A 136,925-nucleotide genomic window follows, 5' to 3' on the forward strand; every position below is an offset into this window, starting at 1 on the left:
CAATTATATGGTGAAAGGCTCATGTGTCCATAAAGCGCACACACACAACACATACACACGCATGTGCACAGAACACATACACACAGTGCACACACACAACACACACATACATACATACACATGCGCACACACACAGGAGTATATTTCTCTGTGTACTGTATACTTCCCTAAAGGCATTTTCTAGCAAAAAGAGTTAAGACATTTTTCAGGGAGGAGCTGGAGAGATGTGCCACTGGTTAACAGTTTCTACTGCTCCTGCGGAGAGGATCTGAGTTCAAGTTCCCAGCAGCCATATCTAGAGGCTCAGGACATGTAATGGCAGCTCCAAGAGATCTGACACCCTCTATGGCCTGGGTGAGGCCATGCACTCCAGTGTGCAAACCACAGTCACACACAGGTACACTTGATGAAAAAGCAATCAGGTTGGGACTGGAGAGATGGCTCAGTGGTTGAGGGCACTGACTGCTCTTCCAGAGGTCCTGAGTTCAATTCCTGGCAAACACATGGTGGCTCACAACCATCTATAATGAGATCTGATGCCCTCTTCTGGTGTGCAGGTGTACATGTAAGCAGAGCACTGTATACATAGTAAATAAATAAATCTTTAAAAAAATAATCAAGTACTATACTCTCTTCCTAACCTCTCTATACACTGTTTTGTTTTGTTATTTAAGACAGGGTCTCTCTGTGTAGCCTTGGCTGTCCTGGACTCACTTTGTAGACCAGGCTGGCCTCGAACTCACAGAGATCCACCTGCCTCTGCTTCCCAAGTGCTGGGAGCACAGGCGTGCGCCACCTTGTCTGGCCACTCTTAAATAGCTTCTCTTTCCTGTCTGTGCTCGTGAGAGTTGGATGGTACTATCTTTTTTGCTTATTCTGTCATAGCTTTCTTTGGTTCTGCCCCTCAATTAGATGTCATTGTTTGGGATCAAAAGTGTCTGGTGTCTATATTCCAGCCGGAGGGATTATGGGTGTGTATTCCAGTGAGACGGGTTAAAGTTGTGCACTAAGGGTGTGTCTGTATCCCAGCTGGATTGCACAGACCTAGGTCTTTGCATGTGATCCCTTGCCAGAGCAGCCATGTTGCTGGATTACAGTTCCTCTCCGCTACCCGCAGGCACTGATTGGCGTTTTGCCTGTAGGAGGGTTGAATCCTCTAAAACTGGCATGACGGTCAGCTGTGAGCTGCCACGTGGTGCTGGGAATTTAACCGGGGTCCTCTGGAAGAGCAGCTGGTGTTCTTAACTGCCGTCAATCCAGCCCCTTCTTTTTTTTTTTTTTAATGTGGTGTGTGTGAGAGAGAGAGACAGACAGACAGACAGACAGAGGGGGGGGGGGGGAGACAGAGAGACAGAGAGAGAGAGAGAGGGAGGGAGGGAGGGTAGGTGGGTGCGCATGTGATCAGATGTACCTGTGTAGGGCAGAGGGCAACCTATGGGAGTCTCCCATTCTCTCTTTCCATCGTGTAGTTTCCCCAGGGATTGAATTTAGGATGTCACATCATTGTCAGCAGGAACCTTTACCAGCTAGGCCATCTTGCCAGCCCCAGAATAAAACTTATTGCCTTGAACTGTAGAGCAAACTCTTTCCTCCCAAGTTGCCTTTGGTGACGAAGGATGTGTCATCCCAGCAAGAGAAACACGGCTAAGGGCAGAGGCTTGGTCAGCGGTGTGACCATGAGCAGAGTGAAGAATCAGAGAGAGCAAAACGCCACATAAATACATATATACATCAGCAAACCTAAAAATAGAAAAAATGGGAGGTGGGGGAGACAGCCTGAGGCCAGGGAGACTGCTGGGGTGGGGTGGGGTGGGGCGCCAGCATCTATGTATGCCAGACAACCTGAGAGCAACCCAAGGATCCCACAAAGTGGCAGGAGGGAACCAACTCTTGAGCTATTCCTTGGCTTCCTTTTTTGTTTTTGTTTTTGTTGTTGGTGGTGGTTGGTTGGGTTTTTTGTTTTGTTTTGTTTTTGAGACAGGGTTTCTCTGTGCAGGCTTGGCTGCTCTGGACTCACTTTGTAGACCAGGCTGGCCTCGAACTCACAGCGACCCACCTGTCTCTGCCTCCCGAGTGTATTTTTGATATTATAATTTGGTGGGATAACCCATACATATCGTAACAGCGGCTATGGAAAATAAGTCCCTGCATTCTGAATCAACTGCTGTGCCCACATGGCCAGGCTAGCAGGATATGTAAATGTTGGTCACCACCTCACAGGCGGTGGTGAAGTTGACAACCCTCAGCACCAAGTGGCTTTTTACGTAGTGGCTGAAGCTGAGGCAGAACTACAGGGAGAACAGCGCAGGCAGGAGACAGAAGCAATGGCCGGAGCGGGGGCCGGCGGAGGTAAGGCAAAGTGAGCCATGCTGCGAGGCTACGTTTATCAGGCTAGCTGAGGGACGGTCCCAGCGAACAGGCCAAATGCCTGACACATGCAGATGCCTCCGTGTCTTTATTATTTAACCTCAGGTGGGTCCCCCAGAAGCCCCACAATACTGACTGCATCATCTCACCCTTCCCTTTCCTCCCTCCAAGCCCTCCTACGCACCACTCCTTGCTCTCATTTAAATTCAGGATCTCCCTTTTCTTATGTATACAGAACACTGTGCACATAATTTATTATTATGTATGCAGTGCTCTGCCTGCCCATACACCTGCAGGCCAGAAGAGGGCACCAGATCACAGTACAGATGGTTGTGAGCCACCATGTGGTTGCTGGGATCTGAACTCAGGACCTTTGGGAGAGCAGGTGGCGCTCTTAACCACTGAGCCATCTCTCCAGCCCATGGTCTCCTTTTTCACTGATCATGCATGCGTGTACATGTATATACACATATACACCTAAATGCAGCCTGCTCAGTCCGTATGTCACTTGCATGTGTTTTCAAGGCTGACAGTTTGTTACTGGACAGGCAGTCGGTGCGCTCGCTCTATTTCTCCCTCTCAGCATTCCTTAGCCACCTGTGGTTCTCCGTACAGGGCTGAGGCCTTGCTGGCTTACCCCCCCCCCCCACCTTCTATCCTGATTCCACCATTATTCTGTAACTAAAGTTTCCTTTACTATTTTACTCATTAGGGTAGGTGCAGGTCAGGTGCTCAGATCGGCAAATACCTGTCTTTCTTTTTTTGTGGGGGGGGGAAGGGTTTCAAGACAGGGTTTCTCTGTGTAGCCTTGGCTGTCCTGGACTTACTTTATAGACCAGGCTGGCCTTGAACTCACAGCAATCCACCTGCCTCTGCCTCCTGAGTGCTAGGATTAAAGGCGTGCACCACCACTGCCAGGCCAATATCTTTCTTTTTAAAGTGAGTTTCACATTCATACATTTGTGTGTGTGTGTGTGTGTGTGTGTGTGTGTGTGTGTGTGTGTGTACTCGCACATGCTCATGGGTACATAAGTCAGAGAACACCACACAGGAATCAGTTCTCTCCTACCATGTGGATTCCAGGGACTCAAATCAGTCCCCCAAGGCCACACACCCCCTTCCTGAACGCTTCTTCTGCTGTGTGAGCGTCTGGGTCCCCTGCCAAGCTGATCTGTCTCCCTTTGTCAGTAACTTTTTTCTGTGACCTCAGAACCTGGGCGTTTCTATTCTAAGTATTTCTGCGTTCTTTGGCCTCCACGTCCCTCTGGTCTGTGAGCTTGCGTCCCTCTCTGGGTCAGCAAGGTATTTCTCTACTCTGTAATTACCGCCGTTCCTTCCCCACATGCTCCTTTCCTCCTCCGGAGCCAGAACAGCTCGGTGTTAGAACTCGTGGGTCTACAGTCCAAGCCTGGTATTTTTCTAATTATTTCCATCTCCCCACATTATTTGTTCTGTGCTTTGAAATATTTTTTCCACTTGTTCCTCCAAGCCACTGAGTTTTGAGTCTTTCCAGTAACCATTCTGCCCCTTGATACGTGTCCTGGGGTTTTTGTCGTTCTTTAAAATAACCATTTCATTTCCAGAAAGTGATGGAGTTTGGGGCCTTAGACAAGGCTTTGCTTTTGCACAAGACGTGGATGTACTTAAGTGATCCTGACTGCTAAAGCTGTTGGACACTGGCCCTGCGTGCTCCCTGTTTTCTGCTGGGCAGGGAACTACTACAGCGTACGCACCTCTAGGGCCACAGCTCTGAGCCACTCTCTTCCAATATGCCCATGGCCCTGACCTCTGCTTAGAGGTCGCAAAGGCCATCCATTCATCGGCCGTGACAAAGCTGCTTGCGGCTGTCCACAGCAGGCCTGCTGGCCACTAGCCCTGAGATCAAGCCCTCATTTGTACTCACCCCCTGCGGCACCAGCAGGGTCATGTTCCGGAGACCCAAGTGGGAGAGAAGGGAAATTCCTTGTGAACAGGAGTCCTCAAGCCCGAGGAATCCGCCTCTGGGACTAGTTAACATAGGTTGTTGGACTCTGACCCCAAACTCAACCCGAGAGTTTCTGATCTGACTGACTAAGCCTGGATCGAGGCCAGAGAACTTACTTGTCTAAGGACTGTGCAGGGCTGGCTGGAGCCGCAGGACTAAGAGCCACGCTTTCAGAAGGATTGCTTCTGAGGCTGGAGGGATAGCACAGGGAGTACTTAGCATGAGGACATCACCGAGGTCCTAGCAACACGTACCCAGGCACGCGTGCTCCTGCAAGCCTGAAGCACCACAAAGACGGAAGACCAGAGGACCTCCAGGGCCGGCCTGGCTGAGCCAAGAAGCTGAACGTCAGTTCAGGGAGACCCTGCCTCAAAGGAAGGTAGAGAGTGGGAGAGGAGTGCAGCCTGTGGCCTCATCTGACCTCTGACCTTTGACCTCTGCCCAGATGTTTCAGAGTAAGAGGTGCGGCCTTTAGTCCCAGCACTCAGGAGGCAGAGGCAGACAGACACTATCAGTTCAAGGCCAGCCTGGTCTACATAGTGAGCTATAGAACAGCCAGAGCTACACATAGTGAGACCCTAATTTTTGTTGTTGTTTTTTTTAAGACAGGGTTTCTCTGTGTAGCCCTGGTTATCTTGGAATGGCTTTGTAGACCAGGCTGGCCTCAAACTCATAGAGAGCCTCCTGCCTCAGCCTCCTGAGCGCTGGGATTAAAGGTGTAGGCCAGCACACCCCAGACCCTGTCTAAATTTTCTTTAAAAATAAAAAAAAAAAAAGATTTATTATTTACACGGTATTCCGCCCACATGTGCACCTGTCTGCCAGAAGAGGGCGCCAGATCTCTTTACAGATGGCTGTGAACCACCATGTTGTTGCTGGGAAGTGAACTTTGGGACCTTTGAAAGAGAAGATGGTGCTCTTCACCTCTGAGCTATCTCTCCAGCCCTACATTTTTTTTTTTTTTTTTCTGGTTTTTTGAGAAAGGGTTTCTCTGTGTTAGCCTCGGCCATCATGACTCGCTTTGTAGAGATCCCAGGCTGGCCCTCGAACTCACAGCGATCCAACTGACTACGCCTCCCGGTGCTGGGATTAAAGGCGTGCGCCACCAGGCCCGGCCCAGCCCTACATTTTTAAATTAAATAAATAAAATAACTTAGTGTGTGATCTGATTGTGTTGGTAGCAGAGAATGTGGTAAATGAAGTCTAGGAATATTGCCAAAGTTGGACCATCAGGCTAAACCCACATCATGCAGGAATTTCCAGCCTAGAGACCTGACACCATGTGCTCGGAGGCCCAGCACGCTCTGCCAGTCTCTGATTCCCTGGGACATGAGAGTGGACCACAGAAGAATGCAGCACACCCCAGGAGCTCGGGATGGGGTCATCTGAGGACAGAGGTTCACACGTCACCTGCCAGGGGCAGCATGGCCTCCACAGGGTCGTGACCCTGGAGGACCACAGATCCTGGTGCTCTTGGGGCACGTCCAGACCAAAACCCGAGCTGGTCCTCAGGTGGGGGCACATGCCTGGGTCACGAAGCACAGCCAAAGCCTCAACTGGGAGCCTTCCCAATAGCAGGCACGCACGCCACCACTGAACTACACCGCAGCCTTGAAGTGCTGCATGCAACGTAGTGGCTGTCCCACACACCACCACACAAGGCTACACCACAACGTAGTGGCTGTCCCACACACCACCACACAAGGCTACACCACAACGTAGTGGCTGTCCCACACACCACCACACAAGGCTACACCACAACGCAGTGGCTGTCCCAAACACCACCACACAAGGCTACACCACAACGTAGTGGCTGTCCCAAACACCACCACACAAGGCTACACCACAACGTAGTGGCTGTCCCACACACCACCACACAAGACTACACCACACAAGTTCTCTTTCTGTTTTTCCAGAGTCCTCGTGTGTCCAGGCTGACTCCTGACCCTTCTGCTTCCATGTCCAGAGTTCTGGAATCACAGCTGTGCGGCCCTACACCTGGATTTTAATGCCACCGCAGTACCGAGTCGAGGGCGAGGGGCTGCGGATTTAACTCATGCACACACACGAGCGTGCGCGCACACACACAATAACACAGCGGGTCCTTCTTGCTAAGAGAGCAGCAGCCGCAACAGCAGCTGTGGCAGTGGTTTATTCTTCTCATCCCAGAGTTCCAAAGAGCCACCTTATAGGCAGCGAAACAGGAATCCTCCTCCCAGGTGAAATCCCTCAAGAGGTGATCGTACACAGGAGGAAAAGTCTCGAGGAAGGGAGGGGCGCGTTCTCAGAGCAGTAAACACGACTAGCTAAACAAGATAAACACAGACATGGAAGCTGCTAGAAACAGGACATGAAACAGCAAGACAGGCAGGCAGCCCAGTCGGGCCTGGTTCCTACAGTAGACCAGGCTGGCCTCGAACTCAGCGATTCGCCTGCCTCTGCCTCCCGAGTGCTAGGATTAAAGGCATGCACCACCACGCCCGGCTTTTAAAAATAATTTTTAGTTTTATTTTATGTGCACTGGTATGTAGGCGTCAGATGCCTTGGAACTGGAGTTACAGACAGTTGTGAGCTGCCATGTGGGTGCTGGGAATTGAACCCAGGTCCTTTGGAAGAGCAGCCAGTGCCATAGACTGAGCCATCTCTCCAGCCCCCACTACTTCATTTTTTTGTGGGGATTTTTAAGAGTGGTAAGCAGCAGAGCTGGTTATGCCAGCTCTCATCTGTTATTCTGGCAGGGCGATCAGGAAGAGTTCAAGGCCAGCCTAGGTTACATGAGACCTTGCCTCAAAAACCAAACAGAAACCCCGTAAAACAATAAAGCAGGCAGAGTGTAACCCAGGAGAGGTGAAGGCAGGAGCACCAGATCTATACAGCTACTTCTAAACAAACAAAACCACATACAAAAACAATCTCTAAAAGAGCTGGGATATGGAGGCTCATGCCGCTAATCATGGCATCCAGGAAGTTACTGAGGCAGGGGACTGACTGAAGCTGTGAGAACTAGCCTGAGCTACCCATGAGCTAAGGGCAGCTAGAGCTATTGCGTGAGATGCTAGAAAACACTACAGAGGTAAATGGGTGGGGCTCTTATCTCAAGATGGAATCCAGGGGCTGCAGAGATGGCTTAGCGGATAAGAACACTGACTGTTCTTCCAGAGGTCCTGAGTTCAATCCCCAGCCACATAGTGGCTCACAACCATCTATAATGGAATCTGATGCCCTCTTCTGGCCTGCAGATAGAGTACTCATACATAAAATAAGTAAAATCTTAAAAAATATATATATAAAAAAAAGGATGGACTCCAGGCCTGACTTCTTCCTTTCCAGTAAGTTTCGCTGTGTAGCTCCGGCTGGCCTGGAACTCAGAGATCTGCCTGCCTCTGCCTCTCGGTGTGGGATCACAGGCACCATGCCTGCCTGTCTTGTTTCCGGTATCCCGACGTGATATCAAGTGTTACTGCTCCACCCTGGGGCTTTTCTCTCCCACTAACAGTTCTGAGTAGAGAAAATGGCTCTCTACTGCGTCTCTTATGTGGTTTTTGTCTGCCTGCTTGCCTCAAGTCCTCACTGTTTAGTTAGAAATAAACACTGAAACATACCAAAGTACCATTAAAACTGCAGCTTTATTGTCCTATTTCAGGGTTGTGCTGTCTGTTATATGATAAAACGGGGAGGCACAAAAGGTCCACGAGGTTTCATTTAGAATCATCCCAGGGCAAACTGCTAACTTTTGGCACAGCATTCATCAGCCTTTTCCTATGTATTTTCCTATGTATTTTTAAGCAATAACCCAGGTACCACTGTATATGAACTCATATCCAGCCTTTTCAACATATCATACCATTTCTCTCATATTAATAAAAATTTTTTGTAAACATAATTTTAATGAAAAAACATTTCCTCTTTTTTGTTGTTTGTTTGTTTTTGAGACAGGGTTTCTCTGTGTAGCCCAGCTCTGTAGTCCAGGCTGGGCTCAAACTCAGAGATCTGCCTCTGCCTCTGCCTCCCAAGTGCTGATGTCAGAGGTGTGGGCCACCATGCCCAGCTTACTGAAAGAATAATTCATGAGAACACACTGTAGTGTTTAGACGCCCTCCTTGGCTGGGAGAGCTGGTGTGTGGAAGCACACAGGATCAAGGCCACTGTTTGCTAGAAAGATTGCTTTTGAGAACCCAGGTGGCTGTGCGGAGCTCGGGTGGGGCGGAGAGAGGGAGCAGCTCACAGGTCCTGGCCCAGACGCTCCAGCTCACCCAGGAGGAAGTCTATATCAGCCTGGGCCAGTGTGGGGTTGGCCACCACCATTCGGAAGAAGTTGGCCCGGGTCCCGTGGGGCTGGTAGCCAATCATCATGGACCCTTTCTTCACCATGCGCTCCTTGAGCAGTGGCGCCACCTGCGGGCGGTGGAGGGCGTGAGACGCTGAAGCACCTGGCCCGGCTGCCCGGGCCTCAGCGGCACACTCATTGCTCGCAGCCTGTCCCCATCCCTGCTCCTCCCAATCTCAGCCTTCATCCTCATCGCCTTCCCCTTCTCTTAGTTCCTGACATACTTTTTGACCTACACCACACGATCCAGTGGTAACTTACAGAGCCACCTTCAACAGTGTGAACAGGTCACCCCTCTTCTGTGGAAACAGCCTCCAGAGGGCAGGGCGCCGGTGTTCCTTCAGGTTACTGAGGTGGCCGGTGCTAATCCATTCTCTGGGACAGGACACAGCCTATCCCCCTGCCCCCACAAGCACGGCTGGGATGGTCTTTCTGGGTTGATGTCCCCAGCATCAACAGCAAAGCTATTCCTGATCTGTCTTTGGCCTTAGTTCCAGCACAGACATCTGCATGCTGCACGCTGGTGATTCCCCTGGGTAACCCTGTTTTGTCTCCTTACTTTCTTCCCCAACTGTACCCCATTAAAAATGAGGGCAAGGGGGTGCTCTCCTGTGCTTGTCATCTCATGGGCGGGAAGTAGGAACATGCCATATCAGGCGAGGCCAGCAGAGGGCAGAAGCACACCTGACGCTTAGCTCCCCCAGAACCGGGGTTACCCAGAGGGCAAGGACTATACCTGAGACAGTTTCTGGCTGTAATCTGGACTCTTCTTCTTCCCCCGCAGGCTGGGAGGCACAAACCAGAAGCACACATTGACGAACTCGGGCTGAGGGGAGAGGGACAAGGAAGGTAGGGGTTGTCTCCCCTCTACTCCTGGTCCTTCATGCATGGGACGGGGGTGGAGGAGGGGTGGGGGAGCAGGGCAGGGGAGGAGTGGGAGAGAAGGCATTCAAAGGAGCCAGAGTCCTACCTCCATGACCAACTCAAACCCTTCCCGCTTTTTTATCTCCTCCACCAGGTACCTGAGGGAAGAGTGAGAAAGCATACATGGAGGAAAGGCAGCGGCAGCAGGAGAAACACAAGAGACCGGCAGAGGCAGCAGGAGGACGAGACCTGGGGTCCCCCCACGCCTGCCTACCGGGTGAGGGCAAAGGCCTGGTCGATGCGCCGCTCCAGCCCTTGCCCACCCTGCGCCTTCCACATGAGCCACAGCTTCAGGCAGTCCACGCGGCGGCCACACTGCACCACCTTGTCCCCCGTGTCCAGAGCCACGTCGTAGAACTTGTCCTGCTGGAAGAGGTAGCTGGCCTGGGACCCGTGGCAGCGCTTCAGAAGGTTCTGTGGAGAGGGAGCTGTCAGAGCGGGCCTTCCCACAGCTGCAGGGAGAGCTCTCGCCTCAGCTCACTCTTTCCTCTCCCTGGGCAGCGGCAGCCAACCCAGGCCTCTCTCTCAGGGCCGCTCCCAACACCAGAGCTCTTCCCTAATCCTTCCCAGAAACCCTTTCTGTCACACAAAAACAAACCACTGTGCACGAGGGAGCTCAACACAGGGTTAGGGTGAACACGGAAACCGTGGCTTTGGCTGGGAGGGTAAAGGGAGTGTGCTGAGGCCGGGACCCCTCTGTGGTGAGAGGGCGGTTAGGAGGACTGGGGCCTGGGACTAGGGCAGACCCACCGAGGTGTCCCGGAGAAGAAGAGCGGAACACTGCAGCCCTGCGGCGAGAAGCTTGTGGGGGTTCCAGGCCACCGAGTCAGCCCTGGGTGAGACAGGGCAAAGCTGGGTCAGGGGCTCCTCCTCCGACTGGCAGACTGGCAGAGCCCTCCCCCCTTTTCCAGACCCTTCCCCAGCAGGCAGGAAGAACTCCCCCGGCTACCCTCCCTCTAATCCTCAGTCTTCTCTCCAGCTCCCATCCCACCTCCCCAGGCTCCCTGGTTTGTGACTATTGTGAGGACCTAGGATTTGAACAGAGGTTCGGGAAGGAGGCTGTAAGCACCTCTGGATTCCATCCAGGAGATGCCTGTGTGTCCGAGACAGCAGGACGCTCCCGCCCCAGGCGGCCTGTGGAGCAGGAGGAACAGCATGGGTCTTGGCCTCAGTGTAGCCCACCCTACCTCCCTTGACCCAAGTCTCACTCACATCCACGTGTAACCACAGCCCGTGACGCTGACAAACATCAGCAATTGCATCCAGGGGGTCAAAGGCCCCTAACACGGTGGTACCAGCGGTGGCACTGACCAGAAATGGCACAGAGCCCTGTTGCCAAAAGGTAGAGGAGAAAAGCTGAAGAGTCACCATTAAAGCCGTGGAGAGGCCAGTGCCGAGCCCTAGGCTCTCTGTGCACCCATCCCAGCCCTGTGCCAGCCTCCCCAGTGGTCTGCAGACAGGAACGCTAGGGCCTAAGTTTACCCATTTCCACGGCTTATGCTCGTTTAAAGCTGGGCTGGGGACATGGCTCAATCATTAAATCATCTTGCAAACATGTGGCCCTATGTCCGTCTCCAGGCACAGTGCGATGTCTGAGAGACAGAGACAGCTCAGTGCAGGAGCACTTGTCAGCACACCTGCGAGCCTAGTGGAATCTTCAACACCAACCAACAAGCGTATCAGTCAACTGTGTGTCCACAATGAAGCCACGAGGCAGGAGATCGCTGTGAGTTCAAGGCCAGCCTGGTCTACAAAGGGAGTCCAGGACAGCCAGGGGGACATAGTAAGACTTTGTCTCAAAAAGAAAAGAAACTAAGAAAACAATCTCCTGAGGCTGGGCACGGTGGCGCACACACGCCTGTGATCCCAGCCCTCCGGCAGGCTGAGGCAAGAGGATCACTGTGAGCCGGAGGCCAACCTGGTCTACAAAGCCACTTCAGGACAGAGAAACCCTGTCTTGAAAAAAAGAAAGAAAGAAAAGGAAGGAAGGAAGAAAAAAAGAAGAAAAAATCTCCTCGTAGCAAGTCCTGGTGCTGCTGGCCTACAAGCCCAGCTATTCAAGCAGCTGAGGAAGATTGCAAGTTTAAAACCAGCCAGGGATACATAGGGAAACCCTGTCTCAAAAAACAATCAATCTATTGGTTAATTAAAGTCCAAAAAGAAAGCTATGGAAATAGTTCAGTGATGGAGCACGTGCCTGAAATGCCCCGTGGCCTTGGGTTCAATCCCACTGTCACACACGGATACACACAAAAACAGTTACAAAAAAACCCAAAGACCTGACAGGTGCAGTACCACACTGTGTAATCCTGGCACCGGGTTACACAGGACTCAGTCCAGAAAATCTAAATTATGCTGTGTGTGGTGGCGCACACCTTTAATCTCAGCACTTGAGAAGCAGAGACAGGTGGGTATCTTGATGTAAGTTCAAGGCCATTGAGGGCTATATAGTTAGACTCTGTCTCAAAAAGTAAAAAATAAATACAAAAATAATGTGAATTATAACAACTCGGGCGGATGGCTCAGCAGGTACAAGCACCTGCTGCCTCAGAGACCTGAGTGTCACCTCAGCGCACACACAGGATGAGTTATAAACTACCTATGACTTAGTTCCACAGGATCTAATACCCTCTTCTGGTCTCCATGGGCACTGAGCTCACATGCACACAGACACACATATAAATAAAAATAAAAACAAACCTTTAAATTTTTTAAAATAAGTAAAAGTATAAAACACTTAAAATATAAAAAGAAACTTTGTGCTCTTGAGTTAGGCTAGATATGATATCCAGAGCAGCAGGGCGTGGGTGAGGGGGGCAGCAGGGTGTGGGTGAGGGGGGCAGCAGGGTGTGGGTGAGGGGGGCAGCAGGGTGTGGGTGAGGGGGGGCAGCAGGGTGTGGGTGAGGGGGGGCAGCAGGGTGTGGGTGAGGGGGGCTGCAGGGTGTGGGTGAGGGGGGCAGCAGGGCGTGGGTGAGGGGGGCCGGCAGGGTGTGGATGAGGGGGGCAGCAGGGCGTGGGTGAGGGGGGCAGCAGGGTGTGGGTGAGGGGGGCAGCAGGGTGTGGGTGAGGGGGGCAGCAGGGTGTGGGTGAGGGGGCAGCAGGGCATGGGTGAGGGGGGCAGCAGGGCGTGGGTGAGGGGGGCCTGCAGGGTGTGGGTGAGGGGGCAGCAGGGCGTGGGTGAGGGGGGCCTGCAGGGTGTGGATGAGGGGGGCAGCAGGGCGTGGGTGAGAGAGGGCTGCAGGGTGTGGATGAGGGGGGCAGCAGGGCGTGGGTGAGGGGGGCAGCAGGGTGTGGGTGAGGGGGGCAGCAGGACATGGGTGAGGGGGGCAGCAGGGTGTGGGTGAGGGGGCAGCAGGGCGTGGGTGAGGGGGGCCTGCAGGGTGTGGGTGAGGGGGGCTGCAGGGCGTGGGTGAGGGGAGTTACAGGGTGGCCAGAAGTAAAGGTGTCTGCCTCCAAGTCTGATGATCCGTGTTTGCTCCTGGGTCCCACATAGTGGAAGGGGAGCAGAGACTCTAAGCTGTCCTCTGACCACCTGACGCATACTGCGGCACATGTGTGCGCAGGAGCTGAGGCAGGAGGAGCACTCCAAGGTCAAGTTGGGCTACACAGCAAAACTCAGAAAGTAAATAAAAATGGAGTTACTGGGAGTTCCACCTCTGGGTCCATATCCTCCGGGACTGGAAGCAGAGAGCGTGCTCGGAGAGAGATAGTGAGCCCCAGAGCTGAGGAACTGAAATTCCACCTCCACTGGACAGTAGTGAGAGTAGAAATCTAACCCATGATGCCAGGGCGGGGCTTTCTGTGGGGGCGGGGCTTAGGCACAGTCGTCAGGACTGACTACAGGCAGCAAGAGGGCCAGTGTAGAGGAGCCAGGCTGGATTCCTGCCTCCCATCATGCCTTGGTCTGCCAGCAAGGACCATCACGAGATTTAAGCCTTGAACTTTGGGCCAGAACTGTGAGCCAAAGTAAATCTCTTTTCTTTATTAAGTTACCCAGCCTCAGGTATTTCACCATAGTAATGAAAAGTAGATTAAACACAAGGTCTTTTTGTTTTTTCTTTCTTCAAGATAGGGTTTCTCTGTGTAACAGTCCTGGCTGTCCTGGACTCTCTTTGTAGATCAGGCTGGCCTTGAACTCACAGTGATCCACCTGCCTCTGCCTCCTGATGACTGGGATTAAAGGCCTGCGCCACCACACCCGGCTATATTTTTAAAAATAAAATGAGCAAGAGATCTAAACAAGGATTTTTCCAAAGATAATAAGACACTCTAAACATGGTGGTGCATGCCTGTAATCCCAGCACTCAGGAGACAGAGGCAGGTGGATCTCTGTGAGTTCAAGGCCAGCCTGGTCTACAAAGTAAGTCCAGAACAGCCAGGGCTACAAAGAGAAACCTTGTCACAAAAAACCAAAAAATAAAAAATAAAAAAAAGTCATTCTGGGGTAGGCCAGCATGGGCTGAGATACTTCCCCCAAAAATTTATAATTAAAATAGATTTCAGAAAGGTAAGGGGGTGTGTGTGTGTGTGTGTGTATGTGTGTGTTTTATATGTATGTATGGTGTGTGTATGTTTATGTGGCATGTGTAAAATTTTTTTATTTATACAGTGTTCTGCCTGCATGTGAGCCAGCAGGCCAAAGAGGGCACCAGATCACATTGTAGATGGCTGTGAGCCACCATGTGGGTGCTGGGAATTGAACTCTGGACCTTTGGAAGAGCAGCCAGTACTCTTAACCTCTGAGCCATCTCTCCAGTCCCACTGGTTACTCTTTCAAAGAACGTTGGTTGAATTCCCAGCACCCACATGGCGGCTCACAACTTCATATAAGTCCAGTTCCAAGGGCTCTGGACTCCGCATGCAGTACATGCACACACTACACACATGCAGGCAAAACACCCATACACGTAAAATAAAACAAACTATAAAATAGATCTTTTCAAAAAGAGAGGTGGACTGGGGAGAGATGACCAGCAGTTAAAGAGCACTTGCTGCTCTTGCAAAGAACCTAGGTTTGGTTCCCAGCACCCACATGGCGGCTCACAACCACCAAGAACTACAGTTCCAGGGGACATTAAACCTTCTTCTGACCTCTGTGGGAGGCACTCAAACAGATCACACATATACATGCAGGTGAGACACCCAAACACATAATGAAATGGGTTTTGGGTTGGTTTTTTTGTTTGTTTGTTTGTTTTGTTTTGTTTTTTTCCCTGAGACAAAGTTTCTCTGTATAATAGCCCTGGCTGTCCTGGAACTCTCTTTGTAGACCAGGCTGGCCTCGAACTCACCGAGATCCACCTGCCTCTGCCTCCCGAGTGCAGGGACTAACAGCGTGCGCCACCGCGCCCGGCATCAGTGCAGGCGTTCTCAGTGTATATGCACTCCTATCTTCCTATGTTTGGCCACACTGTACCCTAGCGCTGGTGGTGAAAACGACCACACCCAGAGTGTGGCCCACACCCGTTACCAAGCACCACGTAGGCGAAAGCAGGAAGATCAAGTCTGAGGCCAACACGACCTGACAGTGAGTTCAAAGCCAACCCATGCTACAGAGTGGGAACTCGTCTCAAATAACAGCAGCGGACAGCAGCTAATGTTAGTGCAGCGCATGCCCAGCAGCCACTCTAAGCACTCTGCACACTGATTTAATCCTTACGACATTCTTATGCAGTGACGCCTGTAGAACATGCATGTCAAAGAGGAAGAAGCTGGCCAGACAGAGATACCGTAACTTACTTATGGGCCAACGGGTATTACATTTTTTTTTTCATTTCCTGCTTTGCTCCAGTTAATGTCCTCAAGCACAGGATACTATGAGCCTGTGATAACTAACAGGGCTGCCTGCGATTCCCGTGGAATTTCAGAACCCAGCCCACCTACGAGTCTCTGCAGAGCACTAGGAAGGTCACCCCAAAGTGCCCGGCACCCTCACTCACCTCAGCCTCGGCCAGACCGATCTGCCTCTCCAGATCCTCCGGGATCATCTTCCCTCTGAAAAAGAAAACAGTGAGTGGAGATGCGGCAGGTGGTCCAGCCCGGGAAGCCAGGTGACACCGCTGGGTAAGGCAGAGGAGCAGCACAGAGGCCGGTGCGCACGGGATGGGGGTGCTAAGTGGGCACTGAGAAGCCAGAGCAGCAATTCTGAAAGAAGAGTAGGTGGGAGAGGTGCACCGGGGAAGGGCCTGAGGCCAGAGCACTCGGGCAGGGAGGTGACAGGAGACGCCGAGCTGGCTCAGGGCCTTCACCTCTCATCAGCCTTGACCACTCGGACACTGTCAGTGCCAAGTCCCAGAAAAGCAGCTCCCTTACTGATGGAGTAGTGACACTGTGGAAGAACGCAGATGGCAAGTTAGCATGGCCTGAGCCTCCCTAGCAGAAAGGACTGCAATCTGAGGGCCGGAAGAGGACTTGAAGGGACTCTGACTGAGCTGACTGAAGATAAACCTCAGAAGTCCAGTTAGGCCTATGACCGGTCCCCACCTCCTTGGAAGTGAAGAGTGCCAGGGGCGGCAGTGCCCGGAGGCCCCTCTGCTTGCAGTCTGGGTAGCGCTGAAAGCGGGCCAGGTTCATGGCGTACATGTTGGAGATGGAGCCGCCTGCCACAGGGAGAAGGTGGTGAGTCAGGACTCTAGTTTCCTTCCCCTGACCTTTCTTTCCACCCAGAACTGATGAAAGAAGCATGCATCTCCCAAACCATGGATTTCCAGGGTTCACAAACAGCACACAGACAAGAACAGCCCAGGGTCAGAAGAGCACCCCCTCTACACCCTGAGCCCCCCATAGGACACTCTCCTCAGGACAGCCGGCGCAGTATTTCTGGCCAACACAGGGATAACGGGCTGGGAAGCCTCTCCATGGTGCAGCCCAGTGGAGCCAGAGAGAAAACAGACACTGCCCCTCCACACTAGTTACACAGACACAGGGGAGCCCCCTCTCACATACCAGGGCAGAAGACCCCGTCTCCAGAGTTCCAGCCCACCAGGGCACGAAGTTTCCTCAGCACCTCCTCCTCCATGAGTACAAACACGGGGGCGATCTCATATGTGTACCTGCCAGAGAACACGCGTGACAAAGGCCTAGGGGAAGCACTGCCCGGCTAAGTCTTTAAGCTGGGGAGACAGAGGGGGCGAAGCAAGGAGCCCAAGAGAGAAACCAGCAAGTGTGGAAGAAGCAGAGAGCGCACATGGGGAATACAGGATCAGGAGGTGGCCTAAAGAGGTTGGCGAACAGGAGCCCAAAGGACAGACAGGAGGGAAAACTGTCTGACAAGAGGCAGTCGCAGAAAACGGTGGCAAGGGACAGGAACCACCGTCCTCTCCTACCCAGAGGGGTCTTCCCCAGCAAACCCAAGTCCTCTGAGGACAGAAGCCCCGCATGGCTCACTGGCTGGTGTTGAGGCTTTCCGTGATGATGCGCCCAGCCAGGGCGTGGGGATCTAACCCTGAGAAGAGCTGGTTGAAGAACCGGGGGTGACCTGGAAAGTGGAGTGGGGTGGGCATCTCAGGGTGGAGCTGGGTACTGGGACCAGGCCCCCGCCTCCAGGTCCCCAGGCACACCAGTCTTGACACTGTAGTGAATCACGGCGCGGCAGCGCTCCAGGATCCGCTCCCGAGGCTCGCCCTGGCTCTGCAGCTCCAAGTCCAGCAGCTGCCTGAGCTCCTCAGGCTCCTTCCACTCACAGACCTAGGAGGAGAGGCCAAGGCTCAGGGACCTTAGACCCTCGGACATGAGATCCAGAGCCCTGCGCCCATCTGGTGGCACATCTGGTGGAGTGAGGGTTACGACACGATGGGCAGGAGGAGAAAGAGCCCACCTTCTCAGAGGCACTGGTCCCTTTCCGAATGGCCTCATCGATGACAATCCCGAACACGTCCTGGAGCAAGGCCTCCACAGCAACAGGGTCCCCATGCAGCGGAGTGAGTGGTTTTGAGTCAGCCATCAGGATGAAATCTGCAAGCAGGGTGGGACGGTTGCTCACTCAACCTGCGTGCCCCACCTGGCCACAACGAGGAAGGCCTTCTGCCTGACAAGGGGCCTGAGGTCCTGGCTACATACAGATGAGGACAAGTCGAAGGGGAAAGCCATCGGGAACAAGAAGGGGCAGGGGAGGGGGGAGGAAAGGTGGGATCAGTGGCCACTGTCCACCTAGGGCAGGGACACAGCACTCACCCACCGTTCAGGTCTCTGTTCAGATGAGCGGGTGACAAAGTACACTACAGAGTTTAGAATAAAAGGGCCAAGACGGCACAGAGGGAGCAGGGCAGACCCAGAAGTCACATGGCAGTGGCATTACTCTCGTGACCCTTGCTCGAAAGAGAACTTTTACAGATTTGGAACAGGGACAGCCAGGATAAGTTCCCTGAATAATCATTAGCTGATGGGAGAAGGGCGGGGCATGCAAAGCCAGGCAGGAAGCAGGTGGTACATTCACCTCAGGGATGGGGTGTGAGTGGAGAAGGAATTCCCACTGGGACTCTAAGCACCCAGGGAACTGGGAAGAGCAGAGAGACCCAGGAGACCACCCAGGAAGGCCCAGAGATGCCCAAGTGGAGCCACCGTGCCTCAGAGACTCCCCAGAACCACCTTCCTAGTTTTCTTTTGTTTTTCTGTTTTTCAAGTCAGGATTTTTCTGTGTAGCCTTGGCTATCCTGAAACTTGCTCTGTTTCAGGACAGAGGCTGGCCACGAATTCACAGAGATCCTCCTGCCTCTGCCTCCTGAGTACTGGGATTAACGGTACTTGCTACCTGCCACTGCCTGGCTCTTTTTTTTTTTTTTTTTTTTTTGGTTTTTCGAGACAGGGTTTCTCTGTGTAGCCTTGGCCATCCTGGACTCACTTTGTAGACCAGCCTCGCCTCGAACTCACAGTGATCCGCCTGCCTCTGTCTCCCGAGTGCTGGGATTAAAGGCGTGCGCCACCATGCCCGGCTCTCCTTTTTTTTTTTTTTTTTTTTTTAATATGGAAAAGTTTATTATATGAGCATGGGCAGAGAAAGAAGAGGGGGGCACCCCAGAAAGAAAGAGACAGAGACGGAGGGGGGGGGGAAGAAAGAAAGAGGTAAGAGGGCTCCTTTTTTTTTTTTTAAGGCTGCATGTATCCTAGGCTGACCTCCAACCTGATATGTAGCCAACAAAGATTCTGAAGCCCTCATTTTCCGGCATCTACCTCTCAAACGCTTGGATTATAGGACTGAGCCACCATGCCCAGTTCAGGGCATCCTGATCAGACCCAGGGCTTTGCACACGCTGGGCAAGCACTGCACCAGCTGAGCCACGTCCACACCCCAGCATCCCTCAGGCCTTCTCAGGAGGCAGAGACTCAGACACAGCTCCTTTTCTCTGAGTAGCAAGCCTGTGCTGTCAAGCCCCCTCTGTCCTGACTTCTGAAGTCCTCTCAAAGGAGGCCATGCTGAGGAAGCACTGTGTCACACAAGTGCCATCCAGGCTAGGAAAGAGACAGCCCCCGCCCTGCTGGATGACAGAGACACCCTCTCGCAGCAACAGCTCAGGGCCTGATGGATCTTGTGCTCAGAATTCGGGAAAGGAGCCGCAGGAGGCGGAAGTCTAGGGAGGTCTCCAATGGGGTGGAGGCTGAGACTTGAGCCTGGGCAGGAGAAATGGAGCTGGTCCGCAGCAGGTGAGCAGAGACTGGGGTGGAAGGAGAAAGGCCTTGAGCTGACATGGGGATGCACCAGGCTAGTCTGGACTCAGGCAGATCTGGCCAGCTGGGATACAGGAGCAAAGGGGAGAGGGGTGTGCCAAGTCTTAAGCATCAAGCAGACCTAAGGAATTTAGTTTTAACCTGCAGGAAGGACCCTGTAGCAAGTCATATAACTAAACTGATGCTGAGAGCTAGGTGTATTGGTTCAAGCCTGCAACCACAACTGCAAGCAAAGGCAAGAGGATCACAGCAAGTTCCAGGCCAGTTAGCACTACATATAAAGACCCGGACTCGAAAAGACTAAAACAAAACCAAGAATTAGAATGGGAAAGATGAGCCAGGCGTGGTGGTGCACACCTTTAATCCCAGCCCTTGGGAGGCAGAGGCAGGTGGATCTCCATGAGTTCGAGGCCAGCCTGGACTACAGAGCGAGTTCCAGGACAGCCAGAGCTGTCACATAGAGAAGCCTTGTCTCGAAAAACCAAAAAAAGAAAGAAAGAAAGAGAAAGTGGGTGAAACAAAAGACTATGTAATTGCAGATGGATAAAGTTAAGAAAAACAGAAAGAAACAACTGTGGGAGAGGCGTATGGACTGAGGCGCCATGCAAACCTGGCGCTGCCACACTGTCAGCTCGGCCAAGGCTGGCTGGCGCCGTCTTAACTCTGCTCTCATTTCTTTGCCCGACTCTGTCTCAGGAAGCCCGGTGAAAGTCCATACAGGGCAGTGAGACCTGACTCTTCCCACTGCCCGTTCCACCAGGCAGCTGCCACCCCACGCCTCGCCCACAGCAGCAGAAAGACTGTTCTTGGGAGAAATGGGAACATGGGAGCCATGTCTGGGACACAAGAACATCCACTGTACTGAACACAGGGAGATTGGGAAAAAGCGACATTTCAAACAGAGTCCTTGTCCCCAGCTGCTTGAGACCAACTTCCAGGGCCAGCCTCTGAGTACCTCCTGAAGAAACAGGATCCAGACAAAGGCTTGGTGAGGCTGGCCGTGGAGCTGGACAGCCCGGCGACTTTGCTTGCACATGGCCTTTGTTTACCAACAAAACAAATCACAGGCCTTACCTATCAGCACCACCCCAGCCGTCCACTGTCCAAAATGCCCTAGTGCTCGGCTCTTCAAAAGGACAGAGGGACACTGAGCACAGACACAGGCCTGTGCTCCTAGCACCTGGGGGGCTGAGACAAGAGTCTAAAATGAAGAGTTCAGGGACATCCTGAGCTACACTGTGAGCTCCAAGTCAGCCTGGGGGAGACTCTGCCTCAGAAAATCTGAAAAATAAAATGAAACTAAAAGAATAAAAACTCCAAATAAGAGGCGGGCATGGTGGCGCACGCCTTTAATCCCAGCACTCGGGAGGCAGAGGCAGGCGGATCGCTGTGAGTTCGAGGCCAGCCTGGTCTACAAAGTGAGTCCAGGACAGCCAAGGCTACACAGAGAAACCCTGTCTCGAAAAAAACAAAAATAAAAATAAATGTGTGTGCCAGGAAGCCAGGCATGGTGGTGCACGCCTTTAATCCCAGCACTCCAGAGGCAGAGGCAGGTGGATTGCTGTGAGTTCAAGGCCAGCCTGGTTTACAAAGTGAGTCCAAGACAGCCAAGGCTACACAGAGAAACCCTGTCTCCCCCCCAGCCCACACACAAAAAAAAAAGAAAGGAAAAAAAAAAAAAACCCAAATAATAAATGTGTGCGTGTGTGTGTGTGTGTGTGTGTGTGTGTTTGTGCGCACTCGCGCACGCGTGCATGTAAGACAAATGAAGGATGCCCTTCACAGGAGCCAGAGCTGCAGGACTTGCTGATGCACATCTGTGAAATCCCAGCACGGAGGACACTGAAACAGGAGGATCACCTTGAGTTGGAATCCACTCTGGGCTACACAGCAAGAACGCTTGCAGCTGGAAGTGAAAGTGGGGAAGAAGCAGGAAGTGGGTTGGATGCAAACACACCACATGCACGTGTGAGTAGTAAATGTTTAAATGTTTGTTTTGTTTTTAACACAGGGTTTCTCTGTGTAGGTAACCACTGCTGTCCTGGACTCACTTTGTAGACCAGGCTGGCCTCAAATTCACAGAGATCCACCTGCCTCTGCTCCCGGGTGCTGGGATTAAAGGTGTGTGCCACCACTGCCACTTTTTAAATGTTTAATTTTTAAAAGTCCAAACAAAAGAAGCACAGAGCTAGAAACAGATAAACTGAACTGTCAAGATGGTTCAGCAGGTCACGGCAGAGCTGCCAAGTCTGCGACCTAAGTTGGATCTCAGGGCTTCACAAAGTAGGAGGGAACCAACTCCGCAAAACTGTGTTCTGATATCCGCATGTCCCACACACTCACACTCAAGTGCATTCACACACGCAAGCAAACAAGTGCACACAGACAAACACATACAGAAAAACTTAAGAGTGACTGCCTGCCTTGTGTGTGCGATCCCCTGTGTGGTGTAACCCTAACACTCTGGAAGCGAAGGCAGGAAACATGAGAGTTCAAGGTCACCCTGAGTACATGAGATCTCGCCTTCACCAACACAAAGAAAAGCATTTGATTTAAGCAGCAAACCACATGACCAAGCACAGACCGCGAGAGTCTACATCAAGGGAGGAGTTTCAGAAGGAGGAAGATTTTACAGAGCACAAAGGGCAAACGAGACAAGCAAGGAGTGCATCGTAAGATCAAGGGAGGAAGGTGACTGCAGGACATAAAACAAACAAAAACTTCTCAACACAGAAGACAAGTGAAAGACCTTGACTAAGTCAGTAACCATCCTCAGAGGAAAGAAAAGACAGGAGTTCCTCTGCCCACCTGGACAACAGATGCCTCAACACACTTCAGTTGATGATCTGTCTCAGGCTCCCGGCAGCAAATTTCTTAAGAGGAATTAGTTAACAAAGGCCACTGAATAGGGGGCAAGGAAAGGGCTCAGCAGATAAAGGCTCTCACCACCAGACCCAGTAATCCCTGAGACCCACACTGTAAAGAGACTCTTTCCTGCAAGTTGTCTTCCGACTTCCACAGACAAGCCATGGTATACACATGCATGTGTACACACACACCCCACTAAATCATGTACTTCAACACTTTTTAATAAAAAAAAAAAGCCAGACAGAACTCACCCTGTGCATCCTACACTCAGAATCTCACTGTCAGTGTTCACTCAGCACCCCTACCCCATGTGCATACTACTTGCTTTGGTGGCCACTAGAGAAGCCATGGTGAACTCAGAACCACAGTGGAAGTCAGGAAGCCAAGTCCACCCACAGACGTGGCTTTGTTTGGCTCTATGGTGCCTTCAAAAACGTTAAAAAAATTAGGGACTAAGCCAGGGAAGGTGGTGCACACTTTTAATCCCAGCGCTCAGGAGGCAGAGGCAGACAGATCTCTGAGCTCAAGGCCAGCCTGCTCCACAGAGCGAGTTCCAGGACAGCCGGGGCTACACAGAGAAACCCTGTCTCAAAACAAAAACAACCAACAACAACCGAAAGCAAGATTGTCTCAACATCCACTCCCAGACCGCTCTTGTTCTCGCGGCCCACTCCAAACGCACGCAAGCGATAGTTTCGTTGGTTTCTTGCGTTCAGAGTTTTTACTGCAAAGACCAACGGAATGTGAACGCGTCTTCTCCTTTTTCACACCCGTCTTCTCCTTTTTCACACCAGGGCGCATTGCCGTTTTTCTTCCAACTGCTTTTTCCTGATGAACAATGCATGATAATCTTACAGAACTTCTTCACTGTTCTTTAATGTCGGCTTTATGGAGATATAACTTACACGCCGCAGAGTGCATCCCTTTATCCGGGGGCTTTAGTGCAGCCGCAGACTTGTGCAATCACCACCACTACCTAACCCTCGACCTGCTCCTCATCCCAGGAATAAAGCCGTCACCAGCCACCCGGTTACTCCCTCCAAAACCTTGGGCAACCACAAATGCACTTTCCATCTCTACAGATTTGCCTTGCTGTGCGGGTCTTAAAAAGAAGTGTAGAGCCGGGCGTGGTGGCGCACGCCTTTAATCCCAGCACTCGGGAGGCAGAGGCAGGCGGATCGCTGTGAGTTCGAGGCCAGCCTGGTCTACAAAGTGAGTCCAGGACAGCCAAGGCTACACAGAGAAACCCTGTCTCGAAAAAACAAAAAACAAAAAACAAAACAAAACAAAAACAAAAAGAAGTGTGAATGGGGGAGGCCGATCCGGCTCAACCGCTAAGAGACCGTTCTTGCAGAGGACGCCAGCTCCGTTCCTAGCGCCCATGACAGACAATCTCATAACTGCCTGTAACTCTGCCCTCTTCTGTCATGCATCCTCTCTGTGAACACCCACAATCTTTTTTTTTTTTTTTTTAATGTGCACTGGTGTGTTGCCTGCATGTATGTCTGTGTGAGGGTGCCATATCCCCTGGAACCGGAGTTACACAGGCAGTGGTGAGCTGCCATGTGGGTGCTGGGAATTGAACCCAGGTCCTCTGGAAGGGCAGCCAGTGTTCTTAACTGCTGAGCCATCTCTCTAGTCCCCACCCTCCCTTTCTCTAAAGAAGTAAACTATTTGTGGGGCTTTGTTACTGGCTTCTTTTGCTTAGCATACTGTTTTAAAGGTTCATCCATATTGTACAATGAGCCATTTGGCCATTTATATTTCTTAAATATTTCAGTCATTTGTGCCATTTGGCTATGATAAATCACGCTGCCATGAACATTTGTGTACACGTTTTTGTGTGACGTGTTTTACACTCCCCTGAGGACATTCCTGGTGGTAAAACTGCTACCTCACATGCTAACTCTATGTTTAACCTTTTTTGTTTGTTTGTTTTTTCGAGACGGGGTTTCTCTGTGTAGCCTTGGCCATCCTGGACTCACTTTGTAGACCAGGCTGGCCTCGAACTCACAGCGATCCACCTGCCTCTGCCTCCTGAGTGCTAGGATTAAAGGTGTGCGCCACCACCTTTTGAGGAATTGCCAAATTGTTTTCCAAAATAGTTGCATTTTACAGTTCCCACCAACAATGTAGGAGGACAGCAGTTTTCCACCTTCGCAGGGACTTGTTACTGTCTGTCTTATGACGGGGCCAACATTTATAAAACCTGTGCCAGTGTATGAAAATGCTGAACTAGCGAAACGGCTGAATGGGTTAAAGGTGCTGGCCAGAAAGACTCACCCCTTGAATTCAATCCCTGGACGCCATGTGGGAAATGTAGAGAATTGACTCCTGTTGAGAAGTTGTCCTCTGACCTACACACACACACACACCTCAGTACAGTTTCAAGGGTCAGTCAGTTTTCTGAAGCAATGACACACTTGAGAACCCCAGTGCCCCATGACCCCATGATGGCAGGTCTTGCTGTTTGTCTGTCTGCTTTATGAATTGGGGTTCTGCTGTGCTGGCCTGGCATGCATGAGTGTAAGGACTCTTCCTGCCTTGGTCCTGCGAGCGTGGGGACTTTAGGTGGGCACTCCTGTGCTCAGGGTTACTTTATTTAGTTTTGCAGTGCTGGGGGAAGGGCAGGTAGTGAACGCCTGACCAGCACCATACAGTCAAAGCACAGCTTAGCACACTTTTTTTTTTTGGGGGGGGGGGTTTGGGTTTTCGAGACAGGGTTTCCCTGTGTAGCCTTTGCTGTCCTGGACTCGCTCTGTAGACCAGCCTGGTCTCGATCTCACAGCAATCCGCCTGCCTCTGCCTCCCGAGTGCTGGAATTAAAGGCATGCGCCACCACGGCTGGCTGCTTAGCACACACTATGACTCATGCATTTCCAGTATGTGTGTGACCAGGATTGCCACAAGTCCCAGGCTAGCCCAGACCAGTGTCTGATAAAGCTCAGAGGCACATACCTGTGCTTCAAGACCCTGGCTGCAAGAACCACCCTCAAAAGAAAGTGCAGAGCTGGAGAGATGGCTCAGTGGTTAAAAGCACTGGCTGCTCTTCCAAAGGACTCAGGTTCAATTCCCAGCACCCACATGGCAGATCTTAACTGTCTGTAACCCAACTCCAAATGATTTGACATCCTCACACAGACATACATGCAGGCAAAACAACAATGCACATGAAATAAAAATAATTTTTAAAAAACTTAGGTTGGGTGTGGTGGCACACACCTTTAATCCCAGCACTCGGGAGGCAGAGGCAAGCGGATCACTGTGAATTTGAGGCCAGCCTGGCTTACAAAGCAAGCCCAGGACAGCTAGGGCTACGTAGAGAAACTCTGTATCAAAAAAAACCAAAAAACAAAAAAGCAAAGGAGGAGGAGAAGAAGATGAAAGGGTTTGCAGTCCATCATTTGAGGGAAGAAAAGGCAGGGATTGGTTAATCTAGTCACGGCACCTTCGCAGTGGAGAGCAGACACATACAGGGGTCTGCGAACACAGTTGCCTGTAGTTAAAGCCCAAGGGGTCCAGCACCCTCTGCTGACCTGCTCAGGCACTGTATGCATGTGCGGCACATACATACATGAGGCAGCAAAACACCCATACACATGAAATTAAGTAAAAAGCAAAACAAATAAAACAAAAAAGAGCCGACCGAAATAAAAGCACACACCTGGCTGCCTGCTCAGTACGCACAGCCCTCAATCCATCTCTCCCACGGTCCAGGGCACCCAGCCCAGGGAATGGCACCACAGCTGACTGGGTCCAGGAACTACCTCACAGCTGTGTCCACAGGCCAGCATGACTAACACAACTCGTGATTTTTAGGCTATGGCGAGCTGACAAATCATCACAGCAGCGTCCCCTCCAAATACACACATATATAATATATATTACGTACATACAGTAATCTCATATTACGTACACCATTAAAATAAAAGATACTTTAAAACAAAAAAAGATTGAGAAGGGGCCAGGTGCAGTACTGCACACCTTTAGCGATGTCTGTGAGTTCAAGGCTAGCTTGGGCCTATACACACATTCCAGGTCAGCCACGGCTATATCGTAAAATCCAGAAAAATAACGATAATAATAAAAAAGGTTAAGATGAAGTGGGGATATAATTCTTGTGATTGGCAAGAAGCTCAGTTCAACCCCCAGCACTACAAAGCAAAAACAGAGATTGCACAGTGCACACACTGTGTACATCGGTCTAGCTCCCAGCTTCTTCATCCACCGGCATCAAAGGTCTCAGGGATGCCACAGAGAGCTAGACAGCTCGTCCCTGTTACGCAACCCATGCTGGCTTTCAGGAGAACGGGTTCAGTTTGCTCAACAAACATTGACTGACTGTCTCCTTCTGCCGCTTGGCTGGCACTGCCCCAGGGACTGTGTTTGCTCTGCCTGCGGGTTCCAGCTGGCACCCAGCAAAGAAACCCAGCACGCAGACGAAAGGTAATAGAGTGACCATTTGCTCCAGAGAGGCAGGACTGCACCGTCTGAGCAGCCGGTCCGATTTCTGGGTGAAAGCACGCTGCTGCCCTTCAGGCTGTGGGGACAAGCGCTCAGCAAGAAACATCACAGCTCTGTTTGCTTTTGTTGTTGTTGTTTGTTTGTTGAGATATGTTTTCTCTGTGTAGCCTTGGCTGTCCTGGACTCCCATTGTAGACCAGGCTGGCTTCAAACTCACAGCGATCAGATCAGCCTGCCTCTGCCTCCCGAGTGCTGGGATTACAGGCGTGCGCCACCCCTCCACCCCCCACCCCGTGCAGCTCTATTTGCTTAAGCAATGCAGTGAAGCTGAGAGGCTGAGTTAGGGACTCTACACCTGAGGAGTCACCCCTCCACCCCCCACCCCGTGCAGCTCTATTTGCTTAAGCAATGCAGTGAAGCTGAGAGGCTGAGTTAGGGACTCTACACCTGAGGAGTCCTGCCTGGGGGCAAAAAGAGCTAGCCGGATAGCCTCCTCCAAAAGCTCTTCCAACTAGGCTTTCCACTAGAGAGTTAACAAACTGGGGCACTCAGGATGGCCCAGCAGCCAAAGCCTGGAGACCTGAGTTCTTACATCCCTGCACCCACGTGACAGAAGGGGAAAACTGACTCTCAAAAATTGTCCTCTGGCAGGGCATCCGGACACCTGTCTTTAATCCCAGCACTCAGGGAAGCAGAGGCAGGTGGATTACTGTGAGTTCCAGGCCAGCCTGATCTACAGAGGGAGTCCAGGACAGCCAAGGCTACACAGAGAAACCCTGTCTGAAAAACAAAACAAAAAAATCACCTAGCTTACCTAAAGTCAAGATAACTACATAAGGGTGACCACTGCTGCACTCTTCTCTCCATTTCTTACCCAAGACAGGGCACCATGCAGCCAACGCTGGCCTCAAGCTCGCTTTTTGCTAAGGATGCCCTTGGCGCTGGCTGACTGTCCTGCCTCTCCCCTGCCCGTCCCCCCCCCCCCCCCCCCCCCCCCCCCCCCCCCCCCCCAGCACATGGACCCACCCCCACCCCCCCACCCACCCCCCCCCCCCCACCCCCCCCCCCCCGCCGCTCTGCTCTGCCCAGCCTACTCTGCTTCTGCATTTCTGGCCTCTAGTGCTTCTCTTGCTTCAACCTCCCGGGCAGCTGGGCCACAGGCCTGTGTCATCGCACACAGCTTGATGGTACGAAACGATTCTTAAACTATGAACTCACTTTAGCTGTCTACCGTGCACTCCAGGCTGAGGCGGGAGGAGCTTAGGAGACGTTGAAGGCAGCTTGAGCTACAGCATAAGGTCCTGTCCCAAACCAAAACCAAAACCAAAAACTATAGGTGATCAAAAAACATGTACTGGGTTAAATAAATAGATATTTGCATGAACTCAGAAAAAAGTGTCTCGTGGTACAGAGCTCACCAAACCGGTAAGACTTGGAGAGCAGTGGAGAACTCAGCAGCTGACAGCATGTGTGGAAACATGGATTCCATCTCCCCCAGTGGAGAGCCGGCTCAGCAGTTAAGAGCACTGCCTGCTCCTGCAGAGGACCCAGATTTAATTTACAGTATCCACACGGTGGCTTACAGCTGTCTAACTCCACGTGGCTCAAAAGTGTCTGTAAAGCCGGGCGTGGTGGCGCACGCCTTTAATCCCAGCACTCGGGAGGCAGAGGCAGGCGGATCGCTGTGAGTTCGAGGCGAGGCTGGTCTACAAAGTGAGTCCAGGATGGCCAAGGCTACACAGAGAAACCCTGTCTCGAAAAACCAAAAAAAAAAAAAAAAAAAAAAAAAGTGTCTGTATCTCCAAGTTTCTAGGTACCCTACGCCCTCTTCTGGCCTCTAAGGGCACCAGGCACTCAAGTGGTACACAGACATACATGCGGGCAAAACACCCACACGCATGTAAAAATAAAAAATGTAAGCATATAATTAAAAAGCAGCAATAAAAATTATTATCTTCATGAGCATGACTGGAAGAAAAATTAACCATTTGTCCTTTTATATTTTTGTATTGGGTAGACTGACAACAGATAAGTGTTTTGTTGTTTGTTTGTATTTTTTTTAAAAGACACTGAGTATCCCTGGCTGGTAGAATTTGTCACCTTTACCAAGTTGGCCTTGAACTCAGAGATGTGCCTGCTCTGCCTTCCCAGTGCCACTCTCTTGCTAAAACTAACTTTTAAAAACGTATCTATTGGTTTTGTTTGTTTGTTTGTTTGTTTTTCGAGACAGGGTTTCTCTGTGTAGCCTTAGCTGTCCTGGACTCGCTTTGTAGACCAGGCTGGCCTCGAACTCACAGCGATCCGCCTGCCTCTGCCTCCCGAGTGCTGGGATTAAAGGCGTGCGCCACCACGCCCGGCTCATCTATTGGTTTATTATGTGTGTGTGAGTGTGCCCATGCACACTTGGAGGCCAGTAGACAGCTGTATGCCTCGCCTATCACTCTGCCTTTTCCTATAGAAGTACGGTCTCTCCCCTACATGGGGGATTCAATTTCTCAATTACGCTAGAGCCCCGCAAGCACTGGGGATCCTCCAGTCTCCGCCTTCCTCAGAGCTGGGTTGACAGCCATGTTCCCACGACCATGTTTGTGCCTGGTGACAGAATCCAAACACACTTCTGACAGCTGGGCCATTTCTTCAGGGCCCTAATTTGTTTTACATGAGAAACATTGCTGGTGACATTTCTCTCCATTTTATGCCAGTTTTAGGATGATCCTATGAGAAACGGAGCTTACTTTAATCATCTAAAACATGCAGGCTTCTGGTTAGGAATCCTTATCTTTTTACATTATAAAGATTTTGCTGTGACAGTGCTCTCCTAAACTCACCAGACAGCAGCTAGAATAGAAACCAGATGCCAAGTGTCCCCCTCTCTAAAGCTAAAGTGGGGAACGATACGGGGTAGTATTCGAGGATGAACTCAATTTTCCACTTTCTTTTTTGTTTGTTTTTAGAGACAGGGTTTCTCTGTTTAACTGCCCTGGTTGTCCTGGTCTCACTTTGTAGACCAAGCTGGCCTCGAATTCAGTGATCCGCCTGCTTCTGCCACCTGTGCGCCTCCATCCCCGGCCCGTTTTCCACTTTTCAAATGCAGCCTGGCCGAGGGGGGCTACACGCACGTCCAAGTCTTCAATTAGCCCACCGACGACGCCGAGGGGAAAAGGCCTCTTTCTCTCAAGGACGCCTAGGAAAGGAGACTCGCGGCACGAGGGCCAGGGCCGCAGCAGGGCTGCCTTGAGTACTTAGGGAACGTCTGACACTAACACTCGGACTGCGGGCAAATGCAAAATAGATTTAACTTTTTTTTTTAACCCCAGCTGACCTCCGCGGTCTGCATGTCTGCGCCCCACAGCTGCAAACACCAAGCGACAAAGCTGACCAAGCTTGGTGGAAAGATCAGGGAGGGGTACTAACTATTCCGGCTACTCAGGGCTCCGGACTGTGGAGCGACAGCAGAGAGGAGAATTGTTTTGGTTTGTTTTGGTTTGGTGTTTTTTTCTTCTCCCAGGAGTCAACCAGATCACCTAAGCGGACCTTCCTAAAGGACACTCGGCCCGGGGTCTGCCCTCAGTCAAAATGGCGGCCGTGGCGCGCTTCCGCGCCGCCGCGCATGCGCGACGCTTAGCACCGCCCTCCTCCGGTCCTCCGGGCCGGCACCCCGCCCACTCGCCAGCTGCAGCGCCCCGCGCGTCCCGGGCCTCACCCCTTTTTGGAAGGTTCCCCCCCTCCCCTGCACCCGCAACCCCCCCAACACACACCTCCTTCCTCCCGTCCAGGCTACCGAGCCCGGAAGTGGATGTGGCCGCCCGGCAAAGAGGACGAGGGGGAGGGCGAAGTGCTTCCGGGGAAACGGGCCCGGGGTTGGTGTTTGTAAACTTGCCTCGGTCCCGGCGCGGGCGAGCGGGCGGGCGGGCGGCGGCGGCCGCGGGGCTTGGCACGGCGCGCCCGAAGCCTGGAGGAGGCGCCGCGCGGCGGAGAGCGGACGGCGGGAGGCCGCGCGGGGCAGGTAGGAGGAGGCGCGCGCCGCGGGGAGGCAGCGGCTGGGCAGCTCGCAGGCCGTGGGGCGCCGCGCGCCCGGAGGGGGAGGGGAGCGGGCGGAGGGCGGGAGGGAGGGAGGGGGCCGCGACGGCAGGGCCGCCCCCGCCCCTCCGCCCCGCCCCCCGCCCGGAGAGAGGGGGCTCGGCGGGAGCGCGGGCGCGAGCACGCGGGGCAGGACGGGACCGGGCAGGGCGCGCGAGCGCGCGCGGGGCTCGGCGCTCCCGGGCTGGCCCGCGCGCTGCGGCTGCCTGCGGAGAGCGTGCCCGCCGGTCCTGCCGCCCTCCCTCCCTCCCTCCTCCGCGGCGGAGAATTTACGTACCCTCGGGCGGACTCGGAGGAGCGTTCACGTGTGGGCACCGCCAGCCGCCCCGGCGCGCAGCCGCGGACCCCCCGCCCCCACCTCCCGGAGCTTCCCTGCACCGCGCGCGGTCTGCTTCCCTGCCTGCGTCTGTGGTGGAGTGCCAGGTCTTTGCAGGCCGGCCCACTCCGCACAAAAGCCCCAAAGGGCCTCCGCCCCCTTTTCTGTCCCTAAAATGGCAAATCCGAGCACTTACCCCGTTGGCAGAGCCTCCCTATAGGAGGCCCAACTTTGCTTTTGCTCCTGTTGGCTGCTCCTTCTGGCCCCGGAAGCCAGTCTCTTCTACTGGCCTAGAAAGCTCCTCCTGAGCTTCAGGGCTCCCAGCAAAATAAGTTGTGGCCCGAGGATGTTGCACTTCAGGGCCTCATGCCCCTTTCTGGTTTCAGGTGTCTGGGACAGACCTGGAGCTTCACCGACAGAATTCACCTGGGTAAACCAAGACCGCTAGATTCTGGCTGCTTCTTCAGACAACAGGCAGAAGTCACAGGGAGAGAGAGACCGCGGGATTCTGGGGACAGCCGGTTTCCCTTTGGAGGACACTTAAATTCTTTTGAGAAGACGACAAAGAGGCAGCTCTGTCAATAATGGCAACAGAACTGAAAGAGCAGCAAGGAGCCATTACTGTGATTTGGTGACAGACCTTCAAACAGCTGGGTCTTAAGGATAAAAGCTGGATAAAGAACTTCTGAACTTTGGGTTCATTAAGTGAAAATTCAGCAATGGCTCAGGTAAAAGGCTCTAGCGCCCTCCTTCAAGATCGTTCACTGGGAAGCCGGTACGCAGTGTCACTCTTGAATTCTGCCTTAGTCAACAATGTTGGCCGTCCCCAGTGAGCCGAGCTCTGTATTAAGCGCCAGGGGGCGATCTAGAGGAAGGAAAGGAGACAGGCCTCAGCCCCTGCCTTCAGGGAGCTTCCAGTCAAATGAAGGAGGTAGGCCACACCACAGGCCCCCCACGGGGCCGCCAGCAAAGCGCCTGGTGCTCAGTGTACTTTGAGTACTCAGGAGCTCTCGGGCGTAAGGGAGTCAATAGTCTGGTGACTACTTCATTGGTGTTTTTGTTTTTTGTTTTGTTTTTTCAACAGGAATTTTATTGAGCTTCTATTACATGCAAGGCATTGTGCTTGGAATACAAAGACGAATAAGATTGTCCTTGTCCCCAGTAAGCTTCCAGGCTAGTTGTGGGGAGGGGGATGGGTGGAAAAACAGTCTAATTTAGCCTTACAGTCACAATGTCTTGCATACTGGCTGGCTGATCCTGGAAGCTGAATCTGTTGGTTAAAAGAGTTCATTACTGCAGAGTGGACCTGCCTTGATGGAAGAGGGACAACGGGCACTGGTCTTAGAGCAGAGGGTGAAATGGGGATCATATGAGAGGCAGGGCAGTATTGGTGGGTGGGTGGGGTCTCCGGAGAAGTCAGCTTTTTGTGCCTTTCTGAGGAGTTAGACGTTGTCGTCCCTGTCCCCCCCCTTCCCTCCCCCAAGTGGGGTTCCCCTAAATAGTGTCAGCAGCAGACAAGTGCTGCCCCGAAAGTAGTTGTCATTTTGAAGGTAGCAGATGGACTGGGAGGACAAGATGACCACAGGGGCGGCTGTGGTCCTCCGAGTGGAAAGCTGTGTGCTTCTCTGAGCTGTCTTTGAGGAAACCTCTCCTGGTCTCACCAGGACGGCAGCCTGATTGGAGTGGGATTGGCTTTCTTCCAAGTGCTGCAGCACGCCTCTGGGTTTTTTCTTCCTTTGTGTGTTCGCAGCTAACTCCACAGCACTGTGTTTACGTCTCCTTGGCCCTGGGAGAGTAGGCGCTCTGACTGGCATTTCACATTCGAGGGAAGCAAGGCTTCAAAGGTAGAGACATGCCCAGAGCCGCTCAGCCCAACCAGCAGAGCCAAGGTTTTTAACTTTGGACTTTTCGCTTCAGAGTTCATGGATATGAGATTAAGGGGTCCCAAGACACAGTGATTGTCCAAAAGAAAATATTTTCATTGATCTAGGGGTTTCTTTAAAAGACTTACTTTAGTAAGAAAAGTATCTGTTCTGGAGTACCGGTCCATAAATTCAGCTCAAGGGCTGTAGTAGTGAACAGGGTTATTTCCTAAGGCACTCCTGTTTTGGGGTTTTTGTTTTGTTTTTAAAGATTTATTTATTTACTTATTTATTTATTTATTATGTACACAATATTCTGCCTGCAGGTCAGAAGAGGGCACCAGATCTCATAATAGATGGTTGTGAGCCACCATGTAGTTGCTGGGAATTGCACTCAGGACCTTTGGAAGAGCAGCCAGTACTCTTAACCTCTGAGCCATCTCTCCAGCCCAAAGCGCCTCTGTTTAATTAACTTTTTTTTTTCTCCTTCTTAGAGACAGGGTTTCTCTATGTAACCTTGTCTATCCTGGACTCCCTTTGTAGACCAGGCTGGCCTTGAACTCACAGCAATCTGCCTACCTCTGCCTCCTAAGTGCTGGGATTAAAGGCATATGCCACCACAACTGGCCCTAATTAACTTTTTAAACTTTATTTAGAAAGCCTGGCGTGGTGGCACGCACCTGTAATCCCATTCCTTGGGAGGCAAAGGCAGGCGGATTGCTGTGAGTTTGAAGACAGCCTGGTCTACAAAGTGAGCCTAGGACAGCCAAGGCTACACAGAGAAATCCTGTCTCAAAACAAAAAAAAAAAAAAAAAAAAAAAGAAAGAAATAAAATATATAAATTTTATTTAGAGCACACATACAAATGGCTTAAAAGTGGAGAGCCAAGTGTGGTGGCGCACGCCTTTAATCCCAGCATTCGGGGAGTCAGAAGCAGGTAGATCTCTGAGTTTGAGGCCAGCCTGGTCTGCAGAGCAAGTTTCAGGACAGCCAGGGCTACACAGCCCTGTCGTGTGTGTGTGTGTGTGTGTGTGTGTGTGTGTGTGTGTGTGTGTGTGTGTGTGTCTTGGTGTGTTTTGTTTTGTTTTTCAAGACAGGGTTTCTTTTTGTTAGCCTTGGCTGTCTTGGACTCGCTTTGTAGACCAGGCTGGCCTCAAACTCACAGCAGTCTGCCTGCCTCTGCCTCCCAAGTGCTGGGATTAAAGGCATATGCCACCACTGGCCAGCCACGGCCCTGTCTTGAAAAAATAAATAAAATAAAATTAATAGCCTGAGTGGTCAAAGGAAACTATATGTTCAGCTCTAGAATCTGGTGGTTTTGTTTGCTATAGCTGACAGCACTTAGGGAATTTAAATTTAAGTGAATGGGCTGGAGAGATGGCTCAGCAGTTAAGAGCACTGACTGTTCTCCAGAGGTCATGAGTTCAATTCCCAGCAACCACATGGTGGCTCACAACCATCTGTAATGTGATCTGATACCCTCCTCTGGTCTGCAGATGTACATGCAGACAGAGCTCTGTATACATAAAAATAAATAATAAATCTTTTTTAAAAATTTTAAGTGAAGAACTAGCCTGGTAGGAAGTAAAGAGCTGACATCTGGAGTGGGGGCTGTGCTGCACTTCTGCACCTCCAGAGACCCAAATTCAGGCCCATACCCACACCAGTCAGCTCACAGCTGACCTAACGTCAGCTCCAGGGCATCTGATGCCCTGTTCTGGCCTCCTTAGCCACCTGCCCGTGTGATAGCCTGCGTCCATATATACATGCGTACACACACGTACACATGCGCACACATATAAAATAAAGAATAGTAATCTTTAAAAAGTAGAAGAGGAGGTTCTGCAAGATGGCTCCGCAGGGGAAGGAGCCTGCTGTGAACCTGAGGATAGGATTAGGGCCTAGACGCCACGTGGTGGGAGAAGAAAACTGGCTCCTCTGACCTAACATGTACTGTGCCACTGGCATGTGAGCGCACACGCACACACTAAATAGGTGAAAGTAATAAAAACAGCCGGGTGTGGTGGTGCACACCTTTAATCCAGCACTTGGGAGGCAGAGGCAGGTGGATCGCTGTGAGTTCCAGGACAGCCAAGGCTACACAGAGAAAAACTCTGTCTTGAAACCTCTACCCCCACCCAAAAAAAACAAAGGTATTCAGAAGGAAGATGTCACCCCAGAAATGTCCAGTTTCAGTGGGACAGACCTCATACCTACAGTTAAAACTCACATTGCCTTGAGTAATGTGTAGCCCACACACTATTTGGTATCATAACCACAGGTTACTGTTTGGTTATTAGCTGGATCTGTGTTTCATTGCTAAGGGATGCAAAGTCCTGGTGAGACGGGAAGGGCTTGAAGGAAGCAAGGCTTGACAGCGAGGGGCCGTCTCCTGGAGAGAAGCACTTTGTTGCTGGGTGAAGACATAGGTCGGTTGAGATGGCAGCCTGCTTTCTGCCCTCCCAGGTGACCTGACACCTCATCTCCTTTCAACATAGGCAAGTCTTCTGGCTTGTGAAGGCCTAGCAGGTGTGAGTTTGGTTCCCACCGCAGCCAGCAAGAAGATGATGCTGAGCCAGATTGCCAGCAAGCAGGCCGAAAATGGCGAGCGGGCAGGTAGCCCTGATGTGCTGAGGTGCTCTCAGGTACAGCACTTGAGTCCCTGTGGTGCTTGGGGATTGGGTGGCCCAGGCTGTCTGCCAGGAGGCACCAGGCTGTGGCTGCTCCCTGCGTGGTTTGTGCTTCTGTTTAGGGAAGTGGGGAACCAGGACCCAGCTGGGAGAGAGAGAGTGAGTGTGTGTGTGGCGCTAAGGAAGGTTCTTGTGTGCCTATTAGACCCTCAGGCCAGGGACGTCCTGTGCGGAGAGGACGCAGGTGCTTGACTCTCCGTTATGAACAGCTTACCGTGAGGCTGCGTTTGGTTTCTCCTCCTGTGTTCCAAAATGGACTGTAAGTTTAGATTTGACTTGTCTTTGAAGGGCCACCGGAAAGACGGTGATAAATCGCGCAGCCGCAAAGACGACGACAGCCTGGCCGAGGCCTCCCATTCAAAAAAGACTGTTAAAAAGGCAGGTAATGGGGTGAGCCCCAGCTCTCACAGTTGGGAGTGGAGTCGGCTCCTTTTCTTGCCGCTATGACTCACATCACTCCCCAGCGGATTTGTGCCCTGACTTCATCCAAGGCCACAGTTGGTCCAGGTGGGGAGTGTGCCTTGTGCTCTTGTGGCAGGAGCAGGCGAACCCCAGCTCACTCACACTGAAGTGGTGCTGGCTCCTCTGGTCCCTCCTCTTCCCTTCAGGGCTCTTAGCTCAAGGGATGGGACGGGGCACAACCTTCTCAGCATCAGAGAGGCTCTCGGTCTAGCGGCTGGAATTGAAGCAGAGCAGAGCAGTCTGTGGGAAGAGAGGGCAGAGCGACGCTCACATGACGGTGCCTGGTTGTTTCCCCCAGGTGGTGGTGGTGGAACAAAATGGCTCTTTTCAAGTAAAGATTCCCAAAAACTTTATTTGTGAGCACTGCTTTGGAGCCTTTCGGAGCAGTTACCACCTCAAGAGGCACGTCCTGATTCACACTGGTGAGTCTCTGTACTCAAAGCTGGCCACATGGGGACGGAGTCTGCAGCTTATCCTCCTGCTGGCTTTGTTTTCCAGGACAGGGTTAGAGGTGGAGGCAGAGGGTTGGCTTGCATGAGTCTACGTTTGCTGTCGCTGAGACCAGCAGTCTTGCATGGTTATGATCACTAAGTGTCTGGAAGACAGCTGCAGTGTGTAGTCCGTACCATAAAGTTCCCTTGGCACTCACTTCTTTGTGCCCCGGGCCAGGTGAGAAGCCGTTCGAGTGCGACGTATGTGATATGCGTTTCATCCAGAAGTACCATCTTGAACGCCACAAGCGTGTACACAGTGGTGAAAAGCCTTACCAGTGTGAACGATGTCATCAGGTAAGGTTCGCTGTCACCACGCTGGAAAACAGTAGTACACAGAAACTTCCAGCCCCTTCCTGGCTGGTGGAGAGGCTCCACAGTACAGTTAGCACCCCGGAAAGAGATCTCTCTCTGGCCTTACGGAGCGGCTCATGCGGAATGCTTGTTAGGTTATCGTAATGATGTCATTTGGGGGTGTTTCCCCTCCCCCCCAAGACAGGGGCTCATTATGTAGCTCTGGCTGTCTGGAGCTCGCTGTGCGCACCAGGCTGGCGTCAAACTCCCCGAGCTCTGCCTGATAATATCAGTTCTTGAGTACTTGTGAGAGCAAACTTGACATAGAATTTGCGGAGGGCCGGCATGTGTGAATCTGAGGTTACCTCCTTCCTGTAGCTGTGCTGTCCTCATTCCACATAATGGGGAAACTGAAGTTGAGGGAAGTTAACTTTCCCCATGACATAGCAGATAAGGCTCTCTGGTCTTCCATCCAAGCCTCTGGGCTCTGCAGGAAGAGATGGAATCTTTGCCCTGGGGGTCCAGTATCTGATCGGGTGAGGATGTATTTGTGTGAGGACCAAGGGAGACACGTGTGATAGGAACCAGTGCTCCCTGGTGCTCTGCTCTGTCTTAACTGTATTCCACATTCACGCCGAATCTTCAGAATGCTACAGTGACAGCCGCTACTGGGGGTGACGGCACCTAACTGCGGCCCAGCATCTCACAAGTGCCTGAGCCCAGCCTGTCACAAAGCCAAAACAATAGAGTGAAAACCCCACACAGGAGCCAAGTTTGGTAGCACATCCAATCATGCCAGCACTCAGGAGGCAGAACAAGAGGATCAGAAGTTCTCAGCCAACCCCAACTAAACAGCAAGCCCCGTCTCACAGAAACATAGGCAAAGACTGTTTTCATCTGTGTAGTTTTCCACTGTGTCCTTAGGCCCTAGAAGTGTACAAGCCTTAAGACAAAAATGTGAGGGCAGTCAGCGGTGGGTGTCTCCAAGCGAGTGCCTGCCGGGCGCAGCCTCCTGCTGGGGTTGACTGCACTGAGGCATAGTAAACAGTAAGTGTTCGAGGCAGCTACTCACCGTGGGATGTTTTCACCTGTTCCTTCGAATGAACAGACCAGTTCAGGGCTCTCAGGTCATCTGCCCGTTGTCACATGACTAAGTGATAGAGCTGGCACTAGAAGCCCAGGCCTCTGTTCCCTAGTGCTGGCTTCTTGTGGTTACTGTAACATTTGCTCTTCCATGTGCAGCACAGGGCTGGAGGTCAGAGGACAGCTTTCAGCAATCTCCTTCTATTATGTTGGTTCTAGAGGTCAGATGCAGGTCATCAGGCTTGGCCGACCTGTTTCTGGACCTGCTGAGCCAGCTGGTCATCCTCCCCAGCTCCCAGTTCTTAAGGTGGGGTCCTAGGTACCCGCACTGGCTTCCAACTTGCTGTGTAGCCAAGAATGACCTTGAGTTTCTGGTCTTATGCCTTCAAGTCCAGGCGCTCACGTCACAGGTGACAGCAGCACACCCCATTTGTAGGGTGTACGTGCTCAAACTCAGGGCATCAGGTGCTGCACCTCCAGCCCTAGACCAGCGTTAACAGGGTCTGTCTACATGCCTGGCTATCCTACAACTTATTTTGTAAACCAGGCTAGCTTCAGATGAACAGAAATGTGCCTACCTCTATCTCCTGAGTTCTGGTGTTAAAGGCGTGCACCACCGCGCCCAGCAGCACGAGCCTGGTTCCTAACCACTGTGTGCTCTGGCTCTAGATGCTGAGAGCAAGAGCCTAGCACACGCCTTCTCTTTGAGGAAGGCGCCACGGCAACTGATTTCTCTTGTAACTCAGTCCTCTCTCTTCACAGTGTTTTTCTCGGACAGACCGATTACTGAGACACAAACGGATGTGCCAAGGATGCCAGTCCAAGACGTCTGATGGGCAGTTTTCTCTGTAGGCTCAAGGGGCCCTAGGTGGTGGGCGTGATGGGAAGCGTCTCCGGAAGAGCTCACCCCTCTGCTCTGATGGTCCCGCCACCCCACCTCCGCTCCCTCGGAACCTGTCCCCCGCGAGCAGGAGCGAGCATCCGCCCTGTAAATAGTCTGACACTATGAGCATCTCGGGGAAGTCCCTGCAGCATCCCCGGGCCGGGAAGCTCATCCCTGGACCGCTAGCTGAGGTCAGAGGTGGGGACTCAGTGGTGCACAGCCAAGACTGAAGTGTCCCCACGACCCTGGACAGGAACTGGCAGCTGAAACAGGAAGGACTGGGACGGGATTTGTTTGTCTGCTCTTGTTTTTGTTTATCCAAAAGCAATTTCAGCAGGTAAACTGGGGATACAGGTTATCTGGAGGCGTAAAGTCCTTAGGCAAATCGAGGACTGGCTGCTCCAGCCATTTGTTATTACTGTAGGCCCTCGGTGTTGACATCCCACACCTTACTTCCTGTCTGAAAGTAAACAGGACCAGGGCTGGACTGCACATACACTGTGAGGACAAAAGGAGGCGCTGGAGAGACAGACATGCGATACGACACAAGTGGGCAGACCTTTTCTCTCCTCACGATTAGCAGTGTTGTGCCGTGGGCGTTCTCACGGTTTGTGCAACACTAGTGCCTGATGGGCTCGGCTCAAGTGCCTTTTGGAGGAAACTTGGGCGGGGTGGCACACGTAGCCCTTTTCTCTGGGCTGTTGGCCTTGGTGATGGTTGTGGCTACCTCACTGTCCTTGACTCCAAACACCAGGCAGCAGTTGGGCAGGGAGTTGGGGGGCTGCAGTGGGCTGACCCCTGTGCTCTCTTAGGACAACCAAGCATAGTCCAGAGTTTTGCTGACAACTGTGGTTTCTGTGAGAGAGCGCCTCCCTCTGGAGTCCTGGGACTGCTCAAATACACATGGAAGTCTGGTCTGGTCTGTCTTCAGTCCCAAAGAACTCGCTCTTGGCTCCCTCTCGATAGGCGTCCCTGCTTGGCAAAGTTGGGGCTGGGGTGCTGCTGAGGAAAGATTGCAGGAAGACACCTCATGTCTGCTTATTCCAACCCTCCCCTATCTTGTCTACCCCCGAAGAAGTGATCAGATTTGTGTCTATGTCTGACTGTGAGTGCTTGTGTTTGTTTGCTTGGAAGGGATGAAAATTATGACCCAAATTTGGCCACCAACTTAGAGGGCAGAAAGCGTAGAGCAGCTTTCCCACTCAGACCTGAAGGGTCTGCCTCTCCAAAGCTGCTGAGGACAGGGGAACAGAGGGGTTTATCCCAGAAAGCTTTGGGGTTCGTCGTCGTCGTGTTGTTTTTAGGTTGATTCAGCAGTACTGGCTGTAGTGCCTCTATGCAGGGGCTTACGAACATGTATTCCTAAAGTGAGGTAACTCTTGCTGTTTTGGGATTTTGTTGAGTGCTACCCAACCCCAGGGGCCGCACTTCAGGTGTATCATGGAGGCATACCTGTGCATACAGCTGTCGCTGCAGTAGGACTCTGGGGTGGCAGCCTCCAGGAAGAAGTTCTTACCTAGCAAGTGAGAGCCAGACAGCAAGGTAGGCTGTGGCCTCTTCCGATGGTTCAGGGGATGGGATGCCACAACTCCAGGGCAAAAAGTACTAAAGGGAAAAAGAAGGGAAGATGCTACAGCCTTCAACTTCCCTCTGAAAGCCTTGGTGAGGGGTCTGAGGCACGCTCGCTGCTGTGTCTGGTGGCTTCATTCTGGTCATAGTTGGCACCTCAGGCCTCGCTCTGCCCTGTGGCCCCAGGTGCCTCTGCGTGTACCAGGACCTTCATGAGAGGTTCTGCTGGCCTGGAATTTTCTACCTTTCAACTCTGGGAAAGGCTATGTTGAGAAAGATGTTCAACCACAGATGCTTTTGGAAGTGGGATCACTCCCTCCACTTGAGACCGACCCATGCCTCGGTGTGTGTGGGTCTGTGTACTGGGTCAGCACAGGCCTTGCAGACCTTGGCTTCCTGCCTTAGTGGAAGCCGGGAGGGAGAACTTGGGGATGTGTGTACAGATGGCCCAACCAGAACCGCACTGCCAAGGCCTGGGCGTGAGAGGCTCAGAAGTTGGCAATGGTTGAGGACAGACAGACTCTGGGGTGAAGAGTAATAGAACACCCAAGGGCCCAGGAGCCACAGGGAAACCACAAACAGCTGCAAAGGCTCCTGGGCCTGATGCCCCCTGTCCTGGGGCTGGTGTTAGCACTGGACAGATGTCTCAGGTGAGCATAGAAGTGGGACGTGAGGAGAGGGCAAGTGCTCGGACATCAAAATGTGAATGTGGGGTTGGGGGGGGGGGAGAGTAGTGCCGGCCCTTGGGTGGACTCCAGCACCAGGCCCTGCCGTCCTGCCCGCGCTGGTTCCTGTCCTTTGCATCCCAACAGCCTCTTGTCATCACTTAGCTACTGACTGCTCCATGGCTTGACATGGAGGGCTGGGTGAGTGGAGTTTGCAGTTCTAACCCTCTCCCCAGGTTCCCTCTGCCCCTGCTGTGGCCCTGGGCTCTTTATCTTCAATTCCCCTCTTACCGTGCTCCACTTTTTTTTTAATATACTTATTTTGCTATGGGGGAGGGGACTATCAAATGAACAAGATCACTTTTAATGTAGTTTTTATAAGATGTTATAAACTTGTATCTTTTTACCATTAAAGTGCAGTGTATGTTCGTGATATATTTAGGATATTTAAATAAAAAGGATGGCGCTTTTCTACATTCCATCTCTCTTTGAGAAGACCTGATTTGTTGGGGAAGCTATTTTACCAAAGGCCAGAGTGGTTTTAATAGATTGCTTCTCTGTGTAGCTCTGACTGTCCTGGACTTACTCTGTAGACCAGGCTGACCATGAACTCACAGAGATCCTCCTGCCTCTGCCTCCCAAGTGCTGGCATTAAAGGCGTGCACCACTACGCCATATAAGATTGCTTCTCTTCACTCAATATAGCCACCATACAACTTGGAACAGAGCAAACTCCTGTTAAAACAAATTTTCTCCATAGAGAAGCAACAAGTAGAGGCAAAAGCATGTCGCTTCTGCTGAGAACAAGGCTCTCGGCCACCTGCCAGAATCAGGTAAGGCCCCTTAGGAGGGCCCTTTGAGCATGTGCAGCACCTGAGACTCCACAAGCCCAGGCCCTCCCAGATCACACGACAGAAACAGGCCTAGGCTACAAAGTCTGGTTTTTTTGTTTTGTTTTTTTGAGTTGTTGTTGTTTGTCTTGGGGTGAAGCAAAGTAGAGGCCATAGTCTAAAGCAAGACTTTATTGTGGGAGAGCCCTTCATGAGGTTGGGACAGTTGCAGCAGTGGACAGCAGCCCTCTGAAGGCCACTGAAAAAACTGATGACCACTCACTCGGCAGTGGCATCTGACAGACCCTGCTCTGCTGTCACCATTGTCCTCCAAGACCAGAGTCCTAAGTGAGTCTGCTTCTTGGGTCAGAGAGATGGGCCTTGGAAGCGGGGGTTGACAGTGGTTGTGACTGCACTTTTGTAGAGAGGATTGCTGTCCTGTGGGAAAACACATTGTAAGGAAAACTCAGGCGCACTCCCCATCCTGCGAGGCCATTCTACAAGGCCTGGGTACGCCGAGGGGGCGGGGCTTGGAGGGAAAGCTGAGGCGGAGGTACCAGGAGCTGCCCTCACCTGCTTCCAATTGAGTTGCTGCCTCTCCTTCTCAAAGCGGCTGTACTCTCTGCGATCGAGGATCTCCACGGAGAGCCGGTAAGCCAGAACCAGCCCCAGCCCCACTGCCACAATGCCGCCTACGCAGCCCAGCACGATGGCGCGGGTGTGATCTGCTCCCTCTGGTGGGGCCGAGGCACAAGAGCTGACCGACCCATAGTTGCCCAAAGGGTACCCGGCAGAGCCCGAGGGCTGTCCTCCCCTTCTGGGGCCGTGCTCTCGCCCACTCTGTCTTTTTTGCCCTAGCTTTGTGGCTCTGCTTCAAACCCAGCCCATCGCCCAGTAAGCTTCCAGACCCCACTTAACCACGTTCATGGCGCCTCTGCCCACTTACTCTCTTGGGGTCTCACTTTCAGCATGACTCCTCTAGCCACGTTCTCCACCAGGAAGAAGAACAGCTGGTTGTCTAGCGTCTTCTCTTTGCACCAGCCGCCGTCCAGATCAGAGACCAAGGCCAAAGTCACGTTCACGCCAGCACAGGCCATGCTGCAGTTGGCTGCCAGGGGGCCTGTGCCAAACGCCCCACACTCTGCACAATCCCTGTCGGGGACGGCGATGAGTCCGTATCCGGGCAGCCGTTACCTACCGGCCCTTCCCTTCAAGGAGAACCGGCAGGCAGGAGTTCTCAGCCCGCCTCACTTCCCCAGCCCCCAGGATGGAGGAGCCGAGGAGGCCTCACCTGTACTGCTCACAGGGTGACCTGCAGCCTAGGCACTGGTCGCACAGAGCCCCGTAGTACCCATCCAGGCAGTGGCAGCGGTTGCATCTGCAGGAACCATGGCCACTGCAGAGGCCTCCTCTGGGAGCCTCACAGCTCTCCACGTCCTCGCTGCACTCGCACGCCCTGCCCGTGCGGTTGGCATGACAGTGACACACCCCACACCGGCAGTGGCCGAAGCCTGGGGAAGAACCCGCGCAGAGGGTGATCGCTGTTCTCCCGCACGGTTGGCACAAGCATGCCGCTACGGTCAGTCCCACCTGTGCCAGGCCAGTCCACCTGCTCCCTAAGCCCCCGTGCCCTTCCCTTCTCCCAAGGGCTGTAGGTACCTCCACAGAGGATGCCTTCGTGGCGCTCACAGCTGGCATCATCACACTCGCACAGACGCCCAGAGCTCTGTCCACTGCAGCTGCAACGTCCACACTGGCATCGTCCCTTCCCGCTACAGAGGGGCCCTGTCCCATTAGGGGCCCGGCAGCCGGACTCCAGATCTGGGGAGGACAGTTCCGCTTCAGAGCACTCACACAGCTGACCAAGGCGGCCAGGGGCACAGCTGGGAGGGGGAAGTGGAGAAAAAGAGAGAGATGGGTCAGAGTTCAGCCACTCTGCACTGTGAGGCCTTCCAGACCAACAGTTCACAACCTGTGAGTTGCAACCCCTTTGAGAGTGTAACGGCCCTGTTGCGGAGGGTCCCTAAGGCCACGGGAAAACACAGGTGTTTACACTGATTCATTACACTAGCAAAATTACAGTGATGAAGTAGCAACGAAAGTAATTTTACACGCACACCTTTAATCCCAGCACTCGGGAGGCAGAGGCAGGCGGATTGCTGTGAGTTCAAGGCCAGCCTGGTCTACAAAAGCGAGTCCAGGACAGTCAAGGATACAGAGAGAGACCCTGTCTTGAAAAAAAAGAGAGAGAGAGAGAGAGAAACAAAAACAACAAAAACCCCTCACCTGCATATGCCGCATTGAAGGTCGCCCTGGCCACCACTGCAGTAGGGAGCCCGAGGCTGGGTGTCACCACAGTTACAGTCACACAGTGTGTGCAACTCCACAGTTAACTCCTCAGAGAAACCAAGGGCCCAGAGCCGTAGGAGGTGGGGCTCCGGGAGGCAGCGACTGACTTGAAGAGTAACCCAGAAGTCCACCTGAAGATAGGCAGGCCGGGCAAAGCTGTACACACCCAGCCCACTGACCTGCAGAACTAAGTAAGCTAAGAACCAGTGAACGCCTACCCCTCCTCCATGGCTGCCCCCGCATATTTTCCTGCTTTTGTGTCCCACTTCCACAGTCACTTTTCACGTGTCTATCCCGGCGGGCTCTTACCGTCTGGTTGACTCTGACATGGTTGCACTGTCCCCGGTCCCCAGCCTCACCCTCCCTCTTCTCAGGGCCCCCACAGTGAGATTCAAAGGAGATGTTGACTCCTGGAGGGAGCGAAGAGTGCTCAAGAGTCACCCTGGATGACAGACTCTGTGGAAAGCGAGGGAGGGGGTAGCCGTGTGAAAGCAGCCCCACCCCCACCCCCAGCGCACCCCACTTCCTACCCTCACAGTCACCCCTAGTCCTCTCTTTGTCACCTTGGGGTTCCCTGCCACCCCGCCCAGTTAGAAGTCTTTTCTGAAAGAAGGACCATCCTGGAACACACAGGAGCCAGAGGCCTCTGGGACAGTGAGACAAGCCCATGCAAACCCTACCCAGGACACAGCCTGTGTGTGTAAGATCTAACAGGCAGACTCCTGTCAGTTTGCTTATTCTGGGGAGGCCAATACTGTCTCAGGACTCTTCACCATGGCTAAGAAATTCGTGTTGGCAGGGTTTGCCCTTGTAGTTATGCCCTGCCACAAAAGGGCCTTCTCCCTCCCCGTGCCCACCCTCAGCCGTCTCCCCTCACATCATAAGCGTCCATGATAAGCTGCACCACGTTGCTGGAGTCCTCGCTCAGCTCCCCAACAGCAGACTTGGGGATCAGCTGGCTCAGCTCCTGTGTTGTGAGGAGGGGAGGGTGGTAATGAATACACCTTTAAAAGCATGGACTCCGAGCCAGGCAGTGGTTGCGCACCTGGCAGTGGTTGCACACGCCTTTAATCCCAGCACTCAGGAGGCAGAGGCAAGCGGATTGCTGTGAGTTCGAGGCCAGCCTGGTCTACAAAGTGAGTCCAGGACAGCCAAGACTACACAGAGAAACCCTGTCTTGAAAAACAAAACAAAACAAAACAAAACAAAAAGAGAGAGAGAATAGACTCGGGCTGCAGAAATGGCTCAGAGGTTAAGAGCACTGACTGCTCTTCCAGAGGTCCTGAGTTCAATTCTCAGCAACCACATGGTGGCTCACAACCATCTAAACTGTGATATGAAGCCGGGCGTGGTGGCGCACGCCTTTAATCCCAGCACTCAGGAAGCAGAGGCAGGCAGATCGCTGTGAGTTCGAGGCCAGCCTGGTCTACAAAGTGAGTCCAGGATGGCCAAGGCTACACAGAGAAACCCTGTCTCAAAAAACCAAAAAAAAAAAAAAAAAAAAAATCTTAAACTGTGATATGATGCCCTCTTCTGGCATGCACACCTACATGTAGGTAGAACACTATATACTTAATAAATAAATCTTAAAAAAAGAGAGAGAATGGATTCCTATGGGTCTGGGCTTGAGAAATGATGGCACAGACCAGGCAGCCTCAACTCGGACAACTCTTACCTGATAGACAGGCAGAATTGCACCGGTCACAGCAAAAATGGGTTGGATGTTCGCAGCAGTGAGGGCCTGGGCTACTTGGCCCACAGAGGGGTAGTCCTGAGGTAGGGAGAGGAAGACAACAGTGTCAGAGGATGCTTTTCCCGGAGGACTGTAAGACTCAGGGGTCCTGAAGGAAGAGAAGAGGCTCTGGTGGCCGAGGGAGGACTCACAAACTCTGCGCTGTTGCTGTAGACGCCGTTGCTGTCCAAATGGCACTGCCCATCACTGGGCATGAAAATGCCACCCAGTTTCCCATCCCCCGCTGTGTGAAATGTGTCATCTGACGTGAACACCAGGAGTCGGGACACATTTCTCCAGCCAATCTGCTCCTGGGGGGGAGGGGAGAGGAAGGGTGCAATCTGTGTGCCTGGCCACAGCATTCGAGCCATCCCCCTCAAAGGAAATGGCGGGGGGGGGGGTCACTGCCCCAAGCTCTCTGAAACCTGCTCACCGCCCCCAAACAAGTCTGCTGTGAATGGATGCCCTCTTGTGAACTAGGAAAAGTGCCTCATCTTCAAAACGGTTTACCCCAGAGTCCCAGATAACTAAGATAAACATGCAAACCATTGTGAAATGATCTGAGTGTACCCCCGTGTGCCACACATCCACCGCAGACAGCTCCTGGGACTTAGCTCCCGACTCTTTTTTCTTTTCTTCCCCCCCCCCCCCCCCGCAACTCATAGAGATCTGCCTGCCTCTGCCGACTGGGATTAAAGGCATGCACCACCACCCCCTCTTCTTTTCCCAGCTCCGGACTCGCCTCTCATCTCCTCACCTGGCAGAGGGCAGCCTGCAAAATGGCATCAAAGCCGCCCTCAGGTGAATCCAGGTTGCCGGAGACATTCTGGCGCCCCACCTCTCTCTCGAAGGCTTGGGCATCCCCAGTGAGGGACAGCACGTGGTGAAAGCTGAAGGGTGCCTGGCAGCGCTCCAGCCGGCTGGGGCACGGGTGCTGGAGCTTGGAGGGCACTGTGCTTACAAACGGCAAAACCGTTTTGTCCACGAAGGAGCCAAAACCTGAGAGCAGGGAGCAATGAGGGCGTGCCATCAGCAGGGAAGAAGGGGAGGCCTGTGCAGAACTAAGACAGGAAGGTAGGCACCTGGCGAGGACAAGAATGTGGCAGCACCAGCTCAGGAGGGTGGGAAGGGAAGAGATGAAGAGGAGAACCCATGGGGGGGGGGCGAGGCCACCCTTGCTGGAGGATGAGGAGGGCAAGGTCAAGTGGGTAGAAGCAGCAGGTGGCATGGAGAGGGTGCTTGTTTATTTTGACACAGGGTTTCTCTGTATGGTCCTGGCTGTCCTGGAACTTGGCTTTGTAAACCAAGTTGGCCTCGAACACAGAGGCCCTTCTGGCTCTGCCTCAGCCTCCCATGTGATGGGGTTAAGGCGTATTTTGTCACCACCACCACCGCCACCACCACCATCGGGTAAGGAGGTGCTTTAGAGGCAAGGAAAAAAAGTCATTATAGAAAGTGAGGCAAGAGCACCGGGCGGTGGTGGCGCATGCCTTTAATCCCAGCACTAGGGAAGCAGAGGCAGGCAGATCGCTGTGAGTTTGAGGCCAGCCTGTTCTACAAAGTGAGTTCAGGACAGCCAAGACTACACAGAGAAACCCTGTCTCAAAAAAAAAAAAAAAAAAAAAAGTGAGTCAGGAGCATTATAGGTTGTCCAAAAGACACTGGGTTGAGATGGTAGCAGAAAGGACCGTGTCCAGGTTGGCAGCTGGCACAGTCTGAAGAGTCTCGCTTAGATTCTGAGCCTCAGCGTGTCCTCCTATGGTCAGTTCCCCCTTAGAAGAGTGTCCCTTAAATACTGGGAGAGTCTATGGCGACGGGTGGAAGCTAAAAGCAGCTGGCAGGCGGGTAGCTCACACTCACCTATGCGCACTGAGTGAGTGACCTCTTGCAGCCGCACCAGCAGGGCGTGCCCGAGCTGGCGCACGCGCTCCAGGTCGTCCTTCATTGAATAGCTGAGGTCCATGAGGTAGTACAGGTCCACCGGGTACCCCGCAGCTCGGAGGAAACGGATCCGGAATTTCTGGGGCTCCCCTGGCAAAGAAAGAGGAGCTCGATTCTGCAGCCCAGGGCATTCGAGGCCCATGCTGGGGCTTGCTCCCACCCACCCGGACCCCGCGCGCGCGCCCCAGGCGCCCCGAGACTCTCACCTGGCCGCAGCGTGACTCGGATCCGCTGCGGGGCCAGCTGCGTGGCCCCCTCGCCGCGGTCGCCCTGGCTGAGTGGCCTGTCCAGCAGCACCTCCTGGCGGCCGCGCGGCTCCACCAGCTCCTGCGCGGGGCACCCGCGGGCCAGGAGCTCCTCCCGCCGCGCGCAGCGCCTCGCCTCTGCCTCCCCGGAGGCCGTGAAGTTCTGCACCCAAGACGAGGCGCATTGGAAGCGCAGCCCGGCTGTCAACCCCACCCTGCAACACCCCCCCCCCCCGCCGCCACCCCGCAGTCATCTGGACACACACCCCTCGCTCAGGTCTCAGCTAGCCTCCCTGAGCCCTGATTGGTTCTCACAGTCCGCTAACCACCCCCCCCCCCGCAGCCACTGTGGCACATCGACTGTCCTTTCTTCCTCATCAGCGCCCAACTTCCTGTAAGCAGTCTGCACCCCCCTCAACTCCCCCACCCCGAGTTTCCTGATCTCAGCTCCCCTTTCCCGCAGCCACCCACCTGTCCTCATTAGAGCCACAGACTTCCTCACTAGGAAGATCTCAGAGACCTCAAGCTACAGAAAAAGGACCTGGGAGTCCAACTTCCTCTGAGTATGTGCGTGATCTCATCAAAAAGGGAAAGCAGGGATGGGGGGGTGGGGGTCAGTCACTCTCAGTTTCTGGGAAGGAGGAGGAGGATAGGGACAGAAACAGACCCTCCCTCCCACCACCCCCTCTCTCGCTCCCGCCCCCCCCCCCCCAATGCCCTGCACGGACTAGAAAGCCGCAGGGGAAGGAAATGGTTAGGTGGCTTCTCAGTGGGCACGGGTGCCAGGCCTAGTCTAGGGATGGAGGCGGTAGACACAGACTGGCGGCGGCTGGTCCCCAGAGCCTAGGCCCTCTAACCACTGCCAACCTTCCGCTAGCACTAGTTTCTTGGGCCCTCTCAGCGGCAGTAAACATGGCTGCCTGTGAGTGTGCCCTGTGTCTTAGCAAGCCCGCTCTGATCTAACTCTGCATCTTCTTGTGAGAGGCAGAGCCTCTGACGCTCTTCTGCGACCACTTCCTCTTTTAGGATTCTACAAAGAACAGCTTTTTTTTGACCTGCGAGGAATACACTCTCCCAGCCTCCTTTGCCCCCTCAGGGACCCCAAGCCTTCCCACTAGCCTCCTCCAACCATTCTCACCTTAAGCACACAGGTTTGGTTTTGTTTTTTTTTTAAGCCTTCACCTACTTCCTTCTCCAGGCCAAGTTGCATGCTGGGACATAGCAATCTGCACATACATGCCTGAGACAGACTCAGAAGCTCCCCCTCCATGCACTCTCTGCTACGGACAGGATTCTCCCTCCACATTCTCTGTGCTTCTCTATTTATTTATTTATGTTTGTTTGTTTGCTTGCTTTTCGAGACAGCATTTCTCTGTGTAGCCTTAGCTGTCCTGAACTCACTTTGTACACCAGGCCGGCCTCGAACTCACAGCAATTCACCTGCCTCTGCCTCCCGAGTGCTGTTTTTTATTTACTTGTTTACTCCCTGAGACAGGACCTCACTATGTGGCCCTGGCTGTCCTGGAACTACCATGCAGACCAAGCTGGCTTTAAACTCACACCTGCCTCTCCCTCCAGAGTGCTGGGATTAAAGGCGTGTGCCACCACGCCCGGCAATTCTTAATTCTCAATGTTTTGGTATTCGAGATGAGGCCTTTGGGTGGTTGGGTGAAGTCACGAGGGTGGGACCCTTGTGATGTGACGGCTGGGGCTGGAGAAGTGAGTGGCTTAGTGGTCAAGAGCACTTAAAGCTCTTCCGGAGAACCCAAGTTCAAGTTCCCAGCACCCGCATGGTGCTTTACAACAAGGAACTCCAGTTCTAAGGGGTCCAACACCCTCTTCTGACCTCCACAGGAGCCTGCAGACACAGGGCGCACAACCACACACTCTCTCTCTCACACACACACACATAAAATAAGTGTTCTAGGCAAGAATCAACAGCAGAGGGCCCCCAAACCCCGACTCCCCATGTACTAACACAGCAAGAAGGTAGCCCGTCTCGAAGTCAGGAAAAACCCTTCCAGGGAGACCCGACTGAGCCGGCACCTCGCTCCTGAATAAGTTTCTGGACTCATAAGAAATACTTTTCTGCTTAGGACATTTGGTCAGTGGCATTGTGTCACAGAACCCTTAACTGGACAGCACACTTTCTCACATACATAAGTATGAACTCCCACAAGGACACCCTCCCCTGGGCGCGCGGGGTCACAGGTTCTGCTCACATACGTGCAGAAACTTGCGTACATACAAGAAGCACATCGGAGTCCTATTTGCCAAAATTCAATCACACAAGAAAACTCGCAAGCCTGATCACACAGCACACACGCACGCATGCACGCACGGCCAGGCTGTACAAACACACACAAGGCCACACACCCATCCTTACCAGTTGCTTGCACCATGCACAGCTGGCATGTGAGAGGATGCACTCCTGGCAGGAAGGAGCTGGCTGGCAGGACCCTGGCACAGGCAAGTCCGGATCCTCCCATGGTGTGGCCTCCCCGGAGGCTGTGATCTTGGTGTCGACCTCACTCTCACCTCCGCCCAGAACCAGCAGAAAAATGATAACGGCTGAAGAATCCAGCATGGCCTGCAACAGGACATAAAGACGGACACACGGGTCGTCAGGGAGGCCCCAAGCTCTGGTTCTCTGAACTCAACCTGTGGTTGCCAAACTTAACCCCAACTCCATCTTCTCTCCTCAGAGTTTCACATCTGTCTGTGCTTTTTTATTTGTTTCTGTTTGGTTTTGGTTTTGGTTTTTTTGGGACAGGGTTCCTCTGTCTAATAGTCCTGGCTGTCCTGGACTCACTTTGTAGACCAGGCTGGCCTCGAACTCACAGAGATCAGTTTGCCTCTGCCTCCAGAGCAGGGGAGGGCTCCCAGAGACCTGTCTTCCTTGGTGGAGACCTCAGGTACCCAGGGTGGACACGGTGGCCTGTGAGCTGCAGAGGTGCCCAGTGGTGAGGAGTACAGCTGCGGATCTGGAGAGATGGCTCGGCTGCTCTTCCAGAGGTTGCCCTACCGTCCCGGGTTCCACTCCCAGCACTCGCACGGCACTGCCAGCTCACAGCTTTCTGCAACTCTAGTTCCAGAGGATCCAACTCACTCTTCGGCCTCCAAGAGCACCAGGGACGCATGTAGCGCCCAGACACACATACAGTAAAAAACCAAAAAAACCAAAAACGGAAAAAAATAGCTGAGCATGTTGGTGGCACACATCTGTAATCCCAACACTCGGCAGGCAGAGGCAGGTGGATCTCTGTGAATTCAAGGCCAGCCTGGTCTACAAAGTGAGCCTAGGACAGCCAGGGCTACAGAGAAAAACCCTGTCTTGAAAACCCTTAAACAGCCGGGTGTGGTGGCTCACAACTTTAATCTCAGCACTTGGAAGGCAGAGGCAGGCAGATTGCTGTGAGTTTGAGGCCAGCCTGGTCTACAAAGTGAGTCCAGGACAGCCAAGGCTACACAGAGAAACCCTGTCTTGAAAAAGCAAAAAAACAAAACAAAACAAAAACCAAAAAACAAACAAACAAAAAACCTTAAACAAACAAAAAAATCCATAAAATGAAAATAAATAAGATCTTTAAAAAAAAAAAAAAAAAAAAGCTGGCCAAGGGTACACAGAGAGACCGTCTCGAAAAAAAAACCAAAAAAAAAAAAAAAAAAAAAAAAGCACAGACTTTTTCTAGAAGACCTGAGTTCTATACCCAGTCTACTTCAAGCAGCTCACAGCTGCTGTGACTGCATCTCCATGGGGCCTGCACTCAGGTACACAAACATACACTTTTTGTTTTGTTTTGTTTTGTTTGATTTTCCAAGACAGGGTTTCTCTGTGTTAGCCTTGTCTGTTTTGGACTCACTCTGTAGACCAGGCTAGCTCGAACTCACAGAGATCCACCTGCCTCTGCCTCCCAAGTGCTGGGATTAAAGGTGTGCGCCACCACCGCCTGGCTATATCAGATCTCCACCAATAGTCCAAGCTCTGCAGTGAAGGCAGAACCAATGGGAGGCGCAAGATTCTATCCCACCTAGACCCCTGAATGGCTCTATAGCATGTCAGGCGTTCTCTGTCTCTTTCTGTCTGTCTCTGTGTCTGTGTGTGTGTGTGTCTCTCTCTCTGTCTCTCAGTCTCTCTGTGTGTCTCTGTCTCTCTCTCTCTCCCTGTGTCTCTGTCTCTGTGTGTGTGTGTATCTGTCTCTGTCTCTCAGTCTCTCTCTGTGTCTCTCTCTCTGTTTCTGTCTCTTTCCTTTTCCCTCTCTCCCTCCCTTGGCCTCAATCTCCACATCTGTAGGGTGAAGGAGTTGAATAACTATCCGGCAGCCTTGAAGTCTAAATACGTGAAGGCTGGAAGAAAGGAAAGGGCTACACACTAGAGGAGAGTGGTTCTACAGTGGGCACAGCAGGCAGAGAACGGATGTCTGCTGACAAGGGTCTTGTTGATGTTGGAACTCGTCTTTTATTTTATTATTATGTTTATGCACCATATGTGTCCCTGGTGTTCCTTCCAGGGCAGAATTGAGTATCAGATCCCCCAGAACTGGAGCTACAGGTGGTTTTGAGTTGCCTCGGAAGCCAAACCCAAGGCCTGGAGAAATGCTAGCACTCTCAACAGCAGAGCCATCTCTCCAGCCCCATTTTTATTTATTTATTTACTTCTTCTTATGTGAATGGGTATTTCTCCTGCGTGTATATGTGTGCACCGAATGCATGCAGTGCCCGTGAAGGGTCAGACAGAGAGTACAGCTGAACCAGGGCAATGGTTGTGAGCCGCTGTGTAGGTGCCGGAAGCGGAATCCAGGTCCTCGGCAACAGCAGGTGCCCCTCGGCACCAAGCGGCTCTCCAGCTTGACAAGTAGCTTAGGTTCTTTTCTGTTTTATGCTCATTTGTATAAGTGGCAGCGGGGAGCACACACGTGTCATAGCACATGTGTGGGGTCAGAGGTCAAGAAGAGGGGCAGCTCATGAGGCTTAGCTACAGGCATCTTTACATACTAAACTTGCTCTCCGGTAGTTTTTCTGTTGTTGCTTTGGTTTCGGTGTTTTGGAGACAGGGACCTGGCTGGCCTGACCCTCACTGTGTAGCCCAGGCTGGGCTTGAACTAGTGGCAATTCTGCATTGCCCTCTCAAGTGCTAGGATTAGAGGTGTGAGTGGCCACGCCCAGACAAACTTTCTGTGGTTGGGACTGTGATTCAGTAGTAGAAAGCATGATTATGCGTGAGGTCCTAGATTACACAGCAAAATTTAATTAGTTAGTTAATTTTAAAACTTGATCAAGCCCAGCTGGGTGTGGTGGCACACGCCTATAATTCCGGCACTTGGGAGGCAGAGGCAGGTGGATCTCTCTGAGTTTGAGGCCAGCCTGGTCTACAAAGAGAGTCCAGGACAGCCAGGGCTACACAGAGAAACCTTGTCTTGGAAAACCAAAATAATAATAATAATAATAATAATAATAATAATAATAATAATAATAATAATAATAATAATAATAAACATTGTTGTTGTTGTTGTTGTTATTTATTTTATATGTACAGGTGTTTTTTGGGCCTGTATACCTGTGCACGATGTGCGTGCCTGGTGCTCTCAGAGGCTGGAAGAGAACATCAGATCACCTGGAGCTAGAGTTACTGACGACTGTGAACAGCCACACAGGTGCTGGGAAGTCAAACCCAAGTCCCCTGAAATGCTGTCAAGCACTGAACTGTCAGAGTTTGTTTGTTTGCTTTATTTTTCAAGTTAGGGTTTCTCTGTGTAGACTTTGCTGTCCTGGAACTCTATCTGTAGACCAGGCTGGCCCAAACTCAGAGATCCACCTGCCTCTGCCTCCCGAGTACTGGGATTAAAGGCGTGCACCACTGTGCCAGGCTAATTTAAGAGTTTCTTTTTTGTTTGTTTGTTTGTTTTTTGAAACAGAGTCTCTCTCTCTGTGTAATCTTGGCTTTCCTGGACTCGCTTTGTAGACCAGGCTGGTCTCAAACTTACAGAGCTCCTCCTGCCTCTGCCTCCAGAGTGCTGAGGTTAAAGGCGTGGGCCACCACGCCCGGCTAAGAGTTTCTAATCATCTACTATTACAAATAACGACAGGAGGGAAACACCTGCGCATCACGTCACATGGGGCAGGCAGTCTCTAGGAACCCTCTGGAAGACATGAGGCGTCAGCTGGCAGCTTGTGCTGACAACAAGCTCGCCAGGGACTGTGCTGTGGCATTCCCAAGGTCACCAGCGTCACACAAAGGCCAGACAGAAAGCCTCCCCACTTGCCTCAGCCTGGGGTCCATCTCAGGTGCTGATGTCTCTATGGGGAGTCTGGGGAAAGGGTGGGGTACACTGAGCCGTTGAGCACCACCCCTCCTGCTCACCGCCCCACGCGACCTCAGATGGCTGAGGTACAATACAGACCTCCTGCTCTCTATTAGCCCCAACGAAAACCTCAGACCTTCGTGCCTTCTGTGCTGTGGTCAGAGACTGCAGCGCAAAGCTTAGCTTTGACTCATCTACCTCCACTGCTCCCGCCCACAGCTACCCCCCTCCTTCCCAAGACAGAGACATCAAGTCCACTTATCTCCCGTAAAGGGGGCTCTGAACTCATGCATGGCCTCCCCCACCCTCTTTGGCAATCTGTTCATCTTGACCCTGTCTTGCCCTTTCCTGTCGCATGGGCGCCTCACTCTGCTGCTTTCTCTACCTCACAGTTCTTTGCTTTACTCCCTTCTCTCTGCTCCTAATCAGAGGCGGGACATTTTACCTCAGCCCCCTCCTCGCAAAGGGAAACTGAAGCCCCCCAGCGGGGAGCCAAGGAAGCCCAGGGCACAGGGCAGTTAAGGCAGCTCAAAGCTCAAGCCTCCTGGCTGACCATCTCCCCCGCCCCACCGGCTCCCACCCCCACCCCACCTAACCCCCCACCCCACCCCAGCCCACATCAGGCTGCCCTCACAGAGTTCTGCCTGCCTCTACCTCCTGAGTGCTGAGAATAAAGGTGTGGGTCACCATGCTCAGCCCTGACCAAATCTTTTTTGTTTGTTTGTTTGTTGTTTGTTTTCCGAGACAGGGTTTCTCTGTGTAGCTCTGGCTGTCCTGGACTCACTCTGTAGACCAAGCTGGCCTGGAACTCACAGCGATCCGCCTGCCTCTGCCTCCTGAGTGCTGGGATTAAAGGCGTGCACCACCATGCCTGGCCTCTGACCAAATAATTTTAATTCCAATTCTGGACTCAGTTCTCATTCCACTATGCCCCCACAATGACTGTCAAACAGAGGTAGCTTTGCCTGTTATGCTTCCTTATAAACCTAAGCAAAAAAATGTCTGTAGGCGCTGGGATCACCCAGGGCCTTGCTCGAGCTAGGCTGGTGAACTGTGGCCCTAGCCCATAGACGCATAGTTAAAATAATTATGAATGTTGCTATGCTTTGACGATACTAACTTTATTGGTATCAATAGCCTCAGTAGGGGCTGGAGAGATGGCTCAGTGGTTAAGAGCACTGCCTGCTCTTCCAAAGGACCTGGGTTCAATTCCCAGCACCCACATGGCAGCTCACAACTGTCTGTAACTCCAAGATCTGACACCCCTACACCAATGCACATAAATTAAAATTAAATAAAATATTAAAAAATAAATAGCCTCAGTAGACCATGAATATGGACGTGCCAAGTGGGAAGAATCCTGGGATAGCAGACAGGGATAGACAGGAGATGCTGGGAGAAGCCCACACCAGCGGAAGCCTTAGCCCGTGGAAAGCACTCATACCATCACGCTCTACCTCCTTCCCTCCCTCTGGCTCCACCGGGGAAACAAAGATGTACAGCAGGGGACTGTGGCAGCAGAGGAGGACAGAATGGGGACCACAGGAACACAGAAAGAGGTTTGCAGCTTTTCTCAAGACCAGGCAGGGCACTGCAGAGTCCCGCGAGGTAGGGAAGAGTGGGCCAGGATGAGGGGAGGAGGTGGGTGGGCAGCCGCCCTGGTGGTACTCACAGGTGCTTAGGAACAGCCCTTCCTCTGGTGGTGGCGGTAGCAGCAGCCTTTGTGCACAGATCTAGAGGCTACAGAGGAGGAAGTGACACGCCCTGGGGTGGGGGACTCTCGGAGGGTGTCTGGTAGAAGGTGGAGCAGATAGGGGTACGCTGGGTAAGGCGAGGACCTAGAAGGACTCCCATCTCCCGAGCAAGAACCTCCCTCATCAATTAGTGGCGGGGGTCTCCCCTCCGCCCCCCGCCCCTGCCCCCATCTCACCAGATGCAGAGACTGAGAGATGCTGGGAGAGTCAGGAGAGACCAACTTTGCAAAACATCACACAGGTGGTGGTAAGGGGCTATAATTGAAATCCAAGTCAGCCTCCCTCCAAAATCACTGATGAATCCACTACCTCATAGAGCCAGGGGCCAGACAGGAAGGACCAACCGTGAAGGAACACCGGACTGAAGAGGAGGGAGGTGAGGCTTCTGTTCCTTTGGAAAACCCAGGGACCACTGTGTTGTGATGGCTTTAAAAACTACTTTTTTGTTTTGTTGTTTTTGAGACAGAGTTTCTCTGTGTAGCCTTGGCCTTTGCCTGTCTTGGACTTGCTTTGTAGGCCAGGCTGGCCTCGAACTCACAGAGATCCACCTGCCTCTGCCCTGCCTGTGTTGGGATTAAAGGTGTGTGCCACCACACCTGGCAAAAAACTACATTCTGAGGCTGGAGAGATAGCTCAGAGGTTAACAACACTGACTGTTCTTCTCAAGGTCCTGAGTTCAATTCCCAGCAACCACATGGTGGCCTCTTCTGGCGTGCAGGTGCATATGTGGGCAGAGCAATGTATACACAATAATCAATAAATAAATCTTAAAAAAACCACTACATTTTGTGCTACATAACCATCTTGGTACCCAATCCCTGGAAGATAAGTTCTCAATAACCCTGACTTGGTGACCCTGTTACCCAGAAATATACAGCCAAGACCATCTACTTGATATGACATGACTGTCTTTTATTTTGTTTTGGCTTCTGTAACCTCCTTATGCAGACATTCAAGGACCACATAGAGGTCACTTTGACTCGCTGCTCTTGGCAGAGCAAAACAGCTCTTGGCTTGCTGGTGCAGATACTCAAGGTCTTGTGGGTTTTTTTTCCCCCCCTTAAAAAAGAAAATCCCTTTCTCGCTCCCTCTTTGAGCAGCAGGATCTAATTTGGCTCAGAGATTACTGTAGTGTTAGCAGTATCAATAAATCTAGCTAATTATAATCTGGGTTGAATTTGAGGTCTTTCCCCAGAAGTCTCGAACTCATAACAGTGCCACAGCTAAACTGCTTGGATTCTGGAGCAAACCTGCCCAAGTTAATATCCTGGTTCTCTTGCCCTTAGCAGGAAGTAGTAAAAACTCCTTAGCTGAACTCTTTAATCCAGCCGCTCACAACCTGTGGGTCAGGACCCCATAGGAGTTGAATGACCCTTCCATTGGGGTCGCCCAAGACCATCGGAAATATCAGATATCTACGTTATGAGCCATAACACTGGCAAAATTAGTTATGAAGTAGCAATGAGAATAATTATATGGTGGGGGGGGTCACCACAACATGAGGAGCTGTGTTAAGGGGTCGCAGCGTTAGGAAGGTGGAGACCTTGCTATGGCTGCCTTTTAATCTGCATTCAGAAGGAGATGATGGTTCCTGTCAATTGTTTAAGAGACGACTTGCCCAATAAGAGAATGGGGTTGGGTGGAGACACAGCTGGGCGCCCTAGGCCCAGTCTCCATCACTGAGAAGGGATAGAGAGGCCCTGTCAGTAGGAATGAGGAGTAAGAAGTGGAGGCTTGGCCTGGAGAGGTGGCTCAGAGGTTAAGAGCACTGGCTGCTCTTCCAAAGGTCCTGAGTTCAATTCCCAGCAACCACAGGGTGGCTTATGACCATCTATAATGAGATCTGGCGCCCTCTCCTGGTGTGAAGGCGCACATGCAAGCAAAATACTGTCTACTCAATAAATAAATAAATAAATCTTTAAAAAAAAAAAAAAGTGAAGGCTTGAAGAGACATAGGGTCTAGGCAGTTGCCAAGTTGGAGAGAGAGTCACGGGGCTAGGTTTAGAGGTGGCACTGGGGGTCCAGGTGCCAGGTGCAGGAGGAGCTGGGGCCAAGGCAGGACAAAGCCCGGTGGGAGAATGGGTTGGGTCGCGGGCCCACAGCTGACCTCTGAGAGAAATCCAGTTAGAGGTCCCTCCCGGAAGCAGCATTCAGGGTGAGCAAGGACAAGTCCTGCAGGCTTCCTGCTGTAGTCACAGAGTGAAAGCATTCCTATCCCAAGTAGATGCTTCTGAAAGTGAACCTGCTGGAAGAGGCTGGAGGTACTCTTCTGCGTGGGCCTTAGCTGGCTCCAGGCTTCTGCCCTTCTCCCTCTGCCAGTAGTTACCATGACAATGCCCTCTTTTACCCAGGCCCTGTGGTTTCCTCTAAATCTTCTTTCACTTTCTTCTTCTGCTTCTAACCCCCATCCCCCTCCTTCCCATATGCTCAGGTCCCCAATGAAGACAGCCAGGAGAACGGTAAGCAAAGCTGTCCCAGCACACAGTGGGGGGTTGACTGGGAAGCCACAGCGGGCAGTGGTCTCAAGGGGCAAAGCTAAGGCCTGCAGGAGCTGGTAGCCATCAGGAGACAAAGTGACTGTAGGCCAGGCGTGGTGGCACACGCCTTTAAGGCCAGCACTTGGGAGGCAGAGGCAGGTGGGTGTCTGTGAATTCGAGGCCAGTCTGGTCTACAAAGTGAGTCCAGGACAGCCAGGACAGAGAGAGCCTGTCTCAAAAAAACTAGCTGGTGGCTGGAGGAGGCCATTCACAGAGTCCAGGCAGCTCTCAGCCTCCCTTGCCCAATCACACTGAACATGTTTTGTATTTTCTTTGCTCTCCTAAGAAAATGCCGCGGCCTGCTGCCCGCTCCCTCTCCAGGTCAGCAGGTCACTTCCCTGACTTGGTGACTTGGCCTAGAAGGGAACCACAACCCACTGAGTTTCCATCACTTTATTTTGCAAAAATAGAAAACTCAGCAATATGCGATACAGCACAGGGCGGGCGGGAGGGGAGATGTAAACAGAGGGGAGGGGACAGCACCCTGACCCCCCAGAGAAAAGGGGGAGCCTGCAGAAATCTTATTTGGCAGCTAAATACAAACTGGGAGCTTGGGGGGAAAAGAGGGGTCACAGAGGCCCTGGGCTCCCCCTCCCAAGACCCCTGGAGGAAGGGGTCATTCCAGGGTGTAAACAAACGCTAATAAATAAATAGAGGTTTCCTCTGGGTCAGGGTGGGGTCAGCTAAGCAGCATCTCCCCTCCCTGGGGCCAAGCTGCTCTGGGGGAGGGGGGCAGAGGTCAAGGGTAGAAGGCACTAGGACAGGGATCCTTGGTCCCTCTGTAGTGTAGGAGGGTCCCTGCCTGACGGCTGAGATGGAGGCAAGAGGCCAAGGCACAAGTCAGGGCGAAGGGAGGGGGGCTTGTAAAATGGAGGGCCCAGGATGAGTGCTGTACCTCAGCAGAGAGGTCCGGGATGGGCTCACGTTTCTCCCTTCACCCTCAGGCCTCACCCCAGAAATGCAGGGCCCAGCCTGCCCCTACACCTGGCAGGAGAAGGAGGAGGACGGGCACAGAGGGCAGGTGTACATGGTAGGTACATCACACAGCATTAGGCACCCAGGGTAGGGCACAAGGGTGGGCTCAGCCCTCCTTGAGGGCCTCCCCTTTTGGTCTCTAGTGTTTCTGTTTGCTCCCAGAGGCCCAAGCACCTAGCAGAGGAAGGGGCTGTGGAGAGAGGCAGGGCTTCCTCCTGCGTGGGGAGCCTGTGGCCCGAGTCTGAAAGGCAGTGCTAAGATTGTAGTCTAGACCCAGGCTCCTGCCTGCCTTCTCAGGCTCTTCTGGTAGGTGCGACAGGTCCCCCAGTCAGAACAGGGCAGGGGTGACCACAGGCACCCCCAAAACTTTGGCAAAACAACGAGCTCATTAACAGGGTGGGAGCGGGCAGGGCAGGTCCTCCCCCAGTCACTGGGCGCGTCTGGGAAATGTTTCAGTCTGCTGCCTGGAGCCCAGCCCCACGGTGGGGTAGGTCAGGGGCCCTGGTCAGGTTGGGGGCTTTGGCCCCCCTTTCCCTGGCTCCCGGGAGCCTCGTCCTCACTGGAAGCCTTGGGGTGGGGGCCAGGCTTCGAGGAGTCGTCCTCAAACATTTCGGGGTTCTCCAGCATCTCTCGGATCAGGGGGGGCATGGGGCCTGGAATCTCCATCTTCAAGGTTATGGCCCTCTCTGCGCCTGCGGAGAGAAGCAGGGAGGATTGGAAGGGCAGAACCGCCCGAAACCTCGACTCACAGGAACTTCCTGGTCAGACCTTGCCGCTTTCGGGTGCCTATGTCACCTTCTCCCTTCCTGGGGTTCCTAGAAGCCCCGCCCCCCGCCCTGCCTAGAGTTTTACCTCGCTGCCTAGCTGTCTCTTTCAGGCTTTCTCTTCTTTGCTCCTGTTTTTTTAGAGACAGGAGCCCAAGATACCTTGGAACTCCGTCAGCTAACCTCAAGCCTGCAGGCATCCTCGGCATCGTAGGTAGGGGCCAGAGCATGCAGTTTCCGGTCTTTTCCCTTCTCTTCCTTTTTTAGATGAAGTCTTGCTATACTGCTCTGGCTGGCCTTGAACGTGGAGCAATCAATCCTTCTGCCTCTGACTCCTGTGTGCTAGGATTACAAGCATGTGCCACCATGGCCAACTTTGAGGGTATTTTTCCTTCTTAAAAGTTCTTTGGGGGGCTGGAGAGATGGCTCAGTGGTTAAGAGTGCCGCCTGCTCTTGCAAAGGTCCTGAGTTCAAGTCCCAGCAACCACATGGTGGCTCATAACCATCTGTAATGTGATATGGCGCCCTCTTCTGGCTTGCAGGAGTACATGCAGGCAGAGCACTGTATACATAATAATAAATCTTTTTTTTTTTTAGTTTTTTTTTTTTTTAATTATGTATATGTAGCTGGGCGTGCTGGTACACACTTTTAATCCCAGCACTCAGGAGGCAGAGGCAGGTGGATCACTGTGAGTTCGAGGCCAGCCTGGTCTACAAAGCGAGTCTAGGACAGTCAAGGCTACAGAGAAACCCTGTCTCGAAAAAAAAAAAAAAAACACCAAAAACATATATATATATATAAAGAAGAAGAAGAAATGAAAAAAAAAATATGCATATATGTCTTGTCTTGTCTGCATGTACCAGAAGAGGGTACGGATCCCATCAGACTAGAGTTATAGATGGTTGTGAGTTGCTATATGGGTGCCGGGAACTGAACTCAGGACCTCTGGAAGAAAAGCCATTGCTCCAAACAGTTGACTCGTGCCTCCAGCCCGCATTGTGACTTTTCTTTCTTTTTGGTTTTTGTGACAGGGTTTCTCTGTCTAGCTCTGGCTGGAATTCACCCATGCTGGCCTTGAACTCCTAGAGATCCGTCTGCCTCTGCCTCCGGACTACTGGGATTAAAGGCGTGGGCCACCAAGTTACAAGAACTGTGATTATGGAGATGTCCAGGTTAGCCTTGAATTCATGAACTCAAAGTAATCCTCCTGCCTCAGCCTCCCTAATGCTGACATGACAAGCACAAGGCACCCACCAGGTACGGTTCCACACCAGGCTCTCAGCTCCCATCTCTAAGCACGCGGTGTTAGTGCATTCACTAGTCCTTACAATAAGCCTCTGAGGTGGGACTGAATTTAGCTGCGCCTCCACCCCCAGTTTCCAAATAGAAAAATAATTCATAAAAAGTCGAGGAGGGAGCTGGAGAGATGGCTCAATGGTTAAAGAGCACTGTCTGCTCTTCTGAAGGACCTGGGTTCAATTCCCAACAACCCATGGCAGCTCTGTCTGTAATTCCAGTTCTAATGCACATAAAATAAAGTTAAATAAGTTCTTTTTTAAAAAAGATCTGCGCTGGGCGTGGTGGCGCACACCTTTAATCCCAGCACTCGGGAGGCAGAGGCAGGAGGATCGCTGTTGAGTTCAAGACCAGGCTGGTCTACCAAGTGAATCTAGGACAGCCAAAGCTACACAGAGAAACCCTGTCTAGAAAAACAAAAAAACAAAACTCAGAGGCTAGAGAGATAGCTCAGCAGTTAGGAGCACTGGCTGTTCTTGCAGAGGACCCGGGTTCCAATCCCAGCACCCACACAACTGTCTATAACTTCAGTTCCAGGGGATCTGAAATCCTCACATAGACAAAACACTGATGCACATAAAATAATAAATAAATACATCTTTAGAAAAAAAAAAAAGTCAAGGAGGAATACCAGGTATAGTGTTGCACACCTTTAATCCCAGCACTCGGGAGACAGGTGGATCACTGTGCGTTTGAGGCCAGCCTGGCCTACAAAGTGAGTCTAGGACAGCCAAGGCTAACACAGAGAAACCCTGTCTCGAAAAGCCAAAGTCAAGGGGCTGGAGAGCTGGGTTAGCGAGTAAGAGCACTGACTGTTCTTCCAGAGGTCATGAGTTCAATTCCCAGCAACCACACAGTGGCTCATACCATCTATAGTGTAATCTGGTGCCCTCTTCTGGCCTGCAGATGTATATGCAGGCAGAGCTCTGTAGACATAATAATAAATAAATAAATAAATAAATAAATCTTTTTTTTTTTTTTTTTTTTAAAGAGAGATGGGGGCTGGAGAGATGGCTCAGCGGTTAAGAGCACTGCCTGCTCTTCCAAAGGACCCGGGTTCAATTCCTAGCACCCACATGGCAGCTCACAACTGTCTGTAACTCCAAGATCTGACACCCTCACACCAATGCACATAAATTAAAATTAAATAAAAAATATTTAAAAAGAGAGAGAGAGAGAGAGATATGGCCTGGACTAGCTTGAGCTTCTCTGTAATAAAAGAAAAGAAAAAGAAAAAAGAAAAGAAAAGCCAAAGTCAAGGAGGGCCGGGATTGTCGCTCAGCATGGAGCAGTTTGCTTAGTACATACAAAGCCTGGCGCTCTACCCCAGAAACACGCCCCAGCAACAGCAGCCAACCCAAAACCTCAACATACAACCAGGCTGGGCCTCCATGGAGGTCCCCGGGTTCTCGGTCTCTCTCCTTTCCTTCCTGAGCCTGGCCCCCTGTGTGACTCAGGAGACCTGCGGGCCTGGGTAGGGGCGAGGGCACCGGCTCATAACCAACCCTTAGTGCTGATGCCCCGGAGGTCGGTGATTTTCATAAGCATCCTCGGGAACATGTAGGGCTGGCTGGGTCTCCGGCGCCGGGCGTAGAGCCTCAGGGCCTCCAGCAGAGGCTCCTGCAGCTTGTCCACCTTCTCAGGCTCCTCCAGGTCCATGCGGTCTGTCCAGGTACAATGGCAGGACATGGTGACTGGTGGCTGACCCCCTAACGGACTCCTAACTGCCTCATCGGCTCCTTTACCACTGTCATTGAACCCTCCAGCCTGTGTTCCCTGATGGAAGGCCTGTACTTTTTTTTTTTTTAGAGACAAGGTTTCTCTGTGTAGCCCTGGCTGTCCTGGACTTGCTTTGTAGACCAGGCTAGCCTTGAACTCACAGCAATCCGCCTGCCTCTGCCTCCCTGTACTTTTTACCCCTCACCAAGAACCTTGCTCTGGCATACCACTCCCACTAGATTCCTATCTCAATGCCGAGGCCAGGGCTTCTAAGTCCCCTGGATGCCACCACCTCCTTCTTTTCCCCTTAGTTTTCTTAGCCAGCAAGGCTATACATGATCTGGGATGTCTGTAGGATGTGGTCAGGGGTAACAGTTCCAAGGGGAGAGGCCCTCGAGCTCCCCCTCACACCTGACCCATGTGGTGGGAAAAGAAAGCCCAGGCGGACACCAGGGGGCGCCCTCGCACCTCCACAGATGAGGCAGATGGCACTGAGCAGCCCTGTCTCCGTGTCATCCATCTCCAGAGGCAGCAGCTGCCCAGCAAAGGCAAAGACGAGGTCTGTGAGGGGCCCGAAGCCGGCGTTGTGCATCTGGGTCCGGTTCAGGGTCAGCCCATCCGAGAACGTCATGGTGTCTTGTTCTGGGGTGTACCTGGTACAGATACGCAGCATCTGGAGGGTGGGGACAGGGACGCCGGTTAGTGCTCCCCCCCAGGAGGAAGGGTTCCAAGGGTGTGAGAACTCTTGAGATTGGAAAGAGGGGGCTGGGCATACCAGAAGGCAAAGGAGAAGGAGAGGAGAAGGCTGGAGGGCAGGGTGGCAGCAGGAAAGAGTCAAATTGGTCCAGAACTCATAGGCCTGACTCACCAAGATGTCCAGGCAGGCAGCCTTGAGCAGAGTGATCTGATCGGCAATGCTGAGCCCTGTAAAACCAGGCAGCCGCTTAGCAAACTCCACGATCTTGATGATGCACTTGGTGGCCAGCTCGCTGAACTTGTCCCACAGCCCCAGGTCCAGCTGTACCCGGTGGTCTGCACTGGAGTTCTGCAGGAAACGAAGGTTACATTAGAAAGCAGAGCACCGCCCCCCACCCCACCTCCCACCCACTGCAGGCGGCCGCAGGGGACCCCTACCCAGGCCCTGCCCATCCTCACCGTGGTGTACTTGCCCAGCTGGCAGAGCGAGGGGAATGTCTCCTGGTGGGCTTTGCTGACCTTGGTGATGAGCTCCTCTAACTGTGGGCTCAGCTCGTAGCTGTCTGGCGAGCCTTCTTCCTTCACCTCTTTTTTCTTCTTGTTCCGGTCGTTCCTTACAGCTTGGGGGGGGGGGGGGCGGAGGCAAAGGGAGAAAGATTGGGGCCCTCAGAGTCCCCTTTTTGGATTGTCCTCTCACCTTAACGTGCTCACTTCTCACTGAGGATATACACATTTATTCTGGGGAGCCCTACTGAGTGCCTTGGTTCCCCTCTCTGCTACACAAGCCCCTATTTCCAGGCTGGTTTGCCCAGGCCCCACCCAGAGGCTTCAGCCATGCTCCCTCCCCAGGCAAATTCGGAGGCTCCATCCTGCCCTTCCGGTTGCCCTGCAGGAGCTGGGGGCTGGGGGGGGGGGCAGGATATGCAGGCAGGATATCCACTTATAGCCTTGGCAGCACAATGGTGTTGGGGGGGGATGGGAAGGAGGGGCCATCCTAGAGCCGTCACAGGGTCTGTCCCGTGAAAGAACAGGAGCAGCGGGAAGGGACCAGCCCAGCTCCCCTGCCCCACCAAACAGAAGAGAGAGAAACCTCTAGTGGCAGGTTTCCGAAGAAAGGCCAAGAGAGGGGCAGATGGCAGAAGGTCTGGGAGAGGACAGCTGTCCCAGGGAAGGCTAGACAGCCACAGGACACGCACAGGGTTGGAGAGGCCAGGCGAGAACATACCTTCCTTGGACATGCCCACTTCAAAACACTTTTGCAGCCGGCAGTATTGGCATCGGTTCCTGGTCACCTTGTTGATGATGCAGTTTTTGTCACGGTGACAGGTATACACCATGTTTTTCTGGATACTGCGTCTGAAGAAGCCCTGAATTTGGGAGCAGGAGGACTGTCACTCAGTTAACTGTCTGTGCCCAAGCAGTCCCTCATCCCACACAGGTAAAACGCATGTGAACACAACATGTGGGCCCCTCATCTTTCAAAAAAAAAAAAAAAAAAAAAAATATATATATATATATATTTATATATTTAGTTTGTTTGGTTGTTTTTTGTTTTTGTTTTTCCGAGACAGGGGTTGTTTGTGTAGCCCTGGCTGTCCTGGACTCTCTTTGTAGACTAGGCTGGCTTCAAACCCATAGAGATCCACCTGCCTCTACCTCCCGAGTGCTGGGATTAAAGGCGTGTGCCACCACGCCCAGCTCCTAAAATATTTTTTTTTTTTTTTTTTTTTTTGGTTTTTCGAGACAAGGTTTCTCTGTGATAGCTTTGGCTGTCCTAGACTCACTTTGTAGACCAGGCTGGCCTCGAACTCACAGCGATCCACCTGCCTCTGCCTCCCAAGTGCTGGGATTAAAGGCATGCGCCACCACACCCGGCCTAAAATATTTTTTTATCTATCTGTTTGTGTTGGTTTTTTTTTTTTTTCCCTTTCCTTTTCTTCCTTTTGCTTTTTCGAGACAGGGTTTCTCCATGTAGCCCTGCCTGTCCGGGACTCACAGAAATCCTCCTGCCTCAGCTGCCCAGAGTGCTGGGATTAAAAGCGTGTGTCAGTACGCCAGCATTATTTTTCATTTTTTCAAGATAGAGTTTCTTTGTGTGACCCTGGCTGTCCTGGAACAGGCTCTGTAAGAACATGGCGGCCTCCAACTCAAGAGATCTCCCTGCCCCTACCTCTTACCACCACTGCCATACTATGCCACGCCCCCACCCCCACCTGCCCCCAGCTGACATCAGTGGGTCGCTTTGATGTGTTTTGGAGGTTTCATGTATGCTAAGCAAGCATCCCATCTCCGAATTCCCCGAGGTAACTCTTGAGTCCTCACCCACTCTCTGTTAGGACTCTGCTTCAGTGGGCCTACCTGTGATGTCGTTGCTTTCCCACCACAGGGGGCGTGGCCCTGCCGCGGGGCGTGGCCCTGCCTGGGCATATAAAAGAACAGACCCACCAGGAGGTCTCACTCCTACCCCTCTTACTGTATTCTCTCTCTTCTTACTCTTCCTGTCTCTGTCTCTCTCTGGGGTACCTCTTCCCCCTTTCCTTCTCCCCCCCATGTTCATTTAATAAACCTCATATAACACAATATGCGGTGACTTGTATCTCTCATTGTCTTTTTTTTTTTTTTTTTTTTTTCAAGACAGGGTTCTCTGTTAACCTTGGCTGTCCTGGACTTGCTTTGTAGACCAAGCTGGCCTCAAACTCACAGAGATCCGCCTGCCTCTGCCTCCCGAGTGCTGGGATTAAAGGCGTGCGCCACCACGCCCGGCGTGCATCTCTCATTATCTTATTCTCATATATAAAAGCTCTCCCCACCATATACACACCTTGCAGCCCTCACATGAGCTGACCCCGTAGTGGTAGCCGGAAGACTTGTCATTGCATACAAAACATGGCTTATAGACCCGAGGCGGTGGCGGTGGTGAGGGGGAGCTGGGCACCATCTCCTCTGAACTGGTGCTCTGTGTCTCCACGGCTGCGGGGTGGGGGTGGGGAGAGAAGTCAGCAGAATCCTCACCTCATGGCCATGCCGGTGACAGCTGCTGTCACCACTGTGCACAAGCCCTTAGCAGGTACTCACCAGGAAGCGGGGACAGCCACTGCCATTCCTTGTAGCTGGTTGAGATCTCAGGGCCCCCACCACCACCACCCTGCTCACCCCGCCTGACAACTTTCCTACACTAACGCTCGATTCTCCAAATTCCGGACCAGAGCCAACCTGGATATTAACTTCTCTGTCTCTCTCTGCTTCTGCTTCCTAGTCATAAAGTTGAAGAGTGGAGGGAGGCTGGAGGAATGGCTCAGTGGGTAAGAGCACTGGCTGCCCTTCTAGAGGACCAGGGTTCAATTCCCAGCACCTGCATGGTGGTTTCCAACCACTTATGACCACTCCAGTTGCGGGGTGGTGTCCAATTCCCTCCTCCGTGGGCAACAGGCACACACATGGCACACAAAAATACTTAACAGGCAAAGCACTCGTACTCATTAAAAAAAGAAAAGTGTAGAGTGGAAGGCTTAGGGTACACTCTGGTTACCCACCATCCTCAGCCGGCGGGAGCAACGGGGCGGGGGGGGGGGGGAGAAAGGGGCAGCAGGTGTGGAGGCAAATGGGGCAGTTACAGGCCACCTACAGCTGGCACCTGGCTAAATGACTTAATTCTTTTAAATTCACTCCTGAAGAAAAGACCCCAGGTCAGAAGGTAAACTTTACTCCCTGCTGGGTGACTGGCTCCGTTTCCTACTTCCAGCTGATGGGGAAGCCAAGGCTCTGAGGGGCTCTGAGCAGAGCTATGTGACCTTCAGTGAGAGATGCCTGGGGGAGACAGGCGTTATTTGCTCAGATCCTTAGGCCTAGGAGCAGTTTGGGGTGTAGCAGAGCGTCAGGTGACACTGGGTAAACAGAGCTGAGGGGGAAGGGAGCGATCCCAGACCCTTTCCGAGCCAGTCTTCACTCCTCAGCTGCCTCAGAAAACAGCCATTGTGGTTCAGGAGTCCTCGCCAGAGCCCAGAGTAGGGGTAGCCCACACTTTATGCAGGAGACTGCTGGGTACATGCCACAGGCAATCATAGCGCTCGTCCTCAGAGACTCAGGACCTGCTTGCTGCCCACATTTGGACGTGACCTGAGGAAATCCTGAAGACCCTCAGTGTCCTTTGAACCCACCACCTCCTGTATGCATCCTTCCTCCAACCCTCTGTAGCCCCACCTGGTCACAAGTGCATACAACCCAAGGCCCTGAGTGAGAGCAGAGAGAAGTATCCCAAAAGCCTGGGGTTCCAGACCAGCTCCACCCACCCCACCCCCTCATGCTCAATTAGCATAAGAATCCTGCTGGAGTTGATCCCCCCCCCAAAGGAGCGGGGGCAGGGGTGCTGGGAGTTTATTCAAAAATGGGGGGTAGGGCTGCCTGACTGTAGGTGCTGGGAGGCGCAGGACCTTTCGGGTCCTCACTTTCAGGATGTCCCGGGGTCCCCTGGGTGTGTGCCTTGACAACAGGCCTGCTAGTGGGGTGGCGCTCACCCCAGTGCTGACGCCCTCCCTACCCACAGAGAGCTGCCCCGTTTCCTCATTTCCTCTCTTGCGAAAGGCCTGGGTGCGGTCAGGCTGGCATGGGGCAGCACCAGCCAATTATAAGACGGCAGGCCCTGAGATCCTGCCCTTGGGCAGCCTTTCCCATCTTAGTGGCACTGTCACCCACTCTCCACACCCCTCTGGCACATCCCCACACGCCCCCTGTATCCTAAAGTGCAATCCGACGGCTCTGAGGTCACCGTGGGTGGAGGGGGGCTGAAACGCTAACTGGGTCTTCCCTGGGCACACCGGGCGCATTCCCCCCTCTTTGACTCTAAGCTGAGACCTCTCTGCACTAAGGAGGCTGCTCCTAGGCTAGGCAGGGGCCCCTGCTGAGGAGGAGGGGTGGGCTCTGGGGTTTTCTCCTTTTAAAGCCCAAATTGCTGAAATTGAGGAAATTCCTGGCCAGGCTGAGCGGAGCTTCAAACAAACTCTTTATAACCGGCTGTAAACGCTCCCAGCTGCGGAGGCCCAGAGCTGGAGCTGCCTGGTCTCCCAACCCAGCACACATCTCTCCTGGAAGACACACATCACAGACACAAAAGCAGGCAGACCTTCAGTGGGCTCCTAAGGCCTGGGCATTTAAGCAAAGGAACTCACGGGCCTGAAACTACACTTACTCCGCATAGGATGACCAGGCTGACTCCCAATGCCCTACAATGGGCTACAGGTCAGCTCTACCACTAAATACCACAGTCGGGCCAGCAAAACACCAAAGTCTCCAACCAGGTACCACCAGCACACCGTTGCCCAGCACTCCCTTAAACCAGTCTCCCTCTGAGAGCGTGGGGTGAGGCCTGCTGTTGGTTCTGTGTGCCCATTACCGGCCAGACCTACTGGCTCAAACTGAAATGCAAAAAACATTGGGCTACCAACCCCAAAAGGTCTCCAGAAGTCTAAATAAGAAAATGGTCCCTTCCCAGAACCGCTGTGGCCAAAGTCCCCACCACCAAGACATTTCTACCTCAAAGGCCAACCAGTGTGCCGAATAAGTTCCCACTATACTGGGCACAACAACGTTAAGAATTCATAGGAATCTGGTGCCAACGTATTAGCTCCACGTTTTTCCGTCCTTTAAATGGCACTTCAGCCCTCATCCCACCCAACCCCACAGCACTGTCTCCTGTTTGCTGGCGACCTCCCTCTTCCAGTTGTTAAATCTGAGCGGCTCTGCCCTGGACAAAAAAAAAAACCTGAACTTGTAAACAGCGAAGCTGAGTGCCAAGGAGCGAGGCGCGTTGGCGGGGGCTCAGTGACCCGGCGTGCGCACTCCCCCAGCGCCAGCCACCCCGCCCGCCGCCCGCCCCTTCCCTGCTTGCCCCTGAGCCTACGGGGGCTGCCGGAGCAGTGCCAGCCACAAGCCCTAGCAAATCTGCGGGGTGTTCCAGGCTCCCCTCCCAGCCCCTTCCCTGCCCACCCCCGCCAGGCACTGTGGCCCAGGCTTCAAAAGCCCCTTCTCATCTGGACTTTATTTTACTACCGCTCAGTTCCTCAGCTTCTTATTACCGCTCTGGAAAGGGGTTCCAGGGCCCCATGCCTGGCATCTCCCATGGGGGTGGGAGATGGATATTTGGGGGGCCTTAACGATTGTTGTCCCCTAGAGGCTGTCACTTCCAGACCACCACCACCCCGCTTCATACACTTGGCTTTACACTTTTCGCTTCCTGCTGGAGCCATGGGCGGGGGTGGGGTGGGGGAGTCATCTGTCAAGACAAGCGAAGACATACACACACTTCCAGCTTTTTGTTTGTTTTTAATGAGGACGAACACAGAACCCAGCCTTCTCACTCTTCGGCGCACATCCCTAGCACCCCACACAGGATGCGCTCTAGAACACAGCACTCTCAAAAAAAAAAAAAAAAAAAAAAACCGCCCCCGCAGCCACGCAAGGCACACGCCCTCCCGGCCTCATGCCACAAACATCTCCACACTGAGCCACGTACATCTGCCAACCGAGGCGGAGGGTGACAGTAGGTGGAGAGACCCCCCCCTCCACACCCGCATCTCCTAGGCAAAGGTCTGCACAAGCAAGGGGTTCACACGCTCTGCAATTTTTTTTTTTATTTTCTCAATGCTCCCAACTTCCCGCTTGGACTTTGCAAACGCCACTCAAGAGTGCTGGGTGCCATATCCCTCCGAGACTAAGGACCTTCCGACACACTAGCAGCGTTCATCGGTCCCTCTCTCCCAGGACTCTGGAGTGGCATCAACCAAAGTCCTTGCTAAACACCCACCATAAAAACCACATACACTCCAAACACTACAGCGCGCCCGCACGCACACGCGAAAGAGATGGACTCTGAGGCCCTCACTAGTTTAAAGGGCCAGTACCTCACACAGAAAGGACCAAACACCCTTTCGCACCCCGGTTCCAAACTTTAAAACACGGAAAGACTACGCACCAACCTCTCGCACGCCCAATACCCGATCCCTGAGATCGAATACCTACATTGTAGACTGGCAGGTTGCGCCCAGGCAAAAGACTCAAGTCCGGCGAAACAGGAGCTGCCAGCGGCTCTGCGTAGCAAGCCGGCCCCGGGCCCGGCCGCCCCATACAGCCGTCGCGGACCCGGGGCAAACGATTCCATACAGTCGTACATCGCGACCCGGCTTGGAGAGAAACTGGGTGCTAGAACACCAAGGACCCGCAGCCCATTTTCCCCCCTCCTCCCCCCGCAGCGCCCCGCTCCTGGAGGAGGGGAGGGAGGGGGAGGGCTAACATAGGGCGCTGAGATGCAAGGGGGGTAAGGGGTGGGCGGGGAAGGGGGGATCCCCTGCAAGGGAAAGGGACTGGGCGGGGCGCGAAGGAGAAGCTGCTGCTTCTGCCTCCGTCTGGCTGGCTCACTTAGGGTGCCTGGGCAGCTAGCACTGTGGGGACCTTTTGTAAAAGCAGAGCCTGGAGGGATGGGGGTGGGGCCTAGAGAGCGAAGGGGGCCGGGCACCCAGATGAGCACACACACACACACACACACACACACACACACACACACACACGTCTCCACGCTGCGCGGCGCGCGCGCTTGCCTAGACACACACATCTGTGCGTGCATTTATCTTGGCCGGCGCCACAAATTTGCAAATGTGCAAACAGCGCACACGCGTATCTGCACACACATAAACTCATAAGTGCAAGAATGTGCGCAAACACACCTGGCTAAGGAAAATGCTTGCTACCAAGGCTCTGTCCACAGCCTGGAGGTTTTGCACGCGTTTGCACTTAGGCGCGTGCCCAGGTCGGGATTTGGGGGGCGGGGGAAGGAGTGGAGGAACCAAACGTACGCATTTCCTTCCACAGCGTCTTCTCCCCACCCCACCCCACCCCCCTCCAACCCTTTCTTCAGCTTACAAGTCAACACAAGCAAGGGTGTTAAGGATGACTGCGTAGAGGGGGAGCCCTGAGGTGCCTCGCGCGCCGCAGCTCCCGGGAGCCCGAGGACCTGCCTTACCTCCACCACACACCCCACCCCCCCCCCCCATTCCCAGGCTCGGCTCCGCCTCCTCCCTTCGCTTGCGCGCGCGCGCGCGCCCTCGCGCTTGCGATCCGGAGCCGAACGCTGCATTCCTGCGGCTCAGCGCGCGCGGCCGCCTCCTTCCTTCCCGTCCTTCCCACCCCCGGTTCCTAGGGCCGGAGCGCGCTCCCGCGGTGAACTCTCCGGGAACCCCCCTCGGGGCGGGTGGCCGGGCGCGCTCACCTCCTCCTGACCCAGCCCCGCCCCACCCCGCCCAGGCCCTCGCCAGCTCCGCAGCGGAGTGTCCCCCCCCCAACCCCCGCCCACCCCCTCCAGCGCTGCGCAGCCTACCCCTCCTAGCTCCGGCTATCCTTCCTCAGCCGAGGGCTGGGCCGCCTCCTTCCAAGTCCCCAAAGCTCTACCCGGTGATTGACACTCCCAAAGTGCCCTCTCCCAGAACCTGACTCCAGAGCACAAAACTACCCCTAAACTGTCCCTACAGTACCAAACTGGTGCCTCCCAGGGACAGCTGCCGCTCCCCTCGTCACCCCCCACCCTTCCAGCAACTGCCCCGCTGGTCATTGACTGCCCAGGGTCACTTATACCCCCGCCATAGGAAATGCCGCCCCTCCCTCGGTGCCACCCCAAGTGCCCCCCTCCAGGGGGGGGCGCGCCCTCGCCAGCAGGAGAGGGTGGGGGCCGGCCACGTCACAAGTTTGCCCTTGCCCGGCCGCGTCGAATCGGGGGACCCTGGCCCAGGGACAGCGCCAGCGGCGGCGGCGACTCCCGGAAACCGCCCCCTCCCCCGCGCCCCGCCGCCCGCCCGCCCGGCCCAGCCGGCTCTGTCAGCGCCGCTCACACGGGGAGCGCCCGGGAGCGGGAGCAGCGCCCGGCCGGCCCGACCCCTTCCCCCGCCCGGCGGCTGTGGCTGAGCCAGGGCGGGGTGCACTTTTCTAAGAATCTGCTGTACCGAGTCGGGGTCGCACTGGGGTGCTGAGAGAGTGGGGCGCCTGCTGGAAGAATAAAAAAATCAGGAAGGGGTGCCAGAGTAGGCAGAGAAGGCGGGAGCGGGGGAGGGGAGCGGGAGGCTGCCAGGGACTCCGGATGGGGAGGGGGGTGGGCAGGACTGGGGAGGAGGGCCTAAAAATGCGGATGGCGACGGTGGGCTGGGGTGGACCGGCAAACTGGGAGCTTGCAGCAGGAACGAAGAGGAAGACAAGATCTTTCCAACCTTGAGTGAACTTTCCCCTTCAAGACCAAACCCTAGCACTCCATTTCTGAGACCAAACTGCACCCCCCCCACGCTCCCCAGCAAACAAACAAAATGCAGAAAAGGAGGACTGAATGCTTGAATTGGAATAGAGCCAGTAGGGGGGGAAAGTTAAAAAAAAAAAAGAGTAGCCCCCCAAAATAACAAGGAGAACAGGGCCTGGACTAGTCAACCCCAGGCTCGTAAGTCCCCCCTTCCCCCTCCAAAATCTGAAAGGTCCCAATTAAGTCGGGCCTGCCTGGTTGGTAATTAGAACCAGAAGTGGCCAGGCCACAGGGAGGGGGTTGGGAAGAGGGCACAAGAGTGGGGGGAGGGCTCCAGGAAGCTATGGGTTCTCAAAAGCCCCCCCTTTCTCTTCACCAGATGCACCCCAGTCCTCATCACCCCATCTGAGCTCACTGCAAGGATAGGGGCCTAAGGACCATGCATGAGGGTGTCAGGCCAACCAACTCCTGCACCAACCCCAGCTCCTGCTCAAGACACAGTACGGCCTTGTACTGAAAGCAAAATGGGGGGACCCCGTCCCCCTCTTTTCCCCAAGGCACCCCCCACCGCATCCCAAGCGCCCTTATTGCAGCAATTAGACCCATTAGCCTAGCATTTCATGGGAACCAGATGTTCCCCGCCAGCCTTAGTGGGGGCATGAAGGGGGAGCTGGTGCCTGACTCACCCTCTTCCCTATGACCCCCACCACCAGGGTGCACCCCCCCTACCAGCTAGATCCTAGCAAAGCTAAGGTCCCAGGGGCAAAGAATGTGCCCCTCCCCACCCCCACTAAGACGGCCAATAACACCCAAGCGTCCAGCTGGTCACCCCTCAGAGTTCTACCAGTCTCTGGCAAAGAGTGAGTTTGGCCTGAGCTAGGTTGGGGTGTTGGGGGGGAGCAGGACAACTAAGCCTTCTCGCTCCCCATCTTGACACCTCTAGATGAGGTTTTGAGGGTCAGTGGCTTGGAATCCTTTTCCCTCAATACCTCTCCTTTACTTCCAAAAACCCCACCCTTAAAAACTGAACGGGGTGTCTCAACTAGAGCAGGCCCCGCCCAAGAGGGTTAAGTCCTAAAGGACCGGTCCCACCTGAGGAGGGCTGGGAGGGGTCTCGCGAAGAGAAGGAGGGGGCAGCAGAGGGAGGTGTGAAGGAGAGGGTGAGGCCCAAAGCAAGGATGTAAGGAGCTCTTCTTGGCAGGATGGGGGCTGGGACAGGGTAGGGGGCCAGAAGAGGGGGGGTGCCGCCTGGGCCCCAGCAGCGGCGGCAAGCTCGGCTCCCCCCGCCAGAGAGGTTTCCTGTTGCAATCAAAGCCCCGTTTGTGTCAGCCTGGAGCTGGAGCTGGAGCCCGGAGGAGGAGAGACTGGGAGGGGAGGGGAAAGAGGCAGGCAGCCACTGGGTTTTCTTTTTTTTTCCTGGAGGAGAGCGAGCTGCCGCCTTTGCCACGCTCAACTACCATAGCCTCCCTTGCTTCTTTCTTCCAGTGCCTGGGTCCCTCCCTGGGTCTGCAGCTCTATGTCCGCCCCTCTGGTGTAGCTCTGGGCATCTCCAGCTTAAGAAAGACTGCTTTCTCCTTGTCCCAGCCTACATGGTGGAGCTGGGCTTCCCTGGCCCTCAGACGCCTGGCCCCACGGCCGTGGCAGTTATAACCAACACCACAGTACTTGGAGGACAAATGGGGCCAGGTCTTCAGACCATAGTTTCCCTCCCTTGATGGCACACTCTGTCTGTCCCAGTAGCCTGGAAAAGCAAATACATTACACACCAGTGTTCCTGAGAGAGACATACAGACTCCTGGCCTCTCACTCGAGAGCATGCATGCATGCATGTATGCGTGCACACAGGTGCGCACTCGCACACTCCCCTCTTTTTTTTTTTTTTTCCATGCACACAGGTCTATGCTTGCCTAGCTCAGCAGCACACACTAGCCTAACCTCTCTCCTCCTCAACAACAGGGTTCTAAGATGCCTGCCTCATTCCCTGAGGCCCCAGGAGAGCCTGAAGCAAGGCTTCTCAACAAGGATGTTCCCAAGGTGCCAGGGGCTGACTCTCCAATAAGATCCAAAAAGCCAGGGCTGGAGAGATGGTGCAGAGGTTAAGAGCACAGGCTGCTCTTCCAAAGGTCCTGAATTCAATTCCCAGCAACCACATGGTGGCTCACAACCATCTGTAATGAGATCTACTGGTCTACAGGTGTATATGCAGGCAGAACACTGTATGCATAATATATATATCTCTCTTTTTAAAGATCCAAACACCAGCCTCCAAGGAGAAGAAGCTCCAGGCAGGCCCCTTTCTAATCCTACACGAGAAAGAGAATAAAAAAGAACTCACTGAATCACAGGATGTAAGGAGTGAGACAGAGACTCAAGGCGAGTCTAGGCGTGGCGTCCAATCTGTGACTCTGACCCACCCCTCCTATTTATGATCACTACAGCCAAAAGGGGACAAAGAAAATGGCTCTGGTCTCCCACCAAGTGTGGTTCCCTAAATCCAGGACCTCTTCCTCCCTCTGCAGTACCACTAGTAGTTGCTGGGCGCTCCACCGCAAGCACACTGTCTGGGACCCAAGCCTTCTGCTACTCCCTACCCCACCTGCCACCTCCCTGCCTGGGCCTGTCCCTCCACCCTAGCCTGCCTAGCCGAACCGCCTCACCGCGCCCTCCCACAGCTGCCTTCTCTCCCTCGCTGGCTTTGAGGATGGAGCTAAGCCTGACACTTCTCCTACCTTGACCTCACTTTGAACCCTGACCTCCATCTCTGTGTATCCAGGATTCAGGCATGGATACCAGGAGACTCTCTCTGGGTACTGGCCTTGTCTCTCAGCACTCTTCCTACTGCTGCCACTGCCTTTCTCTTCTTTCTTTCTCACTGGCAGCTCCTTTTAGTCACCTCCCACCGAACCTGGGGAAATCAAGTCCCCGGAGATTACGTTGTATGGTTCTCTGCAACACATGCATTTGCTGGAGACGAGGCTCAATCCCACTGCCTGGCACAGGGCAACTTCGTGGAATGACACAGAGGAAGAAGGAGTCTAGCATGCCAGATGGTCACCTCTGCCCAACTATAGCCACGCCAAGGCCAACCCCGGGCGAAGGTAAACAGACCTACTAAACACCTTCCGGTTCCCCACACTGAAGTTCTGCGTTTGAGTAGTCTCACAGACGCTGCTGCACACATACAAACTGCACGTGGTCTGGGAGACAGACACCACCTCCACATAAGCACACTCTTTCCAACGGAGCTGCCAGCCCAGCCTAGTCACCCCTATATACACGATGGCCTCCAGGGGTCACCCCTTGGCCTGCAAAGGCCTTCTTTCGCTTTCGCTGAGCACCACAGCTTTATCTAGCTGTTGTTGTTTGAGACAGGGTTTCTCTGTGCAGATCAGGATGGTCTTGAACTCAGAGATCCCTGCCTCTGCCTCCTGAGTGCTGGAATTAAAGGTGCGTACCACCATGCTAAAGGATGTATCTTAGGTGCTGGGCATGGTAGGCGGCGCCTTCCCAGCACTCAGGGAGGCAGAGGCAGGCGGATCGCTGTGAATTTGAGGCCAGCCTGGTCTACAAAGCGAGTCCAGGGACAACCAAGGCTACACAGAGAAACCCTGTCTCAAAAAAATAAATAAATAAAATAAATAAATAAATAAATAAAAAGAATGTATCTTAGGCGCCGGGCATGGTAGGACGCACCTGTAATACCAGCACTCAGGGAGGCAGAGGCAGGCGAGTTCGCTGCCAGTTCGAGGACAGCCAAGGCTACACAGAAAAACTCTGTCCTCGGGAAAACAAAAACAAGCAAAATATTGTATCTTTACCTTTTTTGTCTTTTTTTCTGTCTCTGTTTCGTCCCTCCAGGTAAAGCTTTTATTTAACCTGCTTGCTGTGACCTTATACACACAGACCCCCTGAGCCAAGGTGCCCCCACACCTGCACCCCACTCCCTGCCTGTGAAACAATCACCAAAGTGATCAAAGAGGGGTTCCACAGGGAGAAAGGAGGCTTGGGGGGGGGGTGCTGTCAGCATTCAAAGGCTTTGCCTAAAGGACTGCAGGCCTGAGGGACAAGTAGGGATCTGCACAGAGCGCGGGCCCTGTTCCAGACCTGGAGGGCGGGGAGGGGTCCAGAACCCCCAGCTCGGGAGGCAGAGTACGCGGCTGCCTGCACCAGTCTAGACCTTTTTGTTAACCAAGAGCCATCTCTTAGCCACCAGCTGTTTCTGTCCTCCTCAGAATCTTTAAGCACGTCCCCAGCCCTGCACATCTCTAGGCACCTGGCATAAGTTTTCTTCCTACTTGCAGCCTTAGAACTGCCATCTCTCCTGTCCATCCCAGAGCCAGCTGGCTGACTGTTTTACTACTCAGATTCTCTAGCCCCCATCCGTCCTCCCCCTAACCCCACCTTCCCGACCGACTGCGTGCAGCCTTGAAAAACACCAGACTTGACATGAGCGAGAGCAGTGTTCCCTTCTGCTGGTTGAGTGTGGCCCAGGAGGCAGTTTTAGGGCCGCCACTTTGAGATCCTATTTGAGCAGAACTCGCATTCACAGGTACCATTTACAGGTACCACCCGCCAAAGACATCCATCTCCACCTCCCCACACATCCCTTTCTCCCATACCCCATCTCCTGCCCACCTTTCCAACAAGCGTGACCCGTTTCCTGTGTCGTCCCCTACCCACCGGCCCTCATTCCCCAACACACACCTCCACCCCAGACTCACACAGAGAGGCCATCTCCTTGGGGAGGTCAGGTTGGCCCAGGCCCCGGAAGCTAGGGCTCAGCATTTCAAATGGCGGAGACCCTCTGAGCGCACCACCAGGAAAGGCAAACGGGAAGCCTGCTCCTGGGTAACCAGATCCAGGCCCTAGGGCACCAGCCGCGAAGAGTCGCTCCTTATTGGTGGCCATGGCAGCTGCCGTGTGGGAATCGCTCGGAATTTGCGGTGGGCGGGGGTGGTCTTCAGCTGCAGCCCCCGCCCATACCCACCGCCCTGGCCTGGGAGGCTCCGTGCCCACCCTGCCTGGCCTCCAATGGTCCTAGGAAGAAATAAAGAAAAAGGAAAGGTGAAACAGCAGTTACTCTGGGACCCAAGGTCATGACCTTCCTTCGGCTGGTCCTATTATCCTGGCTTGGGCATTTGCCATTTCCTAGAGTGGGCAGGGCAGAAAGTTGTACAGATTCAGCCGGGCATGGTGGTGCACGCCTGTAATCCCAGCACTCAGGAGGCGTTGGCAGGCGGATCGCTGTGAGTTCGAGGCCAGCCTGGTCTACAAAGTGAGTCCAGGATGGCCAAGGCTACACAGAGAAACCCTGTCTCAAAAAACAAAAACAAAAACAAAAAAACTAAAAAAAAAAAAAAAAAAAAAAAAAAAAAGTGGTACAGATTCTAAGCAATTCTTCAATTTAGCTTCAGGAAAGGGTAAACTGAGGCTCTGAGATGCTGTGAGTTAACTTAACGGTTTGACAGAGAGACAGCTGAGCAGAAACATCATAACTGGACTAGACATCTGGTTTTTGTGTTGTTTGGTTAGTTTTTGTTTGTTTTTGCTTCTTGGTTTTTCTAGACAGGGTTTCTCTGTGTAGCCCTGGCTGTCCTAGATGCACTTTGTAGACCAGGCTGGCCCCGAACTCACGCCTGCCTCTGCCTCCCGAGTGCTGGGATTAAAGGCGTGCACCACCACTGCCTGGCTAGACATTTGTTTTAACATTAGTCCAGTGAAGCAGAAATTATAACTTCCATTTTGCAAATGAGGGTATTTAAAATTGAGCTGGGCATGGTGGCGCACACTTTTAATCCCAGCACTTGGGAGGCAGAGGCAGGCAGATTTTTGTGAATTCGAGGCCAGCCTGGTCTATAAAGTGAGTCTAGGACAGCCAAGGCTACACAGAGAAACCCTATCTCGGAAAAAACAAAAAACAGCACTCGGGAGGCAGAGGCAGGTGGATCTCTCTGTGAGTTCCAGGCCAGGCTGGTCTACAGAGCTAGTTCCTGAACAACCAGGACTACAGAAAGAAACCCTGTCTTAAAAAACCACAACGAACATAAAGAAACAAAAAGAATCAGAGGTTGGCTGGGTGGTGGCGCACACCTTTAATCCCAGCACTCAGGAGGCAGAGGCAGGTGGCTCTCTGTGAGTTCGAGGCCAGCCTAGTCTACAAAGTGGGTCCAGGACAGTCAAGGTTACACAGAGAAACCCTGTCTCCAAAAAGAAAAAAAGATTGAGCGACTGGCTTCAAATCACATAGCTTTAAAGGGTGGGGCCAGGTAAGATTTGCTTCGCGTAAAGCATGTAGCAAGTCCTGGGTTTGATACCTAAAACCAGGGAAAGAAAAAGTCAAGCTGAACATGCTAATGTACACCTTTAGCGATAAAATCTTCCATCCCAGGACCCATGAGGCAGAGGCAGGCAGATCTCTCGGGACTCCAAGGTCAGCAGGGGCTATACAGGAAAACCTTGCCCCAAAACAAACAAGTAATAAGTTAAATTAATTAATTAATTAATAATTCAAACTGCACCCCCTTGATGGCAACATGTGACTATTTCGGCTGTGACTTGGGGGGGGGGGGTCCTGTGCGGCCTTGGAGAGCGCAGCATGGGGGTCACATGCAGGCTCCCTGAATTGATATACCCCTACTTGCCTCAGCCTGTGGACTTGGGTTGTTGAGAGGATTCAATAGCTGGTCATAGGCAGAGTCCTTAGGATAAAGCAGGGCACGAGGTAAATGCTATGTCAGTGTGTCGTCGCTGGCCCTTGCATGTCCTGCATGCTTCTTGCAATTGTCACTTCCTTTGTCTTCCTCAGCAGTCCTGTGTCCCCTCCTCTTTCCCTGTCACCAACCATCCCACCGTCAGCCTACCCTCCCTTGTGCTCTCTAGGATATGCTCCAGATACCAGAGCACCCCCTCCTGGTCCTCAGTTCACATTGCTCCTTCCCCCCCCCCCACCCCTAAACTCCTAGGACACTCTCCCTACAGTCTTTCCTCTCTCAAATGTAGCTTCCCCGGACCCCTGGAAATTTTAACCTGACCCCAGGAAAGGAGAGAGGAACCCTGAGAGAGAGAGAGGGGGGAAGGGAAACCATACGCCGCCGCCCTGGCGAAGAAAAAGAACCACCTACCACCAGACAGGTGAATGAGCTGGGAGAGTCGCCCTGTTCCATAGGTCCGTAGGCGGCGGGCGGACCACAAGAAAGCACAGAGCACACAGATGAGCATCCCACAGGTAGGCCACGGGCCTTTCTACTAGAAACTGTCGCTAAGATCAGCATCTTTTGTTGTTGTTGTTGTGTTTTTGTTTTTTGAGACAGAGTTTCTCTGTGTAGCCTTGACTATCCTGGACTCACTTTGTAGACCAGGCTGGCCTTGAACTCAGAGCGATCCACCTGCCTCTGCCTCCCGAGTGCTGGGATTAAAGGCATGCACCTGTCTCCATTGCCCCAGTAAGATCAGCATCTTTTACTGTTTCTTTGTACCTCTGCTTCCCGCCCCCGCTCCCCTGGCCTTTCTTTCTCTCGTCTCTCTCAGCCTCCAAACTCCTAGGAATAAACCTGTAAGGAGCCTCCAGGCCTCACTAGGCACCACCCCGACAGGCCCAGGACCCTCCAGTCAGTGTCCCCAGGATCCTTCTCCAGTTCCTTCCCTGGCCCATGAGGTCCTCATCCCAAGTTAAACCCAAAGGGAGCCAGGAGTCCAGGGCCCCTAAGGCCCCTGGGCCATAGCTCAACAGGCTGGGCAACATTCCAGGTGGATTAACCCCTCCAGTGCCAAGAGCTAGTAGAGCACCCATACCCATACCCGCACCCGCACCCACACCCACACCCAAATGTTCCCAGACTCTGCTCAGGCCAGGCACTGGCTCTCTATTCCAGTTGTCCTTGTCTCAGCATCTTACCTACAGATAGGAAGCAAACCTCTATCTAGGATAGGGCAAGACTTCAACAGGAGATGCCAGGATGGATGCCCAGCCCCCACCAAGCATACTGGAAGTAAGCAAAGGACAAGCTGACTCTCCCAGGCCCTTCCTCCTCAACTGCCTAGGACAGGGGGCTTGAGAGCGAAGATTCCTCTCCTAAGTCTGGTCTCTCCTCTGGGAAGGGTGGGGGTGGGGGGGTGCAAGGTCCCAGGTAGAAGGAGGGAGCAAGGAACTAAAGCTCGCAGGGGGTCAAAGGGAACCATAAATGAAGGCCTATACTGCCCCATGGTTCCTTGTGGGACCTGCAGAAGCCAGCGAACCCTTCCCAAGATGCCACCTCAGATGCTGCGGCCTAGAAGGCGGGCAATGGACTACCGGGGCTGGGGGATCGGGGGGGGGGGGCGGGACGGACGATTATTACAAAGCTACTCCTCTTAGAGATGAAGTGGAGTTGAGGGGAGGGTATGGATGAAGGGGGCTGCCGGATGGAGGGGGGGCGTCTCCCTACTGCCCTGCCCGCTGCTCCAGAGCCTGGAACAAAGCTGCTCTTGTCAGTTGCTCTCCGCCCGCTGCCCCCCTCCCCTCTGTATAAACACGACCACCTTTTTCCATGACCCCATCTCCAGAATGGGCGGAGAACCCAAGCGTCCTTGCTCTAGCCTGAACCCCCAGCCTGCTCTCCAGGAGGCAGCAATGGGCCTGGCTTCCCTGGCTGGCTCCTTCGGTTGTCTGTTGTCAGTGGTGGAGTCCAGACCCTCGCCACCTCTCATCCTCAGGTGCCTCCCTCTACCCCACTGGCCCTAGGGAGGGGCAGCACCCAGGAGGCAGGCAGGCAGGCAATGCCAGTGGAATGTGTGTGGGCATCAGAGGGCACAGGCAGGGTGGGGCAGAGGGGGGAACTGGAGGTGCCAGTTAGGTGGCTTTCTGAGCCAGAGGTGGGGGTGTACCGGGGTTGCAGGGGGCGTGTCCTGTGCTGCCTAAGCCTGTGTGTGTGTGTGTGTGTGTGTGTGTGTGTGTGTGTGTGTGTTTGGGATACCCAAGCTCCTCCGAGCACCCTGGACACACACACACACTCCTCTTCACCCCCTCCAAGGCCTCTCCTCACTGACTCCGGCTGTGGTCCTCACCCTCAGTATTTGAAGGATGACCACAAAGGCAGGAGCTCAGAGATAGAGAGCAGGAAGGACTCCAACTGCCCAAAGCTTGGCCCTACAAGAGGGGATTGGGGCCTCCTCCTCGGACATCCCTGCTGGGCCGTCCTCAGCACCACCAACTAAGCATTTTCTTACCCTCTGGCCTCTGCAGAGATTTCCTCCTACATACTGGGCCAGGCTGAGGTGAGGGGACCTGGTGGAAACCTCTGGGGAAAAAAAAACGAGAGAGAAGCTCTGTCAGTGACACTCCCGAACCTGCCCCAGCATTTCTAACTCCATTGGGACTTCCCTCGAGGATACTCCGAAAGAGCCCCCACCCACCCACCACCCCGGTCAGGGGCTCACTTGTGTAGTTGGGGATAGGTCAGAGGGAACCCAAACTCCACAGACCACTTGACCTCTTATCCCTCCCACCCCCTGACCCAGACAGTCAGCACCACTTGCTAAGACGCCTGGTCCCTCTGCAGAGTTGGCCGTTCCACCGAAATGGCACTTGGACCATTTGAAAGGAAAGCAAGGGTACTTGGACCGTGAGACCCACCCTTGAGTGTGTGTGTGAGAATGCCAGCCTTTCCCACAGGAGGGAACCCCGTCTTCTCTGGCACTCCGAGTACAGGGTGGATAGTCTCGCTTGCCCAGGACTTTCCTAAACGCTCTCTCTTGCACGCTCACCGAAATCAAGGGCAGATAACCCGGCACATCCTCAGTCCGTCTAAAAATCTTCCCTCTCCGTTCCCAGGTTACGACTGAGCCCAAGTTGGGGGCCAGGAAGCCCCCTCGCAAGGCCCAGGCTAACAACCTGACCACCCCGGGGAGGTACAGGACCACCGGCGCCCCCCCCCCACGCCCCGAGCTCACTTCAGCAGAGGACCCCGCCGGCCGGCCGGGAGGGAGGGCGAGCGGGGCGGGCGGGCGGGCGAGCGGCTGACTCACCTGGAGGGGAGGGCGGGGGAAGGAAGGCCGCGGAGCGCCGAGGTCCCGGCGTCGTCGGGCGGTCTCGGGGATGGAGCGCCGCAGCGTTGGGGACTCGCGGTAGTGGGGGGCTCCAGGGGGCAAGGCTCTAGGCTGGGACAATCCCGGGGCCTCTCGGAGCCCGCCCGCCCACGTGACCGCCCCAAAATATCCGACACATTTTCTCCCAAACCGCACACTGACTCCGCAGGCGGGGACACGGAAAATATTTTCTTTCTTTTTCTCCCTCCCTACACCGCCCCCCCCCCCCCCGCCGCCTCCCTCCCTGCCCGGCTCCCTCCTCCCCCCCCCGCCCTCGCTCCTCCCTCCCCTGCCGCCTGCCCCTGCCCGGCTCCCTCCTCGGTGCCCTGGGGCTCGGGGGTGGGGTGGGGTGGGGGGGTGGATGGGAAAGGGGGGGACTGGGCGGGGCGGCCCAGGACGCCTGGGTCTCTGTCCCTCCCATTTGTTGGGCTTCCGTGGCTCCATCCCAGGGAGGCCGGGCAGAGCTGGCAGAGGTCAGTGTCCTGGGCTCCGAGATGCCAACAACCCCTTTCTCTGTGGCGCTTTCCCCTTCCTGCCGCTTGGGGAGGCTGAGTTGACTCTGACCATGCCTGTGTTCTGCCAGGCCGGTCTCCGGTACCTCCCAGGGTAGGCAGTTTTGAGGGACGCGGGCACTCCCAGGACATGGAGTGATGGGGCAGGCACTTGTCCCTTTTCCTCAGTCAGCCTCCACCTGCAGGTCAAAGCAGCGTCCCTTCCCCTGGCCGCCTCTGCCCTGTGTCCCAGGAGCAGACTGGTTTAACTAGCGGGGGGGGGGGGGGTGCTGGGGGGATTGTGAGGGTGCTGCGAATTGGGTTCACAGGCCTCCTTCCCCTCCCTCTGCCTGAAAATCAGCCCCCGGGGCTAAAGGCGAGCGAGTGGGTCTCCGGCTCCCAATATTGTGTCCCCCACCTTTAGTCTTGGATTTGGAAAGGGAGAGAGGCTGGGAGGAGGGCTGAAAAGAGGATTGAAGAAGGGGGGGGGGAGGAGCCTTGCGCTGGGTGTGAGGGAGAAAGCCCAGGCGAGGGTGTGTGTCTGGCTCAGCCAGCGAGGCCTGCCTGTCTGCCTGGTGGTAGATGCGCCACGAATGTTGTTGACGCTGGGTCTCTAGAAGCCCAAAGCCGGTGTCTGTGTCTGAAAGGGACATTCCCTGACTTTAGACAAACCAGAGGCCGGCAGGCTCTCAAAACCTAGAGAGGGGCTGAGCCAATAGTTTGGCTCCGTTCTACAGAGCACGGAGCCAAAGAAAAGTGGAGTCCAAGGTCTATGCACAGACCCGGAGCACTCCCACAGGGACGGTCAGGAGAGAAGAAAGATCATTGGACCAGGCTGGGACACGCACCAGCCCGAAGGACGGTCCCCCAGCAACTCTCCCAGAGTGGCCAGCACCTGGGGAATGGGCTCCTGAGTCCACGTCACATTTTCCACCTTGGAATTACTCAGCCCTGGTGTTGCTGCCACCCTAGGGGCCAGATGTCCCCCCTCCTGGGAAAGACTTCCGTGGGTAGCCATTATCAAGTGAAGGAGGAAAGAAGGGGCTCGCTGCGGCCACCCAGGGAGACCAGAGACGTCAGTGGGGGCGCAGACGAAGCGCTGGGAAAATAGGTACCCCAGGGTGCTGTCCCCAGGTGGCCTGCTGCTGTTGACTTTGCTGGTTACCCTGGGAGCAGCTCTTAGCGGTGTGGGAGGGGTGCGCGCAGCGTCAGGGAGTTGGACCCTGGCATTCAGGCTCGGGTGGGATGGTGAGCTGCCTGTGTGGCAGGGATCCTGCCAGGAGGCTGCAAAGTTAACTCCTCCTGCCCTGCCTTAGTGGTGGCTGGCGGAAGGAGGGGTGGGGCGGGCCCAGCTGCGGTTTGGGAATGTGGCCCTAGTCCCCCTCCCCACCCCACCCCACCCCGGCACATCTGTACTTGGTTTACAGTGAATGAGTCTCCTGTCCTCGTGAACCAGGCTCAGGGCACCATTCCCCGCCTGCTCAGGCACCGGGACAGACACCCCAGGCAACACCCTGCTCGTTCTCTGCACACTCCGTGCCACTTCTTCCCTTCACCTTCTTTAGAGGAAGGAGTGGGGGGGGGGGGGACTTGAACCAGAGACCAAGAGCTGAAGGTCTGAGACAGCACCTTGAGGTAGCAGACGGGAGGGGACAAACACGGGAAAGCATCCAAGAGTACAGTATGTCTAACATTCCTTTGTAGTAGTCCTCGCCCCCCCCTCCCCCATCATGATTTGTCCATAAGTCTCTGTCTTTGTCTGTGGTGGGTGTCTATCCATCCCAGTTACTAGAACTACCTACTTGAGACTTCCTTGTTCCAGCCCGGGACTGCAGTGGGCAGTAGGGATGAGATGACACCCAGGAATGCTTGCCCTGTACCAACCCCTGTCAGCCTGTCCATCCGTCAGTAATGGTAACACTAAGCCCAACCACTGGCTTTACACACAACAGCAGTTAGCTGCCCGGACAGGGCCTAGCGGTGACAGAGCCCAGCAGTCCCAGCTCCTCAGGAGGCTGAAGCAGGCCACGACAAAGTCAACCCTTGGCTCAGCAGTTAAGATCTCTTGCTGCTCTTGCTGGGGCCCTGGGCTCAGTTCCCAGCACCATCCACAGCTCTGCCCGCCTACGACCCTCTTGTGGACCAGGCGCTTAGGGTGCACGTGCATGCATGCAGGCAAGACACTCATGCACATAAAATTAAAAAAGGAAAAAAAAATGGGGCTGGTTGGCTAAGTTTTTATGGTACAAACGCTTGGCTAACAACATAAAATCTTAGGCTCAAGTACCAGCCGTGCAAGAATAACACACAGAAGGACCGAGGAGTTCAGATGCTCCCTTCCACTGCTCCCCATCTTACAGCTGAGAAGAGTTTTCTGTTTCGTTGTTTTGTTTTTCGAGATAGAGTCTCTCTGTGTAACCTTGGCTGTCCTGGACTCGCTTTGTAGACCAGGCTGGCCTCGAACTCACAGCGATCTGTCTGCCTCTGCCTCCCGAATGCTGGGATTAAAGGCGTGCGTGCCATCAAGCCCAGCCTGTTTTGTTTTGTTTAATATTTATTCTATGAGTGTGTGTGTGTGTGTGTGTGAGTGAGTGTGTGTGTGCACCAAGTGCATTCAGTGATGGTGAAGGTCACAGAAGGGCATTGGGCTGAAGGACAGTGGTGGCCAACCTGGTCTACAGAGTGCTCCAGGACAGCCAGGGCTACACAGAGAAACCCTGTTCTGAAAAAACAAATTAAAAGATGGGGGAGTGTGAGCCGGGCGTGGTGGCGCACACCTTTAATCCCAGCACTCGGGAGGCAGAGGCAGGCAGATCGCTGTGAGTTCGAGGCCAGCCTGGTCTACAAAGTGAGTCCAAGATGGTCAAGGCTACACAGAGAAACCCTGTCTCGAAAAAAACCAAAAAAAAAAAAAAAAAAAAAAAAAAAAGATGGGGGAGTGGAGGTGGGGAGGGGGAGAGCATTGAATCCCCTAGAACTGGAGTTACAGACACTTGTACTATGTGGGTGCTGGGAACTGGGCCCAGGTTGTCTGGAAGGGCAAAAGTGTCCCCCAGCTCAGAGCCCACCCGGCAGCCCCTCGACTACCTGTGTGTGAGACAGAGCAAAGAGTTGCAGGGGAACAGATTTAGGAACTTAGGGACATCTGTCTTCCTGGCCCTGTGTTTATCCAGTTAACCCCACCTCCACCTTTCACCCTCGTCCCTCCCAGCCAACATCAAGACAATAAAATAGGCCACTTATGCTCAGTCTGGTCCTGCAGGCATGTCCCATGCCACACTCAGCATTTGCTGGCAGATGTCTGTGGGGGCTGGGGAGAGCAGGGATACGTCCCCCAAGGACATCATTAAGGCATAGAAGTACTAGAGGGGCTTGGAGACCAGGGCGCCCGGGGAGAACATGGTGAAAACATGTTTTGTACAACACGTGTGCTTTCCTTGTCCCTCCTCCTCCCTCCAGGCGTGCTCTGTGCCAAGGCTGGCGCTGGCTTTGCCTCCCTTGCGGATTCAGTTTTACCCCTGTGCTAGGTCCACCTCGGCTTGCCAGGTGCTTGGCTCTGCTGATGCATGAGCTGTGTGTGAAAGGTCCTGAGCAGACCGCCATTTAGAATAACGCCTTGGCAGCCCGGCGGTGGTGGCGCATGCCTTTAATCCCAGCACTCGGGAGGCAGAGGCAGGCGGATCGCTGTGAGTTCGAGGCCAGCCTGGTCTACAAAGCGAGTCCAGGACAGCCAGGGCTACGCAGAGAGACCCTCTCTCGAAAAACAAAAACAGAACTAAAAAATGTTCAATGACCCTGGGACTGAGATCCTAGCTCTCTTTTTTCTTTTGGTTTTTCGAGACAGGGTTTCTCTGTGTAGCCTTGGCTGTCCTGGACTCCTTTTGTAGACCAGGCTGGCCTCGAACTCACAGCGATCCGCCTGCCTCTGCCTCCCAAGTGCTGGGATTAAAGGCGTGCGCCACCAAGCCCTGCTTGAGAGATCCTAGCTCTCAATCACATCACTGTGACAAAATAAGAGCAGAGGGTGGGGGGCAGGGGGGGCTATTCCTGTGCCCCTCCTGTGTCCAATATGCCACAAGGAAGCAATAGTAAAATCCCTGGGACACATGGTGTGCTGGAGTGATTCCGTTTATTCTGTCTTCTCCTGTTCCAGAGAGTGAAGGTGAGACACAGAAAGGGGAGGAATGACAGACAGGCTCAGGCTTGAGGTTAGCGAACAGAGATCAAGGCTCCAAACTGGCAGATTCTCCACCATTGAGGAGGCTGGCACTTGCCTGGCTGCATCCTCTCGGGAGGGGAGAAGCTTCCCCTGCCTGTATTCTCCGCCCTCCTGGGGATCCAGCCCTGACCTGCCCCACTCCCTGGAGCTAGCACGTCTGCCTCCACAGTTGCTGCTGAGTGAGGTGAGGGCTCCAGGTGTCTGCCAGCAGCGTGTGGGCGGGGCGCGGCAGCCTGCTGTGCACAGAACCTGCTTAGGGGAGGGAGGGTCCTCTCTCTCTCCTCCATCCGTTGTGCAGGTACACCAATGTTCTAAGGGTCTCCCTTCAACTGTTTCTTTTTAACTCAGTGCTTAGGATCAGGCCCAGAGCCTTGTACACGTTTAGCAAGGGCGCTAACTGGGAGCTACACACACCAGTTGCACAGGTCTTCCCGTCTGAAGACAAGAAAAGAATGGACCGCCCTTTGGAGGAGGGAGAGAATGGGCCTCTTGGTGGCCATGACACCTCTGGCGGTGGCAGAGGTCATGGGACCAACGGGGTTAAACTCCATCCCTGAACTGACCTACTTTTCTACCTGTGCCCACATCCCCTGAGGCCAGGGTGTTGGGTGGGGCCAGCCTGGCACCCCTGCACCCACACCTGGGACTTTCCCTGATTGGAAACTCCCAGGACCCAGGCCTCCTCTGCCAACTCCCACCAACTGCCTGGGCTCACCTTAACTCCAATCAGAGCTCCGCCAATCTCCTGCCAATCTGCATCTCGATACCCACACCCAAGGGACCCCCCATCCCTGTGGCTCTACCTTTTAGGGTCCTCTTTGTGAAAAGTTTGGGGGTCGGGTTCAAGATAGGGTTTCTCTTTCTGTGTGTAACCCTGGCTGTCCTAGAACTCTCTCAGTAGACCAGGCTGGCCTTGAACTCACAGCGATCCACTTGCCTCTGCTTCCTGAGTGCTGGGGACAGTGCAGCTGAAGAACTTTCTGACGATAGGGGTTGGAGGAAGATGTTCCTTGTTGATCACCATGTGACACGCACTGCCCAGGCGTGTTCATTATGTCATCTAAGACACATGAATGTGATCCAAGAGCTCATAGTTATCCTTCTTTTATAGAAGAGGGAGCTGAGAAGCAAAGAGCTCATAGTTACCCTTTTTTTTTTTTTGGTTTCTCGAGACAAGGTCTCTCTGTGTAGCCCTGGCTGTCCTGGACTCGCTTTGTGGACCAGGCTGGTCTCGAACTCACAGTGATCCTCTTGCCTCTCTGCTTTCCAAGTGCTGGGATTAAAGGCGTGCGCCACCACGCCCGGCTCAGCTACCTTTATTTTATAGAAGAGGAAGCTGAGACACAAAGAGCCTGAATGACTTGCCCAATGTCGTACAACTAGGACGTGGCTAAGGTGCTGTACCCAGGTATTGGTAATCCTCAGCTTTTGACCTTAGCAGGCTCTCTTTTGTTTTTCTTTTCTTTTCTTTTTCTTTTTCTTTCTTTCTTTTTTTATTTTTATTTTTATTATTTTATTTTATTTTATTTTATTTTTGAGACAGGGTTTCTCTGTGCAGCCTTGGCTGTCCTAGACTCACTTTGTAGACCAGGATGGCCTCGAACTCACATCGATCCGCCTGCCTCTGCCTCCAAAGTGCTGGGATTACAGGTGTGCACCACCACGTCCAGCTCACAGCAGGCTTTCAATGCCTTTCCTTTAGCTTTCCACTCCCTCTCTCCATGGGATGAGAGACTTGGAAATTAGTACAGCTCAATTCAGCAGACATTTATTGAGCATTTTATATACACCAGGCACTGGCATGTACCAAAAATACTGACTGTGGGAGAGACCCGTGTGTGGACTAGGAAATGTCTAACCTCAGTGTTCCAGGCTGGTCTAGTGCTTGCTGGGTAGCTCAGATGAGCTTGAACTTCTGACTCTGAATGTAGAATTACAGGCCCACAGCACCTGTTTACGTGTGACCAGAAGGGACACAGGGTTTCATATGTGCCACCTGAGCAGGCTACCAGCAGTTATATTCCCCAGCCCAGGAGAGTATTTATCTTTTTGTTGCTGTATGTGTGCTGTGTGCTGTGTTGGGGTGCACATAAATATACCGAGGACAAGTTGGGCATGGTGGTGGGTGCCTTGCCTTGAAGCTCCGCACTTGGGAGGCAGAAAGGGGAGGAGCCAGAGATGAAGGTCATGCGTGAGTTTGAGGCCAGCCTGGAATACCTGAGACCCTGTTTCTTTTTCTTTGTTTTTGTTTTTGAGAACCTGTTTCAAAAAAAAAAAAAAATCATCAAAGGATGCTGGAGAGGTAGCTCGGTGGACAAGAGCACACGCTGTACCTACCAGAGGCACTGAGGGAGGTGGCTCACAGTTGCCTCAGCTTCCCCCCCAGCTCCAGAAGATCAGACACCCTGTTCCAGCCTTTGCGAGTAGCCACACACCTGTATCTCACACACAGACACACACACACACCTCTTTCACATATAAAAGTAAAATAAATCTTCTTTAAAATGTTAATAAAAAAATAAAACTGGACTGGAGAAATGACTCAGTGGGTAAATGTGCCTCCTGCCAAGCTCAACAGTCTTAGGTCCAGACCCACACAGTAGAAGGAGAGAAACACCAGTGACTTGACATTTGTAATAACTATAAACAAGGAATTTCCTTTATTATTGCTTGTTCTTGTGTATGATGGTTTGTCCATGTATGGGGTCTTACACATGTATGTGTGTGCAAGTGTATACGTCTATATGTACAAGTGCGTGTGGTGTGTCTGTGTGTGGTGTGTCTGTGTGTGGTGTGTGTGTGTCTGTCTTTGGTGTGTGTGTGTGTGTGTGTGTGTGTGTGTGTGTGTGTGTGTGTGTGTAGGTCAGCCGCAGGTGGTATTCCTCAGGAATCATTCATAGTGTTTTTTGTTTCCTTTATTCCTAAAGATTGTATTTGTTCTTAAGTTACATGTGTGAATGTTTCCACACATGTATGTGGACTGCATTTGTGTGTTGCCCTTGGAGTCCAGAAGAGGGAATTGTGATGATCTGTCCTGTGGGTATTAGGAACTGAACTCACGTCCTCTGCAGAAGCAGCGAATGCCCCACTCCAGGGTGGTCTTGTTTTGTTTTGTTTTCTCAAGACAGGGTTTCTCTGTGTAGCCCTGGCTGTCCTGAACTCACTCTGTAGACCAGGCTGGCCATGGATTCAGATAACCACCTGTCTCTGCCTCCTAAAAGCCGCACTTAAAGGTGTGTGTCCATCATCACCAGCTCTTGTTCTGTGTTTTTAAAAAAATATATAATTTAATTAATTTTATTTTACGTGCATTGGTGTGAGGGTGTGAGATCCCCTGGAGCTGGAGTTACAGACAGTTGTGAGCTGCCATGTGGGTGCTGGGAATTGAACCTGGGTCTTTTGGAAGAGCAGACCGTGCTCTTAGCCACTGAGCTACCTCTCTGGTCCCCCTCCCCCCATTCTGTAGTTTTAAAATCGAGTCTCTCAATGGCCTAGAGTCACCAAGTAGGCCACACTGTCTGCCCAGTGGCCTCCAGAGATCTGCCTGCCTCTGCCTCCCCAGTGCTAGAATCACAAGCACGCACCACCTTATGTGGGGAATCAAATAGACCCTTATGTGTGCATGAAAACCTCCAACTGAACCTTCCTATTCATTTGTTCAATTTTATCACCTATATATGCATCCCTTAAAACCCCAGTTTTAAGCGGGGCAGTGGTGGCGCACGCCTTTAATCCCAGCACATGAGAGGCAGAGGCAGGCAGGTCGCTGTGAGTTCGAGGCCAGCCTGGTCTACAAAGTGAGTCCAGGAGGGCCAAGGCTACACAGAGAAACCCTGTCTCAAACAAACAAACAAACAAACAAACAAACAAACAAAAAGTAAGTCTAGGACAGCCAAGACTACACAGAGAAACCCTCCAGTGGGGGGAAAAAATCAATTCCCAGCAACCACATGGTGGCTCACAACCATCTATAATGAGATCTGATGCCCTCTTCTGGCCTGCAGGTATACATGCAGGCAGAACATTGTATACATAATAAATAAATAAATCCTTAAACAAAACAAAACAAAGATAAGTATGGTGCCAGGCACGATGGCGCACGCCTTTAATCCCAGCACTCGAGAGGCAGAGGCAGGTGGATCGCTGTGAGTTCGAGGCCAGCCTGGTCTACAAAGCGAGTCCAGAACAGCCAGGGCTACACAGAGAGACCCTGTCTGGGAAAACATAACAAGTATGTGCCATCACATCCTTCTGGTTTATTTGTATCAAACAGTGCCAGGCTGTTTACCACAGGGCTAGCTAAACCAAGTGTGTGAGCTAGTGCCTACAATCCAGAACTGGGAGGTCAAAGCAGAGAGTTCAGAAGTTCAAGGTCAGGGCCTACATAATAAGATTGAAGCTACCTAAACTACAGAAGACCCCCCCCCCCCACCTCTCAAAAACAAGCAAGGGCAACAGTAAGTTCCAACTGGGTCAAGAATAGCAACAAGAAGCTGCCCCAGGCTTTGTTACTCTTTTTTACTTGAATAAGATCCAGTGGGGGCATGCGCACTTTTAATCCCAGCCCTTGGCAGGCAGAAGCAGGTGAATCTCTGAGTTCCAGGCCAGCCTAGGCTACAGAATGAATTTCAGGACACTCCTTAATCTCTAGCCTGTGTCATAATGAGTTTTGCCTTTGTGGGTGCTTTTCTGCTAGAAATTCCCATGGCTTGTTCTTGAGTTTCTTCCAGTCTTTCCCTGAAGATATCTTTCATTAATATTGCAATCTCCAATATTCTTTCCCCTCCCTCTCCCCTCTCTTTCCTCCCCTTCCCTCCCCCTTCCCTCCCCTCCGCTTCCCTCCCTTCCCCTCCCCTCCTCTTCCCTCCCTTCCCCTCCCCTTCCCCTTCCCTCCCTTCCACCTCCCCTTCCTTCCCCCCTCCCCTCCCTTCCCTTCCCCTCCCTTCCCTTCCCTTCCCCTCCCCTCCCCCTTCCCTTCCCTTCTGTTTTCTCTCCTTCTTTACTCTTCACTTTCTTTTACTCCCTATTGTTGGGGAGGTCCCCCAAGCCACAGCACACATAGAACAACCTGTGTGAGCCAGTTCTTATCTTCCCGAACTTGTGGAGCTTGGTGTTCAGCGCCAGGTTTCCAGGCTTACGGGCAGGAACCTTACTGGATAAGCCATCTCTCCCGCCCTTTTTTTTTTTGCTTTGGTTTTTCAAGACAGGGTCTCTCTGTATACTTTGGCTGTCCTGGACTCACTTTGTAGACCAGGCTAGCCTCGAACTCACAGCGATCCACCTGCCTCTGCCTCCCAAGTGCTGGGATTAAAGGTGTGCGCCACCACCACCACCACCACCACCGCCCGGCTGCTCCTCTTCTTTAATTGATGCTGGCAATAAACCTAGGCATCCCCTTTCTTCTTCTCCTCCTCCTCCTAAAATTTATTTATTTATTATATATACAGTGCTCTGCCTGCATGTACGCCTGCTCATCAGAAGAGGGCACCAGATCTCATTATGGATGGCTGTGAGCCACCATGTGGTTGCTGGGAATTGAACTCAGGACCTCTGGAAGAACAGACAGTGCTCTTAACCTCTGAGCCATCTCTCCAGCCCTGGTTCTGGTTTCCTTACTTTTCTTTTCTTTCTTATTTGTTTATTTATTTTTGAGGCAGGGTTTCCTCTGTGTAGCCCTGGCTGTCCTAGACTTGCTTTGTAAACCAGGCTGGCCTCGAACTCACAGCGATCCGCCTGCTTCTGCCTCCTGAGTGCTGGGATTAAAGGCATGCGCCACCACGCCCACCTGGCTCCCTTATTCTTAACTTTGTTTTCATTCAGCCTCAGACAGCTTCCCCTCTTCTGCCAGGGCTTGAACACTTGCCCAGAATCCTTAGGGCGTATTCTAAGTGTTGGGCACTGTCTGGGTTCCCCTCTCTGAGCTACCTTTCCTCTGGTGACGCTGTGCCGATGACCATAGCCCCTCATCCTCTGGATTACTGTCGCCTGCCTGCGCTGCTCCTAACATCCCGGCCCTCCCTCCCTCCGGAGGAGAGGGAACTCAGCTGAGGCTGGCTCACTCCAGGAGCCAGTGCCTGATCCGGAACAGGCCAGTAAATACCAGCTGACCAAGCCAGTGGTTGGCTTCCCATAGACAGCCAGGCACCCCAACACCCACACCTGCAACTCGCTCTCTCCAGAAACACCCGACACTCCTACCTACGGTCTCCCAGCAGATGTCCATGACTCAGTCTCCTGGAGTGCTTGTACTGGGTGGGGGTGGGGGCTGGCGGTGGGGGAGCGGCAGCGTGTGGAGAGCCGAGATCATCAGGGTAGGAGAGACACAAGCAGGTGTCAGGGCCTAGAACTGCTAGAGGGAAGGCAGGCTTCTGGAAGGAAAGGCCTATTCCAGGCAGAGCTCAGTGTGAATGAATGGACTGCTGGCATGAGCGTCCACGGACCGACGGACGGACAGACGGATGCTGCGATGGACCCTCAGCCAAAGGGAGGAGGGTGGACGAAAAGTATTGTCAGGCAGATCTAGAGAGGCCAGGTGGAGCGGTCTGAGCTCCCTGCAGGATCAGCGAGGCTCAGAGTGTCTTAGGTTAATCCTGTCCCCACAGTGCACCTTCCTGTTTCACGGGAGCCCTCCCTTCCCACCGGGGGCCCCCAGCCTGCCTGTCCTCTCTTGCGGCCAAATGGACTTCTCTCTGGGCCTAAGGCTGGGGCCTCGAAATAAGAAGGCTACCCACCAGGAGCCCCTTCCCTCCTCTGGGCACGGACCTCCAAGTACCTCTCCCTGCTTTTCTTGTCCCCCTTCTGCCTGCGCCTGCCCCTGTCCCAGCTGCCCCCTTCCCGCCTGCTCCTGTACCGCTTGTCCATCCTATACAGCTACCTGCCCTTCCTGCCCAGGCCTCCCTGGCTCACCCTGCACCTGCTCCTGCCCTCCTTGCCCTGCCTGTCCTCCATCCACGTGTCCCCATACCTACTGCACCCCCTGTTCCAGTCCACCCATGACCTACTGCCATCCCTCCGCTTGCCCCGTGTGCCCCTGTTCCATAGGCCAAACTGCCTGTCGCAGCTCCCACCCGGGCTTCAGTGGCAGCTACAGCTGTAGTCACGGAACTGCCTGGGGGCCTCGGGGTTCCACCGGCTGCTGCAGCAGCGTCTGCTTCAGGAGACGGAGGGCGTCCCAAGGGCTCTGCCTGATCATCTAGGCCCGAGAGGAGGTTGTGTCCCTCAGAAGGCCGCTCAGCGGCCCCCGGGGCTGCTTCCTCAGACAGATCGAGGATGAGGGGTCAGGTGCACGCCTCACCCTGACCGAAGAGGACTCCTTGGACATTAGTTTCTGGCCGTGTTCCTGCTGGCTCCAGAACCCCCTCCTTTGCACTGTCTGGGATGTGTCCTTGGAGCCTTCCTTGCTTAAAGGTAAGCATGTCCTTGGCTCCTTCCTCTCCGCTCCGCCTCCAGTGAAGACTTTTGCTTCTGTCTTTTGCATTCTCAAGGGTATGACAGACTCCTTTTAATTACTATTATTTTTTTTAAAGATTTATTTATTTATTATGCATACAGTGTTCTGTCTGCATGTACAGAGGGCACTAGATCTTATTACAGATGGGTGTGAGCCACCATGTGGTTGCTGGGAATTGAACTCAGGACCTTTGGAAGAGCAGCCAGTGCTCTTAACCTCTGGGCCATCTCTCCAGCCCCTTAATTACTATTATTACTACTACTACTACTATTGAGTTTTTTTTTTGTTTTTGTTTGTTTGTTTTGTTTTTTAATTTCATTAAATTGTTGTTTTGGTGGTTTTTTTTTTTTTTTTTTTTTTTTTTTTTTGAGACAGGGTTTCTCTGTATAACCTTGGCTGTCCTGGACTTGCTTTATAGACCAGGCTGGCCTTGAACTCACAGAGATCCACCTGCCTCTGCCTCCCAAGTGGTGGGATTAATCAGAAGCTATTTCTGACTCTGGGTTTCCATCCATACTCCTGTCTGTGTTAAGAGTCTCTGGCCTCCTACCTCTCACTGTAAGCCAGACAAAGGAGACTGGCAGCCCTCCCTTCAACTAGCTGAGGGCTCCTGGTTGCCCCCTCCCCAGGGATGGCTTTGACATCCTTCTGAGGTCTTTTGTGTCCATCCAGGAACCTGCTGCTGGATGTTTTGTGTTGGAGATTTTTAAGTGCTCACTTAGCCTTGTGGCCTCAATCTCACGGCATCTGTCTTGGGGGACAGGGGACAGGGGAGCTGGGGACCCTTCTTCCCTCAGGCTCTCTGCAGTCCTACCCACAGGTGGGTAGTTGTAAGTTCCCCAGCGGGGTGGAGGGGAGAGATTCAAAAGGCACCAAGTGAAGTGGCTCTTTGCTTTTTGTTTTTCTGGTTTTTGTTTGGTTGGTTTTTTTCTGGAGCTGAGGGACCGAACCCAAGGCCTTGTGCTTGCTAAGCAAGAACTCTACCACTGAGCTAAATCCCCAACCCTGCAACAGAGTTTTATATGGCCTTACGAATTTTCGGTATAGCCAGGGCTATATTTATCCTGCCTCCTATCTCAAGGCTTGGATTACAGGCATGTGCCTCTCCCTTGGTCTTTTAACTTCATGTCTCAATTCCTCCTCCTCCTCATCTTTCTTACATTTTTATTTGTTTTGTGTGTGTGTGTGTGTGGGCACTGGCATGCCACAGGGCACCAGTGGAGGCCAGATGACAATTTCTAGGAGTCACTTCTTTCTTTCCACCATGTAGGACTCAGGTCCTCAGGCCTGCCGGCTGGTACCTGTATATGCTGTGCCATCTTGCCTTGCCAGGCCCAGTCTCTGGTTTTGTGTTATTCTAGATCTCTTTCCTTCTCTCTCTCTCTTTCTCTCTCTTTTGGTTTTTCGAGACATGGTTTCTCTGTGTAGCCTTGGTTGTCCTGGACTCGCTTTGTAGACCAGGCTGGCCTTGAACTCACAGCGATCCACCTGCCTCTGCCTCTCAAGTGCTGGGAGTAAAGGTGTGCACCACCATGCCCAGTTTTGTTTTTCTCTTTGTTTCATTCATTCATTATTTTTTGTTTTTGTTTTGTTTTGTTTGTTTGTTTGCTGAGACTAGGTTTCTCTGTGTAGCTTTGACTGTCCTGGACTCACTTTGTAGACCAGGCTGGCCTGGAACTCACAGAGATCCACCTGCCTCTGCCTCCCAAGTGCTGGGATTAAAGGCGTGCGCCACCACCCCCTGGCTGGTTTGGGTTTTTAGTTTAGTTTTGTTTTCCCGACAAGCTCTTACTCTAGTTCAGGTTGGCCTCGAACTGTGTCTTATTCTGCCTCAGCTTCCCCAGTGCTGGGGTTGTGGATGTGTGCCACTGAGCCTAGCTGATTCACAGAGAACTTTCCAAAGGAGGCATCAGGATGCCGTCACCTGAGTCCACAGATAAAGCTTAGCCTTGCTAGACGTGACAGAAGCAGACACCATTTGCCCACTGCCGTGATGAGGTCTGAAGCATTCACTGCTGCCTAGAAAAGCTCCTGGATGGGCTAGAGAGATGGCCCAGAGGTTAAGAGCACTGGCTGCTCTTCCAAAGGTCCTGAGTTCAATTCCCAGTAACCACATGGTGGCTCACGACCATCTATAATGAGATCTGGAGCCCTCTTCTGGTGTACAGGCACACAAGCAAGCAGAACAAGGTATACTCAATAAATAAATAAATCTTAAAAAAAAAAAAAAAAAAAAAAAAAAAAAAGAAGAAAGAAAGAAAGAAAAGAAAAGAGCCTGGAAGTAGAAGCAAAGAAGACACCAAGAATTAAACCAAACCCTCAGGGCTGCTTTGTGTGTGTGCATGCTTGTGACTGTGCACGTCCTGTCTGAATGTGCATGTCCTGTGTGAGTGTGCAAATGCCCTTGGAGGCCAGAGATCAACCCTGAGCTTGTTCCTTGGCACATGGTCCACCTGATTTTTGTTTCTTTTCTTTTCTTTTTTTTCCCAATGCATTCTCTCACTAGGATCCCGTCTCTGTATCCCTGGCTCTGAAATTACACTCTTGCCACCATGCCCACAGTCTTAAGCCCACGGCTTTTTGAGGATTAAAGCCATATTGTGTTTGTGTGTCGAGCCAGTCGTTTTCACCTGCTGAACTCACTCCTCAGCCCCTTATTAACGAGAATCCAGGAGACGGAGAAACACATTAAATGGCACGAGGAGGAAGTCAGTAGACGCCGGTAAAATGTGGGCGATTTTAAAGAGAATCTGACCCAGTTACCCACATAAGTCAATGGCTGTGGGGGAAATGAGGAGGGAGGAGAGCACAGCCATAGCTGAGAACCTGCGTCAGTGTCCGTGACAGAGCCCACACGTGGGGGTGCATGCAGCCGGAGGACGAGAGGACATGGACGGCCACATGGAACATATGGACCCCCCCCTTTTTTTTTGTTCAAGATTTGGGCATGCCAACTCTAAGAAGATATTTTAGAGGCTGAGAAAGTGCCAGGCAGTGGCGGTGCACACTATAATCCCAGCACTCAGGAGGCAGAGGCAGGAGGATCTCTGTGAGTTCAAGGCCAGCCTGGTCTACAAGTTAGTCAGGACAGCCAAAGCTACACACAAAAACCCTGTTTCAAAATAAATAAATAAATAAGTTGAGAAAATTAAACTGTAGGTCGGGCTGTAGTTTTTGCTTATGATACAGGGTCTCACTCTACAGCCCTGGCTGCTCTGGAACTCACAGTGACCCAGCCGTCTCTGCCTCTCCAGTGCTAAGACTGTGTGAGTCACCACTCCAGCAAGTCTTCTATTGTTTTTTCTAAAGTTTACTTGCTATTTGCCTGTTTGTGCGTGTATGTGTTTACATATGCCCACATGCACATACATGCCTGCACACCATGCATGTAGAAGTCCGAGGATATTTTTTGAGTCTTTTATTTATTTATTTATTTTTAAGTTTTCCATTACAGGGTTTCTCAATGGAGAAAGCAAGACAAGTAAGAGTGGTAGACTCCAGAATTGTTGGCTTAAATACGAATGGGATCACCGAATCATGCGCTCTGCGTTGTTTGTTTTAAAGATATATTTATTTTTATTATGTATCCAGTGTTCTGCCTGAATGTACACCTGTAGGCCAGAAGAGGGCATCAGAGCACATTACACATTACAGATGGTTGTGAGCCACCATGCGGTTTCTGGGAATTGAATTCGGGACCTTTGGAAGAGCAGGCGGTGCTCTTAACCACTGAGCCATCTCTCCAGTCCTGTTTGTTTGTTTTTTTATTTTTATTTTTACTTATTTATTTATTTATTTTTGGTTTTTCGAGACAGGGTTTCTCTGTGTAGCCTTGGCCATCCTGGATTCACTTTGTAGACCAGGCTGGCCTCGAACTCACAGCGATCCGCCTGCCTCTGCCTCTCGAGTGCTGGGATTAAAGGCGTGCGCCACCACGCCCGGCCTTGTTTTTTTAATATGGAATGCTTCACGAATTTGTGGGTCATCCTTGCTACAGGGCCGTGCTAATCTTCTCCGGGTCGTTCCCATTTTAGCATATGTGCTGCCGAAGAGAGCACCATGCGCTCTACCGTTGGGCATCTGAGGCAAGTAGATTTTGCTATGTGGCACAACCACACAGAGCTGGAGAGACGTCTCAGAGGTTAATAGTATTTCTCTTTTGGAGGGGATATGGGTTTGGCTCCCAGCACCCCACATCAGGCCATTTGTAACCACCTGTCAATTCAATTCCAGGGAGGTGAAAGCCTCTGGCCTCCAAAGGCACCTGCACACAGGTGCCACTCAGAAACTCAAGAAGACACACACACACACACACACACACACACAAACACACACACCATACACATACACACACACAAATTAAAATGCAAACAGCAAGTGTATTTACTCAGAGATTAGGTACATAATAATTATCTGATGTTAACTATTAATATGGGCCAGGATGTTCTACGGTAATTTACATGGATTAAATGAGAAAGTCATGTATCTGTGAATAATTATAGAGTATTACGTTATCAATGGATGCTTTACGTATTGGGAATATAAGTGGAGAACAAAACCACAAATTTGCAGGGAGAAGAAGTAACTAATGAACAAATAGAAAATCCAGCCCACCACATGGCATTAAGTGCTATGGAGGAAAAGCAGCAAAGAGGAAAAGCTTGGTGGTCCATATCTGAAATCCCAGCACTCGGAGGTGGACGCATGAAGGTCAGGAGTTCAAGGTTAATTTTGACTACGTGCTGAGTTGAAGGCCAGTCTGGGCAACAGGAGACCTTGTCTATAAAAAAATAAATAATCCAGCCGGGCGTGGTGGCGCACACCTTTACTCCCAGCACTCTGGAGGCAGAGGCAGGCAGATCGCTGGGAGTTTGAGGCCAGCCTGGTGTATAAAGCAAGTCCAGGACAGCCAAGGCTACACAGAGAATGGGGGGAGAATGGATATCTTTGGTTTTTGTTTAAAGATTTATTTTACTTAACAAAGAGATGTATTTTATTTAAAAATGTGTTCATTTAATGTGTATGGGCGTGTGCTGGAGTGACTACATACATACTAGTTTCAATCAAGTGGCCACTCAGAGGCAAGAAGTCGGTCATATCCTCTGGAAATGGAGTCAGAGGTAGTTATGACTCACCTGAGGGATGTGAGTACTGGGAACCAAACTTGTCCTCTGCAAGAGCAGCGAGCATTCTTTTTTTTTTAAGGTTTGTTTATTTATTACTATGTATACAGTGCTCTGCCTGCATATATATCTGCAGGCAGAGGAGGACATCAGATTACATTATAAATGGTTGTGGCCCACCATGTGGTTGCTGGGAATTGAACTCAGGACCTTTGGAAGAACAAACAGTGCTCTTAACCTCTGAGCCATCTCTCCAGCCCCGTTTTTGTTTTTTGAGACAGGGTCTCTCTGTGTAGCCTTCGCTGTCCTGGGCTCGCTTTATAGACCAGTATCCACTTATTTATTGAGACATGGTCTCACTATGTAGCCCAAGATGGTCTTAAACTCTCAGCACCTTGCTCAGCCTTTCAAGAGCAAGGGTATTAGAGCTACCACACCTTGACAGGAAGTCTTTGTGTGTGTGTGTTTCTTCCCAATGATGCGCACACGCCCGAGGAAGTCTTTTTTATTTTTATTTTTTTATTTTATTTTACTTTATTTTTTTGGTTTTTCGAGACAGGGTTTCTCTGTGTAGCCTTGGCCATCCTGGACTCACTTTGTAGACCAGGCTGGCCTCGAACTCACAGCGATCCGCCTGCCTCTCTCGTAGACCAGGCTGGCCTCGAACTCACAGCGATCCGCCTGCCTCTGCCTCCCGAGTGCTGGGATTAAAGGCGTGCGCCACCACCGCCCCGGCTCTTTTATTTTATTTAATATATCCACTTTACGTCCCTGCTTGTAGTTCCTTCCCTTGCCTCCTCCAGGTCCCACCCTTCTTCCCGCGTCCCCCATCCTCCCCTTCCCTAGTCCTCAGAAAGGGGGAGCCCTCCTCCCCTACAAAGCGAGTCTAGGACGCCAAGGCTACACAGAGAGACCCTGTCTCGAACCCTCTCCACCCCACCCCTCAAAAAAGACTGGAGCCTCAATCTATGTACAGCCGGGCTCCAAGTTCTCTCGTCCTCCTCCATGTGTTTTTTGCTTTTTTCTTGTGTGTGTGTGTGTGTGTGTGTGTGTGTGTGTGTGTGTGTGTGTGTGTGTGTGTGTGTGTGTGTTTTGAGATAGTTTCTCTGTGTATCCGTGGCTGTCCTCGAACTCGCTGGGATCAGAGGCTCCTAAGTTCTTAACACCACACCGCCTCCCTCAGGTGTCCCGACCACGCTCACTGCTGGCCGGGAGGTCACTATGGGAGACGCAAACCCTGGAGTAGCCGCTGCCTCCGAGCCGCCATCCTCCCGGGAGACCGCGGGTATCCGCCGGTCCGTGGGACGGGGCGCCCACCTGGAGCCCCTAGTCCCCAGCCGCTCTGCACGCCGCTCAGGGGCGGGGCCAAAAGGGAGGGGCGGGGCCTGGGCGTGACCTCGCCCCGTCACGTGACCGGGCCATCATGGCGGCCGCCACGAGCCAGTCCGGCTCCCGGAAGCAGGCTGCGAGGGGCGGGCGCGCTGCTGCTGGAACCCGAACGGAGCCGGAGGAGCCAGTGCGGGGAGGGAGGGCGGCCCGGCGGCCCGGAGCCGGACGTGTCCGGAGCGTCCCCGCGGAGCGGGGCAGCAGGTGAGACGGGGACCGGGCGGGGCGGGGACGCCAGGCTGGGGTTAGTGGGTGGGTGGGCCGCGACCCGGAGGTGGAGGGAGCCCCGCGGTGCATGCGCGTGATCGTGGAGAGAGGCCCCGCGGCGCGGGCGGAAGGGATGCTGGAGGTTAGACGTGGAGGCTCATCAGCGAGCATGGGAGGGAGGCAGCAGGAGAGGCCTGCAGAAGCCGTCGTGGAGGAGGGGTGCAGCCCCCCCTTTTAGAACCTGAGGAACCGGGATTACTGAAAGGAGTGTCGTCGTCCCCCACACCCACCCACCCCCTTGCTGTGTGAGGCAAGGGTGGGGCGACAGCTCTGGCCTTTCCCACCCGCTCGCTCACCCTTCCCTGCCCCACAGAGTCCTAAGACACAACCGCCCCTCCCACCCACCCAACTGGTCCCTCCAGTCTCCGCGCTGGGGGAGTGGAGCTGACAGTGAGGTTGGGTGGAGCTGCCTTCTGCTTAGACACCCAACCCCTCGACCCGTGATACCTGGATTATGGATGTGACTGTGACCGCCATTCTCTCCCCGCCCCCCATCTCCCCTACCACCAGGTCGTCCGGGGGCCCACCATGCTGGTGACTGCCTATTTGTCTCTTGTGGGCCTCCTGGCCTCCTGCCTGGGCCTGGAGCTGTCAAGATGCAGAGCCAAGCCCCCCGGAAGGGCTTGCAGCAATCCATCCTTCCTTCAGTTTCAACTAGACTTCTACCAAGTCTATTTTCTGGCCCTGGCAGCAGACTGGCTCCAAGCCCCCTACCTGTATAAACTTTACCAGCACTACCACTTCTTGGAGGGGCAGATCGCTATCCTCTACGTCTGTGGCCTCGCCTCCACGGTCCTCTTTGGCCTAGTGGCCTCCTCCCTCGTGGACTGCCTGGGTCGGAAGAAGTCTTGTGTCCTTTTCTCCCTCACTTACTCCCTGTGTTGCATAACCAAGCTCTCTCAAGACTACTTTGTGCTGCTGGTGGGCCGGGCACTTGGTGGGCTGTCCACCGCTCTCCTCTTCTCGGCCTTTGAGGCCTGGTACATCCACGAGCATGTGGAACGGCATGACTTCCCTACCGAGTGGATCCCGGCCACCTTTGCCCGGGCTGCCTTCTGGAACCACGCGCTGGCTGTGGCGGCAGGTGTGGCGGCTGAGGCCGTTGCCAGTTGGCTGGGGCTGGGGCCCGTAGCACCCTTCGTGGCTGCCATCCCTCTTCTGGCCCTGGCCGGGGTCTTGGCCCTTCGGAACTGGGGAGAGAACTATGACCGTCAGCGCGCCTTCTCCAAGACCTGTGCCGGAGGCCTGCGCTGCCTTCTGTCCGACCGCCGCGTGTTGCTGTTGGGCGTCATACAGGCCCTGTTTGAGAGCGTCATCTTCATCTTCGTCTTCCTCTGGACACCTGTGCTGGACCCACACGGGGCCCCGCTGGGCATTGTGTTCTCCAGCTTCATGGCTGCCAGCCTGCTGGGTTCTTCCCTGTACCGTATTGCTACCTCCAAGAGGTACCACCTACAACCCATGCACCTCCTCTCCCTGGCTGTCCTCATCGTCGTCTTCTCTCTCTTCATGTTGACTTTCTCTACCAGCCCAGGCCAGGAGAACCCCGTGGAATCCTTCATTGCTTTTCTCCTTATCGAGCTGGCCTGTGGGCTCTACTTCCCCAGCATGACTTTCCTCCGGAGGAAGGTGATCCCCGAGACAGAACAGGCCGGCGTCCTCAACTGGTTCCGCGTGCCCCTGCACCTACTGGCCTGTCTAGGGCTCCTTGTCCTCCATGACAGTGACCGAAAAACGGGCACCCGGAACATGTTCAGCATCTGCTCAGCTGTCATGGTGATGACCCTGCTGGCCGTGGTGGGACTCTTCACCGTGGTGAGACACGACGCTGAGTTGCGGGTGCCCTCGCCCACCGGGGAGCCCTATGCCCCTGAGCTTTGATTCTCCAGGACAAGGGGTCTGGGATGAACTCTTATCCCAACTACCCACCTGTACGACACTTGGAGACTCTGTCCTGTGGCCCCTCTTGCCAGTGTTTTGTATTGGGAAGGACATGGGGGTGACGGACTAGAAAGGTGCCAAAAGGTGACTGTGTTACTCCTCTCCCCTTTGCCGTGTAAAAATAAACACTTCTAATGGGTCATCGTTTTGATTTACTTATCCTCACCTGTAGCCACCTTAGTTCCTGGTGAGGGATAGTTTTTTGAAAAAGCAAACAACAATAACAAAAAACCCTGGAGATTTTTGAGGTACAGGTGGGGTCACCAACAAATGCTTACTGTTTCTAATGTCTCCAGTCAAACTGAGCTGTGAACGCCTCTCAGCAGAGCTGGGTAGAAAGTTTCGGAGGCTCCTAAATCCTCTCTGGTTGTGAAGGAGAATCTTCAGTCGACCGTGCAGGAGAAGATGATCTCTCGGGGCTGGGGTTGCAGGCATGTGGGGACACTGAGACCTGACCTCCAGTACTGTCAGGCAGCCTGTGCTTCTAGCCCCTGAGCCATCTTTCTGGCTCCCAAGTGGAAGATGATCTTTGAGTAAGCACGTGGCCAGTGCCCAGTACACCAGGCCAATGAACAAAGATCCAGAGGTTTTGGGCTACAGCAGTGAGTACCCCATTAGGGTAAAACTAAGGTCTTTTCTGTGAGAATAAATTTGCTGTCCCCAACATGTGTGCTTGCTTGCCTTCGGCTGTTTTGGCTACAAATGCCCCATTTGTCCAGGGCCATCTGGGCCTATAAGGACCCATGTCCCTTCATGAACCACAAGCTAAGGGCTGAGGCACCTGGACGTCTTGTCTGTACCTGACTCTTCTCCACCCAGCCTGGGTGAAGGCTAGCGAGTCGTCGGGGCAGGAAACTACCAGTGGGAACACCAGTTTTGTGGGCCTCTCCCTGCCTCGCCTGTGATTGTATCTGTCTTTCCTCCTCCCCACAGAACCTGGCCTTCTCAAGGGAATCGGAGCCTGCAGGAGGGCGGGGATGGAGGGAGAGTGGCACAGGGCGTGTCCTGGAATGTGCTAGATGGGCAGTGTGTGTGTGTGTGAGATACGACTACCCACCTGTTCTGAAAGGAATTAACTACCTTTCCTTAGGGCTAGGAAGGATCCAGGATGCTCCAACTCCTATAAGTACCAGCCTGTGCAGAGGGAAAGCAGGAGCTGGGGTGCGTGGGGGAGGGAGTTATGCAGCAGAGCACTGGGAAAATGGACCCCAGTCCCTCGTGCCCACTCAGCAGAGGAAGGCAGGGTCTCCCCACCCAGCCTGTGGAAGTTAAGGATAAGGTACAAACAAGAGGCGTCACTCTCCTCCCCGCCCCTTAGCTCTGTTGCAATAACTTACCTTCCTCTTTCTGCCACGTTGAACTAGACCGAGATATATTTTATAGTCGTCGGTAGACATGCTGTCTTTTCCTATCACGTTATATAATCTCTCGAGGGCAGGAGGAAACTGTCCCCTTCACTCGAGCCTCCCCATATTTATGTACAAGTAAGTGCTTTGCCCTGGGCTGCGCCTGGTGCCCTAGTGCGTGTCTGCAGGAGGAGCGGCTTGCCTCCCATCCACCAAGAGTTGCCCATGCAGAAGCCTGTCAGAACAGATGACAAACTAGAGCCTAGTAAATGGTTTGGTGCTTTGTTGTTGTTAGTTTCTAGGTAGTTTTTTGTTTTGTTTTTTTGTGACAGGTTCTCACTATGCAGTCGTAGCTGGCCTGCAGCCTGGCCACCAAGTGACAGAGACCAAGCGTGCCTTGCCTTTCAAATCCATGCCCAGCTAGTGACTTGTTTTTAAAATAACAGTAATCCAGCTGGGCGTGCCTCCAGCACTTGGGAGGCAGAGGCAGAGGCAGGTGGATCTCTGTGACTTTGAGGCCAGCCTGGTCTACAAAGGGAGTCCAGGACAGCCAGGGCTACACAGAGAAATCCTGTCTCAAACAAACAAAAAGACAGTAGTCCTGGAGCTATGATGGGGTGGGGCTCATATTTTTAAATAATAAGGAATACGGAAGTAGGGAAAAGGTGACTTAGAAAGGTCCTTTAATGTTTTCCTAATGAGCTTGATTCTTTGTCTGTTTTGTTTTGTTTGAGACAGGGTCCCTCTGTGTAGCTTTGGCTGTCCTGGACTCATTTTGTAGACCAGGCTGGCCTTGAACTCACAATAATCTGCCTGCCTCTGCCTCTGGAGTGCTGGGATTAAAGGCAGCCCGGCTAATGTTTATCTTTTTCAAGCTGGGCTTGAACCCAGAGCATCACACTCACTGACCCCCTGAGCAAGTGACTCTGCTACTGAACTGCTAGCGCTCCAGTCGATTGTTCTCAACTCTTCTAACACAGCTGAGTTTATCCAGTTTGGGGGATGACAGTGAACGGATGGGGAGCTCTCCAGCGTGTCCCGGTGCCTGGGGCTTCCCAGCAGTGTTTACTCTTGGTCCTAGCCCAGTTGGAAGCATCAGGCTATCCAAGTGACTTCTGCTTTGGGTGTGTCAGATGAACTGTCAGTGTATCCCACTTGAACCCCTTTCTTCTTAAGTGGGAAGGTCAGTGTGGGGTCAGGCTTCCCTCAAGAGCTCCTCATCACTTCTCCTAACCCAATCCTGGATCCTCCTGTCTCTTTCCTCCTTCCCTCCCTCCCTCCCTCCCTCCTTGTCTGTCTGTCTGTCTGTCTCTCTCTCTCTCGCCCCTTTCTCTCTCTTTCCTTCCTCCTGTTTGCCTGTTTTGTTGGTCTCAAACTCACATAGCTCCACATGTGTCTACCTCCCAGGTGCTAGAACTAAAGGCATGCGACATCTGCCTTTAGTCCCAGCACTTGGGAGGCAGAGGCTAGCCTGGTCTACAAAGTGAGTCCTGGACAACCAAGGCTACACAGAGAGACCCTGTCTCGAAAAACAACAAATCAAAAAGGTGTGTATGCTAGCACACCTGGCAAATATTCATTTTAATTAATTAACTACTTGAGAAAGGATCTCATTGGGTGGCCCTGACTGTCCTGGAACTTGTTTTATTTTTTTAATTTTTTTCTGAGACAGGGTTTCTCTGTGTAGCTTTGGCTGTCTTGGACTCGCTCTGTAGACCAGGCTGCCCTCAAACTCACAGAGATCCACCTGCCTCTGCCTCCCAAGTGCTGGGATTACAGGCATGCTCCACCATGCCCAGCTCTGGAACTTGCTTTGTAGACCAGGCTGGCCTTGAACTCTGTGTGCTTCTGCCTCATGAGTGCTGGACCCAGCACTTTTTTTATTTTTTATTTTTTGGGTTTTTTTTTTTTTTTTTGAGACAGGGTTTCTCTGTGTAGCCTTGGCTGTACTGGATTCACTTTTGTGGACCAGGCTGGCCTGGAAATCACAGAGATCTGCCCGCCTCTGCCTCCTAAGTGCAGGAAGTAAATGTGTGCACCATAACCAGCAATTGTACCCAGCAAATTTTAAAAGGAAAACTTGGCTACAGTGGACAAAAGAGAGAGGAGAGAGAGAGCTCGGTGGTAAAGAATACACACTGCGAGCCGGGCGTGGTGGCGCATGCCTTTAATCCCAGCACTTGGGAGGCAGAGGGAGGCGGATCGCTGTGAGTTCGAGGCCAGCCTGGTCTACAAAGTGAGTCCAGGACAGTCAAGGCTACACAGAGAAACCCTGTCTCGAAAAACCAAAAAAAAAAAAAAAAAAAAGAATACACACTGCTTTTCCAGAGACCCAAGTACAATCCCCAGTACCCATGGACAAAGGCTCACAACCACCTGCAACTCCAGCTCCAGGTAGCGTAGCTTCTGCAGGCACCTGCACTCATGTACACACAGACACACGATTTAAAATAACAAAACTAAAATTAAGCGTATCATACTTTTCATGTTTTCTGCAGTGTGTGTGAGTGTGTGTGTGCATGGGTGCATGTGTGTGTCTGCATATGTCTGCTGGGTGGCGGTGACATACTCCTTTAATCCCAGCACTTGGGAGGCAGAGGCAGGTGGATCACTGAGTTCGAGGCCAGCTTGGTCTACAAAGTGAGTCCAAGACAGCCAAGGCTACACAGAGAAACCCTGTGTCAAAAAAACAAACAAAAACCCATAGAAATCAGTGTGTTTAGGTTGGGTCTTATCTCCAAAACATTACTTATATGTGTGTGTGTGTGTGTGTGTGTGTGTGTGTTTCTGCATGTATATGAACGTGTATATGTATATACTTATGTTTATGCACAATCACACATACGCTACACACACACAAACCCAAAGCACTCCCAGAGTCTTCACCATTACACAGTGTAACACTAGCTGGTTGTGGTGCTAAAAAACAAAGCAACAACCACAAAAAGGATATAACCCTAAGTGTTTCATTTCACTCAACCTGTATGGCCCTAGGCCTCCTCCCCACTTTAAAAATATTTATTTTATGGGTACGTGTGGTCCTGAATGTATATATGCGTACAACACGTGTTCAGGAGCCCAAGGAGGTCAGAAGAGGCATCACATTACGCGGAGGTAGAGTCACAGCTGCTTGTGAACGGCCATGTGGCTGCTGGGATCCGGGTTGTGCCCAAGAAAGAATAGAGTGTGCTCTTAACCACTGGGCCATCTCTCCAGCCCCTTTACCTTTATTTAGTTGGTTATTTTTGTTTTTTGAGACAGTGTTCCTCTGTGTAGCCTTGGCTGTCCTGGACTTGCTTTGTAGTCGAGGCTGGCCTCGAACTCACAAAGATCTGCCTGCCTCTGCCTCTCGAGTGCTGGGATTAAAGACGTGCACCATACCATGCCTGGCTAATACATATTTTTCCTCTTTTGGAGGAGGGCAGGTGGGTTTGAGACCTGGTCTCTTTGTGTAGCCCTGGACATGGTTGAAAGACAGAACGGATTCATTAGAAATTGTCCTTAGTTGCTGGGCGTGGTGGCGCCCTGCCTCTTCCTCCTAGTTCTGGCCTTAAAGGCTTGTGCCACCATGCCGGGCTATTTATTTGTTTATTGAGACAGGACTGTCTGGCGTGACTCTAGCTCTGCGTAGCCTGGAATTCACTGTGTAGACCCTGGCCTCAAGCTCACAGACACGATCTGTCCCTGGCTCCTGCGTGCTGGGCGTTTGGACCGTTTGTTCGCAGAGCCTGAACAAATGAAGCTGGCCTGGAGTCTGGCTCCGCTGCCCAGTCTCAAGTTCAAGGCTCCTTCCACTACCTGTGCGGCCTCTGTATCCAGGTGCAGGGTTGGTAAGGCGGCTCAGAAGTTAAGGACTGGCGCCACAAAGCCTGGTGACCCAAGTTCAATTCCCAGAACACACATAGTGGAGAGAGAACAGACTTCTACGAGCTGGGAGTTGTTCTCTGACCTCCACATATGTACGTGACAGGTAATCACATGTGTATATGAGGCGCATCTTGTTGTTGTGTTTTTGAGATACGGTCTTTCTATGTGGCTCTAGCTGGCCTGGTACTTGCCATGTGGAGCAGGCCTAACCCTAACCCTCTCTGCCACCGGGTTTAAAGGCCCAAGCAAGCAGCCACCGCACCCGGCTTTATTTTGAGTCAGGGCCGCTTTGCACTTGACACGCAACCACGCATGACCCTGAGCTCCTGATTCTCCTGCCTCCGTCGCTCGCGTTGGATCACACGGTACAGGCTTGCACTGTGCGCAGCTTTCAATGAAGAGCACGTAGGTGGGCGGGATGCTAAGGTGCTGGAACACGTTGGTGCTGAGGCAGTCGATGTCTCCCTTCTCCTGGGCCCTTTACCAAGAGGAGTCCTCAGGAAGTGTCTCTAATCATTATTGATGGGCCGACTGTGGTTCCGATGATTAGAACCCGGGGCCTCGTGTATACCAGGTGCCTGCTTTAATCACTAAGCTATATATCCAAGCCCTCTTTTCACTTTGATTTTTAAAGGCCTGATTTTTTCTTTTAATGAGCCATTTGCCTGTATGTGCATGTGTCTGGTGCCAGAAAGGGTCAGAGGAGCGCATATAATCCCTGGAGTTACAGGTACCTGTGAGCCACCGCGTGGGTGCTGGAAACGAAGACGCGGTCACAGGTACCTATGAGCCACCGCGTGGGTGCTGGAAACCAGACCCGGATCCTCTGCAAGAGCCCCAAGTGCTCTTAACTGTCGACCCATCTCTCCAGTTCTATTACTTTTTAATTCTAAAACGGTCTAGATTGCCCATGTTGGCCTTGAACTCACTCTGTAGTTCAGGCAGGCTTTGAACTTGAGACCCTCCTGCCTCAGGCTCCCCAGTATCTTGGGTTATAGGTTTGTATTAACAGGCCCACCTTGTAATGAACGTGTATAGAAAAACATATATTTTTCTCATTAAAAATTAATTTTATTTACTTACGTGTATGGGTGTTTTGTCTCTATATATGTCTGAGTGCCATGTGTGTGTCTGGTACCCAAGGAAACCAGGTCTCTGGGACTGCAGTTACAGAGGGTTGTGATCCACCATGTGGGCGCTGAAAATTAGAGCCAGGTCCTCAGGAAGAGCTGAACCATCTGGCTAGGCAACGCTCTCCCCTCCCCCACCGCACTTTTTTTTTTTTGGCTGACCTGGAACTCAACTCTGTAAACCAGGCTGACCTTCAGTTTACAGAGATCCGCCTGCCTCTGCCTCCCTGAGTGCTGGGATTAAAGGCGTGCGCCACCACCGCCCAGCCTCTGGTTCCCACCCCTTTTTAAAATTTTATTTATTTGCACTGGGGAGGCAGAGGCTGGTGGATTGCTGTGAGTTCGAGGCCAGCCTGGTCTACAAAGCTAGTCTAGGATGGCCAAGGCTACACAGAGAAACCCTGTCTCAAAAAACAACAATAACAACAAAAAAGTATTAATTCACTTTACATCCTTGTTAGCTCTCTGCACCCCCCCCCCCTTTTTTTTTTTTCCTGAAACAGGGTTTCTCTGTGTAATCCTTGGCTGTCTTGGACTTATTTTGCAGACCAGGCTGGCCTCGAACTCACACATCTGCCTGCCGCTGCCTCCCTGAGTGCTGGGATTAAAGATGTGTACCACCACACCCCCCTCCCTTTTTTTTTTTTTTTTTTTTTTGAGACAGGGTTTCTCTGTGTAGCCGTGGCTGTCCTAGACTCACTTTGTAGACTAGGGTGGCCTCGAACTCACATCGATCCGCCTGCCTCTGCCTCCTGAGTGCTGAGATTAAAGGCGTGTGTCACCACGCCTGGCCACACCCCCCCCCCCCTTTTAAAAAAAGCTTTTTCCGTTTGAAACAAGGTCTCACTATATAGGCCAGGCTGGCTTTGAATTCTAAGCAAGTCTCCTATCTCACCCTCTGGTACCACCCTTGGTTTTGTAGTGCATCTGAGAGACCAGGAGTTACAGAGACCCCCCCTTGGCAGGTTGACAGACAAGGAGAGGCTGAGAATTTCCAAGATGGCTGCTTCTTCCTTAAACCCCTGCCCTGGACTTGAGGCAAAAGCCTGTCATCTTCGGTGCCTGTATTAAATATTAACCTTTCCCCGCTAAAATTTTCTTGGGGGGGGTGATGTCATTTTTCTCTTTATTTCCCTCTCTCCCTCCTCCTCTTCCTTTCTTTCACTCCCCTCCTCCTTTTCTTCCCCTCCTTAATTATTTTGGCTGCCAGAATCTCAGCCCTGAAGAGCTCCGCGTCGATGGAGAAGTATTAGTTATCCAGGAGGCTTCATGGAGGGAGCAAGCTAGCTGAAGACCAGCTCTGAACTCAATTTATTTGGTGGTGGAAATAAAAAAGCAGAGTCAAACGAGCCCGTGTGTTCCGGGTTGGTGGCTAGAACACAGAATTAAAGACTGAACGCTCCCAGGGAGGGTCTTCTGTATCTCCACTCAGCCCATGTAAGAAGGAAGGCTGGAATCCGCACCTGGGGGAGGCAGGAGGCACTGGGCGCACCTGCGCTGCACCTGTAGCAGTGTCCCACCCGACACAGTCACCCTTTTAAAGAATTCCAAAGACCAGGTGTGGAGGTGCACCCCTTTAATCCCAGCTAGGAAGGCAGAGGCAGGTGGATCCCCGTTAGAGGCCAGTCTGGTCTACATAGCAAGTTCAAAGCCTGCGAGGACCACGTAGTAAAAAGCAGCCCCACCGGTCGGAGAGGTTAAGAGCACGGCTGCTCTTCCACAGGTACCCAGTTCGAGTCCCAGCAACCACATGGTGGCTCACAGCCATTTAAAATGTGATCTGGTGCCCTCTTCTGGCCTGCAGGTGTACGTGCAGGTAGGGCACTGTATACAAAATAAACAAATCTTTAGGGGGGGGGGGAAGCAGTCTCAAAAAAAAAATCTAAGACTACTACACCCTTCTCCTCCCTCGTAACGCAAACCAGGTAGGTTGAGACTTAAAATCTTGCCTCAGCTCAGAAGATAAAGGCTTGTAGAGGTTGGTGACTGCAGTGGAGGAATTCAGCCTGGACTTGGGATGCTCCAGAGGCTTCCGGCCCAGAGCGGTGCCCCGCCCCGCCGGGTGTCACGTGACAGGCAGTGCGGCAGGTAAACTACAACTCCCAGCGCGCCTCGCGGCCACCCGCGCCACGCTTCCTCGCCGATTGGCCCGACAGGGATATTTGAAAGGAGGAGCTGGCGCGGAAAACGAAGCTTGCCTAACTCCGGTATTTGGTGGCGGCGGCGGCGGCGGCGGCGACTGGGACCGGAGGGTCGTCCTGCCTCTGTGAAGAACGGCAGCTCCCGAGCGAGGGAGGCTCTCGTGAGAGCGTGCTCCAGCCGAGGTAAAGGACGGAGCCTTTGCTGGCCTGGGGGGAAACGTGGCGCCCGGCGTGGGCTCGGCCGGCGTGGCGGGCAGGGAGGGGGCGCTCCTGCCGCGGGGATGCTCCGCCTCCTCCACCCTGTGGAACCCTCAGCCCCTCCTCTCCTCCCGTGACTCGCCTTACACCCCTTCGCAGCCGCGTACGACTCATTTCGCCATGAGGAACTTCAAAGGCGTCAACTTCGCGACCCTGCTGTGCAGCAAGAAGCAGGCCGAGGAGTTGCGGCATGACTTGAAGGTGGGGCCGCTCGGGTCACACACCTAGTGCTGCTCTGTGGGTTCGCCTCCCTTTCCTGTATTTGATTTAATTTATTTGTTGTTTTTATTTTTCATACTGGGGATTGGGCCTAGGATTTCATGCATACAGGAGAGCTGTATCTGTACATCAGTTTGTTTGGGCTTTTTCCGAGACAGGGTTTCTCTGTGTAGCCTTGGCTGTTCACTGTGTAGACCAGGCTGGCCTTGAACTCACAGAGATTCGCCTGCCTCTGTCTCCCCAGTGCTGGGATTACTGGTGTGCGCCACCACGCCTAGTTATTTATACAGTGTTCTGCCTGCGTGTACATCTGCAGGCCAGAAGAGTGAGCCACCATGTAGTTGCTGGGAACTGAACTCAGGACCTCTGGAAGAGGAGCCAGTGTTTTTAACCTCTGAGCCATCTCTCCAGCTTCCCAAAATAACCTTTTAGAAAGGCTTTTTAAAAAAGGTTTGGTGGTGCAGGCCTTTAATCTCAGCACTGAGCAGGTAGGTAGAGGCAGGCAGATCACTGTGAGTTTGAGGCAGGCTGGTCTACAGAGTGAATCCAGGAGAGACAGTGCTCTGTTACACAGAGAAATCCGGTCTCAAAAAACAAAACAACAACTACTACTACTACTAAGTATTATTATTTTTAAAGTTTTTTCTTTTTTTTCAAGACAAGGTTTCTCTGTGTAGCCTTGGCCATCCTGGACTCACTTTGTAGACCAGGCTGGCCTCGAACTCACAGCGATCCGCCTGCCTCTGCCTCCCGAGTGCTGGGATTAAAGGCGTGCGCCACCAAGCCCAGCAAAGTTTTTTTTTTCCCTTAAATTTATTTTTATTTCATGAGTGTTGGTGTTTTGCCTACATGTATGTCTGTGTGAGGGTATCAGATCCCCTGGAACCAGGGTTACAGACAGGTATAAGCTGACAAGTGGGTGCAGGGAACTGAACTCAAGTCCTCTGGAAACCAGCCAACGCTCTTAACAGTGAGCCATCTCTCCAACCCCTTTTTAGAGTTTTCTGAGACAGGGTCTCTATTTTGCCCTTGCTGTCCTGGACTCACTCTGTAGACCAGGCTGGCCTCAAACTCATAGCAATCCACCTGCCTCTGCCTCCCGAGTGCTGGGATTAAAGGCATGCGTGGTGGCACTCGGCTGCCTCAGTTGTCCTTGAATTCACTCTAGCTCAGGAAGATTTTTTTTTTTTAATTTATTTTATTTTATTTTATTTATTTTTTTTTTTGGTTTTTTGAGACAGGGTTTCTCTGTGTAGCCTTGGCCATCCTGGACCCACTTTGTAGACCAGGCTGGCCTCGAACTCACAGCGATCCGCCTGCCTCTGCCTCCCGAGTGCTGGGATTATAGGCGTGCGCCACCACGCGCGGCTGCCCAGGAAGATCTTGAAGTTTCAGTCTTTCTGCCTTAAACGCAGGCCTGTGCCAATAAGCCTGGTTTGCCTTTTGCCGTAGGAATATGTGTAACTTTATTTCTAGTTTTTTTTTTCTTTCTCTATCTCTTTTTTTATTCATCCTGCTCTTTCTTACGTCTTTCCCTTCCTAGGAGTTCCTGTCCAAATCTGACTTTCCCGGTAACCGTCCCGACGCCGAGAGAAGACAAGTCTGTGATGCCGTTCTGAGGGCTTGCAACCAGCAGTTGACTGCCAAGCTTGATTGCCCTGCGCACCTGAAGAGCCTTGTGGACCTGGCAGAGCTGGCCTGTGATGGCTATTTGCTGTCCACCCCGCAGCGCCCTCCCCTCTATCTGGAGCGCATCCTTTTCATCTTACTCCGCAACGGCCTGGCTCAGGGGAGCCCAGGCGCCGCCGCGCTGCGCCTTGCCGAGCCTCTGCATGCCTGCCTGCTGCAGAACTCCCCAGAGGCCGCCCCTCAGGACTATGCACTCGTGACCCGGGGCAGCTTCTCCCTGCTCTGGAAGGGAGCCGAAGCCGAGGCAGGGCCGCACGCTGCCTTCTCGGCTCGGCTGAGGGCCTTGAGTTTCTTAGTGCTGCTGGAGGATGACAGCGCCCCTTGCGAGGTCCCTCACTTTGCTTCTCCCACAGCCTGTCGGGTAGTAGCTGCCTATCAGATGTTCGAAGCCAGCAGATGCGGCCTGGACGACGCCGACGCCGACTTCCTCTATGACTCGCTTTCTAGGCACGTGATCCAAGTCTTAGTAGGCGAGGCTGGTGGCTCTCCCGGTGCTCTTTCTCCTCAGAGGGCCCTCTGCCTCTTGGAGCTCACCCTGGAGCACTGCCGCCGACTCTGCTGGAGCCACCACTACCACAAGGCTGCCTGCACAGCGGAGGAGGCCCGTGGTCACCTTAGGGACAGCAGTGTGGCTCCCGGCCTCCAGTTATGTCAGGTGGGGATCGAGCTGCTGGAAGCTGCGGAGCGAAGACCAGGGGCAGTGGCCCAGCTTCTGATGGAGGCGTCGGCTGTCCTGGACAGCAGCATGGAGGCGCCGGCGCCGCCGCTGCGTGCTCTGTATGACAGCTGCCAGTTCTTCCTCTCGGGCCTGGACAGGGGCAGCAAGAAGCAGTACGGGCTTGAGGGCGTGCTGAACCTGTCTGCCTTTCTTGGGGAATACTGCCCCCTCGTCCGGCAGCTGCGAGATGTGAGTTAAGGGCCTAGGGTAGGGTAGGGTGGGCATGTCACTCTGTGAGTAGCCGGAAGTTCTGGACGCTTGGGAAGCTGTCTGCTGTATTGTGAGAGGGCAGTGGCTCTCCTCTCCTCTGGTCTGTGCCAGGCTTCCGGAACTCCCGCTGGCACCTAGTGTGGAGCTCGCCACATCCCCAGGTTTCAGACCAGTGCCCCTTCCTTCCTCCTCAGGTCTCTGAATCTTCCTCCAAGCAGCAGCAGCATTTGGTTCAGATGCACTTCCAGGCCCTCCACCTCTTCACTGGGATGGTTTATGACTTTGCCCAAGGCTGCCAGGTACCATCTGGGAATCAAGAGATGTGGACAGTCATGGCTCTGAGGTTGCTTCTTTTTTCTTTTTCTTTTTCTTTTTGTAAAGAGCTTTTGGCTAGGTGTAGTGGCACACACCTTTAATTCCAGCACTTGGGAAGCACAGGCAGGCAGAGCTCTGTGAGTTCAAAGCCAGCCTGGTCTACAAAGTGAGTCTAGGACAGCCGAGGCTACACACAGAAACCCTGTCTCAAAAAAAAAAAAAAAAAAAAAAAAAGCTTTGGGTAAGGGCTGTGGTGGCTCACGCCTTTAGTCCCAGCACTCGGGTGGCAGAGGCAGGTGATTTCCAGGACAGCCAGAGCTGTGTAAAGAGAACTTGTCTCCAAAAACAAACAAACAAACAAACAAAGAACAAGCAAACAAACAGAAGGGCTTTGGAGTTGCATTGGTTTCAGTCATGCAGCAAGGTGGAAGTCCCAGCGGGTCTTTTTATGCCTCTTCTCACTCTCAAACCTTCTTCTTCCATCAGGTAACTGAGCTGGCCCGGGCAGCGGACAGTTGCAGATCTGCTGTTGTGTGGATGCTGGAGTCCTTAGAGGGCCTGTCAGGCGGAGAGCTGGCTGACTGCCTGGGCATGACTGGTTAGTACCTTGGGGCTCAGATGCGCTGTCTCGGGGAGGGCTGCCCCTTGTAAGGCCGGCAGGTAGGAGTTGTGTATGTGTCACACTGCTGAGTGTGAAAGAAACGACTTAGCTCCCAAGTGCTGGATCACAAGTTATATCTTTTGTTGTTGTTGTTGTTGTTGTTGTTGTTTTGTTTTGTTTTTTAAGACAAGGTTTCTCTGTGTAGCCTTGGGTGTCCTGGACTCACTTTGTAGATCAGGCTGGCCTTGAACTCACAGGGATCCGCCTGCCTCTGCCTCCCAAGTACAAGTTATATTTTAACTCCCCCTGCCACTCCCCACATTAGGGTCTCTACATAGCTCTGACTGTCCTGGAACTTGTGCCATAAACCAGGCTGGCCTTGAACTCACAGAGAACCACCTGCTTCTGTGCTGCCCAAGTGCTGAGATTAAAGGCGTGCATCACCATGCCCAGCTAACATTTTTTAAAAACAGATTTATTTTACATGTATGTGCAGGTGCCTGCATGTATGCGTGTGCACCTAATGTGTGCCTGGTCCCCATAGAGGCTAGAATAGCATTCAGATCTACAGAATTGGGGTTACAGTTGGCTATGAGCTTCCCTTTGGGTACTGGAAATCAAACTCAGGCTCTCTACAAGAATACCAGGTGCTCTTAAACACTGAGCCCCCTCTCCCACCCCTTTCAAGAGGGGGTTTCTCTGTGTAGCCCTGGCTTTCCTGGACTCACTTTTGTACACCAGGCTGGCCTCGAACTCACAGAGATCCGCCTGTCTCTGCCTCCTGAGTGCTAGTGTGTGCCACCACACCGGCTGACCGATCTATACCTTAAGCCCCATAACTTAGAGTTTTAAAAACCAGATAATGGGGCTGACAGATTGTTCAGAGGTTAAGAGCACTGACTGTTCTGCTTTTCTTCCAAAGGTCCTGAGTTAATTGCCAGCAACCACCTGGTGGGTCACAACCATCTATAATGTGATCTAATGCCCTCTTCTGGCCTTCAAGCGCTGTATACATAATAAATAAAATCTTTTTTTTTAAAAAACCCAAAAACAATCCATCAAAAACAAAAAAAAAAAAAACAAAAAAAACCAACCCAGATAATGCTGGTTATGGTGGCACAGGCACTATGAGTTCGAGACCAGCCTGGTCTACAAAGCGAGCCCAGGACAGCCAGGGCTAATACAGAAATCCTGTCCTGGAAAACAAACAAAACAAAAAAGCCAGAACAAAACCAGGCAAAAGCGGGAGGATCACAGGCTTGGGGGTAGCCTGGGCTCTGTAGCGAGTTGGACATAGAGGTCAACCTGGGCTATATAATACAGCAAGACTTCTCAGAAGAAGAAACAAGTATAGACCGGGGATGTAGCTCAGGGATCGAGCGTTGCTTGCTGCGTATAAGGCCCAGGGCTTGCTCTCTCTCGTGCTAGAGGGCGGGAAGAGGTCACGTGGAGCAAAAGCCCTTCTTCCTCGCTCCACCACCCGCGTTTTCCCTTTACAAGGCAGTCACTATATCTACTTGTCTGTCTGTTCAAGGAAGGGTGTCACTATGTACACCACGTTGGCCAAACGTAGCAGGTCCGCCTGCCTGTGCTTCCCGAGTGCTGGGTTGATAGGCGGAGGCCACTACACCTGGCTGCCTGCCTGTGCTTCCGGAGTGCTGGGTTGATAGGCGGAGGCCACTACACCTGGCTGCCTGCCTGTGCTTCCCGAGTGCTGGGTTGATAGGCGGAGGCCACTACACCTGGCTGCAGCTGTGTCTATTTTGAGAAAGTGCATTAGGTTGAGCAGCCCATTGGTTACAGCACTTGCTTAGCATGTTCAGTCCTGGAGTTTAGCCTTAGAACCGCCCCCTACTGCCCTCTCCCCTCTAATGCCTTAAGTAAAACTTCCTAAAACTTATTCATTCAACAAAACTGCCAAGCAGTATTAGATAAATCCCTGTGGCTTTTGGTAGAAAGTAAATGAATAAATGGATTATTATTATTATTAGGTCCCTCCCGCCCTGCCCCCCCCCCCCCCCCCCCGGTTTTTCAACACAGGGTCTCTGTAGCCTTGGCTGTCCCAGACTCGCTTTGTAGACCAGGCTGGCCTCGAACTCACAGTGATCCGCCTGCCTTTGCCTCCCGAGTGCTGCGATTAAAGATGTGGGCCACCACGCCCACCTTATTATTAAGTTTTTTGAGACAGTTTCTCGGTGTAGCCCTGGCGATCTGGAACTTACTTTGTAGACCAGGCTGGCCTCAAACCCACAGTGATTTCGCCCTGCCTCTGCCTCCCGAGTGCTGGAGTTAAAGGTGTGTGCCACCACGCCCGGCGTCAGTGCCAAATCTTACAGGCTGGAGAGCGTGTGGCATGTGGCATGTCAGGAAAACAAAAGAAGGTGCTTCAGTGGCGTGTGGGAAGAGAGGAGGCAGGATGGGCCGGTGTGACTCGAGGCCCTGCTCATGTGAGTTTTCTCACAGGGACAGTGGGCAGCAGCTGAAGTGGACACAAACGAGAGAGAGTTGCCTTTCTTCTTTCGCCCTCGTAGTCTGGGTTCCACAGTGTGCTCGGCTGGCAGCTGGTGTGCTGACCCCAGGCCGAGTGTCTCATCAGGGACAGGGAAACCCACCCTGACGGTCAGTTGTCCTTTCTCTCCCTGTAGCCTCTTACGCCAGCAACTTGGCCTACAGCTTTTTCAGCCACAAGCTCTACAATGAGGCTTGTGCCATCTCGGAGCTAGTCTGTCAGCATCTGGGCTTGGCAGAGTCAAGTGCTTGTGCTGAGGTGCCTCCTGAGAAGGTAGGAGGGACTGAGGGGTGTGGGAAGGGAGCCTATGTTGGTGGAGTGAAGTGAAAGGCCCAGTTAGTCTTCAGCCCTCAGTACGGTGGGGCGGGCACCATGCCTTGGGCAGCCTTTCCCTAACAACTTTGCCTGCGCCATGTTTTTTCCTCCCTTCCTTCCTTCCATTTATTTTTTTCTCTCAAGACAGGGTTTCTCTGTGTAGCCCTGGTTGCCCTGGACTTTGCAGACCAGGCTGGCCTCGGACTCACAGTGATCCACCTGCCTCTACCTACTGGGATTATAGGCGTGCACCACAATGCCTGGCGCTCCTTCCTTCTTTTTTTGCTTTGTTTTGTTTTTTCCAGACAGGGTTTCTCTGTGTAGCCCTGGCTGTCCTGGACTCACTTTGCAGACCAGGCTGGCCTCGAACTCACAGCGCTCCTGCTGCCTCTGCCTCCCCTCCTGGCTGCAGTGGTTCTTTAACATGGCTGTTGTTTGCTTTTGGCTTCCTCCTAAGCCTGTTCCACTCTTAGCTTCACATTAGAGGTTGGGCCCGTGGGTGGGCCAGTGACAAGGACAGTACAGGGCTGGCTGAAGGGTGTCGATGGCATTGCTTTGCCACCTCTGTGGCAGACAGTGAAGGGCACAAGCCCAGGTTGTGGGGCTGCTACAACAGCCTGGGCAGGAAATGGCTCCGTAGAAAGATCTGGGTGGCACAAGAAATCAAGGCCTAGTTGGAGTTTAACTAGCTGGAAGGAGATAGAAAAAAGGAAACTGTAAGAGTGGCCCTGCATTTCGGCGACCACCACACAGTGCCGTTTGCTGAGGGCAGAGTCACAGGAGGTAGAGCAGGTCCTTGCGGTTGTGAGCTCTGACCACGGAGGCCCCAGGAGGCATCGTCAGTCCTCGGGCCCCGCAGAGGGGCAGGGCCGCCGCGTGTTAGCGTGTGTGCTACATGATCCAGCTCCGATTCTGTGTCTGGTCAGCTACATAGGTGTTTCCGGCTGCATGTGGAGAGTTTGAGGAAACTGGGCAAACAGGCCGAGGGCTGCGCGATGGTGACCTTGTGGCTGGCAGCTCTGCGACCCCACAGCCCCGAACACATGGTGGAGCCAGTCACTTTCTGGGTTCGGGTCAAAATGGATGCAGCCAGAGCAGGGAACAAGGAGCTACAACTGAAGTGAGTTGGAGGGGGGAAGCATTGCCCCCACCCACGCACTGCGCATGTCCCTGACCTGGCCTTTCTGTGGTCCTGGACTTGCTATGTAGCCCAGGCTAGCCTTGGACTCCAGCTCTTTCCTAGTGCTGGGATTAAAGGCATTGCCACTGTGCTCAGCCCCCTCAGCCCACCCTTCACCCTTTACTGCTTGTGCCTAGGGATAGGCACACAGTGGTGAGGAGCTGCATTCGTGTTTTGTTGAGTTTCTGTTCTACCTGGAGAAATATAACCGTGTGTGTGTGTGTGAGTGTGTGTGTGTGTGTGTTTGCTTCATGCGGACCGACCATGCAGGACCTGTTAAGGGGTAAACTTGAGGTGGGTTGTTTAGTCTTTTTCTGGAGAAGTGACGTGTGTAAGAGCTGAGGATGTGGAGAAATGCGTCATCACAAGCCTCGGCCTGAAGAGCTAACCCCAGACAAAAAGGCACTGGGGCAGAGAGCAGCTTGGGGACGGGGAGGAAGGAGATGGGACGGGGTGTAGCGTGCCGAGTGAGGTGGTCCTGCCGCTCAGAAGATGGGACCCCTCTCCAGCCGTTGACCCGATTAGAGTTTTCAAGGCACAACCAGAAGCACAGCGAATGCCAGGCTGAGGCTGAGGCTCCCCGCGAGGGGCCAGACTGTCCTCAGGGCCGTCACCTGGGTGCTGATCTGCCCTGCAGGACCCTGCGTGACAGTCTGAGTGGCTGGGGCCCAGAGACCCAGGTCCTGCTGCTGAGGGAGGAGCTGCAGGCCTACAAGGCCATACGCGCTGACACCGGGCAGGAGCGCTTCAATGTCATCTGCGATCTGCTGGAGCTCAGCCCTGAAGAGACTGCAGCTGGAGCCTGGGCGCGAGCTGCCCACCTGGTGGAACTGGCTCAGGTTCTCTGTTACCACAGCTTTGCCCAGCAGACGGACTGGTGAGGAACCGCCACCAGGAGGCCGCCTTGGCTATAGTGTTGTGGCTTTCGTTTGTCTGTTTGTTTTTCGAGACAGGGTTTTTCTGTGTAACAGCTCTGGCTGTCCTGAAACTCTCTTTGTAGACCAGGCTGGCCTCGAACTCACAGAGATCCACCTGCCTCTGCCTCCCTGAGTGCTGGGATTACAAGTGTGCACCACCACGCCCAGCTCACTATTACGGTCATGAGGCTCAGTTTCCTGTCACTAAGGTCATTGGAAGTGAGATGTGTCCAGCTGTCTGTAGCAGGCCTTTCCCAGCGTGCTGTGGTTGCACTCACGGGTTGGGCCCACTTAGGTGCATCTCTCTGCAGCTCTGCCTTGGAGGCCGTCCAAGAGGCCCTGCAGCTTCTGGAGTCCGTGAAGCCGGAGGCCTGGGAGCAGGACCGCCTTCGGGACGATAAAGCGCAGGCCTTGTTATGGCTCTACATCTGTACCTTGGAGGCCAAGATGCAGGAAGTATGTGGAGCCGGGACAGCTGGGCGTGGATCAGTGGTGTGTTCCCAGGCTGCTGCCGCTGAGCTGGTACCAGGCCCAGTTCTTACTTCAGTCTCCTTTCCCCACCAGGGTATTGAGCGTGACCGGAGAGCCCAGGCCCCCAGTAACTTGGAGGAGTTTGAAGTCAATGACCTGAGCTATGAAGACAAAGTGCAGGAGGACCGTTTCCTGTACAGTCGCATCGCCTTCAACCTGGCTGCCGATGCAGGTGAGGGCAGTAAACATGGTGTCCTCGGGAGGCAGAGGTAGGCAGATCGCTGTGAGTTTAAGGCTACACAGAGAGACCCTGTCTCGAAAACTAAAAAAAAACAAAACAAAAACCCATGGGGTGTCATAGGCATCCTGGTGGCTTCCTGAGCAAAACCAAAATCACCAGTGTGAAAGAGGCCAGCCTCATGTGGGGCTATGGGACAGCTAGGAGGGGGGAGGCTGACACAAAGGCCAGAGCATGCTGTGGAGAAAGCCAAGTTCTTTCTAGATGGCCAAGTGGACAAAATGGTCACCTTCTTGTGGTTTACAGCTCAGTCCAAATGCCTGGACCAAGCCCTGGCCCTGTGGAAGGACGTGCTTACAAAGGGCCCAGCCCCGGCCGTGCGGAGTCTCCAGCAGACCGCGGCCTCCCTGCAGATCCTAGTGGCCCTCTATCAGTTGGTGGCAAAGGTAATGGGAGGCCTGGAGTCTATGCCGCAGGGTTAAACTGGAAGCTGATCTCCTTCACCTTTGACCTGTGCGCTTCCCAAAAAGTCATGCAACCTAAATATTACGAGCCAGGTGTGGCACCACACACTTGTAGTGCTAACACTTGGGAGGGCGAGGCAGGAGAATTATGAAATTACAGAACAGCTTGTACTAACGGTGATATCCTCTTTAAAAATAAACAAGAAGGAGAAGGAAGTTAGGGGAAATGTATAGCTTAGTGATTGGCCGAGTCCTGGATTCCATCCTCAGCATCACAGGACGGTGGGAAGCAAGAGTTTGCCCACTGCTCTTGGCTGCTACACTGTCTCTCCAGCCCCTTTTGGTGATTTTTCTTTTTCTTTTTTTGAGACAAGGCCTACGTAAAGCTCAGGCTGTCATTGAATTCACAGCCTCAGCCTTCCTGGGATCATGGGCATGAGTTCTACGGCTTCCCTTATAAAAAAGAAAGAAATGTTCTGGTTTGGAGAGGTGGCTCAGCAGTTAAGAGCCCTGGCTACAGGTCCAGAAGACCTGTGTTCAGTTCACTTCACAACCACGAGGTCAGATAGCCCAAAGCCTCTGAAAGCTGCTGTGGGCATCGTGTACAAGGGTGCACATATTATGTAGGCAGACACAAATGCACACAAAATAGTTTTTTTGAGGTTTTCTTTTTTAGTCTTTTAGAGGGAGGGGGATTTGTTTTTGTTTTTAAAGAAAAACTATGTGTATAAATGTTTTCCTTGCGTGTGTACCGTATGCATGCCTGCTGAGGTCAGAAGAGGGTCAGATCCCATAGACCTGGCATTACAGATGGCTTGAGCAGGCGTGTGGGTGCTGCCGGTCAAATCTCGGGCCTCTGTAAGTGCAGCCGGTATTCTTAACCTCTGAGCAATCTCTCTCGCCCCATTTTTCTTTTGTCTGAGGCGAGATCTCATTATGGAGTCTAGGCCAGGGTAAACTTACAGCGCCCAGTTTCTGCCTCTGTATTATAGGCTTCTGACCGTACAAAGCCGTTTAACGTGCTTTTGAAAGTTTGTGTTTGTTTATTGTATGTGTGTGGATGTGCGTGTGGCAGTCAGTCAGTTCTCACCTTCCCTGTGTCCCAGGCTCTCACCTAGGTGACGAAGCCAGGTGATAGATACCTTCATCTGCTCAGGCTGGCCAACTGTATTTTTGTGTATAACTTTGAGGGGTTGCACAGGCTCCCTTCCTCAGACCCAAAGGAAAGCCAGAGCAGATGTAGTGTGAACACCTAGAATTCCACCTAGAATTCAGCAAGCTTGGCTTCACCCCTTGAAATTGTTTTAAATGAAAACTCTGTTTTCAAAGTTAAGACAGGACTGGGAGGAATCTCAGTTGTAGGGCTCTTACGGAGTATGTTCAGGGTCTGGGCTAACCCCACCCCCCAGCCCCCAGTTAGCTACCATAAAATAGAATATGATTTGTGCCTGGCGTGGTGGTGATGGCGGCACACGCCTTTAATTCCAGTACTCCAAAGGCAGAGACAGGTGCATCTCTGTGAGTTCGAGGCCAGCCTGGTCTACAGAGAGTTCTAGGACAGCCAGGGCTGCAACAGAGAAACCAAAAAAAAAAAAAAAAAAAAAAGGCCAGTGAATCACCCGTGCTCAGACCCTAGATCCTCCTCCTGCCTTTACCTCACGAGCTCTTATATAAACTTGGGCAAGTTATCACACCTCTCTAAATCTAGTTTCCTGCTCCGTTCTATTGAGATTAGAATTACCGTGAGAATCAAGTGAGCTCATGTGTGGAAACTTCTTTGCCAGTGCCTGGAACAGTGAGCACCACCAGTGCTGGTGGCGTCTAGGCCTCTTGATTTAAGTTCTGTGGTGCTGGGAATCACAGTAGACGGTAGGCTGTGGGCTGAACTCCTTTCCCTGTGAGGTTTTATTTTTCTATTTATTTATTTACTTATTTTGGAAACAGAAGTTTACTTTGGTTTTGATTGGTTGTTTTTTCTAGAGTGGGTTTCTCTGTGTAACCTTGTCTGTCCTGGACTCACTTTGTAGACCAGGCTGGCCTTAAACTCACAGAGATCCACCTGCCTCTGCCTCCCGAGTGCTGGGATTAAAGTTGTGCATTGCCACGCCCGGTTACGTTGTGTTTTTGGCTTGCCTGGAAATCCCAGTGTAAATCAAGCTAACTTTAAACTCAGATCTACCTGCCCATCTCCTGAATGCTGAGAGCAAAGGTGTCACCTCCATTATTTTTTTTTAACAGTGTCTGGCTATGTAATCCTGACTGGCCTTAGCTTCCTCAGTCCTGGGGTTTTGAGCAGGTGCCACGGTGGCTGTTTCTTGAAACAGAATGGGCTGTGGTGGTGGCGGGTGGGAGGTAGAGGTAGATGGGGAGGGGTCAAGGAACTGAACTCAGGACCTGCGCCATCTCTCCAGCCCTGGTTTTTCCAGACAAGGTTTCTCAGCGTAGCCCTGGCTGTGCTGGACTCCTACAGACGAGGCTGCCTTTAATCCTTCTGCCTCTGCCTTCCACGTGCTGGGACTAAAGGCGTGCACCACCACCACCCAACTCAAGCTTGAATTACATAGCAAGTTCAAGGCCAGTTTTGAGTCACATGAGGCCCTGTCCCAAAACAAAGAAACAAGACCCAAAGTGTGCAAGGTGGTTGTAGGTCTCCTGAGGGTGGGTGATGAACACCCTGAGATCCCAGGTTTCAGAAGCCTGTTGCTCTTGGTTGGCCAGCCCCTACAGGCTCTGGAGACCCTGCTGCTCCTTCAGATTGTGTCTAAGAGGCTACAGGACCACGCAAAGGCAGTCAGCTCTTCCTGCCAGCTGGTCCAGCAACTCCTGAGCCTCGGCTGTCCCAGCTACGCCCAGGTGAGTGGCCAGAACAACATTATCCTGACTTTATAACACGACTTTATTTAAAATTGATTTTTAAAAGAAGTTTTATTGATTATTTATATAGTATTCTGCCTTCATGTACACCGGCACACCAGAAGAGGGCCCTATATCTCATGATAGATGGTTGTGAGCCACCATGTGGTTGCTGGGAATTGAGCTCAGGACCTCTGGAAGGACAGGCAGTGCCCTTAACTTCTGAGCCATCTCTCCAGCCCCCTATGATTGATTTTTAATAAAATCTATTTACATGTGTGTGCCAGCGTGTCTGTGTGTGTACCACATGCATGCAGTCCCCATGGTGGTCAGAAACGGCACTAGATCACTTGGAACTGGAATCACAGGCAGTTGTAACTACCCCATGTGGGTGCTGGGAACCAACCCTTAACTGCTGAGCTGTCTCTTTAGCCTTGTTACCCACCTTTTATATGCTGGTTCACACTTTTTCCTGCCGCTTCCTCCCCTGAACCTAAGTCAGCATGTACCACTGACTTTTTACATCCTGTGTGTGCCCGCTGTCCGTTTATCAAACATGTACCTCTCCAACTCTGTTTATCTCTTTTATTGTTTGTTTTGAGACAGGGTTTCTCTGTCTAGCCTTGGCTGTCTTAGAACAACTCACTCTGTAGACCAGGCTGGCCCTGAACTCAGAGATTCACCTGCCTCTGCCTCCCAAGTGCTGAGGTTAAAGGTGTGCGCCACCTCAGCCTGCCTTTCATTCCTAAAGGCGGAGATTTGGACTGCGGACCTCCTAGGTTTCTGTGACCCTCCCGGGTGCCTGAGGGTGTTTCTCTTTTGTTCTTTAGCCAACGGTTTTCTTTCAGTGTTGTAGTTAACTCAAAGTTTTCTGAGGATCAAATGAGCAGCTTTGTGTAGATTATAATGTCTGAGACAACACAATGTTCAGTGCTCAGCTTGCAATTTGGGGAGGTCTAACTAGCATGTGGGTGGCGTCCTCTGTCTTCTTGTAGTTCTACCTGGAAGAGGCAGAATCAAGCCTGAAGAGTCTGGACCAGACTACTGACGCATGCCAGCTCCTTTCCCTGACCCGCGCTCTGCTTCGAAGTCAGCTCTGCTGGGCTTGCCAGAAGGTGATTCCCACTGCCCACAGCTGAGCCCAGAGCTCATCTGCGTACCTGGTACAGTGAACCGGCATCCTCTACGGCAGCGGTTCTCAACCTGAGTATCACAGCCCTTTAGGGGTTGGCGGGGTCACCTAATACCATTGAAAATCAGATCTTTTTATTACAGTTTCTAGCAGCAAAATTACAGTTATGAAGTAGCAACAAAAGTGATTATACCACTGGGGGTCACCACAGCATAAGGAACTGAAAGGGAGCCGTGGGGGGCTGGAGAGATGGCTCAGTGGTTAAGAGCACTGCTCTTCAGAAGGACCCTGGTTCAATTTCCAGCAACCACATGGTGGCTCACAACGATCCACAATGAGATCTGGTGCCCTCTTCTGGCCTGCAGGTGTACGTACATGCAGGAAGAGTACTGTGTACATAATAACAAATAAATAAATCTTTAAAAAAAGAAAAAGAAAAAGAAAGGGAGCCTCTGTCATTGCCTTCCCCTGCTCCCAGACAGGGTTTCTCTGTGTAGCCCTGGCTGTCCTGGACTCACTTTGTAGACCAGGCTGGCCTCGAACTCACATTGATCTCCCTGCCTCTGCCTCCTGAGTGCTGGGATTAAAGGCATGTGCACCACAACTGACCCGCAAGCTTGATGTTTTCATGGCAAAGTCTTTATGCATGAGCCATCTCCCCAACATTCCCCCTTTTGTTGTAGGGTTTTTGTTTGTTCGTTCCTCTGAGTTGACAGGGCCTTGTGTGTGCTACACAAGTGCTCTGCTGCTGAGCTACCTTTTAGGCTCGTCTCACTTAATTCTGAAGGCTGAGACTTTGAGAAATTTTTAGGATTTTTAGGATAGATATCTGGGCTCTGAGATTTTCCCATAGCCAGGCAGAGTGTTCCAGGATGCTGAAAAGCCGTTGCAGTGTCCTCACCTGGTAGCAGGTTCCCCTCTCTTTGCCAGCTTCTGCAGACTGAGGAAGACAGCTGATACGGGAGCCACTTGCACCGTCCTAACATGGGCTGCAATGTGGAGTCAGCCTGGCCTCTAGGGTGAGACTATCACAAAGAGAAAGAGGAGACAGTGGCTTGTGTGTGAGAGGAGGCTTTGGAGCCCTGGTCTGGAAAACCTAGAAGGTTCCGCAGGATCTCAGCTTTGCTCCAAAGTATTTGTGTATGTTGATTGGTTCTTCTGGCGAGTTCTTGTTTTTCTTGACTTTTGATGTGCTATTGTTTTTCCTTTTTAAAAAAAAAAAAAGATTTATTTATTATTATGTATATAGTGATCTATCTGCATGTACACCTGCACACCAGAAGAGGGCATCAGATCACATTATAGCCACCACGTGGCGGCTGGGAATTGAATTCATGACCTCTGAAGGAGCAGCCAGTGCTCCTAACCTCTGAGCCATCTCTCCAGCGGCCCCCGCCACCCCCCACCCCCAACCCCGTTATTCTATTCTTTTTTTCTTTTTCTTTTTCTTCTTAGAGACAGGGTTTCTCTGTGTAGCCTTGGCTGTCCTGGACTCGCTTTGTAGACCAGGCTGGCCTCGAACTCACAGTGACCCACCTGCCTCTGCCTCCCCGCGTGCTGATTCTATTCTTAAAGGCAGAGACTTGCACTGCAGACTAGACATCTAAGGACATCTCAGGCCGAGTGACTTTCCCCTCTGGCATTTGTCCCTCCCAGGTGCCCGAGGGTGTTCCTCTGTTGCTTTCTGTCCTTCGGGATCCTGCCCTCCAGAAGTCATCCAAGGCTTGGTACTTGCTGCGTGTCCAGGCCCTGCACACCCTGGCTTTGTACCTGAGCCTCTCATCCAACGTCCTCCCAAGTGCCCTGCGTGAGGAGCTCTGGGATCAAGGTGAAAGGGAGGGGCTGGTGGCTTTCCCGCATGACGTCATGGCTGCCTTTGTGCCTCTTACAATGCTGCTTACCTAGAGCGTGCCTATGCCTGTGGTAGCAAATGAGTTTCCCCTCCCGTGCTACCTCTATCGCTTAATCAGTAGCTGCTTGGAATATTAAACTGAAAGGAATTCTGAGGACTGCCAGGGGACCCCAGGGAGAGTGCTGTGACTGGTTAGCGATGCTGGCCGTGGGTTTGCTGTCTTAGCTGAAGGGACTAGGCGTGCTGCTGCAGTCTGTCTCCACTTCACCCACCGCAGGCTGGCAGACCCCCGAGACAGCGCTCCTCGACGCACACAAGCTTCTCCGCAGCATCGTCATCCTTCTGATGGGCAGCGATGTGCTCTCTGCTCAGAAAGCAGTGGTGGAGTCAGCCTTTGCGAACTACGGTGCGCCTGAGCGGGACCCTGTGGAGTGAGCTGCCCGATTTGTCCCCACAGTATCTGCGTGGGGCTCAGCACTGACTTCTTGTATTTCATTCACCGCAGGGGAAAATTTAGTGCAAAAATGGCAGGTTCTAACACAGGTGCTGAACTGCTCAGAGAAGCTGGTCGGCCGCTATGGCCGCCTGGGGAACGTGAGCGAAGCCAAGGCTTTTTGCCTGGAGGCTCTGAAACTTACGACCAAGCTGCAGCTACCTCGCCAGTAAGTGACAGGATGTCGCTGTCAGCTCCGGCCATGTGCTTTTGAGTGTGGCTTCCCCAGTGACTGCAGAGATTCCTTGTTCTATCTAGAGAGATTAGTAAAAAGAGAGGTCCCATGTCTAAACAAGAAATGCTGAGTTAAGCAAGGTTAGCAGCTGATAAGCCTGATAAGTCTGTAAAGGGCAGCTAGTATATGGGCCACGGGAGCTTGGTGAGGAGTGCAAGCAGGAAATGGATTACCTGAAGGGATTTGGGACAAGACTGTAGACCAGTGGGATCGCATCTCGGACGTCCTGCACGTCGGACATGCACATCACCGCTTACAACAGCGACAGAGTTACAGTTACGAAGTCGCAGTGGACGTGGTTTCATGTTGAGGCCACCATAACATATTACTAAGGTATTAAAGGGTCGCAGCGTTAGGAAGGTTGGGGTCACCGGCGTAGAGGGTACGTCAGTTAGAGGACTCAGCAAGTCCTGGGAAGGGACAAGGGAAGACCCCAGAGAACAGTGCTGTAGTGACTGGTTCTCGCCTCCTCGCAAGGTGTGCCCTATTCCTGGTGCTGAAGGGTGAGCTGGAGCTGGCCCGTGGGGACGCTGACCTCTGTCAGTCGGACTTGCAGCAGGTTCTGTTCCTGCTTGAGTCTTCCACAGGTGAGCTGCCATGTTCCCTTCCGAGCTTGGCGGGGAGACTCCACAATGTATGTACCATCAGACAGGTGTCTGGCCTGAGCATCAGTGACTTCAGTCAGACCGTTAGTGTCCTCTTCCAGAGAGAGTCTGCACAGTCCTAACTCTCCCTGGCTGGTTTTCAGTGCCGCACCATGCCTCTGGCTTGTCTGTCTGTCTTTCTGTCTGTCCTCCTTTCTATTGGTCTTCCTGTGTAGTTGTGGCTGTCCTGTACTCACTAAGTCAACCAGGTTGGCTTTGAACTTAGGGAGATGCATCTGCATCTGTCTCCTCCATGCTGAATGCACCTGCCGCATTTTGTCTGTCTTTCGTCCTAAGGTCCGGGCGTGCTGGCACGTGCCTTCAATTCCACCATTCTTGAGGTGGATCTCTGTGAGTTCCAGGCCAGCCAACGCCATGTCATGAGACCCTGTCTCAAAGAACAACCAAGCAAAATAATTATTTTAGGGCTGACGAGGTGGCGCGGTAGATACAGATGTTGGCTGTCAACTGGAGCCCACGAAGTGAGATGAGAAGTGCGTGTGCGTGCGTGCGCGCCCTCTGACACCCAGCTTGTCAAGTATTCTTGTCCCTTTTGGCTCCTGTGCACCCCCCCCCATTCAGGTAGGAGCACGGAGCTCTGAGTGACAGTGGAGTGTGGAGTGGACTGCTGGCCGCTTGCTGGATGGAAAGAAGGCACTGGGAGGTTTTTCTTTTCTGAGTAATTTGCAAGTAAATGTGCAGAGCAGTTGAGCCCTGAAGTAGAGCTCTTGAGACTGTTGGTCAGTTTTGTTTTGTTGGTTTTTTGAGACAGGGTTTCTCTGTGTAGCCCTGACTGTCCTGGACTCAACTTGTAGACCAACCTGCCTCTGCCTCCCTGAGTGCTGGAATTACAGGTGTGGGCCACTGTGCCCGACTCAGTATTGTAATTTTTGGGGTTTTTTTCTTTGTTTGTTTGTTTGTTTTTCGAGACAAGGTTTCTCTGTGTAGCCTTGGCTGTCCTGGACTCACTTTGTAGACCACGCTGGCCTCGAACTTACAGCGATCTGCCCGCCTCTGCCTCCCATGCCTGGCTGGTATTGTAATTTTTTGATCTGCTCTCTCCCCAGAGTTTGATGCGGTGACCCAGCACCCAGACTCTGTGAAGAAAGTGCATATGAAGAAAGGGAAGCACAGGGCTCCTGTGCCCTGTTCCCCACAGCTACCAGAGGAGGAGCCCTTCCTGAGAGGCCCTGCCCTGGAGCTGGTGGCCACTGTGCTCAAGGAGCCGGACCCCGTCCAGCGCTCTGGAAACTCCTCCCCAGTCCTGAAGACCAAGCCACCACCCAAGCCTGGCTTCCTGTCCCACTCCCCGAGCTGTGACTGCTTGCTGTGTGCCAGCCCTGCCCTCTCAGCTGTCTGTCTGCGCTGGGTGCTGGTCACTGCGGGACTGAGGCTGGCCACTGGTCATAAGGCCCAGGGTCTGGATCTGCTGCAGGCTGTGCTGAAGGGTTGTCCTGCAGCCACCAAGCGCTTCACACAGAGGCTTGAAGCTCTTCTGAAACACAAGCCACCCTCCTCTTCTGTTCCAAGCCTCTTTGATGAGATCACAGCTCAAGTGTACACACACTTGGCACTGGAGTGCCTTAATCAGACATCTGAAAAGAGCCTGGAAAAGGTCTTGACTTTGGGGCTGAAGTTTGTGGCGACGCGGCTACATTTCTTGGAGTTCTGGCGGGCCAGTCTGCTCCTGGTTCAGGCCCTTGCAGAGCTGGCCAGCTTCAGCTGCTGTACTACCCAGCATTTTGCAAGTACCTGGGGCTGGCATCCACCCCTGACAAAAAGTCCCACGGTCTTAGAGCCCTCTAAGATTCAGAGACAAAAATGCTCTGGACGAAGTCGCAGGCCAATTGCCTCTGCCCCCCCACACCTGCAAAATAGTTCTCAGAGCGGTCTGGAAGAGGAAGTGCCGCCTTGTACCCCTAAGCCCCCAGGCCGGGCTAGGCAAGCCGGCCCTCGTGTCCCTTTCACCATATTTGAAGAAGCCCACCCTACAAAGAGCAAGGCCGACGTTCCCTTGGCTCCCAGAGTACACAGGAGGGCTCAGACTCGCCTCAAGGTAAGGTGGGACTGTGTCTAGGTGGTGGCGGCCTGAGGATGGGTGTCCACAGAGCACCGTCCTAGCAGAGTGTCCACTGGTCTGCAGGGCCCTGCATCTTCCTGGCTCCGTGGCCCCTCCCCTTGTCATCCTCCTCTGTGTTCTCTGGCTTTCTCTATCTCCTTCCAAATTGAGAGTTGCAAGTCTGAGAGTGGCAAATACAACACAGGGAGTTGGTGCTGGAGTCACCAGAACCTGCCGGTGCCACCACAGCACCCCCTGCTGTTGGGAGGCACTGCTGAGCGTTCCTGCCTTTATTGCTCCCTTTCCCTCTGTCAAAGGTGACCTTCAGTGATGACAGTGACCTGGAAGACCTTGTCCCAGCTGAACCACAACTTGTAGAGGAACCTAAGAAACGAGGAGCTGCTCCCCGTGGCCGGGGCCAAACTAAGAGGGGCCCGCGCTTGAAGACAGACGCGGCAGTGGCCCCTGGACATTCCAGTCTCAGTGGGGTCAGTGGGAGGAGTCGGCGGGCCACGAAGGTGGCATCCAAACCTTGTAAAGGAGAGAGACCCAAGACATCCGTCTGTACCCGGGCCAGCGCGGGACCCGAGATCATGAGAACTATCCCTGAAGAGAGTCTCGGAGAGGGCAACCAGCTGGAGATGAGCTTTGAGACTCTCAGGGGTTCCGATGGCGAAGACTCCGCCTCAGGTAGGACTCGGAGGAGCAGAAGCAGCAGGCGCGTGGTCCGTAGGGTTTGCCCCTGGGACTAAAGAGATGATATGATAGCTGGGAGGGCCTCCATTGTAGAAGAGGGGGCACTGAAAGGTCATGCCTTCTCCCCTAGATGAGAAGGCGTCAGCCGCAGGCCCTGGTCCACGCATAGGAGAGTGTGAGGTGCTGAGGCGGGACTCCAGCAAGGCAGAGCTACCTGTCCTGTACCCGGACAAGGAGGCTGACAGTGCCCCTAGTCCTTGGCTCCAGCCCCTTTCAGCCCCTGGACCCATTGGTGAGTATGCTGCCCCCTGAGGTCAGGCCACCCGAGAGAAGGCTGAGCTAGGTAGGACTCTTGGTGTCTGTCCTTTTTGGGGAGGCAAACGGATTGCAGGTATACATCAGCACATCCAGCTGTGCGTGCGTGCGTGCGCGTGGCTAAGCTTGTGTGCACACGTGTGGAGGCCAGGGGCTGACATCTAGCGTCTTCCTCAGTCATTTCTCCACTGTAGATTTTGAACCTGGCTGGCTTGGTTTCCTACAGCAAGAAGATCTGCTTGTCCCCGCCTCCTCAGCACGCTGCTGCTGAGCCTGCTGCCTCCTGAAACGCTTGTACAGCAGACACAGCTGCACCATCTCCCCAGCCTGTCTTCCCCGCCTCCCCCACCCCCACTCCCCAGACAGGATCGCCCTGTGTAGGCCTGGAATTTAATGCAGACCAGGCTACCTTCAAATTCAGGGAGACCCGCTGGCCTTTGCCTCCCAAGTCCTGGGATTAAAGGCCCAGGTTTTTATTTATTTGGGAAAGTGGCGTTTGCATACCTGTGGAGGTCAGTGGGTAGCGTTTGGGAGTCATGGTAAAGCTTTTACCTTCTGAGCTATCTCTGTGAGAACCCTTGTTTTGTTTTTGAGCTGGAGTCTCATGTAGGTCAGGTGGGCCTTGAACTCCCAACCATCCTGCCTTGGCCTCTCACATGTTGGGATTACCCAACATGCGCCACACCATGAGGCCCAGCTTTAAATTGTTTTTTGGTTTTATTTTTTTCTGAGACACAGTCTAATGGAACCTATGCCTGCCTGGAATTTTCTATGTAGCCAAGACTTGCCTACTCCACTTACCAAATGCTAGGAATCCGTGCATATACCAGCACAATTTGCTGCTAGGTTTTGTTTCTCTCCCGTCTCATTCTGAGACAGGATGTCACTGTGGTCTAAGAGCTGCCACTGCGGGCTAGGGAATCCCTGCGTCCCCCAGCCTGTCTATGCTTCTAGCTTCCTAGACCCAGTGGTCTCTGAGCCTGGTGGAGTTCTGCATTTTGTGTAAGAAACTTAGTCTCCCTGAGCTTTTGTTGCTTTGTAAAGTGGGGCTTCAGGGAGGGTTAGGCTGCTGCGATGCCTGTCAGGAGCCAGCAGTCCCCTGGCACGTTCTGCCATAAGCAGTCGCTGCTCCTCTCTGTGGGAGGTGACATAAGGACCCTTTAGAGGGTCCTATTCATTAAGAAATGGAGTGTTCATCTTTAGCAGTAACCCTGCCTGTTTTCTAGACCTTTCCACCCTGGATTCCATCTCAGACTCACTGAGTATTGCCTTCCGTGGTGTCAGCCACTGTCCTCCAAGTGGCCTCTACGCCCACCTCTGCCGCTTCTTGGCTTTGTGCCTGGGGCACCGGGACCCCTATGCCACCGCATTCTTTGTTGCCGAGTCTGTCTCCATCACCTGCCGTCACCAGCTGCTCACCCACCTGCACCGACAGCTCAGGTGAGTGCTGGCCATCAGGGTATACTAGGCAAATTCCTTGAAGTTCCTGGCTTGGAAGAGGACGGACTCATTTCTGCGTGTGTTGCCTGCAGCAAGGCCCAGAAGCAGCAAGGATCACCTACACTAGCAGAGCACCTGCAGAGGCTGGCCCTGAAGGAGAGTCCCGGCAGTGTCCCCCTGGCCCGCATCCAGCGCCTCTTTGCCTTCAGGACTCCGGGATCTGGCTACTTCCCCCAGGCGGAGAAGGACAGTTTCCGGGAGCACCTATCTCTCATCCCCAGTGGTATGGCATCTGCTTCTGCCTGGGTGGGCGTTGGGTGGGTGAGTGAGCTTGAGCATTGGCTGGTTTACCTAGGTTTGTGCTCTTTCTTTCTCTTCCTTCTGAGACAGGATCTTACTGTTTAGCCTAGGCTGGCCTTCAGCTCAAATACTCCCTCCTCAGCCTTCTGGGTGCTGAGATTTTAGGCATGTGGCACCACACCCTGTGTGTGCTTTTTTTTCTGACACTAAAGTGAAGGATCCCAACAGGTGATGTGAGCGCTTTAGTCTGAGTGGAACCTTTGTTGATTGCTCTGAGGGATACGAAGGGGTACCGGCTGCCGGGGAGAGAGAGAGCTCACCTTGAACCCCACTGACTAGGGAAGACTTGCCGGAGTTGTCTGGAAGACGGGGCTGCAAGGGCCTCCTGAAAGGTTGCGTGACTCTGGGTGTGTCTCCTGTGTGTGTTAGGGGTGACTGTCTGTGTGTTGGCCCTGGCCACCCTCCAGCCTGGAACCCTGAGCAACACTCTGCTACTGACCCGACTGGAAAAGGACAACCCCCCAGTTACTGTGAAGATCCCCACTGCCCAAAATAAGGTAGCGCTCCTGTACACGGGCTTGTGTTTGCCGGACGTGGGCCCTGGTGCCTGAGTTCCATGGCTAAGAGACGGGAAGGCGACTACTGCTAGGTAAGCCACAAGCTCTCCATCTCCCATAGCTCCCGCTGAGCTCCGTGCTGAAAGAGTTTGATGCCATCCAGAAGGACCAGAAAGAAAACAGCAGCTGCACCGAGAAACGAGCGTGGTGGACGGGGAGGCTGGCACTAGATGAAAGGATGGAGGTGTGTGCTCCCAGGCCGGGGAGCTTGAGTCCTGTCACAGAAAGGACCGGCGGGGAGGGGACAGCATCTTCCTAGCAGAGCTCCAAGTCAGTGTGGAGCTACCTCAGGTCCTTTCTTTGTAGACACCAGTGAAGAATTATGATCTGGCATGGCTGCTCACGGCGGTAATCCCCGTTCTGTTGAGGCTGGGGCGAGAGGGTTATCTCATGCTCAATCAAAGGCGCCTCAAAAATACAAAATAAACAAAATGTTATGTTATGTGAGGGGGAGCTAGCTGTAAGGAGAGCTCCCGACTTCAGTGGAGCGTGTGAAGACTGAGGTATGGTAGCACACGCCTGTAATCCCAGCACAGAAGAGGCAGGAACGCAGGAGTTGAGGCCATCCTCGGTATAGCGTAGTCGGTAGACTGTCTGCTTAGAGTGTAGGAACCTCTGTTCAGTTTGAGCCCTGGAACAGCAAACGTTGTGTGTGGTTGTACAAACTTGTAATCCTAGCATCAGGAAGTAGAGGTGGCAGGACCAGAAGTTCAAAATCTTTTTCTTGTCTTTCTTGTTTTTTGGTTTTTGTTTTTCTTTTCGAGACAGGGTTTCTCTGTGTAGCCCTGGCTGTCCTGGACTCACTTTGTAGACCAGGCTGGCCTCGAACTCTGCCTCCTGAGTGCTGGGGTGAAAGGCGTGCGCCACCACACCCGGCTCTGGCGAGCTTCTAATCCTAGCACTCACAAGGCTGGTGGACCCCTGTGAGTGTGAGGCTAGCACAGCCTATAAACTGAGTTCTAGGATGGACCATGCTGCACAGAGAGACCATCTCAAAAGCAAAAAAAAAAAAAAAAAAAGGCACACAGGAGCCGGGCGTGGTGGTGCACGCCTTTAATCCCAGCACTCGGGAGGCAGAGGCAGGTGGATTGCTGTGAGTTCGAGGCCAGCCTGGTCTACAAAGTGAGTCCAGGATGGCCAAGGCTACACAGAGAAACCCTGTCTCGAAAAACCAAAAAAAAAAAAAAAAAAAAAAAAACAAAGGCACACAGGACTTAGGCCCATTGTGCACTGGTTCATATTTGTCAAAAGCATGGTTGATCTTTGTCTCAGGAAGTGAAGACATTACAGAGTTTCTAAGACTCATAGGATGATTTCCAAAATACATCTTCAGTCTGACTGAAAGCTCCGTCCTGCCCTA

At 52.9% G+C, this 136,925-nt stretch overlaps 7 protein-coding genes and 1 non-coding gene across 15 annotated transcripts in view; 4 read left to right on the forward strand and 4 right to left on the reverse strand.

The window, feature by feature from the left end:
* Positions 1 to 8,503: 8,503 nt before the first annotated feature.
* On the reverse strand, positions 8,504 to 17,554 carry Csad (cysteine sulfinic acid decarboxylase). The gene is made up of 14 exons (XM_051160420.1): positions 17,419 to 17,554; positions 17,162 to 17,288; positions 16,989 to 17,079; positions 16,548 to 16,654; positions 16,086 to 16,201; positions 15,851 to 15,930; positions 15,542 to 15,596; positions 10,815 to 10,931; positions 10,672 to 10,736; positions 10,353 to 10,434; positions 9,817 to 10,016; positions 9,649 to 9,700; positions 9,415 to 9,504; positions 8,504 to 8,746 (listed from the first exon to the last, which is right to left on the reverse strand). The coding sequence occupies exons 1-14, from the start codon at positions 17,542 to 17,544 to the stop codon at positions 8,573 to 8,575; spliced, it is 1,482 nt and encodes a 493-aa protein (XP_051016377.1). The 5' UTR covers positions 17,545 to 17,554; the 3' UTR covers positions 8,504 to 8,572.
* A 12,965-nt stretch (positions 17,555 to 30,519) lies between these two features.
* Znf740 (zinc finger protein 740) lies at positions 30,520 to 38,916 on the forward strand. 6 transcript variants are annotated; one of them, XM_051160409.1, is made up of 8 exons: positions 30,520 to 30,603; positions 31,380 to 31,924; positions 32,078 to 32,154; positions 35,355 to 35,501; positions 35,835 to 35,924; positions 36,307 to 36,430; positions 36,678 to 36,796; positions 38,639 to 38,916. In XM_051160409.1, exons 2-8 carry the CDS (start codon positions 31,807 to 31,809, stop codon positions 38,726 to 38,728), a joined length of 765 nt encoding a protein of 254 aa, XP_051016366.1. In that variant the 5' UTR covers positions 30,520 to 30,603; positions 31,380 to 31,806; the 3' UTR covers positions 38,729 to 38,916. The 6 variants fall into 6 exon arrangements, with proteins under 6 accessions (XP_051016366.1, XP_051016368.1, XP_051016367.1 ...); XM_051160412.1 differs by lacking the exon at positions 30,520 to 30,603 and adding an exon at positions 32,744 to 32,882 and having other exon boundaries at positions 31,043 to 31,924; XM_051160413.1 differs by lacking the exons at positions 30,520 to 30,603; positions 32,078 to 32,154 and adding an exon at positions 32,744 to 32,882 and having other exon boundaries at positions 31,043 to 31,924.
* A 3,068-nt stretch (positions 38,917 to 41,984) lies between these two features.
* On the reverse strand, positions 41,985 to 56,264 carry Itgb7 (integrin subunit beta 7). Its single transcript, XM_051160421.1, has 15 exons — positions 56,065 to 56,264; positions 50,477 to 50,680; positions 48,052 to 48,253; positions 47,765 to 47,935; positions 46,662 to 46,903; positions 46,057 to 46,215; positions 45,848 to 45,943; positions 45,050 to 45,139; positions 44,482 to 44,628; positions 44,110 to 44,303; positions 43,483 to 43,706; positions 43,115 to 43,334; positions 42,770 to 42,975; positions 42,397 to 42,557; positions 41,985 to 42,261 (listed from the first exon to the last, which is right to left on the reverse strand). The coding sequence occupies exons 2-15, from the start codon at positions 50,675 to 50,677 to the stop codon at positions 42,190 to 42,192; spliced, it is 2,385 nt and encodes a 794-aa protein (XP_051016378.1). The 5' UTR covers positions 50,678 to 50,680; positions 56,065 to 56,264; the 3' UTR covers positions 41,985 to 42,189.
* Positions 56,265 to 59,684: 3,420 nt separating this feature from the next.
* On the reverse strand, positions 59,685 to 82,649 carry Rarg (retinoic acid receptor gamma). Of its 3 annotated transcripts, none has more exons than XM_051160424.1 (9): positions 82,607 to 82,649; positions 78,124 to 78,439; positions 66,956 to 67,104; positions 65,360 to 65,501; positions 64,594 to 64,754; positions 64,307 to 64,483; positions 63,907 to 64,111; positions 63,225 to 63,383; positions 59,685 to 60,350 (listed from the first exon to the last, which is right to left on the reverse strand). In XM_051160424.1, the coding sequence occupies exons 2-9, from the start codon at positions 78,308 to 78,310 to the stop codon at positions 60,151 to 60,153; spliced, it is 1,380 nt and encodes a 459-aa protein (XP_051016381.1). In that variant the 5' UTR covers positions 78,311 to 78,439; positions 82,607 to 82,649; the 3' UTR covers positions 59,685 to 60,150. The 3 variants fall into 3 exon arrangements, with proteins under 3 accessions (XP_051016381.1, XP_051016380.1, XP_051016379.1); XM_051160423.1 differs by lacking the exon at positions 82,607 to 82,649 and adding an exon at positions 82,445 to 82,526; XM_051160422.1 differs by lacking the exons at positions 78,124 to 78,439; positions 82,607 to 82,649 and adding an exon at positions 71,149 to 72,009.
* A 12,202-nt stretch (positions 82,650 to 94,851) lies between these two features.
* On the forward strand, positions 94,852 to 95,370 carry LOC127201181 (sperm mitochondrial-associated cysteine-rich protein). The gene has a single exon (XM_051159568.1). The coding sequence runs from the start codon at positions 94,852 to 94,854 to the stop codon at positions 95,368 to 95,370; it is 519 nt and encodes a 172-aa protein (XP_051015525.1).
* Positions 95,371 to 99,575: 4,205 nt separating this feature from the next.
* Positions 99,576 to 99,682, reverse strand: LOC127201934 (U6 spliceosomal RNA). The gene has a single exon (XR_007832269.1). It is a non-coding gene; the product is annotated as a U6 spliceosomal RNA (small nuclear RNA).
* A 2,481-nt stretch (positions 99,683 to 102,163) lies between these two features.
* Mfsd5 (major facilitator superfamily domain containing 5) lies at positions 102,164 to 104,501 on the forward strand. Its single transcript, XM_051160425.1, has 2 exons — positions 102,164 to 102,337; positions 102,911 to 104,501. Exon 2 carries the CDS (start codon positions 102,929 to 102,931, stop codon positions 104,279 to 104,281), a length of 1,353 nt encoding a protein of 450 aa, XP_051016382.1. The 5' UTR covers positions 102,164 to 102,337; positions 102,911 to 102,928; the 3' UTR covers positions 104,282 to 104,501.
* An 8,701-nt stretch (positions 104,502 to 113,202) lies between these two features.
* Positions 113,203 to 136,925, forward strand: part of Espl1 (extra spindle pole bodies like 1, separase) — a 25,783-nt gene continuing 2,060 nt past the window's right edge. Inside the window, exons 1-23 of the mRNA XM_051160426.1 lie at positions 113,203 to 113,284; positions 114,846 to 115,898; positions 116,114 to 116,218; positions 116,721 to 116,832; positions 119,481 to 119,617; positions 120,586 to 120,779; positions 121,477 to 121,716; positions 122,068 to 122,212; positions 122,321 to 122,459; positions 122,772 to 122,911; positions 125,648 to 125,782; positions 126,778 to 126,897; positions 128,571 to 128,742; positions 129,044 to 129,172; positions 129,272 to 129,428; positions 129,972 to 130,081; positions 131,206 to 132,194; positions 132,515 to 132,887; positions 133,024 to 133,185; positions 134,435 to 134,648; positions 134,741 to 134,931; positions 135,378 to 135,505; positions 135,627 to 135,749. Of these exons, the coding sequence (XP_051016383.1) occupies positions 113,204 to 113,284; positions 114,846 to 115,898; positions 116,114 to 116,218; positions 116,721 to 116,832; positions 119,481 to 119,617; positions 120,586 to 120,779; positions 121,477 to 121,716; positions 122,068 to 122,212; positions 122,321 to 122,459; positions 122,772 to 122,911; positions 125,648 to 125,782; positions 126,778 to 126,897; positions 128,571 to 128,742; positions 129,044 to 129,172; positions 129,272 to 129,428; positions 129,972 to 130,081; positions 131,206 to 132,194; positions 132,515 to 132,887; positions 133,024 to 133,185; positions 134,435 to 134,648; positions 134,741 to 134,931; positions 135,378 to 135,505; positions 135,627 to 135,749 (5,349 nt within the window). The 5' untranslated portion in view covers position 113,203. The remainder of the gene's footprint in view (positions 113,285 to 114,845; positions 115,899 to 116,113; positions 116,219 to 116,720; positions 116,833 to 119,480; positions 119,618 to 120,585; positions 120,780 to 121,476; positions 121,717 to 122,067; positions 122,213 to 122,320; positions 122,460 to 122,771; positions 122,912 to 125,647; positions 125,783 to 126,777; positions 126,898 to 128,570; positions 128,743 to 129,043; positions 129,173 to 129,271; positions 129,429 to 129,971; positions 130,082 to 131,205; positions 132,195 to 132,514; positions 132,888 to 133,023; positions 133,186 to 134,434; positions 134,649 to 134,740; positions 134,932 to 135,377; positions 135,506 to 135,626; positions 135,750 to 136,925) is intronic.

Source organism: Acomys russatus, chromosome 17 (genome assembly GCF_903995435.1).
Source record: "Acomys russatus chromosome 17, mAcoRus1.1, whole genome shotgun sequence".
Classification (NCBI taxonomy): Eukaryota; Metazoa; Chordata; class Mammalia; order Rodentia; family Muridae; genus Acomys; species Acomys russatus.

Coding starts and splice junctions, on each gene's coding strand:
- Mfsd5 (XM_051160425.1), top strand. CDS start 102,929: ATGCTGGTGACTGCCTATTTGTCTCTTGTGGGCCTCCTGGCCTCCTGC.
- Csad (XM_051160420.1), bottom strand. CDS start 17,544: ATGGCTGACTCAAAACCACTCACTCCGCTGCATGGGGACCCTGTTGCT. Junction 15,931..16,085: donor CACTCTTCACTTCCAAGGAG/GTGGGGACCGGT, acceptor GTTCTTCCACAG/TGTCACTACTCCATCAGTAA. Junction 9,701..9,816: donor CAGGCCTTTGCCCTCACCCG/GTAGGCAGGCGT, acceptor CTCTTCCCTCAG/GTACCTGGTGGAGGAGATAA.
- LOC127201181 (XM_051159568.1), top strand. CDS start 94,852: ATGGACTTCTCTCTGGGCCTAAGGCTGGGGCCTCGAAATAAGAAGGCT.
- Itgb7 (XM_051160421.1), bottom strand. CDS start 50,677: ATGCTGGATTCTTCAGCCGTTATCATTTTTCTGCTGGTTCTGGGCGGA. Junction 48,254..50,476: donor GTGCATGGTGCAAGCAACTG/GTAAGGATGGGT, acceptor TCTTGGGTGCAG/AACTTCACGGCCTCCGGGGA. Junction 45,140..45,847: donor CAATTCTGCCTGTCTATCAG/GTAAGAGTTGTC, acceptor CTCACAACACAG/GAGCTGAGCCAGCTGATCCC.
- Znf740 (XM_051160409.1), top strand. CDS start 31,807: ATGTTGGCCGTCCCCAGTGAGCCGAGCTCTGTATTAAGCGCCAGGGGG. Junction 32,155..35,354: donor TAAGATTGTCCTTGTCCCCA/GTAAGCTTCCAG, acceptor CTTTCAACATAG/GCAAGTCTTCTGGCTTGTGA. Junction 35,502..35,834: donor ATGTGCTGAGGTGCTCTCAG/GTACAGCACTTG, acceptor TTGTCTTTGAAG/GGCCACCGGAAAGACGGTGA.
- Rarg (XM_051160422.1), bottom strand. CDS start 71,749: ATGCACGCACAGATGTGTGTGTCTAGGCAAGCGCGCGCGCCGCGCAGC. Junction 67,105..71,148: donor GCAACCTGCCAGTCTACAAT/GTAGGTATTCGA, acceptor CCCACCCCGCAG/CCGTGGAGACACAGAGCACC. Junction 60,351..63,224: donor CCGGGGCATCAGCACTAAGG/GTTGGTTATGAG, acceptor TTCTCTCCGCAG/GCGCAGAGAGGGCCATAACC.